The sequence below is a fragment of the Bufo gargarizans genome, chromosome 8 (assembly GCF_014858855.1).
Source record: "Bufo gargarizans isolate SCDJY-AF-19 chromosome 8, ASM1485885v1, whole genome shotgun sequence".
Classification (NCBI taxonomy): domain Eukaryota; kingdom Metazoa; phylum Chordata; class Amphibia; order Anura; family Bufonidae; genus Bufo; species Bufo gargarizans.
In genome coordinates this window covers 176,198,537-176,342,715 of record NC_058087.1, presented here as the reverse complement: position 1 = coordinate 176,342,715, position 144,179 = coordinate 176,198,537, and the positions used below count along the sequence as shown (strand labels likewise).

The 144,179-nt window shown below is 44.2% G+C and overlaps 1 protein-coding gene across 1 annotated transcript; it reads left to right on the top strand.

Annotated features, from left to right (window-relative positions):
- Window positions 1–53,140: 53,140 nt before the first annotated feature.
- Window positions 53,141–113,470, top strand: NTN3 (netrin 3). The gene is made up of 7 exons (XM_044303714.1): window positions 53,141–53,649; window positions 68,602–69,572; window positions 88,168–88,356; window positions 96,503–96,652; window positions 98,547–98,600; window positions 106,663–106,737; window positions 110,505–113,470. The coding sequence occupies exons 2-7, from the start codon at window positions 68,624–68,626 to the stop codon at window positions 110,831–110,833; spliced, it is 1,746 nt and encodes a 581-aa protein (XP_044159649.1). The 5' UTR covers window positions 53,141–53,649; window positions 68,602–68,623; the 3' UTR covers window positions 110,834–113,470.
- Window positions 113,471–144,179: the final 30,709 nt, after the last annotated feature.

Below are 144,179 nucleotides of genomic sequence, written 5' to 3'. Positions count from 1 at the left end.
GTCTGTGAGTCCACCAATGCCCACTTAGAGAGAAAGCCTGTGAGTCTTCCTTCCTCGTCCACTCAGAGAAGGAATGTGAGTCTTCATTTCCAACAGACTCAGAGAAAAAGCCTGTGAGTCCTCCTTCTCCGCCCACTTAGAGGGAAAGCATGCGAGTCCTTCTTCTCTGCCCACTTAGAGCTAAAGACTATGTCCTCCTTCTCCGCCCACTTAGAGGGAAAATCTGTGAGTCCTCTTTCTCGCCCACTTAAAGAGAAAGCCTGTGATTCTTCCTTCCTCGCCCACTCAGAGAAAGCTAGTGAGCATTCATTTCCCGCCCACTCAGTGAGAAAGCCTCTGAGTCCTGCTTCCCTATTCAGCCAATAATATAGGAAGTCTGTGAGCCTTCCCTGCCCACACACAGAAAACCTGTGTGTCCTGTCTCCTATGTCCACTGATAGAGAAAAGCTGTAAGTCCTCTTTCTCAACAAAAAAATATACTAACCAAGTTTACATGGGTAAATAGGGCATGTTTTTTCAAGGTGTGGATTAACATGGGTGTTATTTGACACCAATGGTTTAATCAAATATTGAGTGTTGATGCATTTTTTACATTAGTTTTCCTCTCATTTTTTTTAAATATAAAATGCAGCCAAAAATGATGCAAAGGCCTCATGCGAACAGATGTAATTGAATGAGCTCTTAAGGTGAAGGAAATAATCACAAAGCCAGCAATAATACATAAACTCCCTTCAGGACACAGCCAGTTTTCACCTTCAGTTCACAGCCTAATTTAGAAAATCTGAAATGTTTCACTTTATGTGGTAATAACTGTAAAATGCTATTACTTTTCAAAGTAATTCTGAGCTTTTCATGACATATACTTCGTGGTAGTGGTAAATTTGGGTCAATACGTTTTATCTTTATTGATTAAAAAAATCCAAAATTTAAACATTTTAAGAGAGATCATGACGCCTCACAAAATTGTTAATTCACCATTTATGATGGTAAATGTCATTTTATTTTTGGCGACGTTAGAAAGCTTATCATCATTTTGAAGCAATTTTTAAAATTTTCCAAAACAACGTTTTTGAAGGACCAATTCAGTTCTGAAATGACTTTGAAGGACTTACATTATAGAAACCACCCACAAACTACACTTAAGAAACTACACCTCTCAAATTATTCAGAAGTGATGTAGAAGCTATTTTTAACCTTTTAACTGTTTCACAGGAATGAAAGTAAATGAGATGAAATTTAAAAATATTATCTTTTTGCAGATTTTCTATTTTAATAAATTTTTCCTGTAACACAGCAAGGGTTAACAGCAAAACAAACCTCAATATTTATTACCCAGAAAGTTACAAAAAACACCCCAAATTTTGTCAGAAACTTCTGTATGGTCACAAAGCAGGACTCAGAAGGGAAGGAGCGCTAAATGGTTTTTGGAGGGCAGAATTTGCTTGAATAGTAACCCCTACAGGGGAAACTCTATAAAAAAATAAAAAAAAATTACACCCTCAACTACACCCCTCAAGGAATTTACGTAGGTATAGTGATTGGCTTGACCCCACAGGTGTTTAACAACAATATGTTATACCCAGCTTGTGCCAGTGTAAAAAGTTACTTGTTTTAGAAACACCCCACATGTGGCCCCATTCTTTTGCCTGAACATATGAGATGGCTCAGGAGTAAAAGAGCATCATGCGCTTTTTGAGGCCTATTGTGCTTTACAACACTTGTACTGACAACTGTAAAGGCTCTGAGGTTAAATAATAAATGGAACTACAGAGAAGTGAGCCCATTTAGGAAACTCTGCATCTCGAGGAATTAAAGGGTGGAGTGAGTATTTTAATGCACAATGGACCATGCAAAATGAAAATGGAAATTTTTTCACACATATTTTCTGATTTCACTGCCCAATATGCTGTGCCCAGCTATTGCCATCTGAGACTCATACCACACTTCTTGAATTGATAGGCAGATTCTACTGGGTACGGAAATGCCATAAATGTGGATATTAACTGATATGGGAACATGGCAGGGTCCAGAAGGGATGGAGTGCCATTTGGCTTTTGGAGCACAAAATTTGCTGAAATGGTTTTCAGGTGCCACATCACATTTGCAGAGACCTTGATGTCGACTGACGAGCAAAAAGGTAACAATGTTTTGAACTTTTGACTTTTAGGCTCCACATCTCACCATCCACTATAGCTTAAAATGTGCAACTACCATCATTTTATAGATGGGGTGCACAACCAATGAGGCCAGGTGAGGCGATTGCCTCAGGCGGCAAGACCTAGAGACAATTGGGGGCAGTGGCAGAGCTGTGGGAATATCTCTATATATTCAACTGCATCACAGTATGCCTTAAACAGTAGGGCTGGAGGGGTTGGGTGCCATTTAAATTTTTGCCTCAGGCAGCAGAAAGGCTAAGTGCACCCTTGTTTATAGACTATCATGTTGGCTATCTAATACATAAATTGGATTTGCAACTATTTAGCATATGATTAGTTATGCAGATTCTTGTTATGTAACTGCATTGTTACTGTTTTGCTCCTAAAATTCTAAATGTTAATTTTTATTATTTTGTTAGTATTTTGTAAATCCACCTTTGGCTTTCAACACATCCTGAGTCCTTCTGGGCATGCTGTTGATCAGATTCAAGCATGTCTCGACCGAAATCTGTTCCCAGGTCTCTTCTACACATTACCAATATTGGTGCATACTGGTCAACTCACTTGGGTACGAATACAACGTTTTCTTCAACTCCAAGTGTTCGATTGGGTTGAGGTCTGGGAACTGTGGGGGCCAATCCAGCACCTTTACTTCATTGTCATTGAACCATTTCTTTGCTGATCGTGACTTATGCTTCGGGTCGTTGTCCTGCTGGAACACTATATCGTCCTTTTCATACCTATAGTACTCAAGTGTAAGAAGTAACTCGTCTTGTAGGATACTCACATATAGCTCAACATTGAGACCATATATACCAAAAACCCCAGCTGGGGCAAAAGGGAGATAAAGCGTAACTAATATTCAATAAAATACGTAAATTGCACCAGCTACCATTTTAAACATAATGCACATAGTCACTACAAGGGTCCCTGAATGGTGTTGTGCTAAATCCTGAGGCCCATCAATAAATACATATGAGATGTCATATGGGAATTGGAATGTTCTTACTAATTCTGTAGTACTTCAGATGGAACCAATCAGGCAACCGATCATTCTTGAGCTGTCTTGTACATATTCAGACGGCTTTTGAGTTCTCATATATAGAATTATCAGCAGGAACGGCTGTCCCTAGAAGTCCCTGGGTGAGGAAAGGGGACTAGGGAAGCCCTACCTATGTATACAGAGCAACTGGCCTCAAAAGGGGCGACCCCGTCCGGATACCTGACCCTCGCCCGGGCGGAATCCCTAATAAAGCCCTATGAGATAGTTCCCGACATGTCATGTTTCATTTGATAATTCATCAGGGAAAATATTCCAAAAGGATTTTTAAGCTAAAATACGTTCTACAAAGAATAAAATAAAATAAAAAAGAGTGAACAAATCAAGGTCCAAGAAAATATAAGCACATTACAGCGGGGCCTACCTTACGGTCAGTGGACCACAGGAAAAAGGAAGGGGATAGAAGTTTCCCTTGTTAAGAGTGCGCCCATCAATGGAACTGGGCTACCACCAAATTGAAAAGGCTCCCGCAGTGGGTATGGGATGCCTCTCGTTTGTGCGCCTAAAACCCAGCCTCTGGTGCTGTAATTTGAAGGCCGCGCCGTGCGTGCCTGAACCCGAAGTCCGCCCACCCCGGTCACATGATCCAGGACACGTGACCAATAGGCTGCAGAGCACAGGAAGTGATGCCAGGCAGGTGAAATGCAGGGCAGCGTCCGATGGAGCACAGAGCCAGATCACGTGGGGCAGAACTCGTACAGTGGGGAACGACGAGCACAGTGCCTCACAAAGAGGACGCTTCGATATAACAGGGAGCGCCCTAGTTGCAGCGAATGGGCAGCAATACAGCCTGCCCCTTGGAGCCAATTCCCAAGGATATAAAGGTCTATGAACATATGACCTGTTGGGAAATCAATTCCCATATGACATCTCGGCACGCCACTGACAGGTTGTAATTTGTAGTATACAAGAACACAGGGGCGGACTGATAACTCATGGGGCCCCCGGGCAATAGGAGATTATAGGGCTCCTGTGTCCCCACCCACCCTCAAGCCACACCCACACATAGCCCCACACACATATAGCGCCGGCTCCAGGCTCATGTGGGCCCATAGGCGATAAAGTCTCAGTGGGCCCCCCTATACAGTGATAACTATCTGAGTACAGATAATATAGTAGATATCCCCTGCAGTCCTATGTAACAACACAGATAACACATTGATGGCTATCTGAGTACAGAAAATGTAGTAGTGTTACCTGCAGTCCTATGTAAAAACACAGATAACACTAGTTCTGATAATGTGGTAGTGTTACCTGCAGTCCTATGTAAAACCACAGATAACACTAGTTCTGATAATGTGGTAGTGTTACCTGCAGTCCTATGTAAAACCACAGATAAGACTAGTGTAGATCATGTGGTAATGTTACCTACGTCCTTAGTGTGCCTCTCCCACAGACTCCATGCTGGTGGCGCTGCCTCCTCTTCCACCTTCTTCTTCTTGCCCCGCACAGAACGTCGTGATGCAGCTGCGTCAAGACATAGGAACACTGTCGGCATGGTGATGGTGATGATATTTTCTCCGTCCAAATACCGTAAAAGTGACTGAACTGAAGACATCCTGATGCATCCATAATGGATTTCTTTCCATTCAGAATGCATTGGGACAAAACTGCCCCTAGGACGGAACTCAATATAGGAAAACTTTAACGCTAGTGTGAAAGTACCCTTAATTCACCATGATCGAATGATGTCCCGCACCCTACAGCACCGTGCACACTGACTGCCTGGAGTTTGGGCACAAGAAGGTTGCGGGGTGTTTGGAGCTGCAGATCCTTCACAGGGGAAGGAGTGCAATCCTTTTTGGGAGTGGGAAGAGAAAGTCATCCTCTACTTTGGCATCCGGTGAAGGCGGGTACGTTTGTGGCCTTGGTTTTCTGTGGTGACACTAGACGGTAGGTTCTAAGTTGTTGACAGTAAACTCTAAAATCCATAGGAAAGATGGGGGGGGGGGTGGAGTGACCAGGTCCAGCTGAGGAAAGCCTCGTGCACATGCAGCGTTTCTCTTGCACATGCTGCTGGAGGGGGAATTAGCACGGGATACTAGAAGTACCCTTAACCCCTTCACTGCTGGGCTTGCACGGTGGCTCAAACCTTGAAGCAAACCAACATCTGTATGGACTTTGCATGTTTTCCTCACATTCATGTGGCTTTCCTCCAGGATCTGAGGTTACATATGCTAAGAAACTGATTGAGGGACAAGGTATGTGTGGCCAGGAGGCAGTGACTTCTCTGTACAGTGCTGTGGACTATGTGGGTGGCACGGTGCAGTGTGTGATGTATGTAGTGCAGTGTGTAGATCATACACTGCACTACATACATTACACACATCGATACATTGCTGCACTTTCCCCTTGTGGTGCAGGTCACACTGGATGTCCGGGCTCCCCTGCAGTGGTCCAGCACTCCATTCTCCATGCCATGTTTGCTGGCTGCTCTCCTCATACATCGGGGAGCCGGCCCCTCCCCCTTTCAGCTCCTGCCGGCTTCCCCTGCTGCAGAGCGCTGTATCTTCTGGCGCCCGCCCAAACTAACCAATAGCAAAGCTCCTTACTGTATAGAGCTTGGCTATTGGTTAGTTCAGGCACAGGCAGCATTGCTGCGCTGCTTGTGCCGTTCCCTGTGCTGCAGCGGAAAAGCGGGCTGCGGTGGTGAGAGGGCCTGCGCAGAGGTCCTGAGGGACCTGAGCGGAGGAATAAAGGAAGCTGCGCGGCCGCGCAGCTTACAGGGAACACTGCTTACGGGGCACCCTAGTGGCCGCGGGCCCTCTGTCCATGCCTAAGTGCCCCAATGGTCAGTCCGCCCCTGCAAGAAAAAGATTGCTCCATCACCAGGAACAGTAACAATGCAGTTACATAAGAAGAATCTGTATAACCAATCATATCTAAATAGCTGCAAGTCCAATTTATGTGTGAGATAGCCAAGATGATTGTCTATACAATAATGGTAGTCTCACGTTTGAAGCTGTAGTGGATGGTGCAATATGGAGCCTGAAAGTCAAAAGTTCAAAACATTGTTACCCATTTGCTCGTCGGTGTACCTGTACAGTGGAAACCTCAGTGGCCCGATTTTGGAACTACTCTGCTCAAATTAGTGGTGCTCAGCGTCTGCCATCTGAGTCTCACACCACACCCATTAAATTGCTGGGCAAGTTCTACTGGGTACAGAAATGCCACAAATGCGGACTGTTTTTGGGTACGCTGCAGGGTTCAGAAGAAAAAGACCACCATTTGGCTTTTACAACACAGATTTTTATGGATTGGTTTATGGGTGCCATGCTGCTTTCGAACAGCCTCTGGGGTACCAGTACAGCCATTTTGTGAAAACCATAATTTTTTTTAGTTTTCTTTTTGTGGGATAAGCTGCCATTATCATTGGTATTATTTTGAGGTACAAACAACTTTTTTATTTTGCCTTTTGTAAATCAGGACAGAGAAAAGGTAACAATTATGGCATTGCTTTTTGGGTTTTGTTACTGCAGCGTACATGTGCAGGAAAAATGACATGTTATCTTTATTCTGCTGCTCAGTAACGATTACAACGATACCAATTTTATCCCTGTATACTTCATCTCCTAGCAACCATGCATGAAAATCGCACCGCATCAGCACTTGCTTGCGGATGCTATGCGATTTTCACGCAGTCCCATTAATTTCTATGGGGCCTGCGTTGCGTGAAAAACGCAGAATATAGAACCTGCTGCGATTTTCACGCAGCCCACAAGTGATGCGTGAAAAACAACGCTCATGTACACAGCCCCATTAAAATGAATGGGTCAGGATTCATTGCGGGTGCAATGCGTTCACATCACGCATTGCACCCACACGGAAAACTCGCCCGTGTGAAAGGGGCCTTAGGGTTTAATGATGTTTGAGTGTTTGGTGCAACTACTATGATGTTGTAATCCGGCCACTTGTAAAGGTCTGGCATGTGGCATCAAGAAAATTGAATAATTCGGTGCAAAGGGTTGATTAGAGCTCATCTTCTCACTCCTTATCTGGAACCCAACCCTGTATGCTCTCTGATTGATGGGGGGATTAATTAGGCTGACTTTACATCTGCATCAGAGCCTCTGTCAGGAAACTAAAATGCTGCATCCACTATTTTCATTGTTTTGCTGATATCATGAAGCCAAGAAACGGAAATAAAAATATGAGTGTGAACCCAGCCTTACCCCTGGGGTCATGTACAGTTACACAGAGACAGAAGGGTCTCTACATCTCCTCCTGTCCCTGCAGCCTGTCAGCAACCTCTTACACACGCACACACGGGTCCCCCTCTCCTTTTCCATGCTGGCCCAGGAGCTGCTTCAACCTGGAATATGTCAGATTGTATAGAATGTAGAGATATGCTTTGCTACAAAGGTTCAAAACAAGACCTGGCTAATATCTCTAGCAGCTATACAAACCGAGATATAGACGTACGTTTCAAGAAGGTATCTCAAAATCTTCTTGGCTACTGCAAATTACTACCACTTTTAAATGCCGGTAAAAATTAAATACCACCGGCCGCAGTTTTTAAAGAGGTTTTCCGGATTATCAGGATAGGTAATCCAACTCCAGGGACCTCCGCTGATCAGCTGTATAAAGAAGTTGTGGTGTTCGGTGAGCACTTAGGACTCTTCTGAGGCCATGGTCTATAGGCACAACTTAAAACCATTCAAGTGAAAGGGCGGCTCAGCTGCGATACCAAGCACAGTCGCTCGAATGGATGTAGCGGTGGTTGGTAAGCTGCGAGGAGGGCGTGGTGCCGGCCAGCATTAAAGCAATTTTTGGATAATCTCTCATTGTGAGCCTACATTTTTATGTTAATTTATGTTTACAAAATGATTTTGTCAATTCATCTATCAATCCTCTACTTCTTACTTATATAGCGCTGACATATTCCGCTTATTTGGTAGCTCAATCTGCTCCATACATGGCAGGTGCTGGCTGTGTAATACAGTTGACACCTGCCAGCAATGACCAGGATCAGGAAAAAACTTTGATCCTAGTCATTTAACCACTCAAATGCTGCAGTCAAGAGTGACTGTGGCCCCTGAGAGGTTAGAGGGAGGGGGCTCCTTCTGTCCTCCAATCATACGCTATGAAGCAAAATTGCTGTGTAATTATCAGTTGCTATGGCAGCCTGGGGCCTTGTGAAGGCTCCCAGGCCTGCTAAAGCAAACTGCCTGTTAAGCCTATCTTCAGAAACAGCTTAATAGGCGGTGAGGGAAATTCTCATAGACTACAAAGGTATACTATTGCAGTATCTGGTATAACTGATTATTTGCAGGTTCAAGTCTATAGGGGGACTCAAACTTATAGTAAAAACAAAAATGTTTCTAAAAAAAAAAAAAAAAAAAATTCAAATCTCTTTCCTTTTCCAATGCTGCATATAAAATAAATAATAACAAATACACATAATTGGTATCGCTGAGTCTGAAAATGTCCAGACTATTAAATCATAAAAGTATTTAGCCCATATGGTAAACACTATAATGGAAAATAAAAATGACCGAATTATCATTTTTCGGTCACCTTGCTCCACCATAAAACATACTGAATAGAGTGATCAACAAGTAGTATGATACCAAAATGGTACTAATACAAACTCCAGCTCACCCCACAAAAAACAAGCCCTTGCATATGTCACAACCAGACAGCTGAGAAGCTCTGACAGAGGCCTTTCAGAACCTCCCCCTTGAGTTCTGTGTTGTGGTATTCAGCTCCTCCTCTCATTAGCGTCTCTCAGCTGTTATGTGTTGGACTAATTGTTTCCCTTTAAATTCTTCCCCAGAATGCTTTTCTGGGCGGCTTATATTTCTTCCTGGAGTATGTGTGCATGCCCATCTGGTTCTCCTCTCCTCCACAAAGTTAAGTGTTACACTGTTATCTGTTATTTTCTGTTTGCTGGATCCCAGGTGACCCTGACTCCCTCCGTGTCTGGTGTAGGGAGCCGGTGGTCGTGTCCCCTCACTATTGTAGGGTGCTCAGGGCTTTATAGTCAAGGTTCGTGGATATGCATACCTCCACCATTCGGATCTATGCATAGGCTGAGCAGCCAGGGAAAGTGCCAGGTCTTCTACAGGGGTCTCCCTTTCGTTCCTTAGCTTTTGGATCCAGCGAGACATTTATGCATGTTGTTTTGCCTTGTTACCTGTACACATTCCGTGACATTATAAGCCGCCAAAACCGTCTTAAGCATGGATCCGGTTTCACTTTTGGCTGAACGCTTCCAGGGTCTTTCATTGGAGGTAGCTGACCTCCGTAAGACTTTTTCTCAGCTTCAAGTGACCGGTTCAGCTTGCGTTCATGGAGCTTGTTCTGAGCCTAAGATCTCGCTCCCGGATACGTTCTCCGGGGGTAGTGAGAATTTTGTGCGTTTTAGAGAGGCTTGCAAACTCCATTTTCGCCTTCTTCCCCATTCTTCTGGTGATGAGGAACGGAGGGTGGGGATCATTATATCGCTGCTCAGGGGTAACGCTCAGTCCTGGGCCTTTTCGCTGCCGGAGGGGGCACGGCCCCGCCGTTCAGTGGATGAATTCTTTTTAGCCCTGGGTCAGATATATGATGATCCGGATCGTATTGCTCTGGCGGAGTCTAGACTACGTCTCCTATGCCAGGGTAAACAATCCGCAGAAATATACTGCTCAGAATTTCGGAGTTGGGCAGCTGATACTGGTTGGAAAGATGCTGCACTCCGAAGTCAATTTTGCCATGGTCTTTCAGAGGGATTGAAAGATGCATTTGCCTTTCATGAAAGGCCTATTTCTTTGGACTCTGCTATGTCTCAGGCCGTTCGTATTGACAGGCGTCTTAGAGAGAGAGGAGAGATCTCTCCTTCCTGTCATACTCGGTCCCAGGACTGTGCAGCGGTCCCATTCTCTGCGCAGGGGTCTCAGTCGCTGTCAGCCCCTTCTGAGCAGGAGCCCATGCAGCTGGGGTTGATTGCTTCTGACAATAGAAGATTCAGCCCGCATGGGGGGGTTTGTTTTTGTTGTGGAGGTATTAATCATTTGGCAAATATTTGTCCCTCTAGGAGATTCAGGCAGTTCTCTGGGTATAATAAAGAAACAAAGAGGAAAAAATCTTTGAAAAATGTTCCGTCTGTTACTATTGGCAGGATTGAGGCGGAGATTGAAGATTTTCCGTTTGCTTGTAGTTCCCGTTTTGTCCTGCCGGCTAGGGTGGCGCTAGAGAGCAAGAACATTTTTTGTGAGATTTTTGTGGATAGTGGAGCAGCGGTCAATCTCATTGATAATCACTTTGCGATAACTCATGGTTTCCAGGTGTGCGCTTTGAGAAAGGATATTCCTGTATTTGCTATCGATTCCGCTCCACTTTCTCAGAAATCATTAACCCCTTAAGGACACAGCCTTTTTACACCTTAGGACCAGGCCATTTTTTGCAAATCTGACCAGTGTCACTTTAAGTGCTGATAATTTTAAAACGCTTTGACTTATCCAGGCCGTTCTGAGATTGTTTTTTCGTCACATATTGTACTTCATGACACTGGTGAAATTAAGTCAAAAAAATATTTTTTTTTGCACCAAAAAATACCTAATTTAACAAATTTTTGGAAAAATTAGCAAATTTCAAAGTTTCAGTTTCTCTACTTCTGTAATACATAGTAATACCCCCAAAAATTGTGATGACTTTACATTCCCCATATGTCTACTTTATGTTTGAATTGTTTTGGGAATGATATTTTATTTTTTGGGGATGTTATAAGTAGGGATGAGCGAACTCGAACTGTATAGTTCGGGTTCGTACCGAATTTTGGGGTGTCCGTGACACGGACCCGAACCCGGACATTTTCGTAAAAGTCCGGGTTCGGGTTCGGTGTTCGTCGCTTTCTTCGCGCTTTTGTGACGCTTTCTTGGCGCTTTTTGAAAGGCTGCAAAGCAGCCAATCAACAAGCGTCATACTACTTGCCCCAAGAGGCCGTCACAGCCATGCCTACTATTGGCATGGCTGTGATTGGCCAGAGCACCATGTGACCCAGCCTCTATTTAAGCTGGAGTCACATAGCGCCGCCCGTCACTCTGCTCTGATTAGCGTAGGGAGAGGTTGCGGATGCGACAGTAGGGCGAGATTAGGCAGATTAACTCCTCCAAAGGACTTCACTTGATTAATCGATCGATCTGCAGCTGTGCATCATTGAGCTGCTGATACTCAAATGCTCACTCACTGTTTTTAGGCTGCCCAGACCGTTTGTCAGTCACTTTTTTATGGTGTGATCGGCGGCCATTTTGTGTCTTGTGCGGTGCTGCGACCAAGTGCATCCAAGCTGCGACCAAGTGCATTTAACCCTCAATGGTGTGGTTGTTTTTTGGCTGAAGCCTACATCAGGGTGAAGCTGTCACACCAAGTGCATTTAACCAGCAATAGTCTGTTCATTTTTTGGCCATATACTAAATCAGGGGCAAGCTGCGCCTGTCACCAAGTGCATTTAACCCTCAATGGTGTGGTTGTTTTTTGGCTAAAGCCTACATCAGGGTGAAGCTGTCACACCAAGTGCATTTAACCAGCAATAGTCTGTTCATTTTTTGGCCATATCCCAGTCTAATTCTGTCACTAAATCCATACCGGTCACCCAGCGCCTAAATACTAGGCCTCAAATTTATATCCCGCTAAATCTGTCCCTAGTGCTGTAGCTGGGCGAGTTATTTAGTGTCCGTTCAAGCACATTTCTTGTTCTGGGTTGAAATACAATTCCCAATTTAGCAATTTCATAATTTAGTGGTTTCTGCTATATCAGAGCTATTTGAAATCTATCCCTAAAAGGGTATATAATATTCAAGGTGCACATTGGGTCATTCAGAATAACTTCACACACACCCGCTACTGTGTATTTCCAAGTCTAATTCTGTCACTAAACCCATACCTGTCACCCAGCGCCTAAATACTAGGCCTCAAATTTATATCCCGCTAAATCTGTCCCTAGTGCTGTAGCTGGGCGAGTTATTTAGTGTCCGTTCAAGCACATTTCTTGTTCTGGGTTGAAATACAATTCCCAATTTAGCAATTTCATAATTTAGTGGTTTCTGCTATATCAGAGCTATTTGAAATCTATCCCTAAAAGGGTATATAATATTCAAGGTGCACATTGGGTCATTCAGAATAACTTCACACACACCCGCTACTGTGTATTTCCAAGTCTAATTCTGTCACTAAACCCATACCTGTCACCCAGCGCCTAAATACTAGGCCTCAAATTTATATCCCGCTAAATCTGTCCCTAGTGCTGTAGCTGGGCGAGTTATTTAGTGTCCGTTCAAGCACATTTCTTGTTCTGGGTTGAAATACAATTCCCAATTTAGCAATTTCATAATTTAGTGGTTTCTGCTATATCAGAGCTATTTGAAATCTATCCCTAAAAGGGTATATAATATTCAAGGTGCACATTGGGTCATTCAGAATAACTTCACACACACCCGCTACTGTGTATTTCCAAGTCTAATTCTGTCACTAAACCCATACCTGTCACCCAGCGCCTAAATACTAGGCCTCAAATTTATATCCCGCTAAATCTGTCCTTAGTGCTGTAGCTGGGCGAGTTATTTAGTGTCCGTTCAAGCACATTTCTTGTTCTGGGTTGAAATACAATTCCCAATTTAGCAATTTCATAATTTAGTGGTTTCTGCTATATCAGAGCTATTTGAAATCTATCCCTAAAAGGGTATATAATATTCAAGGTGCACATTGGGTCATTCAGAATAACTTCACACACACCCGCTACTGTGTATTTCCAAGTCTAATTCTGTCACTAAACCCATACCTGTCACCCAGCGCCTAAATACTAGGCCTCAAATTTATATCCCGCTAAATCTGTCCTTAGTGCTGTAGCTGGGCGAGTTATTTAGTGTCCGTTCAAGCACATTTCTTGTTCTGGGTTGAAATACAATTCCCAATTTAGCAATTTCATAATTTAGTGGTTTCTGCTATATCAGAGCTATTTGAAATCTATCCCTAAAAGGGTATATAATATTCAAGGTGCACATTGGGTCATTCAGAATAACTTCACACACACCCGCTACTGTGTATTTCCAAGTCTAATTCTGGCACTAAACCCATACCTGTCACCCAGCGCCTAAATACTAGGCCTCAAATTTATATCCCGCTAAATCTGTCCTTAGTGCTGTAGCTGGGCGAGTTATTTAGTGTCCGTTCAAGCACATTTCTTGTTCTGGGTTGAAATACAATTCCCAATTTAGCAATTTCATAATTTAGTGGTTTCTGCTATATCAGAGCTATTTGAAATCTATCCCTAAAAGGGTATATAATATTCAAGGTGCACATTGGGTCATTCAGAATAACTTCACACACACCCGCTACTGTGTATTTCCAAGTCTAATTCTGTCACTAAACCCATACCTGTCACCCAGCGCCTAAATACTAGGCCTCAAATTTATATCCCGCTAAATCTGTCCTTAGTGCTGTAGCTGGGCGAGTTATTTAGTGTCCGTTCAAGCACATTTCTTGTTCTGGGTTGAAATACAATTCCCAATTTAGCAATTTCATAATTTAGTGGTTTCTGCTATATCAGAGCTATTTGAAATCTATCCCTAAAAGGGTATATAATATTCAAGGTGCACATTGGGTCATTCAGAATAACTTCACACACACCCGCTACTGTGTATTTCCAAGTCTAATTCTGGCACTAAACCCATACCTGTCACCCAGCGCCTAAATACTAGGCCTCAAATTTATATCCCGCTAAATCTGTCCCTAGTGCTGTAGCTGGGCGAGTTATTTAGTGTCCGTTCAAGCACATTTCTTGTTCTGGGTTGAAATACAATTCCCAATTTAGCAATTTCATAATTTAGTGGTTTCTGCTATATCAGAGCTATTTGAAATCTATCCCTAAAAGGGTATATAATATTCAAGGTGCACATTGGGTCATTCAGAATAACTTCACACACACCCGCTACTGTGTATTTCCAAGTCTAATTCTGTCACTAAACCCATACCTGTCACCCAGCGCCTAAATACTAGGCCTCAAATTTATATCCCGCTAAATCTGTCCTTAGTGCTGTAGCTGGGCGAGTTATTTAGTGTCCGTTCAAGCACATTTCTTGTTCTGGGTTGAAATACAATTCCCAATTTAGCAATTTCATAATTTAGTGGTTTCTGCTATATCAGAGCTATTTGAAATCTATCCCTAAAAGGGTATATAATATTCAAGGTGCACATTGGGTCATTCAGAATAACTTCACACACACCCGCTACTGTGTATTTCCAAGTCTAATTCTGGCACTAAATCCATACCTGTCACCCAGCGCCTAAATACTAGGCCTCAAATTTATATCCCGCTAAATCTGTCCCTAGTGCTGTAGCTGGGCGAGTTATTTAGTGTCCGTTCAAGCACATTTCTTGTTCTGGGTTGAAATACAATTCCCAATTTAGCAATTTCATAATTTAGTGGTTTCTGCTATATCAGAGCTATTTGAAATCTATCCCTAAAAGGGTATATAATATTCAAGGTGCACATTGGGTCATTCAGAATAACTTCACACACACCCGCTACTGTGTATTTCCAAGTCTAATTCTGGCACTAAACCCATACCTGTCACCCAGCGCCTAAATACTAGGCCTCAAATTTATATCCCGCTAAATCTGTCCCTAGTGCTGTAGCTGGGCGAGTTATTTAGTGTCCGTTCAAGCACATTTCTTGTTCTGGGTTGAAATACAATTCCCAATTTAGCAATTTCATAATTTAGTGGTTTCTGCTATATCAGAGCTATTTGAAATCTATCCCTAAAAGGGTATATAATATTCAAGGTGCACATTGGGTCATTCAGAATAACTTCACACACACCCGCTACTGTGTATTTCCAAGTCTAATTCTGTCACTAAACCCATACCTGTCACCCAGCGCCTAAATACTAGGCCTCAAATTTATATCCCGCTAAATCTGTCCTAGTGCTGTAGCTGGGCGAGTTATTTAGTGTCCGTTCAAGCACATTTCTTGTTCTGGGTTGAAATACAATTCCCAATTTAGCAATTTCATAATTTAGTGGTTTCTGCTATATCAGAGCTATTTGAAATCTATCCCTAAAAGGGTATATAATATTCAAGGTGCACATTGGGTCATTCAGAATAACTTCACACACACCCGCTACTGTGTATTTCCAAGTCTAATTCTGTCACTAAACCCATACCTGTCACCCAGCGCCTAAATACTAGGCCTCAAATTTATATCCCGCTAAATCTGTCCTAGTGCTGTAGCTGGGCGAGTTATTTAGTGTCCGTTCAAGCACATTTCTTGTTCTGGGTTGAAATACAATTCCCAATTTAGCAATTTCATAATTTAGTGGTTTCTGCTATATCAGAGCTATTTGAAATCTATCCCTAAAAGGGTATATAATATTCAAGGTGCACATTGGGTCATTCAGAATAACTTCACACACACCCGCTACTGTGTATTTCCAAGTCTAATTCTGTCACTAAACCCATACCTGTCACGCAGCGCCTAAATACTAGGCCTCAAATTTATATCCAGCTAAATCTGTCCTTAGTGCTGTAGCTGGGCGAGTTATTTAGTGTCCGTTCAAGCACATTTCTTGTTCTGGGTTGAAATACAATTCCCAATTTAGCAATTTCATAATTTAGTGGTTTCTGCTATATCAGAGCTATTTGAAATCTATCCCTAAAAGGGTATATAATATTCAAGGTGCACATTGGGTCATTCAGAATAACTTCACACACACACGCTTCTGTGCATTTCCAAGTCTAATTCTGTCACTAAATCCATACCGGTCACCCAGCGCCTAAATACTAGGCCTCAAATTTATATCCCGCTGAATTTGAATACAATACATTGGGCCAAATAATATATTTGTTGTTGTGGTGAACCATAACAATGAGAAAAACATCTAGTAAGGGACGCGGACGTGGACATGGTCGTGGTGGTGTTAGTGGACCCTCTGGTGCTGGGAGAGGACGTGGCCGTTCTGCCACATCCACACGTCCTAGTGTACCAACTACCTCAGGTCCCAGTAGCCGCCAGAATTTACAGCGATATATGGTGGGGCCCAATGCCGTTCTAAGGATGGTAAGGCCTGAGCAGGTACAGGCATTAGTCAATTGGGTGGCCGACAGTGGATCCAGCACGTTCACATTATCTCCCACCCAGTCTTCTGCAGAAAGCGCACAGATGGCGCCTGAAAACCAACCCCATCAGTCTGTCACATCACCCCCATGCATACCAGGGAAACTGTCTCAGCCTCAAGTTATGCAGCAGTCTCTTATGCTGTTTGAAGACTCCGCTGGCAGGGTTTCCCAAGGGCATCCACCTAGCCCTTCCCCAGCGGTGAAAGACATAGAATGCACTGACGCACAACCACTTATGTTTCCTGATGATGAGGACATGGGAATACCACCTCAGCATGTCTCTGATGATGACGAAACACAGGTGCCAACTGCTGCGTCTTTCTGCAGTGTGCAGACTGAACAGGAGGTCAGGGATCAAGACTGGGTGGAAGACGATGCAGGGGACGATGAGGTCCTAGACCCCACATGGAATGAAGGTCGTGCCACTGACTTTCACAGTTCGGAGGAAGAGGCAGTGGTGAGACCGAGCCAACAGCGTAGCAAAAGAGGGAGCAGTGGGCAAAAGCAGAACACCCGCCGCCAAGAGACTCCGCCTGCTACTGACCGCCGCCATCTGGGACCGAGCACCCCAAAGGCAGCTTCAAGGAGTTCCCTGGCATGGCACTTCTTCAAACAATGTGCTGACGACAAGACCCGAGTGGTTTGCACGCTGTGCCATCAGAGCCTGAAGCGAGGCATTAACGTTCTGAACCTGAGCACAACCTGCATGACCAGGCACCTGCATGCAAAGCATGAACTGCAGTGGAGTAAACACCTTAAAACCAAGGAAGTCACTCAGGCTCCCCCTGCTACCTCTTCTGCTGCTGCCGCCTCGGCCTATTCTGCTGCTGCCGCCTCGGCCTCTTCCTCCGCCTCTGGAGGAACGTTGGCACCTGCCGCCCAGCAAACAGGGGATGTACCACCAACACCACCACCACCACCTCCGTCACCAAGCGTCTCAACCATGTCACACGCCAGCGTTCAGCTCTCCATCTCACAAACATTTGATAGAAAGCGTAAATTCCCACCTAGCCACCCTCGATCCCTGGCCCTGAATGCCAGCATTTCTAAACTACTGGCCTATGAAATGCTGTCATTTAGGCTGGTGGACACAGACAGCTTCAAACAGCTCATGTCGCTTGCTGTCCCACAGTATGTTGTTCCCAGCCGGCCACTACTTCTCCAAGAGAGCCGTGCCTTCCCTGCACAACCAAGTATCCGATAAAATCAAGTGTGCACTGCGCAACGCCATCTGTGGCAAGGTCCACCTAACCACAGATACGTGGACCAGTAAGCACGGCCAGGGACGCTATATCTCCCTAACTGCACACTGGGTAAATGTAGTGGCAGCTGGGCCCCAGGCGGAGAGCTGTTTGGCGCACGTCCTTCCGCCGCCAAGGATCGCAGGGCAACATTCTTTGCCTCCTGTTGCCACCTCCTCCTTCTCGGCTTCCTCCTCCTCTTCTTCCACCTGCTCATCCAGTCAGCCACACACCTTCACCACCAACTTCAGCACAGCCCGGGGTAAACGTCAGCAGGCCATTCTGAAACTCATATGTTTGGGGGACAGGCCCCACACCGCACAGGAGTTGTGGCGGGGTATTGAACAACAGACCGACGAGTGGTTGCTGCCGGTGAGCCTCAAGCCCGGCCTGGTGGTGTGTGATAATGGGCGAAATCTCGTTGCAGCTCTGGGACTAGCCAATTTGACGCACATCCCTTGCTTGGCGCATGTGCTGAATTTGGTGGTGCAGAAGTTCATTCACAACTACCCCGACATGTCAGAGCTGCTGCATAAAGTGCGGGCCGTCTGTTCGCGCTTCCGGCGTTCACATCCTGCTGCTGCTCGCCTGTCTGCGCTACAGCGTAACTTCGGCCTTCCCGCTCACCGCCTCATATGCGACGTGCCCACCAGGTGGAACTCCACCTTGCACATGCTGGACAGACTGTGCGAGCAGCAGCAGGCCATAGTGGAGTTTCAGCTGCAGCACGCACGGGTCAGTCGCACTACAGAACAGCACCACTTCACCACCAATGACTGGGCCTCCATGCGAGACCTGTGTGCCCTGTTGCGCTGTTTCGAGTACTCCACCAACATGGCCAGTGGCGATGACACCGTTATCAGCGTTACAATACCACTTCTATGTCTCCTTGAGAAAACACTTAGGGCGATGATGGAAGAGGAGGTGGCCCAGGAGGAGGAGGAGGAGGAGGAGGAAGAGGGGTCATTTTTAGCACTTTCAGGCCAGTCTCTTCGAAGTGACTCAGAGGGAGGTTTTTGGCAACAGCAGAGGCCAGGTACAAATGTGGCCAGCCAGGGCCCACTACTGGAGGACGAGGAGGACGAGGATGAGGAGGAGGTGGAGGAGGATGAGGATGAAGCATGGTCACAGCGGGGTGGCACCCAACGCAGCTCGGGTCCATCACTGGTGCGTGGCTGGGGGGAAAGGCAGGACGATGACGATACGCCTCCCACAGAGGACAGCTTGTCCTTACCCCTGGGCAGCCTGGCACACATGAGCGACTACATGCTGCAGTGCCTGCGCAACGACAGCAGAGTTGCCCACATTTTAACCTGTGCGGACTACTGGGTTGCCACCCTGCTGGATCCACGCTACAAAGACAATGTGCCCACCTTACTTCCTGCACTGGAGCGTGATAGGAAGATGCGCGAGTACAAGCGCACGTTGGTAGACGCGCTACTGAGAGCATTCCCAAATGTCACAGGGGAACAAGTGGAAGCCCAAGGCCAAGGCAGAGGAGGAGCAAGAGGTCGCCAAGGCAGCTGTGTCACGGCCAGCTCCTCTGAGGGCAGGGTTAGCATGGCAGAGATGTGGAAAACTTTTGTCAACACGCCACAGCTAACTGCACCACCACCTGATACGCAACGTGTTAGCAGGAGGCAACATTTCACTAACATGGTGGAACAGTACGTGTGCACACCCCTCCACGTACTGACTGATGGTTCGGCCCCATTCAACTTCTGGGTCTCTAAATTGTCCACGTGGCCAGAGCTAGCCTTTTATGCCTTGGAGGTGCTGGCCTGCCCGGCAGCCAGCGTTTTGTCTGAACGTGTATTCAGCACGGCAGGGGGCGTCATTACAGACAAACGCAGCCGCCTGTCTACAGCCAATGTGGACAAGCTGACGTTCATAAAAATGAACCAGGCATGGATCCCACAGGACCTGTCCGTCCCTTGTCCAGATTAGACATTAACTACCTCCCCATAACCATATATTATTGGACTCCAGGGCACTTCCTCATTCAATCCTATTTTTATTTTCATTTTACCATTATATTGCGAGGCTACCCAAAGTTGAATGAACCTCTCCTCTGCCTGTGTGCTAGGCCTAAATATATGCCAATGGACTGTTGCAGTGGTGGCTGACATGAAGCCTGATTCTCTGCTATGACATGCAGACTAATTCTCTGCTGACATGAAGCCAGATTGTCTGTTACGGGACCTCTCTCCTCTGCCTGGGTGCTGGGCCTAAATTTATGACAATGGACTGTTGCAGTGGTGGCTGACGTGAAGCCTCATTCTCTGCTATGACATGCAGACTGATTCTCTGCTGACATGAAGCCAGATTGTCTGTTACGGGACCTCTCTGCTCTGCCTGTGTGCTAGGCCTAAATATATGCCAATGGACTGTTGCAGTGGTGGGTGACGTGAAGCCTCATTCTCTGCTATGACATGCAGACTGATTCTCTGCTGACATGAAGCCAGATTGTCTGTTACGGGACCTCTCTCCTCTGCCTGTGTGCTAGGCCTAAATATATGCCAATGGACTGTTGCAGTGGTGGGTGACGTGAAGCCTCATTCTCTGCTATGACATGCAGACTGATTCTCTGCTGTCATGAAGCCAGATTGTCTGTTACGGGACCTCTCTGCTCTGCCTGTGTGCTAGGCCTAAATATATGCCAATGGACTGTTGCAGTGGTGGCTGACGTGAAGCCTGATTCTCTGCTATGACATGCAGACTGATTCTCTGCTGACATGAAGCCAGATTGTCTGTTACGGGACCTCTCTCCTCTGCCTGGGTGCTGGGCCTAAATATATGACAATGGACTGTTGCAGTGGTGGCTGACGTGAAGCCTCATTCTCTGCTATGACATGCAGACTGATTCTCTGCTGACATGAAGCCAGATTGTCTGTTACGGGACCTCTCTGCTCTGCCTGTGTGCTAGGCCTAAATATATGCCAATGGACTGTTGCAGTGGTGGCTGACGTGAAGCCTCATTCTCTGCTATGACATGCAGACTGATTCTCTGCTGACATGAAGCCAGATTGTCTGTTACGGGACCTCTCTGCTCTGCCTGTGTGCTAGGCCTAAATATATGCCAATGGACTGTTGCAGTGGTGGGTGACGTGAAGCCTCATTCTCTGCTATGACATGCAGACTGATTCTCTGCTGACATGAAGCCAGATTCTCTGTTACGGGACCTCTCTCCTCTGCCTGGGTGCTGGGCCTAAATTTATGACAATGGACTGTTGCAGTGGTGGCTGACGTGAAGCCTCATTCTCTGCTATGACATGCAGACTGATTCTCTGCTGACATGAAGCCAGATTCTCTGTTACGGGACCTCTCTCCTCTGCCTGGGTGCTGGGCCTAAATATATGACAATGGACTGTTGCAGTGGTGGCTGACGTGAAGCCTCATTCTCTGCTATGACATGCAGACTGATTCTCTGCTGACATGAAGCCAGATTGTCTGTTACGGGACCTCTCTGCCTCTGCCTGTGTGCTAGGCCTAAATATATGCCAATGGACTGTTGCAGTGGTGGGTGACGTGAAGCCTGATTCTCTGCTATGACATGCAGACTGATTCTCTGCTGACATGAAGCCAGATTGTCTGTTACGGGACCTCTCTCCTCTGCCTGGGTGCTGGGCCTAAATTTATGACAATGGACTGTTGCAGTGGTGGCTGACGTGAAGCCTCATTCTCTGCTATGACATGCAGACTGATTCTCTGCTGACATGAAGCCAGATTGTCTGTTACGGGACCTCTCTCCTCTGCCTGGGTGCTGGGCCTAAATTTATGACAATGGACTGTTGCAGTGGTGGCTGACGTGAAGCCTGATTCTCTGCTATGACATGCAGACTGATTCTCTGCTGACATGAAGCCAGATTGTCTGTTACGGGACCTCTCTCCTCTGCCTGGGTTCTGGGCCTAAATTTATGACAATGGACTGTTGCAGTGGTGGGTGACGTGAAGCCTGATTCTCTGCTATGATATGAAGACTGATTCTCTGCTGACATGAAGCCAGATTCTCTGTTACGGGACCTCTCTCCTCTGCCTGGGTGCTGGGCCTAAATTTATGACAATGGACTGTTGCAGTGGTGGCTGACGTGAAGCCTGATTCTCTGCTATGACATGCAGACTGATTCTCTGCTGACATGAAGCCAGATTCTCTGTTACGGGACCTCTCTCCTCTGCCTGTGTGTGTGCTGGGCCTAAATATATGCCAATGGACTGTTGCAGTGGTGGCTGACGTGAAGCCTCATTCTCTGCTATGACATGCAGACTGATTCTCTGCTGACATGAAGCCAGATTCTCTGTTACGGGACCTCTCTCCTCTGCCTGTGTGTGTGCTGGGCCTAAATATATGCCAATGGACTGTTGCAGTGGTGGCTGACGTGAAGCCTCATTCTCTGCTATGACATGCAGACTAATTCTCTGCTGACATGAAGACAGATTCTCTGTTACGGGACCTCCCTCCTCTGCCTGGGTGCTGGGCCTAAATATATGCCAATGGACTGTTGCAGTGGTGGCTGACGTGAAGCCTCATTCTCTGCTATGACATGCAGACTGATTCTCTGCTGACATGAAGCCAGATTCTCTGTTACGGGACCTCTCTCCTCTGCCTGTGTGTGCTGGGCCTAAATATATGCCAATGGACTGTTGCAGTGGTGGCTGACGTGAAGCCTCATTCTCTGCTATGACATGCAGACTAATTCTCTGCTGACATGAAGCCAGATTCTCTGTTACGGGACCTCTCTCCTCTGCCTGTGTGTGTGCTGGGCCTAAATATATGCCAATGGACTGTTGCAGTGGTGGCTGACGTGAAGCCTCATTCTCTGCTATGACATGCAGACTAATTCTCTGCTGACATGAAGACAGATTCTCTGTTACGGGACCTCCCTCCTCTGCCTGGGTGCTGGGCCTAAATATATGCCAATGGACTGTTGCAGTGGTGGCTGACGTGAAGCCTCATTCTCTGCTATGACATGCAGACTGATTCTCTGCTGACATGAAGCCAGATTCTCTGTTACGGGACCTCTCTCCTCTGCCTGTGTGTGTGCTGGGCCTAAATATATGCCAATGGACTGTTGCAGTGGTGGCTGACGTGAAGCCTCATTCTCTGCTATGACATGCAGACTAATTCTCTGCTGACATGAAGCCAGATTCTCTGTTACGGGACCTCTCTCCTCTGCCTGTGTGTGTGCTGGGCCTAAATATATGCCAATGGACTGTTGCAGTGGTGGCTGACGTGAAGCCTCATTCTCTGCTATGACATGCAGACTAATTCTCTGCTGACATGAAGACAGATTCTCTGTTACGGGACCTCCCTCCTCTGCCTGGGTGCTGGGCCTAAATATATGCCAATGGACTGTTGCAGTGGTGGCTGACGTGAAGCCTCATTCTCTGCTATGACATGCAGACTGATTCTCTGCTGACATGAAGCCAGATTGTCTGTTACGGGACCTCTCTCCTCTGCCTGGGTGCTGGGTAGTGTTGAGCGCGAATATTCGAAAAGCAAATTTTTTTCGCGAATATCGCAACTTCGCGATTTCGCGAATATTTCGAATATAGTGCTATATATTCGTAAAAACGAATATTCGTTTTTTGTTTTTTCCCCCCCCCCCCCACAAAATTACAGTACACATATAATTGATTGTTTCCCAAAGGTCCAACAGCTCAGATCTTACTCACATTGCCTAGAAAGTGATTGAGGCGCGAATCTTCGTAAGGCGATTTTATTAGCGCACATGCGAATATCGGCACGTCCCAGAACAGAGGCAAAGGGCTTTGCATTCATACATTAGTGAATTGAGTTGCGAATCTTCGTAAGGCGATTTTATTAGCGCACATGCGAATATCTACACTTGTCCCAGAACAGAGGCAAAGGGCTTTGCATTCATACATTAGTGATTGAATTGAGCTGCGAATCTTCGTAAGGCGATTTTATTAACGCAAATGCAAATATCTACACTTGTCCCCAGAACAGAGAGGCAAAGGCCTGTGCATTCATATAGTATAGCACCATATTCGCGAATACGTAGAACTTCGTAAAATTCGATTAACGAAAATTCGTATTTTTTATTTTACTTTCCACCTTACAGATTACATTGATCTGTACTCTGTCAACTACTGTCATCACCCCCCACTGTATCTCGATTGATTCCCAAAAGTCTCACATTCCCTAGAAAGTGATTGAGGTGCGAATCTTCGTAAGGCGATTTTATTAGCGCACATGCGAATATCTACACTTGTCCCAGAACAGAGGCAAAGGGCATTGCATTCATACATTAGTGATTGAATTGAGTTGCGAATCTTCGTAAGGCGATTTCATTAGCGCACATGTGAATTTTGCATAGCATATGTATTATGCGATGCGAAAATTCGAATTATCGCATATGCGAAATAATAACGAATTTGAATAATCGCGAATATTTTACGAATATTCTTTCGAATATTCACAAAATTTCGCGAATTCGAATATGGGACATGCCGCTCAACACTAGTGCTGGGCCTAAATTTATGACAATGGACTGTTGCAGTGGTGGGTGACGTGAAGCCTGATTCTCTGCTATGACATGCAGACTGATTCTCTGCTGACATGAAGCCAGATTGTCTGTTACGGGACCTCTCTCCTCTGCCTGGGTGCTGGGCCTAAATATATGCCAATGGACTGTTGCAGTGGTGGCTGACGTGAAGCCTCATTCTCTGCTATGACATGCAGACTAATTCTCTGCTGACATGAAGACAGATTCTCTGTTACGGGACCTCTCTCCTCTGCCTGGGTGCCGGGGCCTAAATATCTGAGAATGGACTGTTCCAGTGGTGGGTGACGGGAAGCCAGATTCTCTGCTATGGAACCTCTCTCCAATTGATTTTGGTTAATTTTTATTTATTTAATTTTTATTTTAATTCATTTCCCTATCCACATTTGTTTGCAGGGGATTTACCTACATGTTGCTGCCTTTTGCAGCCCTCTAGCTCTTTCCTGGGCTGTTTTACAGCCTTTTTAGTGCCGAAAAGTTCGGGTCCCCATTGACTTCAATGGGGTTCGGGTTCGGGACGAAGTTCGGATCGGGTTCGGATCCCGAACCCGAACATTTCCGGGATGTTCGGCCGAACTTCTCGAACCCGAACATCCAGGTGTTCGCTCAACTCTAGTTATAAGGCTTAGAAGTTTAGAAGCAAATCTTGAAATTTTTCAGCAATTTACAAAAACGACATTTTTAGGGACCAGTTCAGGTCTGAAGTCACTTTGCGAGGCTTACATAATAGAAACCACCCAAAAATGACCCCATCTAAGAAACTACACCCCTCAAGGTATTCAAAACTGATTTTACATACGTCGTTAACCCTTTAGGTGTTGCACAAGAGTTATTGGCAAATGGGGATGAAATTTGAGAATTTCTTTTTTTTTGTCTAATTTTCCATTTTAACCCATTTTTTCCACTAACAAATCAAGGGTTAACAGCCAAACAAGACTGTATCTTTATTGCCCTGACTCTGCCGTTTATAGAAACACCCAATATGTGGCCGTAAACTACTGTACGGCCACACAGCGGGGCGTAGAGGGAAAGGTGCGCCATTTGGTTTTTGGAGGGCTGATTTTTATGGACTGGTTTATTTACACCATGTCCCATTTGAAGACCCCTGATGCACCCCTAGAGTAGAAACTCCCTAAAAGTGACCCCATCTAAGAAACTACACCCCTCAAGGTATTCAAAACTGATTTTACATTCGTCGTTAACCCTTTAGGTGTTGCGCAAGAGTTATTGGCAAATGGGGATGAAATTTGCAAATTTCATTTTTTTGTCTAATTTTCCATTTTAACCCATTTTTTCCACTAACAAATCAAGGGTTAACAGCCAAACAAGACTGTATCTTTATTGCCCTGACTCTGCCGTTTACAGAAACACCCAATATGTGGCCGTAAACTACTGTACGGCCACACAGCGGGGCGTAGAGGGAAAGGTGCGCCGTTTGGTTTTTGGCGGGCTGATTTTTATGGACTGGTTTATTTACACCATGTCCCATTTGAAGACCCCTGATGCACCCCTAGAGTAGAAACTCCCTAAAAGTGACCCCATCTAAGAAACTACACCCCTCAAGGTATTCAAAACTGATTTTACATACGTCGTTAACCCTTTAGGTGTTGCGCAAGAGTTATTGGCAAATGGGGATGAAATTAGCAAATTTCATTTTTTTGTCTAATTTTCCATTTTAACCCATTTTTTCCACTAACAAATCAAGGGTTAACAGCCAAACAAGACTGTATCTTTATTGCCCTGACTCTGCCGTTTACAGAAACACCCAATATGTGGCCGTAAACTACTGTACGGCCACACAGCGGGGCGTAGAGGGAAAGGTGCGCCGTTTGGTTTTTGGAGGGCTGATTTTTATGGACTGGTTTATTTACACCATGTCCCATTTGAAGCCCCCTGATGCACCCCTAGAGTAGAAACTCCCTAAAAGTGACCCCATTTTGGAAACTACGGGATAAGGTGGCATTTTTTTGGGGACTATTTTTAGGGTAAATATGATTTTTGGTTGCTCTATATTACATTTTTGTGACGCAAGGTTACCAAAAATTGAAATTCTGAAATTTCATCTCCATTTGCCATTAACTGTTGAGGAACACCTAAAGGGTTAATGAAGTTTGTATAATCAGTTTTGAATACCTTGAGGGGTGTAGTTTCTTAGATGGGGTCAGTTTTGGGGAGTTTTTACTCTAGGGTACATCAGGGGGGCTTCAAAAGGGACATGGTGTCAATAAAAAAGGCCATCAAAATCGGCCTTCCAGAAACCATGTCGGTCCTTTCCTTTTGCGGCCTCCCTTTTACTGATACAGCAGTTTACGACCACAAATGTGGTGTTTCTGTGAACTGCAGTATCAGGGTAATAAATATTAAGTTTTGTTTGGTTGTTAACCCTTGTTTTATTACCGGAAAAAACTGATTGAAATGGAAAAGTGCCAAAAATAGCGGTTTTGGCACTGTTTTTTTTTTTTTTTTTTACTGTGTTAATCTGGGGGGTTAGGTAATGGGATATTTTTATAGAGGAGATTTTTACGGACGCGGCAATACCTAATAAGTCTACTTTTTTTTTACAATTATTTAGGTTTTTGACTATATTATCTTTTTTGATACAAATCTTTTTTTGGGTATCTCTAAAGTCTAAGGGTCATTTTTTTTTTTTTTTTTATCCAATTATCTCATGTGGGGACTCATTTTTTGCGGGATGAGCGGACGGTTTTATTGGCACTATTTTGGGGGCTATATGACTTTTTTATCGCTTGCTATTAAACTTTTTGTTATGTAAGGTGACAAAAAAATTATTTTTTTGCACCTATTTTTTTTTTTTTTTGACCGTGTTAATCTGGGGGGTTGGGTCATGGGGTATTTTTATAGAGGAGATTCTTACGGACGCGGCAATACCTGATAAGTCAACTTTTTTTACAATTATTTTGGTTTTAGACTATATTATCTTTTTTGATTCAAATTTTTTTGGGGGTATCTCTAAAGTCTAAGGGTCATTTTTGTAAAAAAAAAAATTATCCAATTATCTCATGTGGGGGCTCATTTTTTGTGGGATGAGTGGACGGCTTTATTGGCACTTTTTGGGGGGCTATATGACTTTTTGATCGCTTGCTATTAAACTTTTTATTATGTAAGGTGACAAAAAAAAACTTTTTTTGCACCTTTTTTTTTTTTTTTTCCTTGACCGTGTTAATCTGGGGGGTTAGGTCATGGGGTAGTTTTATAGAGGAGATTATTACCAACGCGGCTATACCTAATATGTCTACTTTTAATAAATTATTTTAGTTTTTTTTGGGTGTCTCAAGTCTGAGAACCAGTTTTTTTTATCCGATGTCAGTGCTAAATTGGGATATAAATTTAGTACTCCATGGAAGTGTGATACTCCCTGAAGCAACCGTCAATGCAGAGGCCCGGATGATCGGGGCAAGTGTCGCACTGAGTAGTTGTGTCCTTCCGTATCCCCCTCCTGCGACACACTCTGCACTTTTTTTGGGTTCGTCCCTTCTTTCCAGTATGGGGGACCACACCTGGAAAGTGTTGGCCAGGGACGATCCGGGCACCTACAGTTCCCGAGGTACTCCGGCCTGCTCTTTCCCGGTCCGAAAAGATCAGGGCCTTGAGGACTGCCTCATAGAACTGGAGGAATGTCCCTGTGCTGCCAGCGCTTCGGGATAGTACAAAAGAGTTGTACATGGCAACCTGCACCAAGTAGACCGCAACTTTTTGTACCATGCCCGGGTTTTGCGCATGGCGTTATATGGCTTGAGGACTTGATCAGAGAGATCAACTCCTCCCATATACCGATTGTAAGCGACGATACAATCGGGCTTGAGGACCGTTGCCGCGGTACCTCGCACAGGGACAGGGGTGATGCCGTTACCATGAATTGTGGACAGCATAAGGACATCCCTCTTGTCCTTATACCTGACCAGCAACAGGTTTCCAGTGGTAAGGGCACGGGTCTCACCCCTGGGGATAGGTACCTGGAGGGGGTGGGCAGGGAGGCCGCGTTGATTTTTCCGCACGGTCCCACAAGCGGACGTGGATCTGGCGGCAAGGGACTGGAACAAGGGGATACTGGTATAAAAGTTATCCACGTAAAGGTGGTAACCCTTATCCAGCAGTGGGTACATAAGGTCCCACACAAGTTTCCCGGTAACACCCAGAGTGGGGGGACATTCTGGGGGTTGAATCCGGGAATCTCGCCCCTCGTACACACGAAATTTGTAAGTGTACCCTGAGGTACTCTCACAAATTTTGTATAGCTTCACGCCATACCTCGCCCGCTTGGAGGGCACATACTGGCGGAAAATGAGTCTCCCCTTGAACGCAATGAGAGACTCATCAACCGCGACCTCTCTTCCAGGTACATAGGCCTCCATGAATTTGGCCCCAAAGTGATCGATGACCGGCCGTATCTTGTACAGACGGTCATGGGCAGGATCACCTCGGGGGGGACATGCTGCATTATCGGAATAATGCAGACATTTCCTGATGGCCTCAAACCGGGAGCGTGTCATGGCTGTACTGTAAAGTGGGGCCTGGTATAGGACGTCCCCACTCCAGTACAGCCTGACACTGGGTTTTTTGACCAGGCCCATATGCAGCACGAGGCCCCAAAATGTCCTCATTTCGGCTGCACTGACCGGCGTCCAGCCACCGGGCCTGGCCAAAAAGGAGCCCGGGTGTTGAGCGACGAACTGTTGGGCGTACAGATTCGTCTGCTCCACCATCAGATTTACCAGTGGGTCACTGAAAAAATGACAAAAAAAGTCATATTCAGTGTAGCCCACTGTGGAAATCTGGATTCCTGATTGGCCTACAAAATCAGGAATCACAGGCTCGTATCGCTCTGGGCTACACCAGACAAGTTCACCGGCAGGGGGCTCCGGTGGATTTAACTGGTGGGCCGGGAAACCAGTACGAGCCCCAGAGCTGCTCGTACTAGTGTGGGCCACAGGGTCCCTAACATGGCGGTCCCCTTGCTCCGCCTGGCGGCGTCTCCGCCGCCTTGGGGGCTCATCATCATCGCTAGATGATGAGGAGGATGCGGATGACAACAGGAATGTGGGGTCATCCTCATCCTCACTGGGACTCTCGGAGTCAGAGGCAATCTGGGCGTATGCCTCCTCGGCCGAGAACGTCCGGCGGGCCATAGGGGAGTGTGTGTCTGCGTGTATATGTGCGTGTGTGTAACTCTTTATTTTGTGTGCGTGTGTGTGGGGGCACGGGTGTTCACGAACTCACCCTAAAACTAACAGAAAAAAAATAAAATAAACTAACTAAAAAAAAGGGCAAAAAATGTGGGGAAAAAAATTCAAAACCGCTGATCAACCGTCCGAAGTTGATCAGCGGTGGGGTGTGCGATGCGCTAACAGTGGCCGGACACTAAGTGCCGGCCACAGTCAGCGTACACGAAAAAAAAAAAAAAATGCACCCCAAAAAAGGTGGGGGGGGGGCAGGGGGGGGGGGCAAGTGGCAGCACCCCTGGGGGGTCTAGGGTCACACAGCTGTGCTGTGGACCCCAGACACCCTAACTTAGGGTGATGCAATCAAAGTTCAAAAACTAACTTTCCCTTTTTTTTCCCTGCCTAAACCAAACTTTCCCTAGCTGTCCCTATGTACCTGATGGGGTCCTGGGGGGCACAGATCGGGTCCTGGGGGGCACAGATCGGGTCCTGGGGGGCACAGATCGGGGTGCAGGCAGCGGTGGCAGACACGTGCAGGCAGCTCCTCTCTCCTCCGGCTCCGGAACACAAAAGGAGGAGGAGAGGAGCGCCTGCCTCTTTTGAATCTGCCGCCGGACCGCCCACAGACCAATCAGAAAGCGATCCTGAGTGGTGATGTCACCATCACCACTCAGGATCGCTGGATGGTGATTGGTGGGGTGAAATCACACCACCATCACCATCCTGTTCCGGGTTATCGGGACTTCAAAGACCCGAATAACCCGGAAACGCAGAAAACCGCAGGTCTGAATTGACCTGCGGTTTTCTGCGATCGCATACATGGGGGGGTCACCGGACCCCCCGGCGCATTTGCTCCAAGTGCCTGCTCAATGATTTGAGCAGGCACGGGGTTCCGATCACCGCCCGCCGTGCGGCGGTGATCGAAAATGCACAGGGCGTACATGTACGCCCTGTGTCCTTAAGTACCAGGGCACAAGGGCGTACCTGTACGCCCTATGTCCTTAAGAGGTTAAAGGGCATAGTTCACAATATCCGTTTAATTGTGAGTGATGCTCATGTTGAGGATGTGTCATGTTTCGTCCTTAGCGGTTTGCCCACCCCGCTGGTGTTGGGGCTGCCCTGGCTCACTAAGCATAACCCCACCATTGATTGGCAAGCGAAGCAAATAAATGGTTGGAGTGACTTTTGCAGAGAGAATTGCCTCATGACATCTGTTTCTGAGGTTGCTACTAAGACTATACCATCTTTTCTCTCTGAATTTTCGGATGTCTTCTCTGAGAGTGGAGTTCAGGATTTGCCCCCGCACAGGGAGTACGATTGCCCTATTAATCTCATCCCAGACGCCAAGCTGCCTAAATCTCGTTTATACAATCTTTCCCAACCTGAGAGGATCGCTATGCGTGCTTATATCTCTGAGAGTCTGAGAAAGGGACACATACGACCCTCGAAGTCACCTGTTGCCGCTGGTTTTTTCTTTGTTAAGAAAAAAGATGGTTCTTTAAGACCTTGTCTGGATTTCAGGGAGCTGAACAATATCACAATTCGTGACCCTTATCCGCTTCCTCTGATCCCGGACCTATTTAACCAGGTTGTTGGGGCTAAAGTCTTTTCCAAATTAGATTTAAGAGGGGCATACAACCTGGTCAGGGTCAGAGAAGGGGACGAATGGAAGACGGCCTTCAATACCCCTGAGGGCCATTTTGAAAACTTGGTTATGCCTTTTGGTTTGATGAATGCCCCAGCCGTTTTCCAGCATTTCGTGAACAGCATTTTTTATCATTTGATGGGAAAATTTGTATTGGTGTATTTGGATGACATTTTGATTTTTTCTCCCGATTTCAAAACTCATAAGGAACATTTACGTCAGGTCTTGCTCATCCTGCGGGAGAATAAATTATATGCGAAACTGGAAAAATGTGTGTTTGCGGTTCCAGAAATTCAATTTCTGGGGTTTCTTCTCTCCGCTTCTGGTTTTCGCATGGACCCCGAGAAGGTCCGCGCTGTGCTTGAGTGGGAGCTTCCTGAGAATCAAAAGGCGCTGATGCGTTTTTTGGGCTTTGCCAATTATTACAGGAAGTTCATCTTGAATTATTCTTCTATTGTTAAACCACTCACTGATATGACCAGAAAGGGGGTAGATTTTTCTTCTTGGTCAGTAGAGGCGCGTAAGGCTTTTTCTGATATCAAGGAGAGTTTTGCTTCCGCTCCCATCTTGGTGCAACCTGATGTTTCGTTACCCTTCATAGTTGAGGTTGATGCTTCTGAGGTGGGTGTGGGGGCGGTCTTGTCTCAGGGTTCCTCTCCTGCCAATTGGCGACCGTGTGCCTTTTTCTCAAGAAAACTCTCCTCCGCAGAGAGAAATTACGATGTGGGAGATAGGGAATTGTTGGCCATCAAGTTGGCTTTTGAGGAATGGCGCCATTGGCTAGAGGGAGCCAGACACCCTATTACCGTATTTACTGACCATAAAAATCTGGCCTACTTGGAGTCAGCCAAGCGTCTGAACCCGAGACAGGCCAGATGGTCGTTGTTCTTTTCTAGGTTTAATTTTGTTGTCACGTTCCGCCCTGGAGTTAAGAATGTGAAGGCAGATGCCCTGTCACGTTGTTTTCCGGGAGGCGGGAATTTTGAAGACCCGGGTCCCATTTTGGCTGAAGGTGTGGTGGTCTCTGCTCTTTTTCCTGAATTGGAGGCAGAGGTGCAGGCAGCCCAGTCAGAGGCTCCTGATCTTTGTCCTCCTGGGAGGTTGTTTGTGCCTCTCGCTTTAAGACACAAGATTTTTAAAGAACACCACGATACGGTCCTTGCTGGGCACCCGGGGGTAAGAGCCACACTGGATCTCATCGCTCGGAGATTCTGGTGGCCTGCGCTTCGTAAGTCGGTTGAGGGTTTTGTGGCAGCCTGCGAGACTTGCGCTCGTGCCAAAGTCCCTCATTCACGGCCATCAGGTCCTCTCCTTCCCTTACCCATTCCTTCCCGTCCTTGGACACATCTGTCCATGGACTTTATCACGGACCTGCCTCGTTCCTCGGGGAAGACTGTGATTCTGGTGGTGGTGGACCGTTTTAGCAAAATGGTGCATTTCATCCCTTTTCCTGGTTTGCCCAATGCTAAGACGCTGGCGCAGGCATTTGTTGATCACATTGTCAAACTGCACGGTATTCCTTCAGACATAGTCTCTGATAGGGGCACGCAGTTTGTTTCCAGATTCTGGAAGGCTTTCTGTTCTCGCTTGGGGGTTCGGTTGTCATTCTCTTCTGCTTTCCACCCGCAGTCGAATGGCCAGACGGAGCGCGTCAATCAGAATCTGGAGACATATCTGCGCTGTTTTGTGGCGGAGAATCAAGAGGATTGGTGTTCTTTTTTGTCCCTTGCTGAGTTTGCTTTAAATAACCGTCGTCAGGAGTCCTCTGATAAGTCACCATTTTTTGGTGCATATGGGTTTCATCCACAGTTTGGGACTTTCTCGGGAGAGGGGTCTTCTGGTTTACCTGATGAGGACAGATTCTCCTCGTCTTTGTCATCTATTTGGCAAAAGATTCAAGATAATCTAAAGAGCATGAGTGAGAGATATAAGCGTGTGGCTGATAAGAGACGTGTGCTTGGTCCGGACCTGAATGTTGGTGATCTGGTGTGGTTGTCTACCAAGAATATCAAATTGAAGGTTCCCTCCTGGAAGTTGGGTCCTAGGTTTATTGGGCCTTACAAAATCCTGTCTGTCATCAATCCTGTTGCATACCGTCTTGATCTTCCTCAGACTTGGAAGATCCATAATGTTTTTCATAAGTCCTTATTGAAACCTTATGTTCAACCCATTGTACCCTCGCCTTTGCCTCCTCCTCCGATTATGGTTGATGGGAATCTTGAATTTCAGGTCTCTAGGATTGTGGATTCTCGTCTTGTCCGCGGTTCTCTTCAGTACCTTGTTCACTGGGAGGGGTATGGTCCTGAGGAGAGGATGTGGGTCTCAGTGACGGACATTAAAGCCTCTCGTCTCATCAAGGCTTTCCATAGGTCCCATCCTGAGAAGGTGGGTTCTGAGTGTCCGGAGTCCACTCGTAGAGGGAGGGGTACTGTCACAACCAGACAGCTGAGAAGCTCTGACAGAGGCCTTTCAGAACCTCCTCCTTGAGTTCTGTGTTGTGGTATTCAGCTCCTCCTCTCATTAGCGTCTCTCAGCTGTTATGTGTTGGACTAATTGTTTCCCTTTAAATTCTTCCCCAGAATGCTTTTCTGGGCGGCTTATATTTCTTCCTGGAGTATGTGTGCTTGCCCATCTGGTTCTCCTCTCCTCCACAAAGTTAAGTGTTACACTGTTATCTGTTATTTTCTGTTTGCTGGATCCCAGGTGACCCTGACTCCCTCCGTGTCTGGTGTAGGGAGCCGGTGGTCGTGTCCCCTCACTATTGTAGGGTGCTCAGGGCTTTATAGTCAAGGTTCGTGGATATGCATACCTCCACCATTCGGATCTATGCATAGGCTGAGCAGCCAGGGAAAGTGCCAGGTCTTCTACAGGGGTCTCCCTTTCGTTCCTTAGCTTTTGGATCCAGCGAGACATTTATGCATGTTGTTTTGCCTTGTTACCTGTACACATTCCGTGACAGCATAGCTCTGTAGACAAAAATTTCTGGGTGTCAGCATACTGTTTGAATGCCGTTTTTAGCACATAGGGAATGCCGCAAAAACAACACCAAAAGATCTGTGAAGGAATTGCGTTTAGTTTTTTTAGTTTTATCACACAAATAATTTTTTCTTTAAGTTTCAATAAAAGCTATTGTAAATTAAATTGTGCCATTTATCATTTCGACTTTTCCCCACAAAAAATAAACAGGACCTCATAAGACTATGTGGACAGATATGTTAAAAAGATATTGCTCTTTGAAAGAAGAAAGGAAAAAAATTTGAATAAAAAAAAAAGAAAGAAAGTTGTCTTGTGTCCATAAGGGGCTAAAATCCTTTCCACAAGGTAATAAGATCTGATCATCTTTAGTTTTATTGTGTGCATTATTAGATGGACCCATACGTTATCTATCAAGCATTCTTTTAGCGTTTTCATCATCATGTAATCAAGCCCACGACCAGCAGATGGCGACCTAAACCGTCATTTGTGATTTCACATTACCCAACTTCCAGACTAGGTACAGCCACTGGCAAATGACTTCTGGACTGCATTCCCACAAATGAACCTAACGCATTTTACACATTTTTTGTCACAGAAAATAACAACAATTGGACATGGACTAATACTACTTTGTAATATAGACAATAATATTCATTAGCAGACAGACCTGTTTGATATCCTTGTGCAGATTGTAGTCAATGAGAGATGGCAGCTCCCCATACACATAAGATCTTCATTTTTAGCAGGTTCAGCCAACAATAGTTTAATTTGTATTAACCCTAAGTTCATATACAAAAGATGCCTGTGTTGTGATCTGGAAATGACCATCTAATTTGTTCTGCAAGAAGTGACCCAATAACCAGGATCACATTTCTAACAAAGAATTTAATTTCCGCACTCGGATACATACTGACCTGTATTCAACGGCCGCACTGTGATATCACCCTGGTGCAAGCATGAAAAGAGCTAAATAACATATGACTGCACTGTATAAAACTGGATAGATAGATAGATAGATATGAGATAGATAGATGAATAGATAGATAGGAGATAGATAGATAGATAGATAGAGAGATAGATAGATAGATATGAGATAGAGAGATAGATATGAGATAGAGAGATAGATATGAGATAGATAGATAGATAGATATGAGATAGAGAGATAGATATGAGATAGATAGATAGATAGATAGATATGAGATAGATAGATAGATAGAGATAGATAGATAGATAATAGATAGATAGATAGATAGATAGATAGATATGAGATAGAAGATAGATAGATAGATAAATATTAGATAGATAGGATATATAGATAATCAGTTATATTTTCCTTAGTTATTTCTATGCCATTTATACTCATTTATATCAGCTCTAGTAAATCCACCAAAAATAAAAATAAATTAAAATGCACAGTGAATATAAGTTGCTTTGTTTACAAGACTTCACTCCAGACTACCAGCACCGAGGAGGTAGGTGCACATTCTCCACAGATCTATGACGCATGGTTCTGGAGCACCAGTGTGACCAGCACCACTTTCTAATGACACCTGTCCCCCAGTAATGGACACCTGAACTAGTGACTGGTAACTTGCCCATCAATGAACTCATGACAACGGAATGAAAAGAGAGGAATGAAATAGGTTTCTACATTTTTTCACATTAGCCACACGTAGCAAAAAAAAAAAATATATAACTGCAGGATCCCGACCCCTTCAGGCAGTCTCTCCGGTAGGGAAAGGGTGCACAAATACATTCCACTGCCACTGCTGCCCTGCCAGACAAAGTTGCCCCCTCACTGTAACCAGAGCCGGCCCTCAGTATGTGGAAGGCACAGGGAGACCAGGCAGAGTTCTCTCTTGGTTTCCTGGCACTCCCTAGTCTGATCTGGGCCGAGACCCATTTAAAACAACACGCCTTATGTGTGTGTGAGAGCGTGTGTCTATAGGAAGGTCTGTGGGGGAAAGAGGAAAGAGAGAGAGAGAGAGAGAGAAAGAAAGGGAGGGAGAGCCATAGAGATGGAAAAGAAATGGAGGGACCCAAGCGAAGAGGCAGAGCGATGGGAAGAGACGACAGAAGTCACGGCCCGGAGGATGATGTACATCGCTGCACATCAAGAGGGAACATGAAGCCAAAACCTCTACTGTGCAAGCGAAAAGGAGCACTTGCTGCATTCAGGGGGGGGGGGGGTAATCTGAGGGTGTCCGATGTACAATTTGTAAAAGGGCCCCCAATTATCACGCACTATTTATAACAGCAGGCTCCTGATTTGGGGCATGCAATCTTTGGGGCCTCCTCATGCTCCCGGGCCGGGTACAACTGCAACCTTTGCAAAAGCGCCCCGTACACTTACCTGTCTGCAATACTTAGAGAGGCTATAGGAGGATACCATATATGTTAGATTTGAATCAGATAGATATTACAATTTTGCCTCCAACCTGATGACATCTGAAAAATACCCCCCCCCCCCCCAAAAAAAAAACTCTCCTTCCCCATAATAGAGGATCACACTCACAGTTTGTTACATTACAGGATTAGCACTGACTGTTAACCCCCTTAAAGGGGTTGGCTCATCTCATTCACTAGGTCGGATATGCCGTCAATGTCATATAAGTGCTGGTCCCACTTCTGGGGCCTGCTCCTTTCTCCAAAACGGAGCCTAAGTAGCTACCCTCTCTTTACCGCTTTGGGACTCCAGAAAACAGATGAGCGCGCTTGCTTGGGATTCTCAAAACTCCCATATCAATGAATGGAGAGCATGCAGTGCATGCGCTGTGTGCTCTTCTTCACTTTAGGGGCCGTTCTAGAGGTAGGTGCGGGGGTCTGCACCTGACATTGATGGCATATTCTATAGATATGCCAACAATATATAACATGAGCCAACCCCTTTAAGGACAGAGCCCACTTTAGTCTTAAGGACTTGAGGATTTTTTTGTTCTGGCCTCCTGCTCCTGTTTCTTTTAAGGGAACGTAGCTATGTAACACCTTGCTATTTGTGAATTTTTAGGTACCATTTTGGGGGACATATGTTTTTTATTAGAATGGCAGAACATATTGAAAAAGCATATTTTTTATTTGTATTTAACCCCTTTACCTTAGTTTCTGCAATAACCCTATTGTATTGTATAAGTATGGCTTGTGCGGTTTAGTAACCTAATAAATATTTTAATATTGAATTACAAAAATATTTATAGTATTTTTATGCTATTTTTATTTCTCTCTCTCTCTCATAGTAATGCACGGACATCCATTAGGGAACACCTAAGAGCTCTGGCCAAGGTCAATTATCGGGAATGAATGCTCCTACAAATGCTCGCTCCCAATAACCGGCCTGTGTAAAGGTGACTCCACATGTGGCGTGAAATTCCACCAGAAAATCCACAACACCAGGACTTCCCCACGTTATTCTATGGGGCAGAAAATTGTCTATCCCTGCACTGTGTTCCGCATGGGGATGTCCTGCCGACATTCTGCAAAGTGAATAGGGGATGAATGGTCGTAACAGCGATTGTTTGACGCCCTGTCACTTTGCATCAGGAAAGACACTTTAAACCAGCGCTGATCGACTTGTATATCACAGATCAGCACTTGTCATTAGCCCGGGTGGAGTAAGAAGACCCTGAGGAAGTTTGATTGGATCTCAAGACATTCAGCTATGTGTAAACACATGAAACATTTTACCATACTACAGAAATTTGGCTCAGTGACCTTTCTTTCTTTTTGCGCTGTCCAAATGCAATATTTTTTTAATTAGAAAAAAAAAGGGAAGAAATACAAATAAATAAGACAAGAGGAATGTGAACTGTTCTTGATAAAAACCTACATCTGCAGATCAGAAAGTCCAAACATATCAGACTGGATCATATGAGGCGACTGCAATTAGGGCACGGCCGAGCTCAGAGCATAGAACATATAGCGGAAACTTTCTGTGGTCACAAATACCAATTGATGAAATCCACGCCTTCATATTTACCCGTTTTCAGTGGATTTTGGTAAACCTCGGTGTGCTTTTCCCCAGAGCAATTTATTTCTTATTGGCTTCAATATAGATAAAACAGAAAGAAAACACCAGAAAATATCAAGCTCTTTCTCTTTATGTTGGGTTTACATCGCCCTATTGTTGGGCAGATTATCGAGGACGAGCGTTCCTACGAGTGAAACGCTCATTCATCGGGTGAAACAGTCGTTCGTTCAGGCAAGTAAATTATTGTTTCTGGGCAGCATTGATGCATTTTTGTTTAAAATGGTGATGATAAAGTTGAATAGAGGTATTTGGGGTCATCGGACATCAACGCCAGTTCTGAATGAAGGATGTCAATGGCAGAGATGATCATTTTCAGTATCCAGGATGGAGTCTGTGTCTTAGGTTTGAGTACTGGGCTGGGCAAAGCCTAGGGTTGTGTCAGGGGATACCGAGGTGCTCCTTGCTTCTTTTTTTTTTATATCTTCTACTAAAGGCAACAGGGGCGAAAATCACAAAAATTCAATATCTAAAGACTGCTATTTTTAAAGAAAAAACAAAAACATGACTGCAAATAATAATTGACAAAAATGTGTTACCATCTAAAGTTTTTTTTTTGACAGCTGGTCATCTTGTGCCGATCATCTGGAGATATCTTGAATCAGGAGCTGAGGAGAAGAAGGACACATCGCTATGTCTAGGCAAGGAGAACTTTAGATGATGACACCTTTTGCCAATCGTTAGGCTGATTTTACAAGTCATGCTTCTGCCTCTACAATATTATGGAAGAAATATTTTTTTTTTTTACATTTGTGTCTTTAAAAAAGCAACATGATTTAGATGTTGAGGTTTTGAAGTTCTTGCCTCACCGGGATCTCAAGCCAAGGGAAGGAAGGACACACCTGTAGTGAACACAGCTCAATTTTGGAGCCAGGAAGATGGTTTTGGCGTCATTCAGAGATCCAATTTTTTTTTAACGTTGTATTTATCAGAGGTCAGGAACTACTACACCCATTAAAAAGAAAGCTTAATGTTCAATTAATAATTTTGATTTTCTTGTGCCAAGATTCTCATACCTTTACAATCTTTTCATATATATTCTAAAAACAAAGCTGCCGCCATTTTGCTTGATTACAGGTTGACTTTGCTAATTGAGGGGAGTTGTACAAACAGAAAATGTCAGTCGAAATGAATGTCCTTGTTGATAAGGCTCATTACCATTAAATAAACCATAGGCACAGTGGCAACATGACCAAAATCAAAGCAATCTATAGCTAATGGGGCAAGATGGCTGCCCTCTGGCTCTTTATTGTGGGTGTGAATAGTGTTCAACTCAATCCATCTGGCTGTTTGTTTCTTACGCAAATGTTTTCCCAGCAAAATGTGGAGTAAAAATGACTATGTATTGTAAAATGAAATAAATTAAAAGCTCTCTCAATTTATTAGTAGAAGGACTGGATTGATGTATAGGCACAGTAGGCCCATGCCTATAGGCAGCCCTGGGAAAGCGCACTGGCAGGAGGGAAAATATGCACATGTATTCAGTAAAGTGTGTGTATTTATATGTATGTTGTGTGTATTTCTATATTGATTAGGCACTCAGTGCTGTGGGAATGAAAGGAGGACACCAAACAAAGGCTGCAGAGAGTGCTAGATATTGTGAGAAGTGTATTGTGGAAATTTGCTTTATTTTATAATAATAATATATAATATATCAGACTGGGCTGATGGTTCACCTTCCAACAAGACAATGATCCAAAGCACTCAGCAAAGACAACATAGGAGAGGCTTAGAGACAACTCTGTGAATGTCCTCGAGTGGCCCAGCCAACGCCCAGAACCCAATAGATCATCTCTGGGGAGACCTGAATATGGCTGTTCACCAACAGCCCCCATCCAACCTGACAGAGATTGAGAGGATCAGAGGAAAAGAATGGCAGGAAACCCCAAATCCAGGTGTGCAAACCTTGTGGCCTCATCCCCAAGAAGACTGGAGGCTGTAATCACTGCCAAAGGGGCTTCAACTAAGTCCTGAGTAAAGGGGCTGAATACTTATGTCAATGCAAAATTTTAGTTTTTTCTTTAAAAAAATTAGCAAACATTTAGAACATTCTGTTCTCACTTTCACATTATGGGATACTGATTGCAGAATGAAAGGGAAAAACATGTTTTTTTTTATTTTAGTACAAGGCTGCAACATAAAATGCAAAAAAAATAAAAATGAAAGTCTGAATGCACTGTATAAGGCCCTTTTTACGTAGCTGTAATAAGGCCGCATTTTAGGGTCTGTGTTTTGGCTGTGATACTCAGACCAACACCCACCCAAACACACACACAAACAGCAGGCCAAGTTGGTTTAGCATATATTACACAAGTTTCAAGTGGGTTTTAAATAGGTCAGGTCGATGGGTGATGTATCGTCGCTCATTTAAAGACCCTTCACACTGGCTGATGCTTACTGAATAGGGGATGAATGACTGCTACAACCATAGCATCATTGCCAACTATCTGAAATGTTCATTCACTTTATCTAAGGCCTCATGCACACGACCGTTGTTTCATTCCGTGTCCGTTGCTCCGTTTTTCGTGATTTTCTGCGGACCCATTGACTTTCAATAGGTCCGTTGAAAACTCGGCTAATGCACCGTTTGTCATCCGCGTCCGTGATCCGTGGTTCCAGTCCGTCAAAAAAATATAACCTGTCCTATTTTTTTCACGGAAAACGGTTTGCGGACCCATTCAAGTCAATGGGACCATGAAAAAACGCGGAGGCACACAAGATTGTCATCCGCGCGTCTGTTTTTTTCCTATCATTTGCATGGCAAACTTGACTTAGACTTTTTTTTTACTTTCCTTCATGTCTGGTGATCCTCCCAAAATAAAGGAAGACACACGGAAACAAAAAAACCGGAAACGGATCACGGAACCCCATTTTGCGGAACGGAACACAACAACGGTCGTGTGCATGAGGCCTAAGACTCATGCCAAAAATGGGTGAGGTTTACATTACACGGGTGTTACTAGCAGGGTTTGGGGCGTTCCTCGGGTCGAGGCTTATATGCCCTGAATTTACCAACTGAAATGTTTGTAAGTATGCGATCGTTCATCTCCCATACTCTTTACATTATGTCGGCAGCACATCCACAGTTTACATGGGGAGATGTGCTGCTGACCAGCGATCACTGAGAACTGAGTGTTTGCTCATTTGTCCGCCGATCGCTGCCCTGCTAATTGGGGGCAATAATCGGGAATGAGTGTTCAAATGAGCGCTTATTGTGCTGTGTAAAAGAGCCCTAGGGGTGACCACAGATGTGCTGACAATCCATCTAATCTCACTACTCAATCGTAAAGAAAGTCATCATAATATAACAATTCAGGGGCCTCTTTAATTCTAACTCTGTGTTGTATCGTTACTCAGTTATTCCTCCTGGATATGTCCGAATACACTGACAACTGGCTATTACCATTCCCTTTGTCAATGGGGCGCAGCTCTACACTCGTCTATCTCATATCTACCTATGGTACTATGAGAAATGATCCAAAAGTAAAATCTAAGAATTTTCCTTCATTTCCACATCATAGCTTAACGTTCTCTGAATTATAGTTCAGCGGGGGATTCTCATTTTGCATGCTGCTAACATTCTCCACAATTCAATCACGATTCCTCACATATTGGCCTTTTTTTGTGACCAGGCGCATTCCGGGAGGACTGTCAGTCAACGACAAAGGAAAGAGAGGAGATACACAATGTCCGAGGGAAATTGGCCCTTTCACACCAATCCCTCCTACTCCTTTTCACACACCCTGGGAAGAGCAGTTGAAAGCCTGATAAGCTGATTACATCAGATCCCCCTTTATCATCTGAATTGAAGTGGCCTCTTCACAGGTGATAAGAGCCCTGACAAAAGGCACAAAGTCAACACTTGCCTGTTTATCCGCAGCGCTCCTGTAACGCCTTCATCCTATCTGATCCCTGCTCTTCTTTTTATGTCCGTGTGATTGAAAGGAAGGAACATCAACAGGAATTCAACTGGACGAAAGTTGTAATTGTAAAATGATGATGTGTTATTAGTGTGCAGCCTGCAGGACGACAGACCCGTACACATTAGGCTACCGTCACATCCGTTGCAATGCGATCCAGCCCTCAGTTCCGGCTAAAAATGCTGGGAATCGGCCGGACACGAACCGTAGCCTGCAACGGTTTCTGTCCAGCCAATTCTCAGCATTTTTACCGGATCTTTTCAAGACCCCATTATAGTTAATGTGGCGGCTGCATCTGGCAGTGCCAGATCTGGAGAATTCCAGCAGGCTGTTCTGGCAGGGCACATATCTGCCACTGATCTGAAACTAGCCTTAGATGGGTCAAGCTAGCCAATTTCAAAGGGACTGGCCAACTGTAGAATGAGTATGGAGATCTCACAACCTTTTCGAACAGCTGACTGCAGATGTCGAGGGAAAGAAGGATCAGGCGATTGGATTTCAACATGCCTAATTATTTTGTAATCGGAGGCGATTTGGGTGTCTGGCACTGACATATTCCCCTCTTCCTATTCATAAAATACGCATGCATAGCATGGTATGGCAGGGATAGTTATCGGCTGTATGATCAGCCTTAGCCAAATAATCAACTCATAACCCAGCATAAAGTAGTGCAAAGGAGTATGTTTTGTTTTTTTTATGTACAAGTCATTTATTGTTTTTGGGGGGTCAAATGGGTGCAGTTTCTACCTCATACAGCTCATTCATGTTCTCTATTAATTAGCCTGAACAGAGAGCATTTACTGAAAGCATTTCTTTGTTTCTCTCTAACTGGAGGACCCAGCACTGACAGTCTATTGATTTCACTTCGCACCATGTAATGCTTCCTTTCACCTGTGGTGGCACTGCAGGGAGACTGAACACTTCTAGCAAGGTCCTCCTGCTGATCACAGCTGATTTCTGGAGGTCTCAGCAACTGGACATTATAAATTACCATGATACAGTCAGTTCATGTCAGGGGAGCCACGGTCGGCCAGGGACAACCCTACTCTTAGGACTACTTCCTTAGAAAAATGGATTGTCCAAAGTGGACACCTCCTTTAATAAAGTTTTAGGGCTTTACCTATGTATGCAGAAGACACGTTGTACACCATATTAATCAGCCATTCTGCAATATAAGTGAGCATCTGATGGGCTGATACAGATGCAGCCATTTTCTCAGTTAGCCATATCTTAAATTGCACAATTATCGTATCTATTTTTCCGATGAAAGCCGCCTCATCTGCACCTCATCCTTACTGTACAGCCACCCACTTGTTTATGGAATCTCTCCAACCATGCCTGGAATTCTTCTGCAGGTTTCATCATTCCCAGAAAGTCTGCTAGTTCAAGAACGCTTATGTTATGCACATCCTGGAGTCAAAATTCAGAGACATGGTTTATTGAGTCACCAAACCAAGCGGGGAAATACAGTGAAAGGTAATGGAATGCAATGAAAAATGAAGCCGATAATAGTGGAGCGAGTCAGATCCTTCTTCTGTGCTTGCTGGAGCCATCCAGGAACCATTCAAAAATGAGCCAGTCATCTACAACATGGATCAAAGATCACCAGATCCTCGTACAATCCACCAGGGTGTTTACAGAGTAAACCTTTCATGGACTTAAATGTCAAAGTTGGATGAACCATAGGTTTGACCCTAAGTATATGCTGAGTAAATCCAGCAATACCATCTCCTTGTGGTGCATGCCACCATTTGGTGGGGTATACTGTATACATGTGTTGTGCTCTCATCTGGTCTGCATCTACCAAATGGAGACCCACCAAGTGAAGGCAACAGGTGCATTTTATTAGTAGTAGTGGAGCTACCAGAGAGCAATGTCACATCTATCAAAAAAGAAAGCTGATGCTTTTTACCATCCAACTACTTCCCATAAAAAATCTTATTTACCTTGGTCTGGGAGGGGGAAACATATTGGATACCCAGGTATTAATTATGCTATGCTTTTAACCTGTTTTTGTTTGTGTCTTTAAATATTTATTGTGAAAAATTGTCTTGATTATTGGTACCATCTTAGAGTGTATAATGGACTATTAGACCACAGGTTTTGCTCCATCACGCAGATGTTGTTTTAAATGCATGCCATTTGTTACTCCTCGCAGTTTCTGAGTAGTCTAAGGCACTCTTTTTTGTCTTGAAAAGGGTAAGTGCTCTTGTTCACATTACACTTTATACATGAGACTATTATGTAATAGCCGCACAAAAATACTCTAAAGCCGGCAAGAAACATTCAATAGCGGACAGCTGAATGATTGTTTGTCCGACAGCACTCTTTCCCAACTTCCCCATACACGTTTGGTTTGGACAAATATGTATGTGTATTCAATGGGGAGAGAGGCGAAAGCTGCCACAAGACATTTGTGGTCAGATGAAGGACAGAGATAGAGCTAAGAGATGCTCTTGCTGGAGACAAAGCCAGCAAAATTCTCGCCTGTTAGCTAGGAAGTGGAGGTTTGTTGCAATAGACAAAAAGGTGCACCACCTCAGAACATAGAGAAGGCTAAGGCTACTTTCACACTAGCGTTCGGGGCTCCGCTTGTGAGTTACGTTTAAAGGCTCTCACAAGCGGCCCCGAACGCATCCGTCCAGCCCTAATGCATTCTGAGTGGATGCGGATCCGCTCAGAATGCATCAGTCTGGCAGCGTTTAGCCTCTGCTCCGCCTGGCCGTGCGGAGGCAAATAGATCCGTCCAGACTTACAATGTTAGTCAATGGGGACGGATCCGTTTGAATTTGACACAATATGGCTCAATTTTCAAACGGATCCGTCCCCCATTGACTTTCAATGTAAAGTCTGGACGGATCCGTCTGAAGCTACTTTCACACTTAGAATTTTTTCTACAATATAATGCAGACGGATCCGTTCTGAACGGATCCTATCGTCTGCATTATATGAGTGGATCCGTCTGGGCAGACCCCATACGGATCCGCTCTGAACGCAATTGGGAAAGTAGCCTAAAGAAGCAGCTGAGCACCCTAATGGAGAGAGAGGCTGGAGAATACATGTAGTCATATAACACCTAGCCCCTGAACCCTAAAGCATCTAGAGACCTATGGGGAAGCCAGGTCTGTAATATAGAGAAAAGCCAGCCTGCTGCTATATGCAGTGATTGTGAATGTCACGATGCCAGATACCATGACCTTTAAGAGACGGCACAGAGAGTGCACAGTAAGTGGCAAGGAGTGAGGTATCACAACCGGGTAGCACCTGTTCATATGGTTCAGAGGTGTGCCTTAAGGAAAAAGTGCTGTGGTCTGTAATGCAGCAACAACCATCTTCATTGCTGCCAAGCCAAACCATATAAACTATTAGGGCTGTTTCACACGAGCGGATGCCGTGCGTGACATCCGCTGCGTGAATGACAGCCAAGACCCGATGCAGACTGCAGAGGCACGGAGCAGTAACATGACTGATAATGCTCTTTGCCTCTCTGTGATCTCTTTACTATGAAATCACAATGACAACTTTATCTCACTGTGATTTCGTAGTAAAGAGATCACAGAGAGGCACGGAGCATTATCAGTCATGTTACTGCTCCGTGCCTCTGCAGTCCGCATCGGGTCTTGGCTGTCATTCACGGAGCGGATGTCACACACGGCATCCGCTCGTGTGAAACAGTCCTTACAATTTTTAGGTCAGGATATATATCTGTATAGTGGAGGTCTGCATTTTTCCCTGACTTGATAAATGAGATATTTCTGGCCGCTCATTGTATATGGATTTATATACCACGATAGGTAGTGTAGTAGCAATCAGGAGAAGCTGAAATGGGAACTCTTACACCAGGGGCCCTACAGCAGTTGCCTGCTCTGCCTCTATAATAGGAATAGCATTGCTAACACTAATCACTGTAAATTTTTCCTTTCAAGAGGTGGAGAAGGTTTAGCTGGGGAATCTTTGGGCAATGGAACTCCATCAACCATAGGGTTGTTGAAAGATTGGGGAGTTCAATAGTCATATTTTTTTACTCTTTGATGTCATGGGAAAGATGTCCTCACTGAAAAACATCCCGTCCACCGGGCTTATGAACACTTTATACTGACTGGTGCCAACTTTAGTGACACAGACAGTTTCTCCACTGAGGTAGGACTGGATATGAATACATATATTGTACTCATGCTGTATACATACAGCGTGACAATAATACAGGTACAGCCTGAAGAAGACTTAACCGTTGTCTGGTTTGCTCCATACAAGACTGGAATGTGGGTGTGACATTTGCGAGATGCTGCTTTGCCTACGTTCCTCCAGAGCTGTCAGCAGTCATCGCTCCTTGCGCTTACACAGCATTCACACCAGGATCAGTTTGCTGGAAAATAAGAGGAAGACTTCTAAATTTAGACACCTCTGACTCACTTTCGACCACACAAACTGATTTTTTGCACTAAATCTTGCGACAAGTAATGTGTCAACATCACACCTGTTCAAGGAATGACAGTCGGGGCTGACGCGGCGATGCCTCCCAGCAAGCAAGGAGTTAACACAATGAAACAAGTCAAAAACTGCAATACTTGAATGGTAATACAGAGGATTTTTCCGGCTGGTGCAGCTGCTAATTGGGAGCGGGCGTCTGTAGAGTTAAGTAAGCGAATGTTTACTCTCAACACAGAAAGAAGAGGCTAGATCCCAGAATCCTCGGGGGATTTTGTATCATGTCTGCCTTCAGATCAGTACAGGTGGCCAGCCCTGCCGCTGAGAGATGTGTACCACCCTTTCACTAATGAGCCGCCCAGGACTTTGGCAGTACGCTGGCTGTGCAGCCCAGAGAACGCGAGGTACACACAATAATTTATTGCCGCACATGGAGCAGATGCAAATACAAAGGAGTCACTGATGGGCCCCAATATGAACGCAAAAGTCCTAACAACCCGATGCCCTCCTTCTATTGTTTCCAGAGGCTTGACGAGATTATATCGATAAAAGCTGCACATGGAGATTACTGCAAATAACCAATATATCTTCTAGTAAGAATAAAGGGGGGTCTACACGTTAATTGCATTAATATTTCATGAGTAGCAAACTCATAATTCTCTGCTATTGTTTAGAGGATATCTTGGGGGATCACTGTGGCCAGCGAGGGCATACCGATTATGCGGCTGCTAAGAGACACTTGGAGAGCGGGTGCCTAACCCTGGTCAGTCCCATCCCTTTGCTACTTTGCAGGGCTTCTCTCTTCCAAAGATATGAATTGTTAGTCAAAATTGGGGTGAAAAACTGGTCCATGGATCATAGAAAGAGCATTTAGGGGTGAGCAAACGCCAGGCCCTACTGTCCATGGTGGGAAAACATGGTACCGTAACGGGGGTCCATATTGATCTTTGCTATGGTGCCACTGTGGTTTATCATGTCAAGAGTACCTGTCACCTCTCCCGACATGTCTGTCCCCATGTAATAACAATTCTAGAGCATCTATTCTTTTGACTGTATGTGGTGCCATTCCTCTATTATTCCTTTTAGTTGTTTATGAATGAATTGCTAGCGGTCTAAAATAAAGGTCCATCTGGGTGTCAGGGTCCTATTACACGTATAGATGATCAGGCAAATTATCAGGAACGAAGCAGACGCCCCCAATATCTTTTAGATCATCAGCAGAGATGAGAGCTGCAATCACCTCTGCTGTCTGGGGACATGTTATTGAGATGCTTGTCCCCACAGAAAATCATTAGGGGTTATTTACTATCAGATATATGCCAGTTTTCTGGCATATATCTGTCGCAGATTGTGGCGCAAAGGCTATTTGCATCGCAATCTGTGACTTTTCCCCACTCAAGCCAGGTCTAAAAAAAAAAGCGGGAGTGGAGTGGGCAGTGGATGCACCAAAGTTATGTAGAGGCTGGCACCACTGCCGGATCCACCGCCAGCGCAAGGGTCTAAAACGCCAGTCTTAACAAATGACCCCAAATTATTTTTTCGTGCCAGCAGAACGACACGATAACCCAATGAATGAGCGTTTGCTAGTTCACTGGTTGATTGCAGACACCTTTCACATAGACCGATTATAGCACTCTGTAGTGCTTCCGTAGGGTTCCTTGCTTCCGTTCCGCATCTCCGGACCCACTGAAGTGAATGGGTCCGCATCCGTGATGCGAAATGCCCACGGAACGGCACCCGTGTATTGCGGATCCACAAATGCGGTCCGCAATACGGCAACGGGGCGCACACGCCCGTGTGAAAGAGGCCTTATAAGAAGATGCTCCAGAATTGTCATTACATGGCGATTGCAAGCAGTTACTAAAACAGACATGTCAGGGGAGGTGACAGCTCCTCCTTAAATACACTGCAAGAGCATTTTTGCTTTTCTTAGGTGTAAAAAAAAAAAAAGAAAACAACAAGAATTTCAAGTATTTTTCTACAAGTGTTGGTGGAGATTTTTTTATTTTGTAACATTTAAAAAAGAGTCTTATAGAAAAACAGTCTGGTTGACAGTCTGTCATTGGGTTAAAGCAGAAGGCTGTCCCTAACACTTAGGCTACTTTCACAACTCCGCCAGACAAGCGGAGAATCGGACGGACACAAACTGCAGCATGCAGCGGTTTGTGTCCGCCCGATTCTTCGTTTGTCTGCCGGAATGCATGCAGATCTTAGCCGGACTTCATTATACTTATTGGGGCAGGCGGGAATTTGATAACCAATATTCTAGCATAAAAAGTCTAAACTGTTAGCACACGCCACATTTGCGGAAATTTACAGCTCCTTGCAATTTTATGCTTCTCTCACAACTCTTCAATAATAATGAAAAAATTGGCAAGTCAGATTTACCATGACTTACACCAGAAATTGGTGTAAATTATGGCATAAAACGTCACAGAATTGCTTTTCTGGTGCACAGACAGCCAAAAGATGCGTCAAAGATATCGTAATAAATTTGGCGCATTTTATTGTTTAAAAAGTCACTGAGTTTTCAGAAAACGTTTGATATATTATAGAGACATACTAAAAGCTTTGATTGGTAGAGGTCTGAGTGCCTAGACCTGCACCAATTGGAAGGAGGAGAGAGAGAGTCACTCACATATTGCGGTCTCTCTGCTCGCTGCAGGAGACAGACTCATGAGAAGGCAACAGGGCCCGTCTTTATCATGTCCTCTGCAGCGAGATGAGAGAGCGTGATGTGCGAGCGGCTCTCTCTCCTTGTTCTAGGGATCAGATGGGGTCTCAGCACTCAGACCCTCACTGATCAAAACTTTTGGTATGTTTCTGTGACATATGAAAAGTTTTCTGGGAGCTCAGAAACGCCAGTCTAAGTAAATTTCCTCGATCGGGAAGTCAATCGGGAAGTTTCTGTCTCTCTGGAGAACCTGGCATGTCCATGCATTACGCAGACAAACCACTGATTTCAATGAGAACTATGTAATGCTTTATGTAATGTAATGCTTCATTTCTCCTGTGGTGGCGCTGCAGGGAAACTGAACTCCTGCTAACCGGTTTCTGACACCAATCACAGCTGATCACTGGGGATCCCAGCATTTTTGGCATATCTATTAGAAGGTCTTTGGTGGTTCCTTTAATTTGCTAAATTAAAAATTAGACAATGTTCACATCCTCAGAGCTCATTACCAGGTGTCTGAAAATACTGGTAACCAGACATCAGCCACACACCTTGAGGAATACGTGCCTTACTAACCCCTCTTTTAAAAGGCAATAATCTCTTTGGTTCTCACCTGCAAATACCTAACTAATTTAACCTGTCAGCCTTTACATCCACTAATTCCTTGTATAATATGGAAATCCTCCTCCAATAGAGCAATAGAATAAGCGACTCTCCATTAACACCTCTTACAAAGGACTCCACATTACAGTATTCATGACCCTGGCAGGAGGCGGCCGCGGACACAATAAGTTTCACCTCAATGAAGGATGGACTTCATTTGCTGGGGAAACCAGCCCACCATTTGTGTAAAAGAAGTGTGTATTGGGAAATGGGGGGGGGGATATCTCAGAGACACATTTTAGGTACAATAGACCCTGTGGCTATTATGTATTAGAACGGTGGTCTGCTTATGCAGGAGGGTCATTTGTCAGATGTATTTAGCAAGACTGATGGAATAAAACGGGACAGACAATAGTGTATATTGTGTTAGGCTTCTGTCTGTGTTGAATGGATCCATACTATGGCAACTATCGCAATCTATGGACCCATACCGTACAGTTATATGGCCCAGATTTTTTTTAAGTAGTACTGAGGAAAAACAAAAATTTTACAAGCCACGTAGAACTGTTTAATCACGTCCACCAGTGCCTGCTGCAGAAGGTGGTGACAGTTAACGGGAGCCAGAAGGAAATCTAGGGGGCGCTGTCAACACTGTAAGGCCTCGTTCACACTTCAGTGTTTGGTCAGTGATTTCCATCAGTGATTTGTGAGCCAAAACCAGAAGTGGAGCCTCCACAGACATGAGGTAGAAGGGAAAGATCTGCTCCTGTTCTGTGTTTAGAGTTGCACCTGGTTTTGGCTCACAAATCACTGATGGAAATCACTGACTAAACACTGAAGTGTGAACGAGGCCTAAAGGCCCCTTTACACAGGCTCATCCATCGGACAGGGCAATTATCTGGAAGGAGTGTTCCTGATAATTGCACCGATCACTGGCCAGTGTAAAGAGGCCTTAATTATCGCTGGACAAGATCTTCCATGTAATGAATGGTGTCTAGAGATGGGATCTTACCATCACGCAATATCTATAGAGATCTATCTATCCTCGTGTCTAGCAATCTAATCTATCTATCTCACATCTATCTATTTCTCATCTATCTATCTCAAATCTATCTATCTCATATCTATCTATCTATCTATCTATCTCATATCTATCTAATATATATCTATATCATATTTATCTATCTATCCTCGTGTCTACCTATCTAAACTCAAATCTATCTATTATCCATCAATTTTTATCTCATCTCATTTATGTCTAACAGCTATCTATCTATCTGGGGAACTTATCATAAGAGGTAACGATTGAAGTCAGATTTTGCTTCAGTCAGCTTTTTCAAAAAGTCAGAGTGTTATATCTGGAGTGAAACTCATTAACATAGCTAACCACACACACTTTCACCAAAAATCTAAAAAGTCGATTTTTTTTTTTTGTGCAAATAAGCCCAAAAAGTTACAAAATCCCTCTAAGTCCCCAAGAAGTTGTTTAATACACTGATACCCACTGTGAACCTACTTATTTTGACATGTTTTTTTCCAGTCACCCATGATATGTTTTCAGTAGGCTTCCCGCTTGCCTGAGAATTATAGGGCATAGGAGTTGTAGTCTTTGCAATATCTGGGGCGTCGCAGGTTGGAGACCACCGTTACAGGGTCTGGAGCAGATGTCGCTGCTTTTTTCCACTCTGCGGTGTATGAGATAGGCTGTATAGGTAGGAGGAGGGTGCGGCCCTGATATACTTTCCACGGTGTTCTTTCTTACAATTGCTTTTGCAGAAAAGGCCATTATTAGGTGGTCAATATCTGAAAGCACTTAAACACCTCTGAGTATTTGTGGCTTTGCAAAATAAATTGACAGCAGGGGGTTAATTTGCAGTCGGGAAAAAGCATTTGGTCTTGGATATAGATTTATATAGCACTTTACTGCTCTTCATTAGGAAATATATTTTTGCTGCAGGATCAATAATGGATTTTATTCACAGATGTCTATTTAAAGTGAGATAGCGGCCATAAAATGGTCACACCTAGCGAGTGTCTTCTTCTGCTGAGCTGTGCCCATACAGAGCGAAGGTGAAGGTAGCGCTTGAACGTCATTGGGATCAGCAACGGCCGCTGAGTTTTGTATAAGAGACAGCCCCTCAGGATAGGACATCAAAATCTGATTGGTGGGGGGTCCATCACCCAGTACTGCCAACACCCAGCTGTTTAAAGAGGTAGCAACACTCTGGTGAGCGCTGCGGCCTCCTCACAGCATATCAAGCACAGCACTATAGATTGTATAGTGGCTGTGCTTGGTATTGCAGTTCAGGCCAATTCACTTGAATGGGACCGAGCTGTGCTGAGGTCATGTGACAGATAACTCACTGGCCTATTATAAGCGCTGATTGGTGGGGAATCGGGAAGGAGGGAGAGGGAGGTCTTTCCACGAGGTCGGGTTCCTCAGTCACATGGTCTACGCGCACCTCATTCCCATTCAAGTGAATAGGGCTGAGCTGCAATACCAAGCACGGCCACCATACAATGTACGGCGCTGTGTTTGGTAAACTGTAAGGAGGCCGCAGCACCCACTGGAGCACCGCGGCCTCTTCATACAGCGGATCGGCAGTGGTGCCGGGAGTTGGACCCCCACAGATCAGATACTGGTGACCTACAACCACTATAACGTTCAGATAATTTGTATGGCCATCCATTTATATTATTGTTCACATGGGGCAAAGTTCTGTTGCCAAAAGCCGACATCAAAGAGCCATTCAGCCAATCAGTGGGCCCTTCCAAAAAAATTTAAAAAAAATTATTGTGGCGGGCGTTGGACAGACCTGTAAAGGGAAGATTACTTTCCTGCTTCTCGCCGCTGGCTCTCTGCTCCTTCTCCTGCAGGCCTGCGATGCTCCGCGGGGCCCCCCACTCCATCTCCTCCAGGTCTGTGATGCCCCGCTCCTTTTCCTCCAGGCCGCTGGGCTCACTCAATATAAATGTGGTTTGACATCGCTGCAGCCAATCACTGGCCATGGAGGAGACCGTATCCTCTTACGAAACCGGATATTTGCCCATCGAGGGTTTCCCAGCGGAGCATCACAGGCATGTAGGAGAGAGAAGGAGCAGAGAGCCAGCGTTGGGAAGCAGGTAGGTACTCTTTCCTTTCCAAGTCTGGTAAAGTAAAAGGAAGGGAGTGAACCCATTCTTACACAACCCCTTTAAAGTCATTTTCCAAACCCAGATAAAATAGGTCATTAATATCAGATCGCTGGGGGTCCGACACCCACCTGCAGTCACAGTGCAGTGAATTTTTGCCCTGTGTGAAGGAAAGCCCAAATACATCTCTGCTTATAATTTTTACCATACACAGTGGAAACATTTCAAGCAGTCATCTTTAGCGTATTGCCAAGCAGTATCCTCATCTAATTGAGGACTAGTACAATGTGACAACAAATACCAGAGGAAAAATTAACAGACCACAGGAAAGAAAACCAAAAAAATATATATAAATCATCTCAATCCAGCAGCAGAAAGAAATACAATGGAAAATTTGGAAATTCTGTCCCTGCATATAATGACTTCATTCTTGTGTTGTGTCCTCATCCCTTTACTCTCCCCATCAGTAGTGTCTGAGACACACACGCACACACTTTACTTGCTGGGACCCCCCTCCTTTCACACCGGAGAGCCTCAGAAGGAGTAATACTTAGAAGTGGGAGGGGGAGGAATTGCCAGAGCAAAGTGTATTGCCTTGAAGTGGTAGAGAAGAGGAAGCACACTGCACCAGTATGTAGCACATCTCAGTCTGCTCTGTACAGCACAGCATCCAGCCGGATCCTCTCACACCTCCCAAACTTCACCATTATTCCTCATTTTACTCTCTATTCCTTTCTTTCTTCTTCTTTTTTTTTTCTTTTATGCCTTTTCCCCTTTTCCTTTTTTTTTTTTTTTAAATCTTTTCTTCTTGTCTGGAGGCAACAACCTTACTGGGAGAATTTCAATCAGTGAAATCCTACAAGGACCCTGCGTTTCTTTTGTGACATTTGCTGGAAAATGCTGTTGGATGTGGTCGGTACCATTACGTGCGGATACTAACTCCATATCGGAACAGAAGATTTGATATCGAGAATATTCCCGCAGTCTTCAAATTGTAAGTTGCTGACTAAATGCTCTGCATGTCTTATAGACCGGAGAGAATGTAAGGTCTGGTAAATGATCATTCACATTACATTTATAAGTAGATAGGTTTTTTGGGGGGGTTTGTTGCTTTTTGTTAGTTTTTTTTTCTATATTAGCACCCAAGAGAATACGCGCCTTTCTTCACTACACTGGCAGAATTCTTATCATTCTTCCTCTTACCTTTCTTATTCTAGTGCTGCTGGACTTTTTCTCATTATTTATTTTAAATCACTTGGAATTGTATATAATATTTTTTGTTGGGCTGCGAGCCAAGATCTTCCATGTAATGAATGGTGTCTAGAGATGGGATCTTAGCGTCACGCAATATCTACCGGGGGAGACCAAATAGGAGACCTAAAATATAAGAAAACTGATGTTCTTTATCTATCTATCTATCTATCTATCTATATCTATCTATCTATATATATCTATATCTATCTCATATCTATCTATCTATATATCTATCTATCATCTATGTATCTATATATCTATCATCTATCTATGTATCTATCAAATTTATATCTAACATCTATTTAATTCATGTTTTTTCTGATATCTATCTAATTATCTGTTTTGCTGATATCTATCTCTATCTATAGTATCTATCGATTGATTTATCTTTCTCTATACATTTCTATCTACAATTGTGTTTCGTTGGCATCTAGTTTTAGTATATTAGGAACATTATATTAGCACTTGGCATTATTTCTATTCATTACTACGCCAAAATGACTGCTGCTACTTCTGTACAGCGATTTATCCTCCTGTTGAATGGTCAATTTTCAAAAAACAATATTTTATAACTTATCTATAAATGTGCAGATAGCAATCAAAAGAGGTAATGGGCCCAACATGCAAAGCTGGGGGGAGGGGGGTGTAGTTTGTAGAAGACTGGAGAATAATTCTATAGACAAGAGAGATATTTCATCATGTTTAACTGTGCACAGAAAGATCAATCAACAGATAGATATTGTACAAATCCTCTTGTACAAATCCATGTACCAAGAGAAAACCTTATAAAGGAAAAAATTCCAATTCACCGCATATCAATAATAATACAATCTACCGAGTATCACGTCTTGATGAGATGAAAATGCTGCCTCTGCCAGTCACCCGGCTTGTTATGTTTGTACGCTCCTTGTCATTTTCCATTTACACCGCAGCAGCTGAGCAGCTACTGTGCCTACTCAAGCACCTGTCCGTCCCCAGCATATTGGTGCACGCTAGCGGTATTTTGCAGGCCGTGCCTATATGTGCCATGCGTTTTGCATCGGACTTGCGCTGCCATTTTTACTACTCTCTACGCAAGGATCATCGTATTGCAATCTCATATTTTATTTAGTGTTTTTGTCATGCTACTCCTCATTGGCCATTTTCAACCAAACTATATATATATATATATATAGGGCTTTACCTCTGACTCCTTGTATCCCTGTAAACTGGTTAGACTCTGGTTATACACTGGCAGGTGTGACGGAAACCATTAGGGCAGACTTACTTGTATACCTTAGATCCATCCATTGTGCCTATGTGACAAACTTGAAGGAAATTATTAAGGGTTTTTAATGAAATTGCTCCACAATTTACAATTCATTCCCTTATGTGAACCAGCAGTCCACAGTGCAGATCTGTTTGGCGCTGAATTGTAATACACTGCTATTGGCCCATTTTATACCCTGGTGTGTGTCTTGGAGATTTTCATTCGTGGATTCTGCTTTGAGCCCTATGGCTGTGTTCACATTTCCGTTTGGAGACCCGGCTGTCGGCCAGACAAAAAAAAAAAAAGTTGCATGCAGCGGTTTTTGTCCAGCCGAAACCCTGCATTTATGTCGGAAATCGACCTCATTGCAGTCCATGAGGATCCGGCGGTGAAGTAGAGAATCCGGTAGGGCTGCTCTGTGCCAGAACAGTCTGCCGGATCTCCTAAGGGAGATGTGAACGAAGCCTTACCCAGCGGGCAAGTGTAGGCATTTTCAGAACTATCTGTTCTGCCTACTAACCCCCTACTAACCCAAAACAGGGCTGCAAATATATCCCGGCTATTCAGCAGGTACGTGAACTGATTGCAATGCAGCTTACGTCTTCACGGGTCCATGTAATACGCTCAACGAATCCTATGTGAACACGTCTCAAGTGTTCTGCAGGCTGCTTTCTCAGCTGACGTGAGGCAGCACTGGAGAGCAAGCAATGACACTTAAGATCCATACCCAGCATCTGCAGCGAGCGGATAAATGTCAGGTTACACACCTGATATGTAATGTATGAAACTGAACTGTGATTGGATGCAACTTCTGCACAACCACAGATCAATATTCCAGGCAATGCTCAGGAGTTGTAGTATCAGCTGTACAGACAAAGACTTTCCTCTCAGCTACACACAGGAATGAGATTCTGAAGACAGAAGGTGTAGGGCTAAGGAAACTGAGGTGTCCACTAGGGGGAGCTGTTCCATAGCTGCAGCTTCTCTTCCGATTTTTGGAGCGTGGTACTATGTGCTTTCCAGGGGGATAGGTCAGGTAGATCACTTTTTGTGTTTTAAGAATGAGATATTATTTTTTTTGTTCTCTTCTTAATCTCGTTACGTTTCGGAAAGGAGTCATCAGAGTAAAGTGTTCTACTTCAAAGGCCCTTTGGGGTCAGGACCACAGGCACACATTATTACTAGAGCCAGACACTTGCAGTAATTTACGGTGCAGAAGATACATTTCAGTATAAACCCAATTAATAACGACGGATAAACTCACACGATTGACATTTATAGCCATTTGATAGGGAAACTGTTTGCATGCACAAGTATAAAGTACAAAACTCGGGACAGGCAGGCCAACTAAGGATTTGATGGGGAGCAGACGTCTTGTAATTTAAATTTATGTCCTCTCTTAAGAAATTTCTTATAAAGAGATTGCTTCGCTTCAATTAGGAGACTCAGTTATTGGCATTCAGTCCAGTCTTGTCCAAGCATTTACTGCCACCGATAAACCGGAATGACTGAATGCCCAACTCTCAAACTTTATAGCATTGGTTGAATGCCAGAAGAATAAAGTGGCAAGTTGGCAAAAAATGGCAGCCCATATTTTATTTCAGGATAATGGGAAGGGAACCTTACACGTGTGTGCTGTGCCTCATATAGCCAGAATTACTGGCCATGAAGATCAATGATTTCAAGTCATGAAGTGCAATCCATCAGCAGTTTTGTACCTATGACACGGGCTGACCTGTTACATGTGCACTTGGCAGCTGAAGGCATCTGTGTTGGTCCCATGTTCATATGTGCCCGCATTGCTGAGAAAAATGATGTTTTAATATATGCAAATGAGCCTCTAAGAGCAACGGGTCTGCTTTCTCTTCTACTGCAGCACTTTGATTGACAGGACCAGGTGTGATGACGTTTACACCGCCTGGCCCTGTCAAAGTGCAGAAGGCGCGGCAGTTGCAGAGAGAGCAGAGCCTCTAGGTGTAATGGCAACGCCCCCGTTGCTCCTAGAGGCTCATTTGCATATATTAAAACATAATTTTTCTCAGCAATGCGGGCACATATGTACATGGGACCAACACAGATGTCTTCAGCTGCCAAGCGCACATGGAAAAGGTCAGTCAGTTTATTTAAAGGGGTGCCCTTCTTTATTATTTATTGGGAAGCTTATGCAAAGTGCTGGAGGGCTTGGTGTAAAATTTTATTTGTTTATTTGATCCACTACATTTCCAACCCCTTGCTGATTTGGCTACTGGGTTGTCTGAGATTAGGAAGGAAAAGAAAATATATGAAATCTGTTTTCCAATAAAAATAGCACCACCCTTATCCTTGGGATGTGTCTGGTACTGCAGCTCTTCCATTAGCTTGAATAAGATTGAGCTGCAATACCAGACAAAGCCCATAGACAAGGGTGCAGCTGCTTCTGGAAAATGCAGATTCTCTTTCATAGTATTATACAAATATTTTAAGCTAAAATACCTTCTATAGGTATATAAGTAATAGTACATTTACACTGAGAAAGCTCCAAGCGTATATACTTGAAATCTATCTATAGGCCCCCATTCCTTTGACCAGTGTCCTTTTGGCCTCCACTGGTATAGTTTACAATACTACACAGAGGCATGTCACAAAAAAAAAAGTATTATACATTTTTTTATATGGGGGACATATACCACTGGAAGCCTATAGAGCTATACAAATACAGTCTGGTTAAATGCTGAAAATACGGAAAGCCTGTTATAGTCAATAAGGACCTACTGACTCTAATAAGGTCCTCCAGGCTTTCGTCAAGGAGCCTGGCATTTAACCGGACAAAATGGCGCAGATGTGAACGCGACCTTACTCTGAATATTTACACCTCCGGCTGTCCTTTGCCATTTTGGATGAAGGGCTCATTCGATGCTAGAGGCAGATGAAACATGCCGATGAAGACCTACACCATTTGGCCCAGGTCATACTCCAGCTTTGGGTCATAGATTGGTGACCCACTGTTAAAGTTTAAAAGAAAGGTTCATAGCGGCCTACCTGAAGTTCCTGAAATGCCATGATTGGGCTCGTTTGATGCAGATGTTTGAGGAGGGAAACCTGGACCTCATCTCATTAAGCAGCACGTGTACCGGTGGGGTCAGGATCACGACATTCTGCCCTGCGAGAAAAAAAAAATAACTATTGATCTCTCCGAAAAAAGTATATTACTTTCAACACTGACGGTCATACGAAATACACCAAAATAGTGGATGCAAGAACAACTGTGTGAGGCAGGAGGAGTTAATAAAGCAAAGCACAATTAAACATTTTTTAAAGGCATTTTCCCACAATGAACATTTATGGCGTATAAGTGGTCGTCCCAACACTTGGACCCCAATAAGCCTGTGAAGGGACCTGCACTTCCAGCCTTTAGGCACATGGTGCAATTAACTGCCCTTTAACCATAGAGGCACATAGATCTGAAGGGGGGCTGTATACACAAAACTGTAGGACAACTTTAATTCAGAATATTTGCATATTTGCTTCATTTTCAATTTTAGATGCATTGGAGAAATATAAAAGGGGTATTCCTGTTGGGTGGAATGGAATCCCCCCCATTCTGGCCTAAATTCTTCAAGTAGAAATACCCCTTTAAAGGTTGCAAACATGCACCAAGATTTTAATTTGTTTTCCACTTTATCCGGCTTCGTAGAGATTGGGATCTCAGTGGTTGCAGCAAAACTTCAGAAGCCGGAGAACCACTGACGTACTATACTACATGATTCTCATATAATGGCAAGTGCCCTAAATTACCTATTACCATGCTTTATAGAGCAACACATTCATGTACGTGCTATAAATCAAGCTTGGATTTGCTAAAATTTGCACACCCCAGGTCCAGGTTTAGTGTCTATACTTTGCAAATCAATTCCTCTATTACTTTTATTATGTGCATTCAAAAATTATTATTTAGTCTATATCTTGACGTAGGCTACGGGTTCATGGCAAATTTTTCTTTACATTTGAATTGCACATGACTATTATGTAACTTGCAAAATTTGCTGTCAAGTTCAGGCTCCAGTGCAGTCTATAGAGAGCGTCACTGTGCGACTTTGGTAACATGAACACAGTTGTTATTTTATATGATCCTTTGAGATAATGTCATAGTCAGAAGAAGTGCTGTATACATATTGTCTACTAAGAAGAAGTATGCCGGATCGGCCATTCATTATACAACATCTATTAATCCTTAAACATTGTTGTGATCCCCGTGGATATGCAGCACAAATATGGATATACAAATATCTACATAAAAAGTTCTTATATTAAATTGCTAATCCAAAATAATCCTGAGTTACCTCCTGTATTATACTCCAGAGCTGCAGTCACTGTGTACATACATTACTTATCCTGTACTGATCCTGAGTTACATCCTGTATTATATACTCCAGAGCTGCACTCACTATTCTGCTGGTGCAGTCACTGTGTACATACATTACATTACTTATCCTGAGTTACATCCAGTATTATACTCCAGAGCTGCACTCACTATTCTTCTGGCGCAGTCGCTGTGTATATACACTATATTACTTATCCTGAGTTACATCCTGTATTATACTTCAGAGCTGCACTCACTATTCTGCTGGTGCAATCACTGTGTATATACACTATATTACTTATCCTGAGTTACATCCTGTATTATACTTCAGAGCTGCACTCACTATTCTGCTGGTGCAATCACTGTGTACACACATTACATTACTTATCCTGAGTTACATCCTGTATTATACTCCAGAGCTGCACTCACTATTCTGCTGGTGCAGTCACTGTGTATATACATTACATTACTTATCTTGTTCTGATTCTGATTTACAAACTGTATTATACTCCAGAGCTGCACTCACAATTCCCCAAGCTTTAGATAGGAAATGTCACAGGATTCCCTGGTGGCTCGTTGGGTCTTCACATATCTTGCTCTGGTAATTCCCCCTTTACATAGTGTGGAGTCATCTTTTTAGGTAGGTTATACAGGTACAACTGCAGACTGGTATTCTAATAGTGACCATACCCTTTTGAAGCATGTATTTATATACAGGTCCTTCTCAAAAAATTAGCATATTGTGATAAAGTTCATTATTTTCTGTAATGTACTGATAAACATTAGACTTTCATATATTTTAGATTCATTACACACCAACTGAAGTAGTTCAAGCCTTTTATTGTTTTAATATTGATGATTTTGGCATACAGCTCATGAAAACCCAAATTTCCTATCTCAAAAAATTAGCATATTTCCTCCGACCAATAAAAGAAAAGTGTTTTTAATACAAAAAAAGTCAACCTTCAAATAATTATGTTCAGTTATGCACTCAATACTTGGTCGGGAATCCTTTTGCAGAAATGACTGCTTCAATGTGGCGTGGCATGGAGGCAATCAGCCTGTGGCACTGCTGAGGTGTTATGGAGGCCCAGGATGCTTCGATAGCGGCCTTAAAGGGTTTCTACCACTTAGGTGTCACATATTTGGCTGTCAGACACTAGCGATCCGCTAGTGTCTGCTCTGGCCAACCATCCTAATATAATTGCTTTTGGGGCGGTGGTTTGGCTAAAAAAACAACTTTTATTAATATGCTAATGAGCCTCTAGGTGCTATCGGGGCGTCATTAGCACCTAGAGGCTCCGTCTACCTTCAGAAACTGCCGCCGCCGAGCGCGTCCCTCCAGCCCGCCCATCTCCTCCTGAATGCGATCCTCGTATGTATTCTGCGCATGCGCAGTGAATGTCTGACCGCTTCCTTGCTCAGACATCTCCACTGCGCCTGCGCGATGACGCCATAGTGCTCCGAGGAACAGGCGCAGTGGAGATGTCTGAGCAGGGAAGCTGTCAGACATTTACTGCGCATGCGCAGAATACATACGAGGATCGCATTCAGGAGGAGATGGGCGGGCTGGAGGGACGCGCTGGGGGCGGCAGTTTCTAAAGGTAGACGGAGCCTCTAGGTGCTAATGACGCCCCCATAGCACCTAGAGGCTCATTAGCATATTAATAAAAGTAGTTTTTTTAGCCAAACCACCGCCCCAAAAGCAATTATATTAGGATGGTTGGCCAGAGCAGACACTAGCGGATCGCTAGTGTCTGACAGCCAAATATGTGACGCCTAAGTGGTAGAAACCCTTTAAGCTCATCCAGAGTGTTGGGTCTTGCGTCTCTTAACTTTCTCTTCCCAATATCCCACAGATTCTCTATGGGGTTCAGGTCAGGAGAGTTGGCAGGCCAATTGAGCCCAGTAATACCATGGTCAGTAAACCATTTACCAGTGGTTTTGGCACTGTGAGCAGGTGCCAGGTCGTGCTGAAAAATGAAATCTTCATCTCCATAAAGCTTTTTAGCAGATGGAAGCATGAAGTGCTCCAAAATCTCCTGATAGCTAGCTGCATTGACCCTGCCCTTGATAAAACATAGTGGACCAACACCAGCAGCTGACATGGCACCCCAGACCATCACTGACTGTGGGTACTTGACACTGGACTTCAGGCATTTTGGCATTTCCCTCTCCCCAGTCTTCCTCCAGACTCTGGCACCTTGATTTCCGAATGACATGCAACAGTCCAGTGCTGCTTCTCTGTAGCCCAGGTCAGGCGCTTCTGCCGCTGTTTTCTGGTTCAAAAGTGGCTTGACCTGGGGAATGCGGCACCTGTAGCCCATTTCCTGCACACGCCTGTACACGGTGGCTCTGGATGTTTCTACTCCAGACTCAGTCCACTGCTTCCGCAGGTCCCCCAAGGTCTGGAATCGGTCCTTCTCCACAATCTTCCTCAGGGTCCGGTCACCTCTTCTCGTTGTGCAGCGTTTTCTGCCACACTTTTTCCTTCCCACAGACTTCCCACTGAGGTGCGTTGATACAGCACTCTGGGAACAGCCTATTCGTTCAGAAATTTCTTTCTGTGTCTTACCCTCTTGCTTGAGGGTGTCAATGATGGCCTTCTGGACAGCAGTCAGGTCGGCAGTCTTACCCATGATTGCGGTTTTGAGTAATGAACCAGGCTGAGAGTTTTTAAAAGCCTCAGGAATCTTTTGCAGGTGTTTAGAGTTAATTAGTTGATTCAGATGATTAGGTTAATAGCTCGTTTAGAGAACCTTTTCATTATATGCTAATTTTTTGAGATAGGAATTTTGGGTTTTCATGAGCTGTATGCCAAAATCATCAATATTAAAACAATAAAAGGCTTGAACTACTTTAGTTGGTGTGTAATGAATCTAAAATATATGAAAGTCTAATGTTTATCAGTACATTACAGAAAATAATGAACTTTATCACAATATGCTAATTTTTTGAGAAGGACCTGTATGTCATGGTTACTGCATGTTACAGCATAGAACCAGTCTAGCAGCTGCCCACACAGAGCCACTGTCCCCACCTGCACTGGAGGACAAGCCATATGTCAGCTTCATTTCTGGCATTGCAGAAATCAGCCGATACAGCAGAGCCACAAACGAGACGGAGACTTTATTCTGCAGTCTTTCTATCAAACACAGCAAAAAGGGTTTTAGTGCTTTACTGCAGCAATGAAACTTAAGTTTACTGTGTCTGTACATTCACTTCCATTTTTATGTGGTGGTCTGCATTAAAACAAATTTAGGGGCACGGGCAAGACAGCTGTTTTGTGACAAAGCAACCTACATGAATACATCGGACTAGATTAGAGGGGAAGTTCTTATTTTTAATCCACACTGAATGGGTAGTAAAAATCTAGAAATGTCTGCTGGCAAATTTGGGTATATTACATTGTATTATCAGTGTCTTCACATAGAAATGTAGGAGCATCTACTGCGTTGTTTTAGGGAGTTATCTAGATAGATATAGATAGATATTTGATAGAAAAGATAGGTAAAGATAGATACATAAATAGACAGATAAAGATATGAGATAAAGAGACTGCAACTGATCAATAGACAGATATGAGATAAACATATAGATACGAGATAGATATAGATAGAAAAATAAGAGATAGATATGAGATAGATAATTTGCGTCTTATTAATAGATATGAGATAATTACATCGATAGATAATGAGATAATGAGTGATTGTAGCTAGAATATAGATAAATATGAGATCGATAGATATAGAGCAGGAGGAGCTGAGCAGACTGATATAGTTTTGTGGGGAAAGAAATAGTAAAACTTGTAATTTATTAATTCAAATTCTTGCTCATTCTGGACTTAGGAGTCCAGTGGGCGGTCCTATCAGTGATTGACAGTCTTCACTACATGAGTGTACACATATAGTTGTCAATCACCGATAGGACCGTCCAGTGGACTCCTAAGCCCAGAATGAGCAGGAATGTAAATTAAAGAAATACAACTTACACTGAATCTTTCCCCATAAAACTATATATCAGTCCGCTCAGCTCCTCCTGCTCTATACCATGATGCTAGCAGACCAGCGGACGTGTAATGCGACAACTTCCCTTTAAATATACTGCAATTTTTTTTTTAAATAGAACTCCAAAAAAAGGTTGCGGCGGGCAACAAAAGTCACTTGTGTAAACTAGCCAACCCAGCCAAAAGGTGGCAACACACAATAGTATGTCATAACTATCACCTACCTAGAGTAATCATCAAGAAAAACATATAGTATTTCTTTAGTTTTTTTGGTATTTTAATGTCTCTTACACCTACAGCCATGAATCTATATAATAATGGGTATGGGGCTGTGTACACCATCATCAGGTAATGAAACACTGGCTTGTATGGCAGTTAAATGCCGTGATGTGGGTGGCTTTACCTACTGCTAACTATACCGCCACTCCGACACTAGCACTTGCAGAGTACGACTCACGTCTCCCTCCCCCCTTTCTTTTCCAATCCCTGGGTCTTTTGAGAATTCCCCTTCTTAACTGTCTGTGCTTCAAAAAAACAAAACAAAAAAAAAAACATCACTTCAAACTAAGCCCTCATCTCCTGCCCCTCCTTCTAATTACAGATGCAGAAGGCACATAATTCCCAATTGTACCCCTATAAACACAAGACGGAAGGGCCTGTGTGAGCTCCCGTGGAAGACTGATCCTTGTATTTCAAACCACAAAGAGGAGGAGGGAGCAAGAGGCAGAGAGAGAAATATATATACTGGTCAGGACAATGGATCTCTGTAGAAGAGTTAGGATTCTGGAGATGCTAGGAGAGCAGGCAAGCTGGTCTTTTGACCTTAGTGGCCTGCAGCAGGTGCACAAGTATTTGTCCCTTTATATTAGTAATATGCCGTCATTCCCTCCGCATGTCCCGTACCTGAATTGATGGGGCCTCCTTATATGCTCTCTCATTCAGAGAGCATCTCTAATGCCCTGACAAGAGCCGACATAGAGAAATGAAGATCAGCTTTGGTAGATGAGACCCGTGACGTCGTCAATGTCACCATAAGGCCCGCTCTGCCTCATTCACATGCAAATTTTACAAGTGGTTGGGGACCAAGCAATTAAATCCATTATAGCAGGCTTATCACCTGCACACGGGGAGGCCTTAAAGAGGTTGTCTCCTTTAGAAAATTCCTTTTTTATCATTAGAAGCATACCCAAAGATATGCTGTTTCACATGGTGTCCTGCTGCAGGAATCCCCAGCGATCAGCTGTTGGAGGATCTGACAGCAAGTGCTCAATTTCCCTGCAGCATCACCACAGGACAAATTGGGTATTACACGATGTCTACCGAAACCACTTGGACATTGTAGATATTTATGCTATGCCGTAAATGTCTGGGACTTTATAGAACAGGAGAATGAAGGTTCCCTGTCCCCCATTCTTCAATCCAAGATGATAGACCGTGAACAAATATAGGAACGTTTACAAGTTAAGGCATGACAGCACGGTCAGCTATTAGAGACTGCTATGAGTGAAAACGTAGGCAGACCTGTGTCAGGCTGGAAGTGTATGCAGCACCACCACAGGACAAATTAGGTACTACATGATGTCCACTAAAATCACTTGGACATTGTAGATATTTATGCTATGCCGTAAATATCTGGGACTTTATGGAACAGGAGAATGAAGGTTTCCTGTCCCCCCCATTCTACAGGTCAAGATAGTCTATAGCGGCCAAATATTGTAACTTTTGCAAATTACGGCATGACAGCACGGTTGGCTACTAGAAATGTAGGCAGACCTCTGTTAGGCTGGAAGTGTATGGTTTTGCGGGAAGAGGCTTCTGTGGGTTTGGTTCATACTGAAAAGCAGCTATATTGAGTTTAGGAAAATAAGACAGGTTCGGCGCTGCTCCAGCAGTTTCTGCAAATGCTCAACACTTACAATATGTACTCCATCATATTTCAACCTTTCCAGATAATTTGATATTACCAATAACAGAATTTAACCAGAAGTTATATTTGGGATAACCCAAGTCAGATATAACAGGCTAGGTGCACCAAACACTTGTTGTATTGCCCACTCCTTTTATATGGATGGCCTATCCTCAGCGTAGGCAATCAACATCATGATCTGCGGCGGTTCGACACTCTGCACCCCCCCACCGATCCGCTCTCAGGGAGTAGCTCTGGAGATTGTGTCATGGATGGAGCTGGTTACTGCAGCGCCTGCTCCCACTCAAGAATAAGGAGTATATAGATGATGATTAGACAGTGCTATTAACCACTGAGCCACTGTTATATGAACCCTTTACTACTCAATATGCAGTAAGGTGCCCCAACTAAATCCTACATTGCTAAATACTGGTCAGTACAGGGACATAACCCGACAAGGCTGGACCCTACAGCGTACATGTATGCATCCATTCATGAGTTCTCAGGCCACCTGCACTGTGGCTCCCCCTACTCTTTGCATCAAACAATACAGGGCACAAGTGGCTCTAGTAGGATCAGGGATTTCACACCATTAGGCCTCACTGCACATGACCATGGTTTCGGCCTGCATCCGATCCTGCATTTTTTGAGGATTGGATGCGGACCCATTCATTTCAATGCAAAAATAATTAGAACATGTCCTTTTCTTGTCAGTTTTGCGGACACAAATAGGCAGTTCTTCCAGAGGGCAAGATGTTCCGTTCTGCAAAATGTGGAACACACACGGCTGGTATCCAGGTTTTGCGGAGCGCAAAAACATCTACAGCTGTGTGCATGAGGCCTTACTAGACTTTGGTACTAGGGTAAAAGCCCTGCTCAGTAAACCATTCTACGTGTGGGTTTCTAAAAAAGAAGCAAAAAACAGGCTACAGACCCCACATGCATACTGTAAGGCTCCATTCACACGTCCGCAATGTGTTTTGCGGATACACGGAGGCACGGATCCGCAAAACACGGAATGCGTCAATGTGCGTTCCGCATTTTGCGGACCGCACATTGCCGGCACTAATAGAATATGCCTGTTCTTGTCCGCAATTGCGGACAAGAATAGGACATGTTCTATTTTTTTGCGGAAACGAAAGCACGGATGCGGAAGTGCGGATCCGCAAATGTGGATGCGGACAGCACATTCCGGCCCCATTGAAAATGAATGGGTCTGCACCCGTTCCGCAAAATTGCGGAACGGATGCGGATCCATTTTGCGGACGTGTGAATGGACCCTAAAGGACACTGTGACCAAGTAAAATTATGATCCCCCCCTCCCCGGCCCGGCCACTGCAATGTCTGCACTACGGCCACTATTGAGGGGCTGCTATTAGTTTGTGCATTTTAATTCCATTAAGCGAATATATTTTCCTTACAGCGATTTTCCGCACAGCGCACAAGAGCTTACAATCCTTTTTTTTTTTTTTCATTCTTAGTAAGAAATGGAAATAAAGTGTCGTTCGAGGTCACAAATGGATTGACGCATGGAGTAATGCTAGAGCCTCCAATGTGTCTTTGGTTTCCAGCCAGCGCTTTTAACCACTGCGCCAGCTTTTTCTCCCATTGTAAATGATACCTGTTTATATGAAGCCCTTACAGTTCTGGTGTGTATCTGTCTGTGTGGGGCTGTTAGGAGTGGATCTGGGCTCTTTCAGGAGCCATGTGATGAATAGATCTGGGGTGTATCTGTCTTTGAGGGGCTGCTTCCAGCACTGCTGGGGTGTATCAGTCTGTGACTAGGAGTTTTGGCACAATGATCACATCATATTCGGTATATATAACTGTTTAGTTTTTGTACTGGAAGTATTTTTTTAATCTCAGCTGGGCAACCTTTCAACTATGTGCTCTTAAAAGAAAGAGGGAGAGGGACGTCTGGCACGTTTAACCCTTTCTCTGCAAGGGATAAGTCTCCTTACACGAATAACCCTGACCGTGCAAAAGCGGCGTGCGGCACAGAAGTGCGCCTCAGGCTTGAATCTACGAGTCTAAGAGGCGATAGACATTAGATATGTGTTGGTGGACCTTCAATGTTTGCGGGATCTGCTGACAAGCTATGCTATGGCCACCTTAAAGGTGCTGCATGGAAAACAGCACCACTCCTAGGCTGTGCTTGGTATTGCAGCTTTCATTTGAAGTGGGGCTGAGTTGCAATACCACATATTGGCAACAGCGATGGTGTTTCAGTGGGGACCAGACATTTTTTCTATTTTCATTTAACCCTTTTCTATAGATAGGGCAGTTCATTTACAGGCAGCAAGTAGGCTCAGAGGATGACGATGAGATGGGTGAAAAAACCTTCAAAACCTATACAATGATCTAATGCTTTAAGGAGCCCATACATATTAGGCAAATGTCGGCTGAAACAGACATTTCGGGGGGATTGGCTGATCATATAGTGTATATGAAGGTATCAGAAAGGGCTCTTTGGACTTCAACATGCTCGATCCAGTGTTGGTGGGGATCTGAGTCTGAGAACGAGGAGAGAGACATGTACACACAGCGCGGTCTCTCTCCATGCTGCAGGAGACAGACTCATTGCCTTTCTATTGGGCCTGTCTCCTGCAGAGAGGAAAGAGCGCTATGTGAGCTGGCGTAGACTTCCGTTTTCCAGGGCAGGGCAGAGATGCGCCTGATTTGTTAAGAGGCTTCTGCCTCTTAATTAATAAGCAGCCTCTCATGCCAGTGCAGGGAGACCAAGACGGGCAGATGGATGCATCAGTCTTTATATATCAACCCCCCACCCCCAATTTGCAGAATAATTTAGACTTTTCACTTTTTTGAAGTTGGTGGGATTGAATATAATTCACGGCAGAAACTGGTGTATAGTATGGTTCTAATCTATGTCAGGGTCTTAGCTTACACTAAGATTGGAATATGTAACGCCTCTATGTGTTGTATGTGCTTGTATTACAATATTTGTGATAGATTAAGATTAAGCAAGTGCTAATGGATTTATACAAAGTGCGTGCTCGTTTGTTTGCTGATTGGATGCTGTATGACCGATCCGATCGTTCATATGGCAATTTGGGCAATTATCTGTCAGTGTTATTGTCCTTAAATAAGTGTCCTACAATCGAGACATCATTCTTTGCTAGCATTACAGACATTATCAAATGTACTAACACATCTTTTCTTTTCTGGTTTCAGGCTTGTGTTACTTCTTCTGAAGATGCTTCATCAGTTATTCATTTTCTCATTCTTTCCTGCACTGCTTCATTCGGTATCGCCACCGTTTTCTGGCCAACCACAGCACCCAATCCCAGACCCTTGCTATGATGAGCATAGCCTTCCCCGTCGATGTGTGCCTGAGTTTGTTAACGCGGCTTTTGGAAAAGAAGTCCAAGCCTCCAGCACTTGTGGACGTCCAGCTACCCGCACATGCGATGCTTCTGATCCAAAGAAGGCTCACCCACCCTCTTATCTAACTGACCTCAACTCAGCTGGGAACATGACTTGCTGGAGATCTGAAAGTTTCCCACGTCATTCCCCACAAAATGTCAGTCTAACCCTATCACTGGGAAAGAAGTTTGAGGTGACCTATGTCAGTCTACAGTTCTGTTCTCCTCGGCCTGAGTCTGTGGCTATTTTCAAGTCTATGGATTATGGCAAGACTTGGGTTCCCTACCAATATTATTCTTCCCAGTGCCGGAGGTTGTATGGGAAACCTAGCCGTGCTAGCGTCACCAAGCAAAACGAGCAAGAAGCTTTGTGTACTGATGGACACACAGATCTTTACCCACTGACAGGAGGCCTTATAGCCTTTAGCACATTAGATGGAAGACCTTCAGCTCAAGACTTTGACAATAGTCCTGTTCTCCAGGACTGGGTGACTGCTACTGATATCCGTGTGGTCTTCAGCCGTCCTCACCTCCAAGGGAACAGGGATTCTGAGGTATCAGATGACGGGCCAGGTTTCGTCTACTCAGTTGGAGAGTTTCAAGTGGGTGGCAGGTGCAAGTGCAATGGACATGCCTCTCGTTGCGGCAAAGACAAAGAAGGACGGTTAGTTTGTGACTGCAAGCACAATACAGAGGGACCAGAATGTGATCGATGCAAGGCCTTTCATTATGACCGACCATGGCAGAGGGCCAATGCCCGGGAGGCCAATGAGTGCATGGGTAAGTGTGTGATGAAAATGCAAATTTATATTTTCAAACCCTTTTGTCTTTTACTTTGTTCACCAAAAAACCGTCTTGAATATTTGAGTTACGAAGATCAAAAACAGTTAAAAGGTCAACATTTCAGAAGACAAGAAAGATAAATATTGCCGTCAGGGCTATAATTGATTTATGAGCCATAGTTTACAATAAGTCTAATTACAGATATTTAGATTACGATTAGTCCACACTATGGTCATCCAAAAGCCAAGTTCTGGTTTCTGAAAAAGCTATTTCATTTTTAAACAGAGGTTTGATTTATAAACCAAAGTCATCTGTCACGAATCCCCATCCCTTCCCGTTTTCTTGAGCGGTTGCCCCATAAGGCACTTTTACGCGGGCTGAGAAAACAAGCAATGATTGGGAAAGAAAGTTTGCGATCACTGGCCATTTGTTAGCTGCATAGCAGAAATGATTGTGGTGTTTGGGGATGAACAATCGTCACTACAGTCAGTCACCTCCATACAGTTGTCTTGTTTGTCAGTAGCACATTTATGTTTACACAGGAGGTTTTCCTGCAGACGAACTTGGATTTTATGTGCTGCATATAAGATCGCATCACCCTTCTGCTCGTTGGTCAGGTGTTCGGACGCACCTTTACACGGGGCAATTTGTACCAATGCTGATCCTTAAATAGGTTGCTTCCTATTGATGCCATATCGCGAGGATGGGTGCGGGTCTCAGAGGTGGGACCCACAACTATCTCTAAAACGGGCTCCTGAAAGGGTAGGAGAGCGCACTGCGCATGTGCTTTCCATTAATTTCTATAGAAGTTCAGAAAAAAGTGCGAGCGAGCGAGTTCGGCTATTTTCCCAGCACAATCGCGGCCACCGCTCCTTTCACTTCTATGTGACCGCTGGAAATAGCCGACCTAGCTCTCGACTATTTTCAGAACTCCCATAGAAATGAATGGAGGGCGGCTGTACATGCAAAGCTGCTCTCCCGCTCACTTCAGGGGTGGGACCTGCACCTATTTGACATTGGTGGCCTAGTCTATCAAGATGTCACCAATGTCTCAGATGAGGCAACCCCTTCAATCAGTGTTCCTCAACCAGTGGCCCTAAAGGCACATATGGCTCCTGTGCCTCCCCAGCTGCTCTGCACTATAGAAGTACTAGGGAAGTCCTGGCATTACCGAAAATTGGTACCAAGGTCAAAGCCAAATAACTGGGGAAATTATTGAGTTATTTTATACTTTTCTGGGCAAATTAGCTGTTTGAATGGACGGCAATAAGCTGGTTAACATGGCATAAAGGGTTTGTCTGTGATAAGACAACCCCTATAACAGCAGAGTTATCATTTGGCATATGCATTTGTTATACTTTTCACTTTTTATAATGCAGGTAATATGTGAAGGCTAAAAAAATTACGAACTTATAGACACAACACTATATTAGAGCATATATGCATTGAGGATGCTGTCGGTGCAATCAATGCCCACCCAAGGATGGTAAAAATTAGCAGTCAGCTAGACAGGAATCTGGGTCCAAAAGAAAAGTGGCATCCATCGGGCACAACCCTTTCCTGAATAAAACAACTCCGGCATGGCATGTTCGGTTTTTAGGTTTTCCTGAAGGAAGGTGATTTTGTACACAAAGAAGGGGTCTAGCACCCCAAAATGTGCAGTCTTGATCAGACACTCCTTTAATATCGTACAAGCGTTCTTTATCCAGACAAGCGAATTCTTTCTTTTGGACGTGGATTCCAGATCAGTTGTCTGATACATTTAATAAGTGGCTCAATTCTATCTGTCATATGTGAAAGCAGCGTGTGAACTAGGAAAGGTTGAGGACCTCTTTTTGACAGCAAATCTCACGTCTCTTCTCTGTGCTTCTCAGTCTGTTCCTCTTTGCCGTCTCTTCCCTATGATCTGAGCTCTTTTCCATTTCATTCATCCAGCAAGTGTCCCTTCACAAAAGCCTTTGTCCTCTTTCTATACATGTCACGCAGTCTGCGTCTTTTCTCCCCACCTTACCAGCAGCATGTTTCATCCCCAACCCTTCCCTACGTCCATCTGAATTCCTTCCCGTCTCCCTTCTACTTCTGCGTCCATTCATCATTCTTTTGTAGAAATCATTTTTTGTATTCTCTGCCACCCTTTGCTTCCCCTTTAAATTAAATATGTTTTTCCTGGAATCTTGCCTCGCTGCTCCATCCATATCTAGCAGAAGTTTCCAAGGCTTCCTTTTTTTACTGCTAAAAACGCCATAAAGTGCTTGATTTTTTTTCATACTGAATGTATTTTTATTAATGGTGCTTTTAGGGACGTTTAGTACCGACGTTTCGTTTAGTACTGAAAGTGCAAAAAATTAGCAAAAATAAATAAATGAAAAAGTGCTGAAAAGATACCTTTATCATCTCCCTTGCACCAGAAAACTGGCTTTAGAAAGATGCAACCCGTGTCTGTTTGTGACTTAAATGCGACTTTTTGTAGAGAATAAAAAAAGTCGGATATGCCTCTTTTTGCGCCACCTTCGGCACTTTTCCAAAAGGAGGGGGGGTGACCATGAGCCATGATAAATTTATCTTTATTTACACCAGTTTTCTGGTGCAAATTAAGCCAGAAATCTATAGTAGCTCCGAGCTGCCGTAGATTTCTCTTTAGGCGCACGGACTGCCGGAGGATGCTCCTAGTTTATAGCAAGGTGTGTGCCTCGCCATAAATGTGGTGCATCCTCAAGCGGCACAGGGGATATCCAGACCAGCGCTTTCTCCCCCTATGTGTGAATCCCCCCTTAGGCTACTTGCACAGGGGTGCATGTTTACAAACAGAAAATTCAGAACAAATTTCTGTGCGTTTCCCCAACAAAATTTGCATGTGTTACTTGCGGTTTTTGTAGCGCATTTGATGCAGTTCTCACCCTCTGCATTGCAAAAGGTGAAATCCACAACAAAGAATTCAAAATCTGCATGTCAGGTCAATTTCTGCACGGAAAGAAAAAGCAAAGCGTATGTGAGATTTGTCAAGTCTCATTCACTTTGCTTGCACTGTTTTTTATTACGCTTTGTGCTTTCCGCACAAAAATCCGCACGCAATCCACATTCCACCATCTAGTCTTCTCTCTTTCATTGGCAACCCCCGCCCCTGACTTTTTAGCAATGACACCTCATCCGCTTTTCTGAACAGATGCTCTAATTAGCACCAATTAAAGGAATCCTCTCTAGTCTTAGCGGGAGGTCCTCTTGCAAGAAGTCTCTCCCCATGTCTCAGCCGAAAAGGAACCATCTGTGTGGGCGGCAGCATCAACCAGTGGCCAGGGCGGGGGAGAAACGCAGCGGTGGTACCGTGCCAACATCAGGGAACTCTACACCTGAGAAACTTAAGGTTGTGAGTCATATACACAGATCGTGCCTCTGAGTTCATAGCGCAGATGGGTTTTCAGAACAGCACGCTGACATTGTGCTCAGCAGCGAGGAGTATAAAGTTAATTGGTTTATTATCTGTTAATTAGAGAAATTCCAAAACTCTTGCCGCTGGCAACCCCTAAAAATGCGAGGAATCTTAATGAAGCGGTAATTGTTGCCAATATTGATAGCAAGCGCGCATATGCCGGGGAAAGCAGCAGTGTTTTACATCATGGAGCTGGGATGATGGCCTTTACAATTATCTCTGTCCTGATGGAATATGTGTTTTTTACTTGGACTGTATGACTAGATAAAGTCTAACTCTTGGGAGGGGGGCGCCGCTGTTCTCCAGAATCGGTAATCCAATATTAGAAAGTTGACCATCAAACCACATGCTTGCAAAAGATCTTTTAGGGGACACTGGTTATATGTTTTTGACTGACCGCTACCTCTCTCAATTGTACCATACACATGCTTGGCAGAGCGTGCATTGATTTCTGAATGGGCAAAGGGGAGAAGGCTGCTGTCCAAGACCAGAGGCCTATCTCCCTGAAAACAAAAGGATCCAGTATGCTGAGGGTCAACAACCCAATATCTTCCACAGGCGGAGAGTCGGGAAGCCGCATATTCATCAGATGTCTGCACGCTCCCGCTGAAAGCGTAGTGTTCTGCAAAACTCGGCTTTAAAGGGGTTATCCCATGACTAATGTAAAAAATAGGACATGACAGTCTCTTTCTAACAAAGCTAGAACCAGCCCTGTACCTCACATGGGTCCAGAGATCTCCCCATTGATTGTTCTGCTAGATTTATATCAAGCCGGCAGCTCAAGGGGGAGTGTCCATTCTCTGCCTATCACAGATAAGGGGGTGTGTCCATGCTGTCCTATCACAGCTCAGGAGGCAGGTGAAGGATAAAACTGAGCATGTGCGGCCATCGCAGTGAGCAGGACAAAGAAATGAGAAAAACAAACAGCAGGTGGCGCTATACAGATAAATTGTATTGAATAACTCAGTGGCTATGCTAAAATTTTAATTACATGCATTTACAAAAATACTTAGATCCAGGTGCTGGTTTAAAAAAATGCAGATTACTTTTCGTGAGACAATCACTTTAAAATGGACATACACATAACAAAGCTACTGGTTGGACACCTGTTTGACAGACAGCTCTCACTCAACCTCCCTATTAATATGCATGCTTGGCTTGGCCACTCATCTTCTGGTGGAGAAAAAGGATCAGGCATTTTAAAATCCATCAAGGCTGATCCTCATTTTTACTGAGGGTAGGTGTCAGGGGAAAAGGGGATCAGCCATGTTGATATAAATGGGGCTAAGCAACAATACCAGATCATGGACAAGAGTGGAGCTGTTTCTGGAAAACAAAACCAGATACTTTTTTCTATCACTACCTGCTGTTTGCACTTTTTTTTAATTTCTCTGTCCTGCTCACTGAGGTGGACGCACATGCTCAGTTCCATCCTTCAGCAGCCTCTAGCTCCAGCTGTCCCTCTAAGACATGAAAGGGATAATTAAATATCAGAATAACCCCGCAAGTAATGGGTGAGGGTCTTTTAGGCTATGTCCGGAACATGGCCGCCATCTTGAAAACTGTACTGAGAATTTGCAATATCTCTTCTGGTTCAAAAGTTATCAACACAGAAAGTTGCAACAACAACCGGGAACGTTCCCTGTGATGCACAGCTATTTCACGTGTTTAATGTGTTGTCCCTGGTGATGAACACAGAAATTTGATGTTTTGAACTTTCTGTGTTAAGTTTTGAACCACAAGAGATATTGCGAATCTCATTGCGGCAATCAATTTCTGAGAAAATGCTAGTCTTTTTTGATATGCTACATGATCCACTTCCTATTGAAAAAATGTGCCCTGGATTTAATATGGCGGCCTTCAAGATGGCGGCCATGTTAGGGACATAGCCTAAAAGGTAGGTCCCCTCACCCATTACTTGCTGGGGTATTCAGATATTTCCTTTTCGTTTCAGAAATAAAAGGGTGTCCTGTGACTTTTGAATCACCCTGTATAATATAGAATGAATTTCTGAGAAGTGATTAGTACATATAAAAAAAAATCTCAGGCATCTGCATTATGTGGACTTTACTAGAGAGCATTCATGGAGACGTTCTGCAGATATTAGGGGAAAGCTTGGTTACATGAAAGGAAAGCACCAACCAAGGTCCAATATCAAGGTCAGACAAAGGGCCACAGCTCCGGATTAATGTCTGCCATTACAACGTCCTTGGACAGTCTCTTAAAAGCAATGGACAACCCCAACAAGGTTAGGAAAACATCACCAATGAGGTTACTGATAATTGCTTTAATTACCCCAGCCCCACTACCACCCTCTGAACAAGACTCCAGCTGTCCCGCAGAAAAACATGGTGTGTGTTCTTCGGGCTAGCATGGATTAACTAGCTATAAAAGCTTGGGTGACCAGTGCCTTGGCAGCTGCTGAGGAACTACTACCTCCAGCAGGGCTCGAGTAGTGCATGTCGCGTACATCTGATTTATATATTTTTGTAATAATAAAATATGTTTAGAATATCTGGAGGGAATTTACGTTAATTTAAGTAGCAAACCACAAAACACCTATTTTATTACATCTCAGAGGCCTGTAGCGCTCCAGGAAAAAAATATATAAATATTGCCGTGTTATACAAGTCGCCTGGAGCACCCACCCCCTCCAGTGCTGTATATACTACATAATGAGATTAAGGACATATCGTGACTTAACCCCATCCAGCATTTAAGGGGTTGTCAGAGTAAAACAAAAAAAATAATGGTAAAATGCGTGGCAAAATATTAAATTAATAATAATAAAAATAAAAAAAACTTACACTCGCTGCTCAGAACCTCATTCTTTCCAGCGCTGCTGATTAGATCCTCCCCTGGAGTGATGACTGCTGCAGCCAATCTCTGGCCTCAGCGGTCTAGTGGTGTACCCTGCTGAGGCTGCCGTTGATTGGCTGCAGCGGGGCCGTGCTGTATATGGGATGTTACGGCTGCAGAAGGAGAGAAAATCGGAGCAGTAGTATAACTTCTTTTTTTTGTTATTTTAATACCTTCTCTCACTTTTTACTATTATTTTTTTAAAACTTGGACCGTCCCAGTTGTAGGGAGGCTTTCCTTCACTGGCGTAAAGATTCAGATTGTCGAAACACTCTGGTTAGGGCAGAATCAATGGCATACCTACCATAGAGGCAAACAACGAGGTTCTTAAGAGAGGGGTCCAAGTCTGGTTGGTCCTATATTTTTGGGGCTATTGAATGGTGAGAAATTTTGCAGAACCATGTAGAATGGGCATAGGACCCAAAAGTGAAGCAAACACTGAGCACTTCTGTCTTGGGCAACACAACGGGAGGCCCAGGTTGGTCTTTGATATGAGGGCCACTTGCTATTATTGGAGATCCCGTCCCCTAACACCGAGCTCATATGGTCTTCAAGCTCCCACCCAGTAACCCAGTGCCATAAGACTACAGAGCCACCATTATCCAAGGTGAAGGATGTTTTCCTCGCCATGTACATTTTTTACCTCGTATCCCATTGTCCTTAGAAGCCGAGATATGATTTTATGGATTGCTCTCGGGCACCTCTAAGCACCACGCAGTCATTTGTCATTTCTAATGTTTCTGCTGGGTTTTGATGAAGATAAAATACGAGCCATTTTGGGTCCCTTCTAGAAATTCCTAACACTGTGTGTGATTTATACTCTCCTATAGGAAAATGGGGACTTCTCTGTGAATATGTTAAATGCTTGTCATACGGCCATTAATCCTGCTGGGTTATTACAGTCGGTGCCATTAGCTATAGAGCGAAATCAAAGCACTCAGCTCGGTAACATCAATTATGATTTTGAACCCATTCCTGGTACAAGATATACGGCATCCGACAGAAACAAATACCTCTGCATGAAACTGAAAGCATACTGAGTCTATGGGTGGCGGTTTATAACGCCGCCCTATCTTTGTGTGCATGAGGCTTTATTGCGCAGGTCTTTTCTGCTATAATGAGTACCAAAAGAAACGACACCTACATTAATAACAGGTGACGTATAAAAGGCTATAAAAATAAATTGTGGGGCTGTAGTGGAAAACCAATAACTTGTAAAACCGCAGGAAAAACCTGCTCTGTGCACGTCAAATGCTTATTTACAATGGAAGTTTACCAGAGAGAATAATTTCAACGACCGTGTAAACCGCGAGCAGTGCTGTAGCGTTAGGGCTCATTCAGACAAGCGATCGTCACGTCCGGGTGCTGCCCAATGGGCCAATTCACATAGACGATTCTCTGTACAGACTAGAAAAAATCACAGCATGCACCATTTAGTTACGATATTAGCCTATTCAAGTGAATAGGTGCAAGCGGACGGCACACAGGCTCCATACGTGTGGTCCGGTTTTAAAAAAATCATTAGATTTTTGTGGCTGGTACATGGACGTGTGAGAGCTTGTCTTCATATGATGCGAATGGGTATGTTAACACTGAATCAAAAGAAAAACGCACGCAGTTTCCAACGTGGTCTTTTGCGTCTGTTCATCCTATGTGTCACTTATTAAACACACTCATAGGCCCTGATTACAATGGAGTGTTATTTTGGCCTCACTTCAGCTGTCTCCAGCAAGGTCTTAAGTTTTTTTAAAGGGCATCTGTCAGCAGTTTTGTACCTATGACACTGGCTGACCTGTTACATGTGCGCTTGGCAGCTGACGGCATCTGTGTTGGTCCCATGTTCATATGAGCCCGCATTTCTGAGAAAAATTAGGTTTTAATATATGCAAATGAGCCTCTAGGAGCAACGGGGGCGTTGCCGTTACACCTAGAGACTCTGCTCTCTCTGAAACTGTTGCACCCTCTGCTCTTTGACAGGACCAGGCAGTGAAAACGTGATCACAACAGCCTGGTCCTGTCAATCAAACTGCAGTTGCAGAGAGAGCAGAGCCTCTAGGTGTAATGGTAACGCCCCTGTTGCTCCTAGAGGCTCATTTGCATATATAAAAATATTTTCTCAGCAATGTGGGCACATATGTACATGGGACCAACACAGATGTCTTCAGCTGCCAAGCGCACATGTAACAGGTCAGCCAGTGTCATAGGTACAAAACTACTGACAGATGCCCTTGCACTGTACCGACAGTACAGTAGACTATGCTATTCTATGAATAGACGTCTATTAAAAAAACATATATCGTGAGTTATACGTTTTTTAACATGGGCACCTATGAAGGATGACACTCAGTGGTATCCATTTTACAGATGTGCCAGGAGGGTTCCTGACATGCATGATAAATGGACACATAAGACGAAGAACTACCAGTGGTGGTCCGGCAGCGGCGTCTGTTTAGTGAATTAGGCCTCTTTCTCCAGAGTTTAGGCCTCAAGAGTGTCTGAGCGCCAACCAATCAGAGCTCAGCTTTCATTGCCTAATTCTGGGAAAAATGTAAGCTATTCTATGATTGGTTGCCCAGGTCTTGTTTTCCTGCTAGACACTCAATAAATGAGGCCATTAGACTTGTGGTTATGCCATCTTGCAGAGCGAGGCCTGCAATTTATTGTACCGTTTATGTTCATCCCTCTCTATCCATTGCTGGAAAGATGTTCTTAATCACTGTCCGCCACGTCTTATATCAAAGAACATGAAAGGCCCTGTCGGTAAGAGCCTGCGCATCCCCTTCATTCTCCCTTTTCGGTTTGCTCTTGGACATGTCCCTGATAATACCGCACCTATACTATACAGGATCCTATCTACCGGCTAGTTATTATTTTTATATGTATTTCTGAAGCATGCATCATACATGTGGCACAGTGTGGGAGTCCCTTTAATGCCAGCTGCAGACACTCCATGGGGTACGGATAGCCTCCCCTACAAGCAATGCCTCCGTAATACAGCATCCGATGGAGAAAGTCACAACTACTTTTATACAATAGACGGTTATAGGTGCACAGTTCAGAGGTTGAATGGGGATGTTATATGGCTGTGTGCATGAGCCCTTAAGGAAATGTGATAATAGTCAAGCCCGTTCAGACAATTTCCCATGTTGTTCAATGCATGAATACCGTCGTAATTATAACTCATGGGAAAACAGTCTGTAAAATATATGCATTTATGCTTTATTGTAGTAAAATATTAATATACATTATATAGCATTGTTCATTTGATCAATGGGTGATCAATATGCCTATACCTGACTAAGGGTGCCAACAAATGGAAGAACAAAGTTAGCCAAACTTGCTGTTTTCAGCAGGAACTGACCATCTTATGTGCAGGGTGGTGTGCCGACTTTCCTCCAACAGCAGATGTTGGGGACAGAGGGATCGGCATGTTAGAGTTTAACATGCTCGATCTTTTCTTCTAACAGGAGTACTTGGCAGCGGCTTATTCTTCTATCTCCCTTGAAAACACATGCATGCTTGGCCGAGCTGAGTGTATGGTCTGGAAACATAGCCGTCGTCCAAGTGAGCATTGTGGTGAAAGCTACTGAACATGAATGGGAAGCTTGAAGGGGTCGTCCATCCTCAGTCCCAGGAGTGTGCCGTACCTGCTGCTTCATTCTGGCACCCTGCCTCCGTTCCGAAATCTTCTGGTCCTCAACCTGTAAACTTCTGGCCTCAGGGGTGGTCATGTACAGCTTGCGGACACGTCACTGTTGGGTCATGTACAGCTTACAGACATATCACTGCTGAGGCCAGTCACTGGCTGCATCGGCGCACCTGATCTCGTTGAAAATGTACAGGACGGGGATCAGAAGATCGCAGAACTGAACCAGGGTGCTGGAACAGAGAGTCAGTATAATTCTTTTCACTACGAACAAAACTACATCCACACATAGAATATTTTCCACTGAGAATCCGCAGCGAAATCTGCATGCATGTAAAATGTCTACAAACAGCCCCTCCATTGATTTCAATGGCAAATTTTACATTGTTTTACTAAGCTGCTTTTAAAGCAGGCTTTAAAGGGGTTCTCTCACTTCAGCAAGTGGCATTTATCATGTAGAGAAAGTTAGTACAAGCCACTTACTAATGTATTGTGATTGTCCATATTGCCTCTTTTGGTGACTAGACTCATTTTTCCATCACATTATACACTGCTCGTTTCCAGGGGTTATGACCAACCTGCAATCCAGCAGCGGTGGTCATGCTTGCACACTATAGAAAAAAGTACTGGTCTCTCTGGTGGGCAGGACCATAGAAACACATATAGGCCAGAGCTTTTTCCTACAGTGTGCAAGAATGGCTACCAATAAAAAATGAGTCTAGCCAGTGAAGGAAGCAATATGGACAATCACAATACATTAGTAAGTGCCTTGTATTAACATTCTCTACATAATAAATGCCATTTGCTGAAGTGAGGCAACCCCTTTAAGGCCTCTTTCAGACGGGCGTTGCGGGAAAATGTGCGGGTGCGTTGCGGGAACATGCGCGATTTTTCCACGCAAGTGCAAAACATTGTAATGCGTTTTGAACTCGCGTGAGAAAAATCGCGCGTGTTTGGTACCCAAACCCGAACTTCTTCACCGGAGTTTCTACCTTGGGATCGGTGTTCTGTAGATTGTATTATTTTCCCTTATAACATGGTTATAAGGGAAAATAATAGCATTCTGAATACAGAATGCATAGTAAAATAGCGCTGGAGGGGTAAATTTTTTTAAAAAATAATTTAACTCACCTTAGTCCAGTTGATCGCGCAGCCCGGCTTCTCGTCTGTCTCCTTTGCTGAACAGGACCTGTGGTGAGCATTCATTGCAGGAACAGGACCTGTGGTGAGCATTCATTGCAGGAACAGGACCTGTGGTGACGTCACTCCGGTCATCACATGATTCATCACCATGGTAAAAGATCATGTGATGGATCAGGTGATGACCGGAGTGACTTCACCACAGGTCCTGTTCAGCAAAGGAGACAGGCAAGAAACCGGGCTGCGCGATCAACTGAACTAAGGTGAGTTAAATTATTTTTTATTTTTTTTAACCCCTCCAGCGCTATTTTACTATGCATTCTGTATTCAGAATGCTATTATTTTCCCTTATAACTATGTTATAAGGGAAAATAATAATGATCGGGTCTCCATCCCGATCGTCTCCTAACAACCGTGCGTGAAAATCGCACCGCATCCGCACTTGCTTGCGGATGCTTGCGATTTTCACGCAACCCCATTCATTTCTATGGGGCCTGCGTTACGTGAAAAACGCACAAAGAGGAGCATGCTGCGATTTTCACGCAACGCACAAGTGATGCGTGAAAATCAACTCTCATGTGAACAGCCCCATAGAAATTAATGGATCGGGATTCAGTGCGGGTGCAATGCGTTCAACTCACGCATCGCATCCGCGCAGAATACTCGCCCGTGTGAAAGGGGCCTAAGAGACACGTCACTTCTGGTTATGCATGCTGGGAGGAATATATGCCAAATTATCCCATGGGGAAATATAGAGCAAAAAAATGCACTTAAAAAAAAGGCACGAAAAAAAATGAAACACAAGTAAAAATAAAAATAAAAATGCAAACACTGATTTCTCCTGAATCACGCATTGTAATTTCCAGCCTCAACAATACGCCATAAGGCCTCGTGCATATGCATGCTGTGGTTTGCTCTCCAGTATGAGAACGGAACGGAATGCATTTTGGAGCACTCCGTTCTGTCCCCATTAACAATGAATGGGAACAAAACGGAGGCGTTTTTTCCGGTATTGAGACCCTATGACGGATCTCAATACCGGAAAACATTAACGCTAGTGTGAAAGTAGCCTTACTCTCATCTAGAAGCAATGCCACACTTTTATTCTCCATGCCTCTGAGAGAAGGTACAGAAAGGCCCTATAGACGCCTAACCGTCCATGGTTATATGATAAGCCAACATCATAACTGTCTGGAAGTGATGCACGGGTGAGGCAATGATGAAGACCACCCAGCGTCCATCCTGTGAAGTAATACTAATAATGTCACTTTACGTGCTGCATGTAGACTTTGTTGCTGCAGTCGCATGCAGCTCTGGACCTCGTGACTGGACAGAATGCCCTCTCCTTAATAAATCGCTCCCCTCTCAGGATGCTGTATTATTTCTCTGACATGTTAATGAATTTCACAGCATGTCTGGAAAAACTCGCACCTTAGCTGAAGGTTTTCAGGAAGGGGGGGGGGGAGAGAGAGGGAAAGGGTGGGGGGCCTAGCAGGCTGAAGAAAATCTTGTTTTCATTATACCCTGCCCTAAAAAAAAAGTTGGAGAGGTGGAGATGGTCTGCAGAAGTTTGGGCGGAGGGAGGTGCAGGCCCTCGCTGTTGGTTTTTATAAAGCACATGTGGCCTATGAAGCTATCAGGCCCCCAACAGCTGTAAAATGGTCTGAAATTAGAAATGAGTTTCACAGGGCATGATAGATATCCCAGCCCCGCACACAATCTGCACAAGCCTATTATACTACGCTACTCAGACCTAATCGCAAATAGTCCTCAAAGGCCAGCAATCAAATCGCCTTTTTTTTCCCCTCGTCTTCCTATGTGCCCCCCTCTTATTAATTCTGCCGTGTCCTTAATTTCTAACATGGTGACCTCGGCACACCTGGCTCTGTGGGGTAGTGAGAACACCCGGCATCTGGAGTACAGATTGTTCCTGAAACCTGCAGCGCACTACACACACAAACACCCATTTACACCAAAGCCACAGACGCAGACAGATGTTATAGGACCCAATGAAACAGAATCAATAGCAAGGAACTTGCATTACACACTATATCCGCTTTCTCCAACCCGTGGCTCTCCAGCCGTAGCAGAACTACAACTCCCGTCAGGCTAGGAGTTGTAGTTTTGAAAGACCGCAGCTATATTTCATCTGACTTCCTTGCAGTCTCTGCTTATTCTGTGTCTGGACAGAGCTTGCTTTGGTGATTTACATTCGGGAAGGACGTATAGTCTTCACACCATGTATAGTAATCTGAATAACGTGCGCATTTCCTGAATGACTGGTGGAGAGTCTCCCCTATGATGAGATAGTCATGAGTGGGTCTGCTTAAAGGGGTTCTGCAGTTTTATTAAACTGATGATTAATCCTCTGGATAGATCATCAGCATCTGATCGGCAGGGGTCCGACACCCGGGACCCTTGCCGATCAGCTGTTTGAGAAGGCAGCAGCGCTGGCAGTAGTGCCGCGGCCTTTTTGCTGTTTACCGCAAGCCCAGTGACATCACGACTAGAATCAATGGCCTGGGCTGGGCTAATCTCTGGTTATTTGAATGGAGCTTAGCCCCGCCCAGGCCATTGATACTAGTCGTGGCGTCACTGGGCTTGCGGTAAACAGCGAGAAGGCCGCGGCACTACTGCCAGTGCCGCTGCCTGCTCAAACAGCTGATCGGCGGGGGTCCCGGGTGTCGTACCCCCGCCAATCAGATGCTGATGATCTATCCATAAGATAAATAATCAGTTTAAAAAAACTGCCGAACTCCTTTAATAATTATAGGTTATAGATTATGGTCAGGAGGGCGACTTTGCCATGAACAAGGGGTAAAGAGATAGATAAAATGTACAGGAAGGCCATAATCAGGATATAGGTGGCCATTAGTGTTGAGCGAAGCGAGCTTCGAAGCTTTATCCAAAGTCGCTTCATTCAAAACTTCAGAACACTACTGTATACGTAGATCCGTTTCCATACAGTATTAGAATGTATGGGCTCTGATGAGCCGAAGTTAGTTATTTACAAAGTTACGCATGACTTTGTTGAATAACTTCGGTAATTGATTTTTAAAGTGGAAAACCACTTTAAAACCTTAAAACGAACTCGGCTTCGGTACCGAGGTACTAGTTGGAAACGGTTTCAAATTTTAAAGTGGTTTTCCACTTTAAAAAACAACTTACAAAGTTATTCAACAAAGTCACGCGTGACTTCATGAATAACTTACTTTGGCATATCAGAGCCAATACATTCTAATACTGTACGGAGACGAATCTCCATACTGTATTATTCAGAAATCTTGAACGAGGCGACTTCAGATGAAGCATCCCAAGCTCCAGGGGCATAGCTAAAAGCTCAAGGGCCCTGGTGCAAGAGTTCAGCTTGGGCCCCCGTCCCTCAGTGCTTGTTGGCAAGGGGCAGGGGAGCACATAGCCTTCCTGCTGCTAGAGGCAAACATTGAAAGGGCTCCCCCTCATGCCAAATTCGTAACCTAACCCCTTCTCTCCAACCAGAGGTGTTAATTGACCAGTATGCACTTTCTATAATGCCAGTGTCTTATGTGGCACAAGGGTCTTTGGACCCCTCAGGCTCTTGGGCCCGGTAGCGACTGCTTCCTCTGCACCCCCTATAGCCCCCCCCCCCCTGCCAAGCTCGCTTCGCTCAACACTAGTGGCCATATACCAGCTACTGGCCATCATTCACACGTCAGTGTTCAGTCAGTGATTTCGAGCCTAAACCAGGTGCGACTCTAAACACAGAACAGGTGCAGATCTTTCCCTTATACCTTATGTCTGTGGAGGCTCCAATCCTGGTTTTGGCTCACAATCACTGATGGAAATCACTGACCGAACACTGACATGTGAATGAGGCATAATTACAATTCTTATACACGCTCGGCTGTCGGAAGCCTCTGGTGGGAGCGCTTTGTTAACAGGGGAGAGTTGGAACACCCGAAGACAAACTAGATAGCTGGCCAGGGTTCGGATGACAGTCATTTAATCTATCTGGTCACCTTAGGCCTAGTTCACACTTCAGTGATTTCCATTAGTGAATGTGAACTAAAATCAGGTTTGGGTCAAAAACATAGAATAGGAGGAAATCTTTCCATTATACACTATCTCTGAGTAGACCTCACTACTGGTTTTGGCTCACGATCACTGTGGGAAATCACTGACCAAACACTGATGTGTAAACTAGGCCTTACAGCTGCCTATGGTACGCCTGACACCAGTAGTTATAAGTTAGGAGCCTCAAATGAGGTCCTTTATAAATGTATAACTCTCAAAGAGGCAAATCCAAGTTTTGATAGAAGAACCCCTGATAATACATTGACCACAGGGTGCAATGCTGCTGTGATCCTCAGTGATCGGCAGGAGGATCCGGCATTGAGTGTTCAGTTCCCCTGCAGTGCCAGCCACTGGGGAAATGAAGCATTGCATCGTGCCCACTAAATCAAAAGGATCTGGATGTATCTGGAGGACACGCTGGGTCCTCCAGAAAGAGAGAGGCACTCTTGGCAGCTGCTCCACATTCTGGCTAAATGATAGACTTCCTTCTATTACTGATGCCCTAACGCAGGATTTGATGAATGGGTTTCCTTACCAAATGGCTCAAAGACTATCAAGACTGGAGAAACTGAAGCATAAAGTATATTAGAAGCGCCTTTACTTTTTGATTGTACAGTGATGATGGGTCGCCAGTATAAATATGGAAGATATCTAGCGGGGGAAATTATCCTAAAATTTCATTAATATAGGGGAAGAAAAATGTACAAAGGTACGGTGCACAACAGTGCTGGGATTTTCTCACTATGGTTACAGATGAGGTAAAATAACCTGTAAGGAGACGATTGATCGGGAAGATGGGAAATCAATTAAAAACAATGTTATTAAAAAGAAGTTACATAATTTATTAGTTGAAATAGAAAATATTTGCTGTTACACTGATTGTAACACTCTACATTATCATCCTATCTAGTAAAATCAAATTAGTACAATTTGGTGACATTTTATTCAGAACTTTTTTTTTTTTTTTTAAATAACAAAATAACAACAGTGACACCTGCTGGTTATACCCTGCCAGAGGAAGAAAGAATAGTGAGAGAGAGAGAGAGATAGATACATATGAGTTAGTTAGATAGATAGATAGATAGATAGATAGATAGATAGATAGATAGATAATAGATAGCTATGAGATAGATAGGAGATAGATAGATAGATATGAGATAGATAGATAGATAGATAGATAGATAGATAGATAGATAGATAGATAGATAGGAGATAGATAGATAGGAGATAGATAGATAGATAGATATGAGATAGATAGATAGATAGCTATGAGATAGATAGATAGATAGATAGATAGATAGATAGATAGGAGATGGACAGATAGATAGATAGATAGTTAAATAGGAGATGGATAGATAGGGGTCACCCCCATCCCCTCATAGACTAAGTTCTTTTGGGCACAGCCCCCCTTGTTTTAATTGTTCACTTTGTTGATATGTTTTGTATGATTTTCTTTGGCTTTATATAAATAAACAATGTTATTATTATAATTATGAGATAAATTGATGGATTATTAAATAGACTGAAACTGAGACTGACAAATAATAATTAGGTAGACAAACAGATAAATATGAATATAAATGTGATAGGTAGCTAGATATTAAAGATAGATAGAAATAGATAGATTTTAGACAGATAGATACGCGATAGATTGATATTGGATGATGGCTAGATAGTTTTTACATAGACAGACAGACAGATAGACAGTTTTATAACGCTCACAAGGCACATTTTCACCCAATGAATTTATTTGGAGGAAGATTTATCTCCTAGATTTACCATTGTAAACGAGCAGTAAAATTCCAGAGGTAAACTTCACTTGAAATAATATTTTGCAATATGATTCAGTCCATAAATTTGCAGAAACAGATCATCCCCGCCGGGAGGTGACTACTGAGGGACATGTATATTCCATATTTAGACACCTGAGACAGAGATGCAGCTTGTTAAAATCCATCAGCATATAGACAGATAAACGGGCCACTCTGTGTATAGGAATTACACCGCTCACAGCCACACACGCAGAAAGACATTTAAACAGACAAGTGCACACAAACACAGGTGCACTGTGCCAAACGCACGCACACGGGCACACACCCAGCGACAGACGTTCCCATACAGACACTGGGAGCTCTGACAGCTGTTTGTGTGAGAGGAGGCCATGGTGCATGCCCGCTGCGTACACAAATACACGGCTATCACCCATTTTTCAGTAGACCCTTTGCAGCTAGGAAGAATTAAGAGACACTGTTATGGTAGGAAAGGGGTTAACATAGTGCTGGAAAAACTCTCAGGAGACAGGCCATTGCTGGTTTGTCTAATCTTAGAACTGCATCCTCACCGGTACTCAGAAAACCACCATGGCTACTAGATTTGGCCCCCTAAGGCCACGTGCACACATCGCGGAATGCCTGTAGGATTCCCATGCGGAAAAAAGCAGCGTATTACAGTACCATGAAAGTGTATGAGATTACACAAATGTCATGTACACTTTGCAGATTTTTTCTGTGCGGAAATGAACGTGCATTGCGGATTTCCAAATCCACACCTTGTCAATTCTATTTGCGGTTTTAGTTGCAGATTTCACCCTTTTCAATGGAAGGGCGAGAGATCTGCAGCAAAACCGGATCTAATTCGCACCGAAATCTGCAATTAGAGATTGCGAATTTTGGTGCGGATATGCTGCAGAAACGCACATAAATTCATGTGGGTCTTATGTGCGTTCACCCGCACTCGTGTACAGGAGGCCTAAGGAGCCATTCCACCCCGAGTCTGAGTCTACCTATATATAGATGAAGATATTTGTGTGTTGGTTCGATCAGTGCTACAGACTTTGAATTGAGTAGCAGGGCACATGCTCGACTACTTCTCCATTCATACTTCTTCTTGCTGTGGTGGTCATACGGCGGCGGAGGGGGGGGTTGGTAGATAAGAGACCAGGATCCCCTCTTCTAGCGAATGTGGAGGGGGTTCTCAGTCGGACTTCCATTAGGCCCCATGCACTCAACTGTATTTTTGGTCTGCATTTTTTGCAGACTGGATGTGGACCCATTAATCTACTGTACTGGAATATCCCTTTAAGAATAGATAAAGAATGGTTTATTGGGTAAGGTAATGGCATGACGGTTTATTCTAGGTATATAGTCACTAACTAGGAATAGTCACATATGTCTAATGGTCAGACATTGTGCAAGGATAACCTTCCTTTTAACAATACACTTAGGTTTGCTGCAGTACCAAACACCTCCACAAGGACATGGACAGCGCTGTTTGGTGGCCCCTTCATTCAGCTAATCAGTTGGAGTTCCTGATTATTGGAACCCCCTTCCTTATAATAAGGAAATTATCAATGTTATGTCCCCTAATATCATCTCTGTCCCTATATCTTAATATTGAAAATAAAATCTGTATCTATCGCTTTTATCTCTAAATAACCATTATCTTTTTTTTTTCCCGTATGTCTCTAGCTTGCTCCTGTAATCTGCATGCCCGGCGTTGTCGTTTCAACATGGAACTATACAAGTTGTCAGGAAGGAAGAGCGGTGGAGTGTGCTTGAACTGCAGGCACAACACAGCAGGCAGGCACTGCCACTACTGTAAAGAAGGCTTCTACCGGGACGTCAGCCGCCCCATATCGGACCGTAGAGCTTGTAAAGGTAAGGAACGGGTCTGAATGACTACAGACTCTTCTACTGGATATTTCTATGGATCTCCAACGAACCTGGAGATGGCTGGGTGGGGGGGGGCTCTTCTTCATCTGTTCACGTAACATCTGGACAATATGAGGTGACAGGGAATATTTCCGTCAGACCACAGCCCTGCCCTCATGACTAATGACCTACAAGACTCTATGGATTGTCCCAGTGTCAGACTGGGGTACCTAGGGACCACTAGTAAAGTTTATTTTGGGGGGCCCACCGTACGGATACATTCAAATATAATAAATAATCTAACAAGATTTTTATATGAACATAAACTGGATGAGGTGCTGTACTTTGAATATATGTATGTAGTGTACTAAATCTAATGTGTTATGTGCCACTTGTGCAGGGGGTGGGAGACTAGGGGCCCACCTTGCTCAGGGGCCCACCGGGCGATTCCCCTGTACCCCTGTGGGCCAGTCCGAGCCTGGATTGTCCCTCCTTGAAGGTACTGGTTCAGCTTTGGAGATCCAGCTGGTAGGGAATCTTACATGAAATGCTCCCTGGGAAAAGGAATGTAACTTAGCTCTCCCCCAAAAAGAAGAAAACGGACCCTCTAGCGCCATCTATAGGTAGCGACCCTGTCAATGGCAGAGAAATATCAGCCGAACCAGAGACACCAATTGTCCTTCATCAGGACATAGGCCCATTCTGTGTCAATTCCTATACCTTAAATCAGCAAACTCCGGCTGTTCTGAAACTAGAATCCTCCTTTCAATTCTAAGGAAGTTACAAGAACAGCTGAGTAAGTGTGCATGCTGGAGTTGTAGTTTCACAGCTGCTAGAGTGAACCCTGGCCTAAAGGTAGTATAAACAGTGAAAAAAAAAATTCCCAAGAGGTTGTCCAGCTTTTATTAAGTGATAGCTTATCCTCAGAATAGGCCATCTCTAGCACATATGCGGGGCCTCGACAACCCACACACCCCTGCGCAGCAGTTTGGGTGCAGCTCTGGCACCAGAAGTCAGCGCTGGAATTATACAGCACCGTCATCTCAGTAAAGGGCTTTCCGAGACTTTTATACTGATGACTATCCTTATATTGCTGACCTATAAAAGTCTAGGAAAAGCCCCCACTGAAGTCAATGGAAGCAGCATTGCAGTAACCACCTCTGTCCACCACAGTGTGTGTAGTTCCAGCGTCGGACCTGCACCCAAACAGCTGATCGACAGGGGTGCAGTGTGTTGGACTCCCCACCATTCCTGAAGATAGGATATGACTTAAAAGATAGAGAACCTCTTTAAGGCAACATGCACATGACCGTATGTGTTTTGCGGTCCACAAATTGCGCATCCGCAAAAAATGTGTTTTGCGGATCCCTTGTAACAATGCCTAAAACGGACAAGAATAGGACATGTTCTATTTTTTGGGCGGGGCTACGGAACGGATAAACGGATGCGGATAGCACATGGCAGTGCTGTCCCGCATTTTTTGCGGACCCATTGAAATGAATGGGTCCGCATCCTATCCGCAAAAAAAACTGAATGGACGCGGAAACAAAATACGTTTGTGTGCATGAGGCCTAAAACTGTAGACAAGACTCTCTAAAAATTCCCGCAGGATCTGCATTCGCACCAGGTGAGGTGCCAAAGACAAGTGCACTCTGTGCAGTTAACAAATAAGGGGTAATTATTTTGTGATCGTTGATCCCTATGCTCGGAGCAGCTGCAGAAGCTTAGCTCTGGGTGCCAGCATATTGGTGCCAGCATATTGCATGTGCCTCGTACACACTGTCCTGATTGGCACCTGTGCACCGATCGAGCCTTATCTAATAATGCACATATGGAATATTATCCACTTCTGTATTTCATTGCCGAAATGTCTTGGTCCCTCAATCACATTTGCCTGCACACCTCCATTCTCTGTATCCCTGATCTTTGCATTCCTCTTCTTGTTTCCTAACACGTTCCTTTTTCCACAGTTAAATTGAAAAAAAAAAAAAAAAAACCTGGAAAGAATTTCCCTCTCGGTTTTTTTCTGTCCCATAACAAGGTGGCAATTAGTTTCTCCTAATGAGCCCTAACGTGCCCCCTCCCCCCTCTCCTCCTTTTCTTTTGCCAGTTTGCTATTGGCTAAATGACTCTACCAGCTGTGAGTTTCCCCATTTGGGTTAAATTCCTCCCATTTTTCACACGGAAAATACAGCTCCGTCTTTTTAAACAGCTGCAGCTGAGGTAGCCGCAGTGAGGGGGTTTACAGACAGCTGTTTAAAGGGGGCTCCTCCTTCATGATACATTTCTAGTCAACGATCTCTGCAGCAAATTCATTTTTGGCGACATTTTTCATCCCTTGTGTGCCAGAAAAGTGGTGCCAAAAAGTCGCTAAATGTGGCGCATGCTGCTAAAAATATTGAGACTATTTTGGACGGTTTTACTCACCGCACGATAAATGCCATTTGCTAAAATGACACAACCCCTTTAAGACCGGAATGTAAAACGCTGGTCTTCATAAATGTCCCCCTTTGTCTCCATACATAAAGAACCAACCATTTTGTTAAAATTCTGTGTAATTCTAATTAGTAGAAAAGACCCCATACGTGGAGTGTAATCTATTGACGAGGTTATTATATAGAGCAAGGCCTAGCAATATACAACAAAGGGGCTGTTTGGGAACAGAAAGAAACATGTGAGGATTTTATCAGGCCCTGCGTTCCAATTTTGGTTTAAAAAGTCTTAAAATAGAAGTTTTTGGGGCTTATTTGCACAAAACTACAAAATTTTATCTGAATTGTTAATTGTTTTATTTTTGCTACCATTCAGTTTTAGAAGGTGGCCAGGATTATCCTGTTGAGATGATTAATCCAGATTTATCAACTGAGACTTTTTAAAAAGTTGCAAAAATTGTCGCAATCTTCCTCAGGTAAAGGGGTGGCGTAGAAACGTTAGACTTACAGATACAAAAAATGTATCAAGCATCATGCCACATTTAATAAATCTTTAAAACTTTAACATTTGCTCTAAAGAGGTTGTCCGGGATTTTTCTATTGATGGCCAATCCTCAGTATAGGTCATCAATATCAGATTGGTGGGGGTCCGACACCCGGCACCCCCGCCAATCAGCTGTTTGAGGAGTCAGCGCATGCAGTGTGCACGTGCCGTCTCCCTTCTATGGCACTGCGGGCGCCATATCCTCCAAAAGGTGATCGGCGGGGTTACCGGACCCCTGACGATCTGATATTGGTGACCTATCGTTTTTCTTTTTGAAACAGCACCACCCCGACCATGGACTGTGTTTAGTACTGCAATATTACCTTAACCTGCAGTAACCAGAGATAACCCATAGGCAAGAGCGGTGCTGTTGAAGCTATAAAAGAATGGTTCCAGTTGCTTGGCTAATTTAGGCTACATGCACACGACCCTGTAAGTTTTGTGGTCCTGCAAAACACGGATCCGCAAAATGCCGTTTTCTCACTCCCTTCATTAGAACTGGCTGTTCCTGTCCGCAAAATGTTCAAGAATAAGACATGTTCTATATTTTGCAGACAGTGCACTGATGCCAACCCATAGAAATGAATGGGCTTGTGTGTGATCCGCAAAAAAATACAGATCGGACTTGGACCTAAAATATGGTTAAGGGCATGTAGTCTAATAAAGGGGGATCCTGGTCTGGGGACGTCTTCTTTATGTCGTCCGAAAGATATAATCGTCAAGATACTTTCCTTTTAGTTTTTTCCCCCCATTTCCACTTACGCACTTGCAAGCCTTCAGCTGTACGGTGACTCTCAGGTGGACAGGACATTGGACAGGGACACACAGCACACAGCTTTGTATGTGTTTCCATTCCCACTAGGCCCCATGCAGCGGGCGGCAGATAATCCAAAGTTGGAAATGTTCCTTCTGCTGAAGATCAAAGATCCGATGCACGTGAATGGAAATATCTGGAGGCTTTAGTGTCTGTGTCTTGTGTTTGCATTCTTATGGAATAAATAATGTTAGTGTCCTGCTGCTGCTGCTAGTAAAATATGACGTCGTTTAAAGGTGTTTTCCAGGATTTCCATACTGATGACCAATCCTAAAGCCTCATTCACACGTCAGTGTTTTGGTCAGTGATTTTGAGCCAAAACCAGGATTGGAGCCTCCACAGACATAAGGCATATTTGCTTGAATGTGGCTGGATCTCCGCTGGTCCCCATGATAGTAAAACAGGGTTTTCCAGGATTTTAATATTGATGGCCTTTCCTCAGGATAGGTCATCAATATACGATCGGAGGGGGGCTGGTTGAAAAGAAAGCCATGCTCCGTGCACGCGCAGCTTTCTCCTCATTGGTTTACCTGCTCGCCGTTGACATTGCGGCAGTGAGCGGGTGTAATTACAAGAAACCGTCCCATTCACTTTTATATAACGGCTCCTTCCTATTCAAATGTAACGGAACGAGCCATCCCATAGAAGTGTATGGGACGGATTGTAATTACACCTGCTCACCGCTGCGATATTGACAGCGAGCAGGTAAACAATGAAGGGAAGGTAGCGCTCGCACGAAGCGCGGCCTTCTGTTCAACCAGCCCCCCCGCCGATCAGTTATCAATATTAAAATCCCGGAAAACCCCTTTAATGGGGCCGGAAGGAGTCTTACAAACTTCCTGCAATGCCTGTCGGAGCAGCCTGCTGGATGTATAATGCTAGTGTGAAACCTGAAAATCGGAATTGTTAATAGCTGCATGGTATTGCGGATGCAGCACGGCCATTATGAATGCAGAGCCAACCAAACAGTGCCATCCTCATTAATTTAAAGGGAATCTGTTCATCGCAATTTTGGGCTATTTTCTACAGTAATATATGGTTAGTACTGCAGATAATGAAACCAGATCACTATTTTTTAATTTCCTACTGTCCCCCGCTGCCAGCCGTCGGAGCTATGTTAAAATGCATTGTCAGGACTGCTCTGCACGGGCACAGGAGTCCTCTCCATTATGTTAAAACAGCACAGCAGTCCGGACTGTGCATTTCAGTGCAGCTTTGCGTGCTAATAGCAGGGGAACCAAGGGCAGTAGGAAAATAAAAAATAGCGATGTGGACTCTTTATCTGCAGTACTCCTCATGTATTACTGTAGATAATAGTCAAAATCGGGGTGACAGATTCTCTTTGTAAGGAACCAGCTGTGGCATGTATGGCCGAGCGGTACCCGACTGCAGCGGTGTCGTGACGCAACCGCACCATGTGGCTAAACCCTCAAAATGGGTCATCAATATCAGATGGGTGCCGGGTGGTCTATTAAAAATAACTATCCTACGGTACTGTATGCAACATGAGATCACAGCAAGCAAACATTGATCTGTGTGTCAGCGGTTGCCTGCAAGATGGCCATAGACCGGAGAGCATAATTTGTTAGCCCCAATTCCCCCAATGTGGCGCTCCAAAGTGTCTCGTAGTCGACTGCGAGTTGTGATGAAATAGTGACTTGCACACAACCTCTCTGCTCACAAACTGGTGAAAAGATTCCATCACGGTGGTGGTTCGTCTAACTTTTCCCTCTTAGGGAGGCTTTAGAGGGAACGTGTCAGGACCCCCTCTGAGGACAGCACAGTGACTGACACGCTGACAACAGCAGTCTGTCATTTGTAAAGTTAAAGTGAAGTAGTTTTTGAGTACTTACATGTTAAACGGTGCATGGGGAGAAACCTGTCCATCAGCAGCTGAAGGGCGGAAGGAGCCCAGCATATCATGCATATAACCAGACTCATTGCTGGTTGTGCAGGATTACAAAAACATGGCTGCTTTCTTCCAAAAAATGCACCATACTTGTCTTCAGGTTGTATGCTGTATTGCAGCTTAACCCCATTGACTCCAATGGAGCTGAGCTGCAAGATCAGACACAACCCATGGACAGGTGTGGGGCTGTTTTTGGAAGAAAGGAGTCGTGTTTTTCTAATCCTGGACAACCCCTTTAACAGTATGAGAGAGGGCGATATAAGGAGCCCTATCCTAAGAAAATAGTTAGACCCCATGCACCTCATTGAATCAGCCTCCAAAGACATCTGAAATGAACCACTGCTTAAAGGGGTTGTCTCGTCCCTTACAATATGAAGGTGCTTGCTCCCGGTAAACAGCTGATAATTCCAGGGGATCGATGAACATCTAGGTTCCCTGCAGGAAAGATATAGTATTACATGGCGGCCATTCAGATGAATGGCTGTCCAGGTAATACAAGGATGGCTGAAGTCCAGGTAATACAAGGATGGCTGAAGTCCAACAGAAAGGCCGCTATTGTAGAACAGCTCTTCATCTGCCTCACAGAGGGGGGTCCCAAACAGGGGAACTCCTACGACATACATGTGCCCTAATAGAGCATATACAGGGGAAGTCTTCACGAGACAACCCCGAGTATCTGATGGGTGGAAGTCTGACACCCGGGACCCCGCTGATAAGCTCACCAGGCACAGTGTCGTACATTGTATAGTGGCGATCTTTGTTATCACACCTCAGCCCCATTCACTTCTATGGGCTGAGCTGAGCTGATCCTAGGCTATGAGACTGATTAACGTCATGTTACACGGCCTAGCCAAAGTTGTGAGAAGGCCGCGGCACTACCACCTTCCCAAATGGCTGGTCGGTGGAGGTCCGGTGTGTCAGACTCCCGTTGATCACACTCCGGAGGATAGGTCATCAGTTAAAAAAAATCTCGGAAGACCCCTTTAAAATTTTGTACAATAAAACTGAAGCTCCAACTGCAAAGTGTTAGAGGTTAAATCTCACAGACAGAAAGAACAATGTTATTGTCCAATTACAGGAGGCTCAGCTATAATAACTGAGAGGACGTCCACCAGAGCAAAAACCGACAACCGCAGCTCTATTAACTAATTACTAAATTATAGCTTTGCAGTCCAGGATCTGTCTGGTTTCTCTTACGTCTTACCTTCTCCTTGTGGGATAACTCCGTATAATGGTGTCAATCCCACGAGTCCCTTCATTATATGGTCTTCCCTCTCACATACATGAGATATTAATGATCTAGAAGGGTTAAATTGCTGCATACTGTTTAGACAGTTTAGTACTTGGTCCCCATTGCCCACAGTATTAATATTCCCCCTCCCCGAGTAGTTTAATGCCTAGTTGTCTAAGTTGCCTTGTGACTATTCCAACCATGGTTTATAGAGGTCTTGTAGTGGTTTTAGCTCTTTATTTAAGGATTTATTCAACGGAAATACTCGTGGTTATGATTAAGGGAACACACACAATTTTTTTGCGTTTCGACACCGTACAAAATAGCAGCTCCCAGTAAAGCATGTTAAGGCATCGTCAATGATCCATTTATATGGACGTGCTCTGAATGGGAAAGAGGAGAAGGGCATTGCCAGAAATCTCATATCTCCCAGAGGACAAAAGGATTGGGCATGCTGAAATTCAATATGCTCAACCCTTCTCTCCCCTAACATCTGCCATTGGGAGAGAGTTAGAAAGTCCTCATACACATTAGATGGTCGGCCGCTCCCGCAGAGATTGGTGCGGCCAACATCTATCTAATTCAACATCCATCTTTCAAATCTGCGGTGGTGGTACCCAGATAGGGCCGTGTTCTGCATCCATGTCAAATCCACATTTTTGGCGGATTGCTCACGGAGCCATTCATTTCTATTGGTGAAGGGGGAAAAATGGACGGCAGGAACAGTCATTTCTAGTGATGGGAGTGAGAAAAATCTAGATTGCACATGGAAGATGTTCCTTTATTGCCGATCAGTGGTTTTTGGACAGCAATACGGACAAGATCGTGTGCAGGAGGCCTTAATGAGAACACAGGTCGTTTGCCCGCCACTTTCTCCATTCAATGTGCAAACTAAAACAGAGCATTGCATGTTACTACAGAATGGTTCAAGAAGGGGCCCATGTGCTTTTCATGCCCCTGGCTGCTTTCTGGAATTGCACCACATGCACTTACTGATGGTGGAAAGTCAACTTTTTGAAAACCAAAATAATATAGAAATTATATATGCTCCATACATACTCTGAAAAATTACATTGTACCGAGTATCTAGGCGGCATTACTACTCTATTTACAGAGGCGACTTTAAAAATGAGCTTGTGAAAAAAATAAAAATAAAAGACTGGTGGCAAAAATACTTTTGTATTACGAGTAGCCATAAGTCTTGTTGTTTCTTCTCTTCCAGCTTGTGACTGCCATCCGGTGGGGGCAGCAGGTAAGACCTGCAACCAGACCACAGGGCAATGCCCTTGTAAAGATGGTGTGACCGGTCTGACATGTAACCGATGTGCCAAGGGATATCAACAAAGCCGCTCCCCAATCGCTCCATGCATCAGTAAGTAACCTGGTGGAACCATTGATACATCAACATATCTCACTGATTTCCTATCTGCTGAATATAAACGTGACTCTACCTTAAAGGGATTCTCCGGGAATTAAAAAAATTAAAAAATACTTAAATATTATTGTTTGATAGATATATTCCCAAATACCTTTCATTAGTTATAATGGATAGTTTTGTCTCGGGAGCAATCATTAGGAGAAATAAAATGGCCGCCGTCCTATCAGTACACACAAAACCTGTCCTAATCACACAGCAGGACAAGTTACTTCACAAGCACTGAGCTAAAGAGCTGCCTCATCCTCCTCTCCTACTTGTCAGGGATTATGATCCTGAATACAGCTGATAAGATCTTCAGCTGAATCCCTGTAGTAATGGAGTCCATGGAGAGACATGAAGTACAGAGGGGAGGGTGTGGATAATAAGCAGCAGCTATTATATGCAGTCTCCATTACCACAGCCCACAGTCTGTCCTGTCCGTCCTCTCTGTACTTCATGTCTCCTCAGGAGCTCCATTCCTACAGAGATTCCGCTGAAGATCTTATCATCTGTATTCAGGATCATAACCCCTGACAGGTAGAGCAGAGTGGATGATGAGGCCGCTCTTCAGGACAAGTTACTTCACATCACTGAGCTACTCTGTGATTAGGACAGGTTTAGTGTGTACTAAAAGGATGGCGGCCATTTTGTTTCCCCTCATGATTGCTCCCTAGACAACATGAGCCTATTATAAATAATGAAAGGTATTTGGGAATATATTTATTATAAAGTAATATTTAAGTATTTTCATTCCCGGAGAACCCCTTTAACTCCATTTTGAATTCAGCATCCACAGTTACAAAAAAAAACAAAAAAACTTGCCTTTGGCAGATGTAAATGTATTAGATGGTGTGTAGCAAGGCATTTTTGAGGTTCTTCCCCATTTAATTCCATGTAGTTAGTTAGCGGTACCTGGTACCAGGCTAACTGTACATGCGTACTGCACACTGAAGAACTTTAGGAGGGGACAGGAGGCTAGAAACCATCTAGATATGTAACAAAGAGCTTCGGTCCATTGAGGACATCATAAGAATAAGATGTGTCTTGCTGCCACCGCGACTCTTTGTATCATATGGGAGTTGGCCGGCAGCCATGTTGGGAACTGGTCGAAGGGGAGCTCGCTCATCTGTTCACATCTTTGATGACTACTTATTTTACTCTGTATGTTATCTTGTATATATATATATTTTATCATTCTTGTCACCTAAGTCATGTTAACTCTATTTTTTCCCAAATCTCAGTATACAGATGAAGTGCAGCCAGAAATGTTGTAACCTGCACATTTTGGTCTTTTACCTTTCCCATGACAGTTTCAGTAAATATATCTTTTCTATATACTTATTGAGCGGGCTCATCCTGGGGTCATATAAAAGCTATGCTGCATGACCCGAGTCAATCAGATGTCTACCCCTTCTCTGAAACAGAGCGAAAAGCTGCAGCTTCATCCCCCTCTTCCCTGTCTTCTAGCTACAGTTTTACGCTAGATGGACTTGTTGGAGACTGAGGAGGTTTCTTAACATTCATGGAGAGCACACAGTTAATAATTTTCTATAAAATGCAATATTACCTTTTATACTTTTTTTTATTTTTTGCTATGATCAGGACTATTTCCCCCAAAGGTAAAGAAAGCATTTAGATTTTTTTTAAAGATGAACTTTCAGATTATGAATTTACATTTTTCCTGTATTAGGGTGTTCCTCATACCTTTCCAGTTCTGATGTTCCCTGACCATACAGACCTTTTTTTCCCTCGTAGTATTTGCCTTCCATGACTCACAGCTAATACTCTATGAACACATTGCATAAATAAATGCCATTTTTTTAATCTTTTTTTTCCCCCCATCCGCCAGAAATCCCAGCAGTGGTCCCTACTCCAGCCCTCACCAGCACAGAGGAGCCAGCTGGTAAGTCTTAACAATCTGCAGGACAAAGAAGGTGGGGCGGTATTCTAGATAGCTAACCCCAAAGTAAATGAAATTAACACCGCTGCCAGTTCATCTTGTCGGGAGGAAGATGGTGGATGCCAGGCGTTTAGAGCGTGCATCAAAACACTGGGAATTTTTCCCTATTTTCCGAGACAAGCTGTTCAGAGACAAGTTTTCCAGGCTCACCGCCAGAGAATATGCCAGGCCGCGGGGGGTGGGAGCATGCAAAGCAATGGGTTAACTGGTTCTGGCCCCTCTCCCAAATTTAATAAAAACTAGAAAATGAAGAAGGAAAGGACACTTGGTTCAAGGGGAGGAGGGGGGTTGACTACATGTCAGAAGAAGGAAAACAATAGTCATCGTACAGGGATTTTGCAGAAGTTTTGCATTATTCTTTGTATCAGTCAAGTGAGGACAGTTATGACAGTTGAGTCGAGTGATGTATGCACGAGTCTGCTAACGTGCAGAAGACGGAGAAAGTTCAGGGGCAGCAGAAAGGGATCATTGGAGGAAAAAAGTAATCGAGGACAAGGGCAGGGGAGGGAGAATAGAAACATGGACTGAAACACAATGGGCTAAATTTACAATACTGGAAGATTAAGGCTAGGTCTACACGACGACATTTGGGCACAACAGATAGGGCACAACTACACTGCAACATTTGTAGCGCAACATTTTGTTGCACCAATGTCGCGCTACAATTTTTATAATGGCAGTCTATGGTGTCGCACTGCAACATGCAACATGCTGCGACTGCGACGCAACAGTCGCAGAAAAATCTATCTCGAATGGATTTTCTGCGACTGTTGCGTCGCAGTCGCAACATGTTGCATGTTGCAGTGCGACACCATAGACTGCCATTATAAAAATTGTCGCACGACATTAGTGCAACAAAATGTTGCGCGACAAATGTCGTCGTGTAGACCTAGCCTAAGGCTACTTTCACACTTGCGGCAGAGTGATCCGGCAGGCAGTTCCGTCGCCGGAACTGCCTTCCGGATCCGGCAAAACCTATGCCAACTGATGACATTTGTAAGACTGATCAGGATCCTGATCAGTCTTAAAAATGCCTGATCAGTCAGAAAAATGCATTGACATGCCAGATCCGTCCTTCCGGCAAAACGGATCCGGCATTTATTTTTTTCACCTATGGAAAAAAATGCTGGATCCGGCATTCAGGAAAGTCTTCAGTTTTTTGGGCCGGAGATAAAACCGTAGCATGCTGCCTGATCAGTCAAAAATACTGAACTGAAGACATCCTGAACGGAATACATTCAGAATGCATGGGGATATAACTGATCAGTTATTTTCCGGCATTGAGCCCTTTTGACGGAACTCAGTGCCAGAAAAGAAAAATGCTAGTGTGAAAGTACCCTAAAAGGACTGAAAAAGTGAAATGTAAATTGATTGTGTGTAGTCAAAGCAGTATCTGCTTTTTTCTTCCCAGAAACAACACCACCCTTATGTTTTGGTTGTAACTGGTATTGCAGCTCAGCTCCATTCAGGGGTTGTCCAGGTTCAGAGCCGAACACGGACATATCCCCTTCTTCACCCCTCAGCCCCTCTGAGATGAGCATAGGAGGATTTCATGCTCCGATGATCTCCCTCGTCTCAGGCAGGGAAGAGCTTTTTCATTATATCCGGTGATGTATCAGGTCTCTGCTAGGCGGAGGCTTCCGCATAGCATTGTTCCCAGTGACTTCACCAGCAATAATGGGCGGGGTAGGATAGCGCTAAAGCCCACCCATTAGTGCCAGTGATGTCACCGGGAACACCGATTGGTGGAAGCCTCCGCCTAGCATTGTAGGTTTGTGAACAAAAAAGCCTGAAAATGCTCCAATGCTCACCTCAGAGGGGCTGCCTGGGTAAAGAACAGGTTATATCTGGGTTCAGAGAAACAAATATCTTTGCAAACATCAAAAGACAGAGGGACCAGGGATAAGGCCGGATTTAGACAGTCTTTTCTATTCGTGTGCTATTCGAACTGCACCTGCATAGCGCAAGGACCCAATAAATTAAATGGTGCAATTCACACTTCAGTTTTGCGGCACGCACCGATAGTCCATGACGAGTGGCCTGCAGCATGCACCGTACGGCCGTCCAGTCCATGCACTGCAGACAGAAATCATAACCGTTTTATGAAAAAGTAAACTGCATATTTCGGGAAAAGTGCATTTTTTATTGTAATGTAGTATCCTATTAGAGTTTATTTGATAATATTAATGATTAGATGGGTCCATCATAACGAGGGCTGCTAATAGGACGGGGTCTGTCTTTGTGAGTCAGGCCATTAGAGGCCTCAGGATAGTTCAACATCTGATCGGTGGGTCAGACTCCCAGCACCCCCACCGATCAAGCACAGCACCGTTTGTTGAATAGTGGCTGAGCTTGGTATTGCAGTCCAGACTTATTCACTTGAATAGGACTGAGCCGCGCCTAGGTCATGTGGCCAATGAGCATGACATCATTGGCCTTGGAAGAGGCTGCAGCACCCCCCAGTCTCTACACACATCTGATCAGCTGGGGTGCTGGAAGTCAGACTCCCAACAATCAGATATCAATATTATACCCCCAGAAAACCCCTTTAACTTACCGGACAAAGATGACTATATAGTTAAAAATTGCACTGATTGGTGCAATTAGAAAACCCTGGATAATAGCAGTGTCCACCATTCTTACCCATTTTTCACCCAACTGTAGCACTGATCCTTACACCCGTAGACTTGACCCTAAATGTACGACCACACAGTGCGGTCATGTCGCGGTTGCATTAAGGACTTGCTGTGGTCACCTACCATGCGGCTGTCTGAGCCAGGCTATAACTAAACTAATTAGGACTGCACTGTTTTGTCGGTCTGCATTGTTAATGGCTGCATGGTATTGCAGGTGCAGTGCGTCCATTAACAATGCAGACTGAGTAAACAGTGAGGTGCTAATTGGCTTGTACGGCTGCGTGGTACCCAACCACACTGAAAGATTGTGCCATAAACGTGGCCATACATATTAGGTGGAAGTCAGCTGTATACCTGCAACTGTGCATATATTAAATCGAATGCATAATATACTAATTAAAAAATGACATAATTTAGGAATTTGTTGTGCGGAGAAATAAATGCAGGTATACTATACAGTGAAATGTGCAGCCAGTGCAGAGTCAGATATATGCTTGGCACTGAAGGGTTAAGAGAAACCCTTGAGGGTCTGTGGAGGGGTCGTAGCCCACGTGTGGTTGGATGCTGGAGTACCGAGTGCCCATTGCTCTCTCATGGTCGGTCTGAGGATCAGGGAGGGGAAGTGGAGGCTGGTCAGAAATCTTACACAGAACATTCTTGTGGTCAGGCTATGTTAACCCCACCACTACCAGACCTGCAGCCAATGATGCGGATATATAGGGTCTTCTCCTACAAAATGTATACTCAGCTATACACAAACACCCAGCTGTCAGAAATCCTCATGGAACCACTTTGTGAAAGCATAGACCCCCATTCTGAAAAGCACATAGGCAACAAGACCCCCATGACAGATAACACCAGTAGGGGAACTCATAAACCCACTGTGCCCTTTATACAGATCTTCTCCCAAAATACCCTCTCACCTCTATTCAATGAATGAGGGATAATTTGGATTTTTATATATTTTTCTCTCCTAGTTTCTCATTGTTAGAGAATTATATTTTTCCCGAAAAAAGGGCTTTAAAGGTTCAAACTGTACAAAATATTATGCCAAATGCAAAAGCCGAGGGGAACATGAGCCGCTAAAGCGGCACATTGCTTTGCTTCTGCGGGGGACTCCTCAGTTGGACCTTCACCAATTGAACACTGATGGTATATCCTAGTGACCCCCACTAATGTGTAAAAGGGGCTGAATGGGCTGACCATGCACCTTCTGAAAAAGCCTAAGAGGTGCCATGAGGAGATGTAGTGGCATATAGCTTTCTTTCTGCCACTTATATGTCATTCTGTAGGGGGCTCATCAGCTGGACAATCACTAATCGGACATTGAAGGCATATCCTAGGGACCCCCATTAATCTGTAAAAGGGGTTGAATGGGCTGACCATGCACCTTCCGAAAAAGTATAAGAGGTGCCAGGAGGAGATGTAGTGGCATATAGCTTTCTTTCTGCCACTTATATGTCATTCTGTAGGGGGCTCATCAGCTGGACCCTCACCGATCGAATATTGAAGGCATATCCTAGTGACCTCCACTAATCTCTAAAAAGGGTCGAAAGGGCCGGCCATGCACTCTCAGAAAAAGCAGCGGGAAGCCATGAGGCACAAGGTTTTACTTCTGCTGCTTCTTTCTGTGGGGAACTTTCTGTCGGACCCTCGCTGTTTGGACATTGAGCATATCCTAGTGACATGCCATCCGTGTCTTTAGTGAGAAGCAACAATCTACAGATCCAATCCAGCTGACACAGCATATAAGGCAGAAAGGTGAAGTGAGACAGCAGCCATGGATCGTGCCTCCATCTACCTCAGAAAGGGGTCTGGTCCCCCCCTCCTTCGTCCTGCAGTCAGGGTGGAGGCCTGTTCGGCTCTGTTTGCATTGACATTTTTTGAGACGTTCTCCCCTCATTTTCTGAAACTAAATCTCCCAGCGGAAATAATGATACTGTTAACCCCTTGGACAACGGAGAGAACTGAAGCCAGTACTGGCTATACACAACCTACAAATCTTGGCACGGGAACCATAAAACACTTAGAGGAGGTCTAAGTAACCTGCACTTCTACACTGTCCTGGCTCACCGTGTGCGGATACTGACTGAAGGAGACTTTACAAGAAATACCAAAACGTTTTTTCTTCTTAAGTTGAATGATCAGAAAAAGGCCGACAGATTTAGCAATTTTTGACAAACTACAATGACTGATCCAATACTGATTGATCCATCACACAAAACACTGCATTTTTGTGTCATTTTTTTTTTTAGGCGAAAAAAAAAAAACTGGTCGTCCAGATGTTACATAATGGTCAATAGGAAATTACGAAACACCCTGAAAACACTGGGTTTAAGGCATTTTTTTTGATCTGCTGGCTCTTTTTTCAAGCATGCAAGTGGCGATTTTGCCGGCGCTTTCCCATAGACATTTCTACATGGAAAAAAAAATAAATAAAAAAAAAAGAAATGCTATGCTAGCAGCGGCAGCTATGTGACTAAAAATCACAGTAATTTGCTAGTTTTTGCAGTTATACACCTGTTTCACCTCCAAATAATACACAGCTATTGCATGTGAAAACTGCACCAAATTACAGTAAATCTACAGTTTTTGACCATATCCCAGGCAAATATGGGTGGACTGAGTGTCCATAGACCCTACAGTAAAATTTCCCTGTGGGCCAATGCCCAGGTTGCCGCCCGAGCCCTCCTCACTGCCACCATATTGACCTGATGAAGCTAGTTAACACTGGGAGCATCAGGTACCTTGCTGGCAGCCAAAGTGCCCTCCTGAATTCAACTGTATCACCTTGTTCAGTATTGTGATAGGGTGGCAATTTATACTGCACTGTGGTATTTGGTTCTGCTAGGCGGTATTTTGTGCTGCACTATGGTATTGCTGGCCACGCCTACTTGTGTTGACCCTGCCCACTTGTGTTGGCCCCACCTACTTCTGTTGCCCCGCCTTCTGTCAATTTGGACCCGCCAACAACTTGGGGACACTTTTAGGCACAAACAACCCATATAGATAACACGCCACCACCATTACCTTGCATTTATTACACGACAACCAGTCCATGTGCTGAATAATAAAATATTAATTTATTTATTAATTTTCCTATATGGCATCATATTAAATGTGATTTATTATAATGATGCCGCTCAACCTGTTCAAGTCTATTGTCCTTCAAAAATCCATTCCCGTTATGCTCAGCGTGCGTAGTCGTAAATACCTGTTACACAACAAAAAAGGTTCATTCCTGTTCGCAGTGTATAAAAAAAAAATGGCTATATCTAGAGCAGGCTTACCGGCGGTAGACTGGTACAATGCTGCTGAAAATAAGTGGCTGAATTATAAAGTCTATCGGGACAGTTTATTTTTGGTTGCAAAGTCGGATTACGAGTTGGGAAGGAGGCTACGTATATCACGAGCTTGTAGTTTATAAGCTGATTTCCTCTTTATCTGAATGAAGTCTATAATGCTAGGATCTAGGGGCCTGTCCTGCATGTGTCCAGAACTGAATCCAGCCTACTGGACCCCCAGAGGTCTGACAACTCCTGGATTCACAGAAAGGTCTTTACAGTATACATTGCAGAAAATCTGATATGTATATACAGTACATGTGTATATCCTAATTTTTTCAGTAACATAGTGAAGTTTAGCTTTGTTCTGCAGTTTATAACCTTGCTACTAACCAAAAGCACCCAGCGTACCCCAAAATAGTGTCCTTATGGCATACGCTGGGTTGGTATGCGTTGGCATACCCATTTTTGTACTGCACAGTGTGCTGCCCTTTTCCATACAGAGGAACAGGGTAAATGGGAGCCAATCATCATGGTACGCCTATACATTGCCATAAACCAGAGGCTTCAGATGGAGGTATACAATTTGACGGACACAAAATGTGAACAGACCTTCACCTCGTAATGCACTGGGGTCTCCCAGACGAGACGCTCCTCTTCCTCCAGGCACTATAGACTGCAGCAGGTTAATGTCTAGACTGTGTTGGTGCCAGCATAGTCTAGGGAGGCGATTTTCAACGGCGGTTTTCAACCTGTGGCGGTCCGGCTGTTTCAAAAAGACCGCTTCAAGCATATTCTGCCGTCGGTTAGGGCATGCTGGGAGTTGTAGTTTTGCAACAGGTGGAGGACCATAGATTGGGAGAAGACTGGTCTGAAGGGTCGCTTGATGATTGTCATGTATATGGCTGTAAAGTTCAGCTATGCTACATCTGCAACCTGCATATTCAAATTGGGGAAATGTTAGTAATACCAAATCAGCAGTTGCGATGGAGACATTATAAAGAATAATTAAATCATTCTTAGGCCTCATCCACACGAGCGTTGTTTTAGTCCGCATCCGAGCCGCAGTTTTTGCGGCTTGGATGCGGACCCATTCACTTCAATGGGGCCGCATCCGTTGCTCCGTTCCGTGGTCTGCAAAAAAATTATAACCTGTCCTATTCTTGTCCGTTTTGCAGACAAAAATAGGCAGTTATATAAATGGCTGTCCGTGCCGTTCCGCAGATTGCGGAACACACACTGACGCCACCCGTGTTTTGCGGATCTGCGAGTTGCAGACAGCAAAACACACAAAAGGTCGTGTGCACGAGGCTATACTTTACACTGAACATTTCCACAAAGCATAGATTTTTTTCCTATTTATTTCACAGTCATTCTTTATAAATCTCCCTCAATGAATTTTATGATTAGTCTTTATAATCGGCATTATACCAGGTGATCCAGTCGTAGCTCTTTACACGGAAAGCTGGGCCCTAGAGCTGTACCTGCCGGTGCTCAGCACTAGCCTGGCATGTGATAGGATTTCTAATGTCACCCTGGCACAGAGCCCTGGCACACTTTGTACCGTCCACCCTACAACAGATGGCCTTTTCACCCTGACTTAGACCCAAAGCTCTTAATAGGGTTGGAGGGGCTTCCGTTGCCCTCATTTTGTTCAACCACAGTGCAATGTATTAAAAAGTGGATGTAATAAACAAGCAATAGTACAAATCGCCATACCTGTACAGACGTCAGGCAGACGAATACAAGGAGCAGTCCCTTCCTCTTGGTGGACACAATCACTCTCTTGATTGGGTTTGGTGCTGCGCAGGAACAGACCACCACCCGTACTCCATCTGCTGAGGATGGCTAACCCTCCCGATACACTGACAGATGTTCCTAAGGGCTCTTTCAGATGACCGCATGTGTTTTGTACGGTACGGATACGAATGAAATGAACGGGTCCACACCCGGTCTGCAATATTGCGGGCACATAAATATGGTCGTGTGAATGAGCCCTAATATGCGGAATTTGGAAATAGTTCCTCCACATGTATTATAGAACTTGTTTCTAATGTAATAAAACTACTCTTCCTTATTTTGTAGATTGCGAGCAGTACTGCAAACCTCCTAAGGGAAATTATAAAATCAACCTGAAGAAATACTGCAAGAAAGATTATGGTGAGAAACCTCGTATGTCTATACATGTGCTGTGCAGGGCTCTACTATATGGAGTGATATGATGTCAGATAAATCGGGGTGACAATGAGAGAAAAGGACAGGGGCGAAAATTGTCTTGTTGCTACTTGTAGTTCTTGAGTTCACTTTGACTTCATAAGCCGCTGCATGAAATCCGTCATCCTTCTATGCACAGTCTAAGGCCTCGTTCACACTTCTCCACGGACGGCGAACTTACCCTTTGATGCACCATTGGTTTTCCAGTCGCCGTGGGTCAGTAGAAAAATCACGGAAACATGAACCACTTCGGTCTGTGATGTGGACCAAACACACCCACTGAAGTCTATAGGTCCGGTAAATCCGTGTTCGGTCAGCGGTTTTTCATGGACTATTGGTAGAAGATGCTCTAGGCAGGTCTGTGGAGTAAAAAAATAAAAAAACTGTATACTGCATGGTATACTTTTTTTTTTTTACTCAATGCCTCTGTATAGAATAGCATTGTACTGACACATACAGGCTTAATGGAGGGCACTTTTTTGGTCCGCATTAGGTAAATGAGAGCCAAAAGACGCATCTGACATATACATTGGGAGCGTTCCTGCTGAATATGCCAAATATGAAAATGCGTACGAAGCACGCATGCACCCGTGTACGGCCAATTAGGTGGCTGATCGGTCTTCTGTAAATAAAGCTAAATTATTGCATGATGGCATGATATGTGGCTTGCATCTGCTTGCTGTCTGTGAATGGTAGCATTTATTGTTTACCTGGTTACCAGGATTTTAATATTGAAGACCTATCCTCAGGACAGGACATTAATATCAGATTGGCCGGAGTCCATCACCCTCCATTCCCACCGATCATCTGTTACCCTGCTTTCACACCTGAGCGTTTCTCAAACGCGCGTTTTACGCGCGTTTTTGTCGCGCGTTTTTTGTAATAGTAAACGCGCGTTTGACGCGCGTTTGTGTGATTGACTGCAGTGTCCTATGGCCACAAACGCGCGTCAAAACGCCCCAAAGAAGCTCAAGTACTTGATTATGCGTTGGGCGTTTTACAGCGCGATCGTACGCGCTGTAAAACGCCCAGGTGAGAACCATTCCCATAGGGAAGCATTGGTTTTCATGTGTTGAGCGTTTTACAGCGCGTTTGAACGCGCTGTAAAACGCTCAGGTGTGAACTTAGGGTTAGGGTGCCTTCACACGCTGCTGATTTTGTTGCAGAATTTTCCACAACTGAAAATCAATTACATTTACCTGAATGAGGCTTGCAGAAATCCATGTGCTTGCCGCCCCATTCAAATCAAAGGAACTGATTTTCAGTCACAGAAAATTCAGTAACAAAATCCACAGCGTGTGAAGGCACCCATAGGCCTCATGCACACGACCGTTACGTTTTTTGCGGTCCACAAATTGCGGATCTGCAAAACACGGAAGCCGCCTGTGTGCCTTCGCAATTTGCGGAACGGAACAGGCGGCCCATTGTATAAATGCCTATTCTTGTCCGCAAAACGGACAAGAATAGGACATGTTATATTTTTTGCAGGGCCACGGAACGGAGCAACGGATGCGGACAGCACACGGAGTGCTGTCTGCATCTTTTGCGGCCCCATTGAAGTGAATGGGTCCGAACCCGAGCGGCAAAAACTGCGGCTCGGATGAGGAACAGGACAACAGTCGTGTGCATGAGGCCTTACCATGTAGCTCCGGTGCTGGAATTACACAGCTGCATCCATTGTGTAGTTGACAGCGCTGGTAAGTGCAGCGCTGCTCCCTTTCCAATAGAGGAACAATAAATAAATAAATGAATAAAAAAATATGAAAATAAAGACAAATGACACGCCAGAGCAGATTACCCAAAACCAGACATGTAAGATGCCATTTATTAAACAGAAATATGCCTAAATTTCTGGCGCAGATTGCAGCGCAAAGGTCCTTTGCGCCACAATCTGTGATTTCTCCCTGCTCAAGCCAGGTCTAAAAAAGTTGGCGTGGCGTGGACGGACCGGTAGGCCCGTCTCATTCATCATTTTCTACTCCTGGTTTAGGCGTAAAAAATTGTTTAAATGTAAGACCGCAAGGAAGCTGTCTTACATTTAGAAGCAGCAGTGGATCCGCCGAAGTTATGTAGAGGCCGCTAAATCTTTATAACTCCAGCGGATTCTCCGGCACAAATAGGGGTTATTAAGACTGGCGTCTACAACGCCATTTTAATAAATGTGCCCCATAGTGTCTGTGCTCTATTACATAGCATGGGAGCATATCAGCCTATGGCAACCCATCTAGGAGCAGGGCTCTCTGCAGCAGGCACTGGCAGTGATGTGTTGTTAGGCCATGTTCACATCTCTGGTGAAGGGTTCCTGCTGGAGTTCACCGTATCTGGCATTGCCGGATTCTACAGATCACCAAATGATCCCTATTGCCTATAATGGGATCCAGCAGTGATCCGACCGCTTTCCGCCACAAACTCCGGGTTTTGGCTAGACAAAAAACATTGCACGCAACGTTTTTTTGGTCCGGCCAACAGCCGGCATTTTACGCCGGATCAGACATCCAAATTCTTTTGCCGCAGAAGCGACCGCTGCCTTACTTCAGTTGTTTTTGCTGTTTTTTACTGAATGCTGTGGAGCACTGACCCTATAATATAGAATGGGCCAGAGCTTTGGATGAGTTCAGTATATCATAGGTTAGAATGGGTATAAGGCAACTACTAATCAAAGGTCACAATGCAAGTACCAGGGTACAGGGGTCATGCTATAAACTAGTTTCCAACAGTAAAAAGTGAGCATATTAGATCTCGGGTCATATAAAGTTCAGAAACCGACAAGAAAGTGAGAAAGGATGTGAACCCAGGAACATGTATATCTACAATATTCTTCTATAACTCAACATATACCCCATGATTTATGGTGTTTGTGTGGGGGTCTTCCCATCACTGGCCTTTAGGATAGCCAGAGCATTGATATTCCAGGACTTGTTCAGCCACATAAGAGTTAAGAGAGGCGCAGAAGAGGGGAGATGCCACCGGGTTATAAAAGGACTGTATCCTCATTAGGGCGAGAGAAGAGAATACTCTCTTGGCCTTTTAATTCATAGGACGGTCTGCTTCCACCTCTCTCTATTTCACATACTCCCTCTCCCTAGTTCTTTTCATTCTAATCCCTTTCTCTGTCTGCCAGAAATGTTAAAAAGGATATCGTCCCCCCCCCCCTTTAAAAAAAAAATCCATGGGAGGGAACCGTATGCTAATGAGATGCTAATAATCACCTGGCGGTGCAACCATTGGACGTAGACTGATGGCCCCTAATCAGTGTGACACGGTGACCATTCATCCTGATCGCGGAGGGGAAGCAACACATTGATGTATGGCAGGGACTCTTGGCGTGCGGAGAATAGAGAAGGCGTTATGGGTCTGTGAGACGTGAAAGTCTGAACCAGGCCTCCCCAAGCTGTCCCTGTCAAGAAGACAAAGACCCCCCACTGATAAATAGAGCTTTTTTGGAAATGGGGGGGTAGCAGGCTCATACCATAACCCTTAGTGCTTGGTACCTCATTTAGCCCGAACAAGAGATGTTATGTGCCTGGATGATAAATCAAGGTTATTATTATACATGTGAATCAAGCCCCTGCCCCGGTACACCGTTATCTCAGTGATATATCGGTGAAGGGTTCATTTTCTTTAATGAAACTGAAAAATCTGGTTCAGTTTGGTTTTTGTGAATCTGCTACCCCATGCTATATGTAAGACTTTCATCTTTTCTTCACTTACAGTGGTGCAGGTGAACGTTTTGGAAATGGAGATGGTCGGATCCTGGGCAAAGTTTACGGTCAACGTCCTTTCAGTCTACAAATGCCGAGATGACCGGGTGAAACGTGGTGATAACGTCCTGTGGATACACATAAAAGATCTGTCCTGCAAATGTCCAAAGATCTTGCTGAGCCGACGATACTTAGTGATGGGAAGCAGCGAGGGTCAAGGAGATAGGCCAGGACTTACAGCCGACAAAAACAGCATGGTCATCCTATGGAGGGACGCCTGGACCAGACGCCTGAGGAAGCTACAGCGCAAGGAAAAAAAAGGAAAATGTGTGAAACCGTGAGGGTTGTCATGGATAGGGAACTTTAATTCTGTATATACACAACCTTCAATGCTTGGAACTACGCACATGTTGGCATCAGCGGAGACTGAGAGTCTAGGTGAGAGCAAGGATGCTAAGGGTGCAGCTTAGACAAGATCCACACGTGCAGAAGGATGCTTCTTTTCAATGGCCTAGCAGTGTCTCACCCGTTGAGAGGGTTACAACTATCCATCAATGTTCACAACGCAAGAGACTATGACACCCATGACCTGCGAGCCAACTGACCCCTAAGCATGTTAGGCACTGATCTTGGTCTTGAACCTCCATTAACGGGGACTAATGCATCTTATAGTCAATGTGCAAAAAGTCAAGAAGGACCAGGATTGTTCTCAAATTGTGACCTGGTGTCACTAACTTACGAGGCCTTGACTCTATGCTACAAGGTTATCGAAACCATTGGCTATCTTGAACGCTTACGCCAGATGGTTTAAATTTTATATTTTTCGAAACAACATGGCCGGGCTGGGGCATGTGCTACACGTTCTCAAAGACCAACTCACTGTCCAGTTACCATGATGGATCTACAATGGGAAACATGTCTAAGTTCTAAGTATATTTGTATGACTATCATCTTTGCCCTAATACAATTATATTTAGGAGGTCACAAAAAATTCTGAAAGGTTTCAAAAAGGATTTCAAGACCACCCGATGCAGCACAAAATGCCACAAACTTAATTCTTGACGTTAGTCAACAAGGATAACGAGAACCTCCTCCCCTTCCATCAAGGCCGCTGCCAATTTACACCGGGCAAAACAAAAAATAAAAAATAACCTGCTTGCCCCAAAAATGTAGCACCTTCAATCTGATCTGAATGCTTGCAGACTGTTATAGGGAACTGTATGGATTGTATCTAGGGATGAAGACCTGCAGGGCTATGTACAGTAACCCAGCCTCTGCCAAACAGCACGACATGGCATATGCTGCCTCTTAACGGGACAGGAAAAATAAAAACAAGTGACTTGAGGACTATATTATGGGTGTGTAAAAAAGTGTTGTGATATGCAAAATAGTGTAACATACAAGCCGGTATATTATCTTATATTATAATGCATTAGACAGGACCTTCTCGCTGTCGCTCAGGCCTAGCAGTGAAGGGGGTTGTGTAATACGACGCGTTTTCTGTAGTAATATATGTGTAATTTAAGTCTTCGGTACGTTCATGTACTGTTTATGTAGTGTGTATCATATGTATAGAACATTGGGTCCACACAGCCGATTTCTTCGTGTCATTTGCTTCACAGAGTTTCCACATCGACTGACCTGCTAAGAAAAAAAATCTGAAAGGCTTTTATGGAAACCCGTAAACAGGAAAAATGTGCCGCATCCAGTGAGCAATTAGATTAAAATGGAAGTAAACAGACAATTTGCTACTGCCGGATAGGAGGCATATTTCCCAGTGCCACCAAAATGGCTTTGTAAATAACAGATTTGAGAAAAATTCCTTTTTCTTTTTTGCAGGGTCTTTTTGTGAACTTTACAGACTGATGTCTGGTAAATGCATGCAGCAAATTGTTTTTTTTATGCCATTTTTGCAGCTAAAATCAGGTGTGGATCCTAAAGGAAGAGAAAGTATTAAAGGGGTATTCCTATCTGAACCATTTATGGCATATCCACAGGACGTGCCATAAATATCTGATAGGAGTTGGCGTAGAATTCAGGTGTAATGTGAGGCGGTTTTGTGGCACACGGGTTCCACCGGCAGCCTCCTCTTCCTCCGTTTTCCAAAAGTAGCGAGTGTGTAGGAAAAGGGACAAATCACAAATTTTACTGTAAAATGGGACCTGCCCGGAAATTTTGCCAGTATTCTATGCTAGAAAACTGCCGTAGAACCTTTATAAAAATTGCATGATGAAACCTATGTCTTCCCAGAATTAGCAGGGTTCCCCTCCTGAGACAACGCTCCTACTGAGTAAGGCCTCATGCACACGACAGTTTTTTTGCGTCCGCAAATTGTGTGTCCGCCCAAAAAAACGGATGCGGCATCCGTTTTTTTGGGAGGGTCAGTTTTTTTCCACAGATCCCTTGTAATAAATGCCTATCCTTGTCCACAAATGTTAAAAAAGTAGAACATATTTGGCACAACTTGCTGGATACCCTAGACAACTTTCCTTATACATCTATATGTTTTGTGCCAAAAATAATTGCACAACTTTGGTGCGTTTTACGCCTTATCAAGTCCGTTTTTGCAGCATTTTAAAACGACACTTTGCAGCTTAGGCGTAAAAAGGGTATAAAATGCATAAGAAACCGGAGACACATCACCACACGCCCTATGTTTTCTTACGAAACTCTGGCACGTTTTGCTAAGTAACTTTCTTCCAATGTGTTCTCTTTCTTGGGTTATAATAACATTATGGGTAAGGAGGCGCCGGGGGGGGGAGTCGGAATAGCTTAGATTTGCACCTGCTGAAATGTTTTCATTTTGCTTTAGACAAAACAGAAAGGTGGTAAAGGGGCCACGGCGCTGGTTATATTAAAGGGCATCTGTCAGCAGATTTGTACCTATGAAACTGGCTGACCTGGTCCATGTCCGCTTGGCAGCTGAAGGCATCTGTGTTGGTCCCATGTCTATATATGCAAATGAGCTTCTAGGAGCAACGGGGGCGTTGTCGTTATACCTAAAGGCTCTGCTCTCTCTGCAACTGCCGCGCCCTCTACAGTTTGATTGACAGGACCAGGTGTGATGGTGTTTCCACTGTCTGGTCCTATTAATCAAAGTGGAGAGGGCGCAGCAGTTGCAAAGAGAGCAGAGTCTCTAGATGTAACGGCAACACCCATGTTGCTCCTAGAGGCTCATTTGCATATAATAAAACATCATTTTTCTCAGCAATGCGGGCACATATAGACATGGGACCAACACAGATGCCTTCAGCTGCCAAGCGCACATGCATTAGGTCAGCCATTATCATAGGTACAAAACTGCTCTTTAAATTTCCAACAGTAGGTACCGAGAAATATACGATCCTGCCCACGAGCCACACTACACACATCTGCTGTGGTGACATAGCAGCGGCCCCGGCTGTGTATGAATGTAGTTACTGTCCACCCTCCTGTGCAGTGCCTTGTGAATCCTGATGCCCACCCAATCCTTTTCCCCTTTCCATCCTTCCCAGAATATTTTATTTGATGCCTCAATTCCAAACTCCGATCAATGAAGCAATTACTGGATCTTCTTACACCACATCCTAAATGCCTTTTCTTTGTGGCGAAGGAGCAGGCTCCTGCCTTGTAAACACCTTTCCGACATGGAAACACATTCAATAAAATAAAAAAATAAAAAAAAGATTTACCTGACTTTTTGGGATGTTTTTTTTTTTCTTTATTTCCTACATATCGAGTGTCAAGTAAATTTGTGCCTGGAAAGAATGCTTTTATGTTATCCTGGATTTTTGCAATGTGCTCTTTGGGCGTCGGAAATCATTCTGGAAATGATTTTGAAAAACATAATTTTGATGTAATTGGCTCACAGATGTTAGCGTGATGTGTCAGCATATCTGATATATTTGGACGTGCCGAAGTGCGGCAGAGGGGTTACGAGGGTGAAGGTAAAGCAGAAAGCAATGTAAGAGAAAGAAGAAAAGAGAAGGAGAAGTAAAGAGTTAGGGCTCATGCACACGGACATTGCTCGGCCGTTCCGTGCACTGGAGATCACAATTTGCGGTCCACAATGCACGGGCAACATCGGCATGTGCATGAGCCCTTAAAGGGATCATGTGAGATTACGAAAAAGCGCCACTGTTGTTTATAGGCTGTGCATGGTATTGCAGTAGTCACTGCAGAATAAGCTTGTTTTCTAAAAAAAATAACACCTTTCGGCCTCTTTCACAGAAGCCTATTTGCAATCCGTGTATTTGTGTACCAGAATCCGCTGCTAATGTTAATGAATAGAGCTATTCACAAGGGCGTATAGTTTCCGTCAGTCTTTGAAATTTGCTGCCTGTTTTAGTTTTGTGCGTATTTGCTTCCAAATACACCTATTCTAGTCTATGGGAATGCATAAAAATGTAGGAAGGAATATGCACTTAAATCTGGATGAATTACTGAAGCAATACTGATGACAATGCAGATGGTATAGCCTCCATAGCTGGAATACGGACAGATTTCGATACGCTCGTGTTAAAGCGGTCTCTCTCTAATCTCACATGACCTCTTTAATTAATAATCATTGCTACATGTGAGAAATCCAATTTGCTTGTAAAGGTGTCCTTAGACATTAGATTTATTCACAAGACCATGTCCATTTTACGGTCTGCAGACCATGAAGCCGCAAAATATGGATGCAGTCTGTGTGCCGTCCGCATCTTTTTTTGTGGACCCATTGACTTCAATGGGTCCGTGGTCTGCATTTTGCAGACATAGTCTATCTTTTTGCAAAACGGACAAAAGGATGCAGAAAGCACAAGGATGGTTTGAGTTTCTTTGCACATCAGTTTGTCCATTCTGCAAATAGATAGAACATGCCCTACACCGGGATTCAAAATGCAGACCACGGACCCACTGAAGTCAACGAGTCCGCAAAAATGCGGATGCAACACGGACAGAACCTGTCTTTTACGGATCCACAAGTTGCATACAGCAAAATACACAATGCAAAATTGATTCAATAAGGTGGGTCCAAGCATCTATCTAATGTGATTGTGGGGGGGTCACTCAACTACGACTAATGGCAGACACTGGGGGGGGGGTGTTGGGGGAATCAGGCATGTTGATTATCAACATGACCCAGTCTTCGTTCCCACAGGAAATAAGCCAGTAGCAGTGGAATCTGGAAGCGGTTCTCCCATTTCCACAATGAAAAAACAAGCTGAGGCAAGCGTGCATGTGTATGGGGGGGGGTTTGGAGAAATAGCCATTGGTTGAAGGTTCTCAGTCTCAGATATTGATCCTGACTCCCCCATTCACACGTATGCTCGGTTCTGCTGAGCATGGATGTATTTTTTAATCAGGAGAGGAGAATGATTAACTGCGAGACATCTCTCCTGGGGAAACAAAGGATTGGGCGTATTGAAATTCGACATGCCTGATCTGTCTTTCCAAGACCAAATTCTGTGAAGGGAAAACTGTTATACTACAATACACAAAACAATTGCCAATCCTTCCAAAATCAACCAGATTGGCCAACTTTGCTCTTATGTATGTAGGCACCATTGGAGTCATGTGTCCCAAGAATACTATGGTGAGTGCTATGATCCGCCAAAATAACAGAATGTAGGTTTAATTACCTGTCACAGGTAATCCCCTGATGGGATGTCACTAGGAATTCCCACCAAAGAAGCTAGATGTATTGTGGTGGAGATCTGGCTCGCACCTGCTCTATTCGTCTACTCTTAGGCTTATTGCACACGAACGTGTGAGCTCCGTGGCCGTATTGCAGACCGCATTTGCGGATCCGCAATACATGGGCACAGTTCCGCGTGCATTCTGCATCATGGATGTGGACCCTTTCACTTCAATGGGTCCGCAAATCCAGAGATGCGGAATGGTGCGGTGCACTACGGAGTGCTTTCGTGGGGTTTCGTCCAGTACTTCCGTTCCGCAAAAAGATAGAACATGTCCTATCTTTTTGCGGAACGGCGGGATTGCGGACCCATTAAAGTGAATGGGTCCGCGATCCACTGCGGCTGCCCCAAGGTGGGTGTTTGTGCATTGCGGAACGCAATTTGCGGGCTGCAGCACGGCCACGGGGCACACACCTTCGTGTGCAAGAGGCCTTAGCAGGACACAATATTGCTGCTAGATTGAAATTAGGCTGTGTTCAAATGTTGTGGCCATGGTGCTGTTTTTGCAGCAGTTTTACAGTTTTCATGCAATTTCAGAAAACTGCCACAAAAACTGCATCCTGCTAAGTGTAGACGCAGCCTAACGTTACAATTCCCAATACCGGAAATAACGAAGACCTGATACCAGGAGCAAGACAAGCTGTCATGGGGGTTTCATAACGTGCCCCCTCCAATCCCTACCCAAAAACGTTCTGCAGTTGGATTGACAATTATGTATTTAAGTACCTGCACTGCCCGCGCACCAATCCCTAAGCCTATCCCGTCCCAATCAGAGGTGGATGCACAGAAGTGAAAGAATGGAGAATTTGGCAAAAACCTGTTGCCCCGAGCGCAACACATCTCTTCTAAAAGAGAAGGCATCTTTAAAAAAATGACCTATTGTTTAAATCACGTTTTTATGTTAAACTAATTTGTAAATGGAGTCTGTCACCTCCATATGGCCATATACAGTGCTTACATGGCTCTGTAGCACACCTATACAGGATTGTAACGGTACCTTTGTTCTTTTCTTTAGACTTGCACCAGCAGGAAAAAGGAAGTTTAATTCATATGCAAATGAGCACTCGCAAGCGCCTAGGGGCGGCGTTCAGTGTGTAAGTGTCCAGGCTGCTCTGCCTTCTTTTCACTTTACTCCTCCCCAGTCTCTGCCTTTGCCCGCCCTCCAAGTCTCTTGTCTCATCGAAAGGTCCAGACTTGGAGGGCGGGCAAAGGAAGAGGCTGGGGAGGAGTAAAGTGAAAAGAAGGCAGAGTAGCCTGGGCACTTACACACTGAACGCCGCCCCTGGGCACTTACCAGTGCTCATTTGCATATGAATTAAACTTCGTTTTTCCTGCTGGTGCAAGTCTAAAGAAAAGAAGAAAGCTACTGTTACAATCCTGTATAGGTGTGCTACAGAGCCATGTAAGCACTGTATATGGCCATATGGAGGTGACAGACTCCATTTACAAATTAGTTTAACATAAAAACGTGATTTAAACAATAGGTCATTTTTTTTAAGATGCCTTCTCTTTTAGAAGAGATGTGTTGCGCTCGGGGCAACAGGTTTTTGCCAAATTCTCCATTCTTTCACTTCTGTGCATCCACCTCTGATTGGGACGGGATAGGCTTAGGGATTGGTGCGCGGGCAGTGCAGGTACTTAAATACATAATTGTCAATCCAACTGCAGAACGTTTTTGGGTAGGGATTGGAGGGGGCACGTTATGAAACCCCCATGACAGCTTGTCTTGCTCCTGGTATCAGGTCTTCGTTATTTCCGGTATTGGGAATTGTAACGTTAGGCTGCGTCTACACTTAGCAGGATGCAGTTTTTGTGGCAGTTTTCTGAAATTGCATGAAAACTGTAAAACTGCTGCAAAAACAGCACCATGGCCACAACATTTGAACACAGCCTAATTTCAATCTAGCAGCAATATTGTGTCCTGCTAAGGCCTCTTGCACACGAAGGTTAAATAATTTTTAGTGACAACATCTATATTTAAACAAAAAACATAAAACCATGCAGTTTCCGCACTGGCCACTAAGCCTAATAAATATTTCTGCAGTTATCTACTTATCATCACAGGCAGGAATACAATGACTGATATCACCTTGTTGTATAGATAATATAGGACTCATCATTCATAATAGGTGATTGTCAAGGATTATCTACTCCCTCCTGACCTCTGCACAGGTCACAGAGCATGGCTACAAAACTTTTTCATAGAAGTAGGGTTGTCTCTATACCAAAATTTTGATTAGATTGCGATACCATAAAAAAGTATTGTGATACTCGATACCACGCAAAAAAAAAAAAAAAAAAACACCAAAAAAGCAGCGTGCATTCCACATTTTATGGAACATCCGGCCCCTAATAGAACAGTCCTATTCTATTTTTTGGGGGGAACAAGGTGACTATAAAATGGCAAATTGCGTGTTTATTTATTTTTTTCCTTCCTTTAAATCAGTCCTATGACTGAGCATCAGCATGTCCTGTGTACAATTACATATAAAACCAAGGACAACGTGGACATTAAAAATACGACACTTATTTTAAAAGATGCATTCCTACAGTATAACCCACCAGGAAATAATGCGGCCCATCTATCAGAGGGTCCTTTCTAGAACATTAAGCACAATTTCTTAATGCAAAAAATTATTATTTCTGCTCACAAAATACCGCCTACACTAGATTCAGCGACACAGACAGACATTTACATCTACTGTATGTGGCATCATTAATAATGATCGTAAAAAGATAAATGTCCACCAAGAAACTGCATTCCCAGCCAGTGTATTATTCCAGCTAGATGACTATTCACATGACAGATGTTCGCCGGCTTCATTTCATTGGTGCGGAAAGACTTTTTTCACTGTTAAGACGCGGAGAGGAGACGAATGGCGGTAGAAATGTGCATGACAGACAAACACCTGGAAGAATACGAGTAGATTGAGACGCTGAAGGGGAGTGAGGACAGATTCGCAGGGGATGAGACGATAATTCATCGCGTTATCATCAGCTGCACACCTGGGTGTTGTAGAAGTTAATGGATGCGCTGGGGGAAAAGGCAATATAATCTAAAGCAATAGAAAAGCCTGGTCACATCGATGTGCTCCACAGGATGGCTTCAAATATATTCTGTCTGTAGGGTACAGTAAAGCACACATCTGCTGTAAAATAAAGCAGCCTGTTAGCTTGCAGTACTGTAGACTTGAGGCCCCATGTACACAACCTTGTTTCTAGTCTGTATCCAATCTGCAATTTTTTGCGGATTGGAGGCAGACCCATTCATTTCAATGGGCCTGCAAAAGATGCAGTGTGCCGTATGCATTCGTACGTCCGTTCAGGAGCCTCGCTAAAAAATTTAATATGTCCTATTCTTGTCAAAACAAAAAAAAAAATAGGCATTTCTCACATAGAAGGTTAAAATGCGGGAATGCACACGACCAGTATCTGAGATTTGAGGACTGCAAAAAGGATGTGGTTGTGACATGCAACCAAAGCTAAATCTGCAGGAGTTCTCCCAGTGCTCTGGTTTTATCCCACCTGTTAAAAACATTCTGGAAAGTTAAAGGGGTCCTACCATGTCAGTCATTCAAGGCTGAAGTAGGAGTACCCATCATATGTGGTAGACAAAAGTGGCCTGGGTTACACAAACTGCTATGCCACTCTATTTCCCTTGCTAACAGTATAGCATATCCCGCTTGGCAGTTTCTGCGGCTGTGGATGCAGCATGTGATAAAAGGCTGAGATGGGGGAATGCCCCTTTAATTGGCCTTCTATCAAATGGGCCAGTGGATGGCAACTGGCAGCAGCATACGGCCCTCAGATGCTCACCCCCATGGATCCCGTCTCCCACTGCTCCACACATGCATTGCTTAAAGGGGTTGTCCCACTAACAATTTTCTTTTATGCACATGACAAGGGAATAGTGAGAAGTCGCTGAAGGTCTCACCACTTGGACCCACAGCTGATCATAAGAATGGAGGTCCCAGACTGCCCAGTGGAGCAGTGGTGCACATGTGTGACCACCTACTTGGCATTTTCCTAGAAGTGAATGGATTGGCGGTCACACATGTGCATCACTACTCCATTCTCATGGGATCTCCTTCAGACACTTATAAGGGATAAATAATGTTAGTGGGGAAACCCCCTTTAATCTCACACCAAGAATGGGAGTCCCAAGTCCGCTGCAAACGAAGACATAGTGATATAGTAGGAGTAATTAAACCTGGATTGCAATATTTGGTATAAAAGCTAGATGGCTACAGAGGGGACGTCATGTATCTAGACAAAGGAATTCCTCTGCTTTGGTTTTACCGCACTATAGTATCTTTATTGCGTCCAGACGGTATGATGTTGTGAAGACCTATAGATCTGAGTGGCAGAATCTATTGGCTCATTTGTATTTTTAGGTTGTAAGGGGAACACCCACTTTTTTGCTTAATAAAATGAGTCTTCTGCCATTTGGGGTCAGAAGAGGAAGACTCAAATACCACCACGAGTCATGTCTTCTCATTCTTTTGCCCCTAGACTAAATTTTAAGGTTTGGAGCACTGCAGACAACATGGTTAGATCCCTTGTTTAGGGATCATACAAAAATTCTACCATGACAATAGGAAAGTAATGTGTGGTCTTCAGATTTAAGGACCGCCCCTGAGGAACCAGTACTGTGTGGTAGAATGACCACCACTGAAACAGATCTGAGCATCTACAGTATGTCTAAGATATTAGATGTGAATCAAGTGCGGCAGGCACTGGTGTGCCAGAAATGAGTACAGGGCTGTGGAATATGCTGGCACAACCAGTGAGGTTATGTAATAAGAAGGTCTCTGTCCACATCTTGAGAACACGTTTGGTGTGTGTACCAGAGAAGTTCCTGGTGCATACGCCAGACGTAGACATAGGACTACACTGACACAACTGAGGCTGGCAGAGTGTCCTTTTGGCCACCGTTTGGGTAGTATGCGCTGGTAAATCTTTTTAGGTAAGCCCATACTGTGCTTTCCAGTGGGCCACCGTATTGTGCTCAATGGTTGTCATGTGTCACTATATAGTTATACAAAGACATACGTTGGAGGAATACTTTGAAGGACACTCCCAGTGTATACCTCTGACATATATCCCAAAAGAGAATACTTTGAAGGATACGCCCGGTGTATACCTCTGACATATATCCCCAAAAATATGTGAATAGCGGCTAAAAATGTTTTATTTTTTTATTGGACCTGTATTTTGAAAGTGCAAACACAAAATGAACTTAGTGTGAATATCTGAGGTTTTACACATGTGTTCCTGATGTCCCTCCCAGCATGTACCAAGGTGCACACCCAAATTCCGTTCTCAGGAAACACCCCCACAAAAGTGAAGTGCTACTGGATGTGTAGACCAGGAGAAAAAAAAAAAACTGAGATGCTTACAGCCAAAAATGAAAGGCTTCACATAACTGTACGTTGTCGCTGTAATCAGTATCTCCACTTTAGCAGCTTCGTTTTTTTAAGACTCCTTTCACCATTTCCTTTGCATTTAAAGTGAAAGTAATGCTAAAAGAAATTACAGTACAACTGCATCTTAGGCTACTTTCACACTAGCACTAGAGGAATCCGGCAGGCAGTTCCGTTGCCGGAACTGCCTGCCGGATTTGAAAATCCATGTGCAAACGGATACCATTTGTTTCCAGATCCGTTTGACAAATGCATTGAAATACAGGATCCGTCTCTCCAGTGTCATCCGGAAAAACGGATCTGGTATTTATTTATTTTTCACATTTTTAAGGGCCTGCGCATACCGGAAAACCGGATCCGTTATTTCAGAACACTTGGTACCGGATCCGGCATTAATACATTTCAATAGAAAATAATGCCAAATCCGGCATTCCGGCAAGTGTTCTGGAATTTTGGCCGGAAAAAATACCGTAAGAGGGACTGAACTGAAGACATCCTGATGCATACAGAACGGAATGCTTTCCATTCAGAATGCATTAGGACAAAAGTGAAGCATTTTTTTCCGGTATTAAGCCCCCAGGATGGAACTCAATACCCGAAAACTTTAACGCTGGTGTGAAAATACCCTTATACAGCTGTAGATGTATATTAGATGTAGTGCAGCCAGAAATGTGCAGGATCTCCGCTGCTTTGTCTAAATGCACAATTTCTCTCTTCACCATTGCTGAGTGGGATCTTCCTGTTGTGATGCTTGTGTGTTTTGAGCGTAGGGGTGGGATGTGCACTTAAAGTGACCCAGGATACATAAAAGTGGCCCCAAGTCGTAGGAGAGTCCAAATTGGCAGAAGGAGGGACAACACAAGTAAGCAGGGACAACAAAAATAGCCAGCAATACTGTAGTGCAGCACAAAATACCGCCCCTGCAGAACCAAATACCACAGTGCAGCACAAAATACCGCCTGTGCAGAACCAAATAAAACAGTGCAGCACAAAATACCACCACCCTCACTGCAGTTTTTAAGTGTATCACTGTCCTGAGGACGGTGGTGCAGTTGAATTCAGGAGGTCACTTGTGGCCACTGGCCGGGTGCATAAGAATTGGTATTGCAACCCAGGCCATTAATTTCATTGGGAGTGAGTGCTTAGGACATAACATTGCTGGCCTAGGAAGAGGTCGCAGCACTTACCACAAGCATGCAATTGATTCCTTTGGTGCCATCTTACATCAGATGCTTCATACAGAGATACCACTGTAATACGGCACTATTAAGAGCACCATATGGCGGCTCATGTTCTTCTTGCATACATTTCTATGGTCAAGAACCAAAAGAATGTCCTAATAGCTGTAAGCTGCACAGGCATGCTGGGAGTTGGAGGTTTGCAACAGCTGGAGGGCCGCAGGTTGGGCATCCCTGTTCTAGAGCGAATACTCTTGCGATATATAATTCTTTAGTGCTTTTCAAGTAACAGATTTATATTGAACATCTGCTACAAAAAAAACAACCTGGTTAGCAAGTAAACTGTATCGCCTTACGTCCATTCGCTCCTTTTCCAGGACATAGTTGATCCTTTGTGTAAAGCTAATTAGGTATTTGTACCTCGGTTAGAGCCGGCAGCATGTCAACACCTCCCTTACCAGTCCGGGCTAATATGCAGAAAAGTATACATATGAGCGCACAGGTCCATAGTACAATGTGCACAAACACATAAAGCTGCACAAATAAAGATGCACTTGGGTCAGAAACCTGCGTCAGATTAGCGGCACAGCATGCACCACTGGTATGTCCTATTTACAATTTCCCCGTTTAGGCTATAGTAAACTAAAAAGTTCATAGAGTTCCCCATCTGCCTAAAAAAAAACACATCAGTCCAGACAGCAAACACGCAGTAAAAAAAAAAGCGAGCAAAGCCTTTGGCGTGTGCTGGGTTAATGTACGCTCGCTCTTTTTCCTGTGTTGGCTAGCATGGTGGGGGACAGGTGCACAGGGGCGGTCTGTTTTCCTGCCTTTCATTCCAAAAGGAAGAATTGAGCCTTGTGGCTGAGGCAAGATTCCTCCCGTTCTTCTCATCGCTGCCAGTAACCCAACGCCAGTTAAAAGAGCCGCCCTCTCCCCCCCTTAACCCACCTCAGGCTGCCTGGACTCACACCTGCACTTCTGACAGCTCCCTGGAAACAGGAGACCCGCACTTCATTTTATATTTCAATTAGACCAAGCGGTGATTAACAGGGAACATTCTTCCCACTCCAAAATGTCTACTGCACAGATCAGGGACGCTCATATCCCCAACCAGCGGACTACTGCAAACCATCAAGGACACATACCTCACCCGCTGACACAACCTGCACTCACCTACCTAATGCACACATCCAGAGTGTATACTGTATATGGTCTTAGGCGCCATTATATTCTCCATATCTCCTGGTAAATAGACAAACGTCAGGACTAGGCTTGCCACTATAAAAAATAAAATAAAAAAAAAGGAGGTAAAAACAAGGCTGTATAGAGCAAGTTATTGGACACCAACAGGTTGCTCATATTTAGTTTTGATTATTGTAAAAAATTAAAATCAGACATCATATAGGACATGACAACCTCTTTCTCACAAAGCTAGAACCAGCCCTGTACCTCACATGGATCCAGAGATCTCCCCATTCATTGCTCTGCAAGATTTATATCAAGCTGACAGCTCAAGGGGAGTGTCTATTCTGCTGCACCTCAGGGGGCGTGTCCATGCTCTGTCCTATCACAGCTCAGGAGGCAGCTGAAGGATGGAACTGAGCATGTGCGTCCACCTCAGCAAGGTGATCAGTGAAGTTTTTTTTTTAAAACAGCATTTTATTGAATAAATAAGTGGCTATATTAATTGCGCAATTACAAAAGTATTCAGATCCATGTGGTTTGAAAACTACAGAATATATTTTTTCGTAGGACAACCTCTTTAAGAAAAAATGATACTGGTATTTAATTTTTTTTTTTAAATGCAGAGGCCTCATGATGTTACTGAACGAGCTCTTATGGAGAGGAAAAAAATAAAATAAACAGGAGAAATACATACGCTACACCTATTTCCCCATGCTGCCCCTAAGCCTTGCAGGCCTATGCAGGAGCCCAGCTTGCCCTAGTTTGTCATGCTGGTTTGTTTAATTATAGTGAATGGGTCCATCAGGTGGCTTTAGTTTCCATTATTTGGAAGAAACACCACTTCTATTATTTTCGTTGTTTAGCTCCTATAATGGAGCAGGAAAATAGAACTGGTGATATGAACCCAGACTTACTTCTCCCCTGTGGTCATGCACAATTATACAGGAAAAGCATGATCTAAACCTCTCCTCTTTTCCCAGCAGCCTGTCAACACGCCTACCGCCCCCCCCCCCCCCCCCCCCTCAGATTGGCTGAGGGGGTCTGCTTCAACCTGGAATATCTTAGCCATATCATGTTTTAAAGCTAAGCATCTAAAATTTTAAACTATACCAGGATCACAGTGCCTTCGGAGAACCTTTAGAAACCAGGTCGGGAGTGAGATCTGCAGGTTTTATAGGTTATATCTCAGGCTGTATATCATCATAATCTGGGTCTTGTTTTACAGCTTAGATTCTTATTTTTCTTGCCTCATTACCGTAGCTGCTACACAGCCTGAGATATAGCTGATAGCAGCAAGGAGGTATTCTATACCTCCTTAGGCTACTTTCACACTAGCAGCAGAGTTTCAGCAAGCCGTTCCATCGCCGGCAATCTGCATGCAAACGGACAGCATTTGTAGACGGATCTGGATGCGGATCCGTCTCACAAATGCATTGCAAGAACGGATCCGTCTCTCCATTTGTCATACGGACAAACAGATCAGTTTCTATTTTTTTTCGTATTTTTAAAGGTCTGCGCAGACCGGAATTCCGGATCCGGCATTGCAGTATTTTTAATGCACTAATACATTTCAATGTAAACTAATTCCGGCAACTGATCTTGAATTTTGGACGAAGATAATACCGCAGCATGCTGCGGTATTTCCTCTGTCCAAAACGCTGTTCAGTGACTGAACTGAAGACATCCTGAACAAATTTCTCTACATTCAGAATACATGGGGATAAAACTGATCGGTTATTTTCCGGTACTGAGCCCCTATGATGAAACTTTGTGCCGGAAAAGAAAAACGCTAGTGTGAAAGTACGCTTAATACCCAGACCTATCCTCCTCCTAATACACAGACATCAGGACAGGGACCTCTCCTCCTCCTAATACACAGACATCAGGACAGGGACCTCTCCTCCTCCTAATACACAGACATCAGGACAGGGACCTCTCCTCCTCCTAATACACAGACATCAGGACACGGACCTCTCCTCCTCCTAATACACAGACATCAGGACACGGACCTCTCCTCCTCCTAATACACAGACATCAGGACACGGACCTCTCCTCCTCCTAATACACAGACATCAGGACACGGACCTCTCCTCCTCCTAATACACAGACATCAGGACACGGACCTCTCCTCCTCCTAATACACAGACATCAGGACACGGACCTCTCCTCCTCCTAATACACAGACATCAGGACAGGGACCTCTCCTCCTCCTAATACACAGACATCAGGACAGGGACCTCTCCTCCTCCTAATACACAGACATCAGGACACGGACCGGTCCTCCTCCTAATACACAGACATCAGGACACGGACCTCTCCTCCTCCTAATACACAGACATCAGGACGCGGACCTCTCCTCCTCCTAATACACAGACATCAGGACACGGACCTCTCCTCCTCCTAATACACAGACATCAGGACACGGACCTCTCCTCCTCCTAATACACAGACATCAGGACACGGACCTCTCCTCCTCCTAATACACAGACATCAGGCCAATAGTATTGGTCAGCTGCCGTGCCTCGGTTGAGTTGCTGTTACATGTCTTGTTTTTATTGCCTGGCCTTGTATCCATCCCCCTGTGCAACAATTTTGGAAGAAGATCTGATATTTTATTGTAAATTAGCAAGAATGTGCAAATAAAATGCAGAGGAAGGAAAGAGTGAAAAGTTCAGAATTTGGCTGTGTGCGTTAAAGTAAGAAAAACACACAGACGTGTGGCTAAAAGATCCTTACGAAACGGACTGAGACGGGAAACAAAAATACAAGATGACAGAGAGCCGGGAACAGCATTGATCAGCACATTAGGTTTTGCTGAGTAGCACTAGCCATACTGTTCAGTAACACAGGAATGAACCCATCATCTCATATGTGTGTTCATCCAGAGTGGATGGGTCATTTTATATGCAGCAAAACATATCCTAGCAATCTGCTGTGAAGTAGACCTATTACGAAAGGACATGATGTGCACATTAGATGAATGTCAGCTGAACCCAAAAATTTCTGTAGGACTGGCCGACTATTTAATGGTAAAGGGGTTGTGTCATCTGGCACTTTGATGGCATATCGCTAGGATATGCCATCAAAGTGAAATAGGTATGGGTTGCACCTATCTCCAGAATGGGTTCCTGGAAATAGTTCCAAAAATAGCCAAATATGTGAACTCTTCTATTTTCGGAAGTCCCATAGAAATGAATGGCAAGAGCGACCACCACTCTATTCACTTCTATGGGACTGCTGGAGATAGCCGAGCCAGAGTGGATGCTCTCCGCTCCATTCAAAGGGTCTCATTCTGGAGATAGGTGCAGGTCCCAGAGGTGGGACCTGCACCTAGCTAACATTGGTGGCATGTCCTAGGAATAGGCCACTAATATCTCAGATGAGACAAACCCTTTAATGGAGGTGTTCCGACTCTTTCCTGACAGATGTCAGAGGGAAGAAGGATTGAACATGTTGAATTACAACATGCCTGACCCTTTGCTCTCAAGGGAGATCATGGATGGCGGCAGCTTTTTCCACTTTCCCGATTGAGGACACACGCTTGCTCCACCAGGCAGATCACACACGTATATGGGGAGAGGAATAGAAGAAAGAGCTGTCGGCCAAATAAGCTACCCCAGGATGAGAGGACTCTTTATTTAGCAGGCTTTTTAGCACACAAATTGATAAGGTGGTCATAGACATTAAACCACTGTTGGCTGAAGTGGTTGACTTTGCAGACAAGCGTAAGGGGGACTCCTGACTCTCACCAGATGGCAGGTGTTGGCTTTCAACATGCCCAATCCTTTCATGCTCAAGGGAGGTAAGCTACTCATGCACACTCGGCACGAGATGTAATACCTCTGGATCAGCGGTAGGAAGGGTATGTTCACACGGGGTATTTTTGTTGAGGATTTCGGTGTGTTTTCTGCACTGAAATCAGGATTAAAACTTCCACATACGGATTTGAAATCTACATCATGTAAAAAAAAAAAAAAATTAGATGTTTTTTCTAGCCGCAATCTTCAGGCAGGAAACCACGGCCAGGGGCCACACGTGGATTATCCCCATTGAGTCTGGCCAAATTCAAGTGCGTATATGTACAAATGCAAATCCTCAGCACAAACCTGGGGGTCAGCAGTGTGAACCTACCCCAAAGAAACATTGTTTGCCGACAGATTCTCAGTGCCTGGATTTTACAGAGTTCGCTCCTGTCCGACATCCCTTATCAATTCCCTATCCTATACCTAATAACGTTCTCCTAGAAAGCATCCCACGTGCTTTAAAAAGAATGATATTCCCCTAGCACAGACCATTCCTGATACCATCAGTCTGAGCTATCCCATTTCTTGCAGGGTTTCCTTATCACTATGTGCTCCTTCTGGTAGATGGAGTACGTAGCCTTATAAAAGAAGAGTATGGATGGCGGTAAAAATCATCTAGACACTTGTAAGTGGAAAGAGAGACGGAAAGGGGAAAGTGTTGAGACAAGCCGAGGGTGCAAGGGTGAGAAAGTGGCAGATAAAAGGACGACACAAGACGCGGCATTTATATGTAGAAACAGAGGAGCATAGCCGTCGGGGAAATATTTATTTTAACAGAGACTCATTAATTTAGCTCATCAAAACATTGCTCAACAGAACGGGCATCACCGCCAGGACAGCGTGACCCGAGTCTTTGCTGCCAGGTTGCATGTTAGGACCCAGACAGCAATTATATATATATATATATATATTTTTTAACATGTTATGTGAATTATTAGGATAGGATTTTAAGGTTTTACTCAGGACATATCTTCGTCATGATCTTCGTATCCAGTAGATGACGGAACAGTTGCAGACATTATGAGCTTACGACAGTCATTCGATGAGTATTGCGCTGAGGAATGCCCTTGCCAGACGTGGTACGGGAAAGTTTTGGTGCTGTTTGAAATGTCTGTATAATATTTACAGAAGCGAGAGATGAATGAACTGACTCTGGGGACTGAAAGGCTGGAAGGAGCTAGAAGAGGAGCAGCGTCCAAAACGTCCAGGGAGACTGGAATCCAGAGCTAGTAGGGCTCATGCAAAGCTGCGCTGCAGGACATGTCAAGTCTTCAGGTCCTTATTACTGAGCTGTTGGCGTTCCCGGTGCCACCAGATGGTGCCTCCATGAGGCGCTGTATTCACTTGTACAGGTTACCTGTGTAATGTGGCATCTGACGGGAAAAGCCACTATTTATTTGCTCAAGGATTATATATGAAGCCCTGAGAAAAGTCCTAAGCAGTCTGTGTGCCCCCATATAAAATCAGACATGCAGAGGTGCAGCGTGGGCCCACAGCAGATTATAGATGCCATATTACAGAACCATACAACAGCGATCCGTAACAGGGTCATGTGCATGAGGATATAATTACTTAAACTGTGCTTCAAATTTTAAGACTAGAAGGTAAAGTTGACTCTCGCCAACTCTCCAGGAACGTCCAGGAGGCTCCCAGCAAAAAGGGAGACCTCCTGGACGAGTTGGCAAATTTCCTGGGACAAGCATGGAGGGCTGTTTTCTCCCAGAAAGCAGCCCTCCATGTATAGTAACTGTATGCGGCATACAACTACACAGCCTCGTCCACTGTGTAGTGCAGGGGTAGGCAACCTCCGGCACTCTAGCTGTTGTGAAACTGCAACTCCCAGCATGCATATTTACTCTGCTCTCCTCCGAACTCCAATATAATATAGTGGATGGAGCTGCTCCCATGGTGGTAAATGGCAACCAGTTCTGTCCACTGCACAAAGGATGGAGCTGTGCAGTTCAGTTGCTGTCTGCCAAACCTACAGTAGAACAGTTGATCGTGGGGGTGCCAGGTGTCGAACCCTGCTGATCAGATACTCATGGACTATTCTGAGGATAGGCAATTCATATAAAAATACCAGAAAACCCCTTTAAAGTCTATAGTAAAATATTAAAATATCTATACACAAAAAGAAGATATATCATAATGGTACTTTTTGAAGTCAGTTTTGCTAAGACTATGAGTAAGGCCTCTTTCACACTACCGTTTTTTTTTTCCGTTTTGCGGTCCGTTTTTTGCGTTCCGTATACGGAACCATTCATTTCAATGGTTCCGCAAAAAAACGGAATGTGTTCCGTATGCATTCCGTTTCCGTATTTCCGTTTTTCCGTTCCGTTGAAAAGATAGAACATGTCCTATATTTGGCCGCAAATCACGGTCCGTGGCTCCATTCAAGTCAATGAGTCCGCAAAAAAAACGGAACACATACGGAAATGCATCCGTATGTCTTCCGTATCCGTTCCGTTTTTTGCGGAACCATCTATTGAAAATGTTATGCCCAGCCCAATTTTTTCTATGTAATTACTGTATACTATATATGCCATACGGAAAAATGGAACGGAACAACGGAACGGAAACGGAACCACAACGGAAGCAAAAAACGGAACAACGGATCCGTGAAAAACGGAACGCAAAACACTGAATTCAACATACTGTAGTGTGAAAGAGGCCTTAACGAATGATATTTGTTAAATTTGGCGCATCTTTAAACCTTACACTTGTCTAAAAATGCTACTGCTAGCCCCTTTAAGGTGAATGGAATGGATTTTCAGTCACAGAATTTTCTGCCACAAAATCTGCTGCGAGTGAAGGCGCCCTAAAAATAAAAAAATGTCAGGAAAAAAAAAAATGCACCCTTAAAAGGCTACAAAATGTAAAAAAAAACACAAAACCCTAATATAAAAAAAAAGCCTTTAAAATAAGCACTTTGAGTCCCCGTGAGAAAAGTGCAATACCCCAGACCCATAAGAGATACCAGAGTGCTAGGTGCGTAGATATTGGAAAATATAAGGAATAAACATCCTCCTTCAACCTCAAGAATGTACCTCTATTACCTGCCTAGAATTGGGATGCGTTTTCCTATGAATGGTTGCCGCAGAGGGAGGAGGAAGAGCAAGGTTTTTTTTATTTTTTCATTTCGCTTGTCATGGGTTGGTGCCTGTCAGCTATTTTCAGGTCACTCAGGCTAATGAAAATCTTGTGCCCCCTTACCTTAACTCAGCAGGTACTACCAGTTCAGTGCTCTGTATTGCTTTACTATCTGAACGATGCAAAGTGAGGTCATTTGCCAACTTATTAACGTGTTTTATCATCTGATAAAAATAAGGGTATATTGATAGCCAGTGTAATGGTGCAGCAGGTACCCACACAACTACTGCACTGCAAAAACCACAGGGCCAATATGTGGGGCAAATTTTAATGATGGCACTTAATTAATGACAACGGGGAAACAATTGCAGCCTAAATGCTATGAAACCATCACTATTGGGGCTGCAGGTGGAAAACAGTTTTGTAAAAAAATAAGTTTGTTAAATAATCTCTTTAAGGCCTCATGCGCAAGGGCAGAGGTACTATAGAGCCATAGCCCCGATGCGTGCATCCATATGGTGCTCCATACGGCACTGCATTACAAAATAATTTCTTCTAGGAAAGAATACAGCGCCCGACAGTATGCCCTGCTTTTTTTCTAGCAGATTCATACAAGTGAATTTTGATGTGTTCAAAGGTTCTGTACGACCCCAAAGAAGTCCATGTGTGCCATGTCACAGCTCTGTACATCTCAGAGCTGCAATGCACTTGAGGCCCATCTTGGTACATACACCGATCAGCCCCATAGAATTAAAACTAGCGGACTAATATTGTGTAAGTTGTGCTCTTGCCACCGATTTCTGATCCGTCGAGGCATGGGAATTACAGGACCTTTGAATGTGCCCTATGATTTCTGGCAGCGAAGGTAGGACCTTCATGGATTGGACACACATAAATGAGCCTTGCGTGCCTATGACTGTCATTGATGTCCTCCCTTGGACCACTTTTTATAGGTACTAATCAATGCATACCCTGAACACCCCACAAGACCGTGTTGCAGATGCTATGACCCAGTTGGCTATCCATCCCATATGGTCCCTGTCTAAGCTGTGCAGATCAATAGGATAAGGCCAAGAGGCCCAGCCAGGCAGCTGCCGCCTGCATGCCAGACCCACCGATTTCCTGTGCAGCCATTGGCCAAAGTGGGTGGACGTGTCCACAAGTACCGCTGCTGGACCTTTTGGCCTTACGGCCCTGCTGCCCATTTTTCCTGCTTACCTTATAAATGAATCCTTATAAAAAGAAGCCATTGATTAAGGACCCTTTACGCTGCTCAACTAAGCAGGCAATTGTCGGGAAGGGAGTGTTTCTTCCCAACAATGACCTGCTCGTCGGTGGAGGAGACTACTGCATTTACATGCAGTGATCTCCTCCACTGTATAGGGAGGAGTTATCTCTAATGCCATCGCTCATCCCCATACAGAATCATTGTTTGCCGGCAGCAGAGGCTGTTTAGATAGCATGATCTGCTGCCAGCAAACAATGATTTAAGGCCCCTTTACACTGCCCGAACATCGGGCAGATCATCTCAAACAGGGTTCGTAGGAACGCTCATTAGCGATGATCTGCCAGTGTATAGGTGACTGCCCGATGAATGAGCGAAATGCTGGATCTTTGATTTGCAGTAACCCAAATCGTTTGCCGGCAGCAGATCATGCTATCTAACCATACAATGATTCTGTATGGGGACGACAAATGGCATTAGCAAATTGCTTCTCCCAATACTGTGTAGGAGTTTGCGGTCTCCTCCACTGACGAGCAGGCGATTGCCGGGAAGGAACCGTCCCTTTCCAACAATCGTCTGCTCAGTTGAGCAGTGTAAAGGCAACTTTAGGTGATCGCATGAAAGAACCAATTACCCGATAAACGAGCGTTTTGCTAGTTCGGCAGGTAATTAGCGACACCTTTACACCCGCAGAATATCGATCCTAAAAATGCTCGTTAGCGAGGATCTGCCCGATATTCGGGTAGTGTAAAGGGGCCTTAAAATCACACACAAACCGTTCCGACTTCAGTGTAACACCCCAATATTTGGATCCATTAAGGGAAGGAGTTTACCAGACAGCCTAGCCAATTGCTGTATTGTCTACATCTTCATTAGAGATGAATGACTGCGACTGCAATATCCGGTGTCCTAAAATCCATCAATAATCTTCAGCTGGAACTTGGATGGGTCCATAAATGAAAACTACCGGGGATCTGACTTCATACAATTCTGATAAAATGACTTATATGGTGATTAAAATATCCTGCATTCTGCCAGCTATACTCCGTGTACACACATTACACCTCTGACTGCAGCCATAAGAAATCAGGATAATGGAACAGGAGAGAGGAGACCGGTAATACAGAGGGAGCACACATCTGACTGCCGAGAGGAAGTGAGCGCCTGTGTAATAAATACACACACATACCTGCGGAGAGACACCTGCAGACACATATACGCCACATGTCTGTCAATACCAGGTAATATCAAGGAAATCCCTCCTGTCTCTCTCCGCCGGGTGCTGATATTCATGAGAAAGTTCCCTAGATGTCTGTCTGTCTCCCGATCCTTCCTTGCCACTCTGTCCCCATCCTCTGCCACCCACTTAGAGCACCTGTGGAAGGAACGTCCAAATATTAGAGCCTGGGTGTATGAATACTTGAAGTTTGGGGATCTGGCTTCAATTAAGCCTTTGCTAACCAACGAAAACTATTTAAGGTCACCAAGCAAAGGGGTTGTCTAATTCCCTTTAAATTAATGGGGTACCCTGTTCCAGACCCATACCCATAAGCCAGAAAAGAGAGTGGCTACAGAGAGCACCTCTTCCTCTGGAGGACTTGTCCATACATTAGACAAACACCACAAAGAGCATCTCTCCCGTTGGAGGACTTGTCCACACAGTAGACAGACAGCTTAAACAGTAAATGTATAATGCCCGAATCCTCCTGTGGGGGCACCGCAGGCAAATACACTCAGACAAAAAACAAAATGTACCCAGATAGAAATGTCAAATGTTGCAAAACACAGCATGCAGTTATGTTAGAAACTGGGTCTTGCTAAAAGGGGGTGTAAAAATGCTCCCCCCACTGCCCTATAAAAAGGCTCTCAGAGGCTACTTTTGAATCAAGTACCTCATAGACTGCTTGATATGCCTGTAAAAGAAATTTTGGCAAGTTGACAGAGGTGTATCACTGGACTGAGAGAAGTAAGATTCAACGAATTGCCCACTATCTAGGCCCTTCTAACCTAGCTGTAAGCAAGTGTTGGGAGCAGGGATTATGCGAGGGCATGCACACAAGGAGAAAAGGTTCCAGACCACCCAGACAGACCACTAGTAAAGAGGATCTTTTGATCCACCAACAAGCACAAGCAGCTCCCGCAGTTTTGTTGTCCACCATCCAGGTGGCACCTTCATTACGCATCCCTTTCTTCCTGGACCATTTCCCAGTACTTAGCAGAAGGAAATTTGGTGTCATGACGCCCATTACACGTCCAGCCATTGCCAGCCAGCCACCATCAGCTTCATTTAGAGTGGTGTCGTGAAACAAGAAACCTGGATTGCTACAGACTGGAATTTTATCGTCTTTAGTGACAAATCCAGATTCTGCTTGGGATTCCAAGCTCAAGTATGCACTTCAATCCTGCCTTTACAGTGGAGTGAAAAACTGCCCTAACTGCTGGTGTGACGATCTCGGGGCCATCGCATACGACAGTAGGTGACCCCTGGTAGTGATACGAAGAAGGAAACTAACAGCTCAGCAATATGTGCAGGACATAAAAAAAAATTCATAAAGATAATGCTCACCCACACACACACACACACACAAAGGCTTTCCCAGGAATGTCTCCTCCAGATTACATTTCCTTGGCTGTACGATCACCAGATTTATCGCCAATCAAGCATTTATGGGACCAGTTGGGATCTCAGTTTTAGCAACCTAGAAGTGTGCAGGATCTACAGTTCCAGCTCCAACATCTGTGGGCAAATTTTTCGCAGGATACCACAGTGAACCTGTATGCCTTCATGTCCAATCGTATCCTATCTTGTATCCAGGCTAGAGGCGGCACAACAGGATCCAAGAGCCTCCTTTAAATTATACAGTTTACCCCAATAAACTTATCCTTTCACTCTAATATTGTAATCACTTACCGTATTTTTCACCCTATAAGACGCGAGGAGGAAAATAAGAAAAATATATTTTTCATCAGACTCCAGTGATCACCATGCTGTGACGACCAGGAAGTGGTGAGTACTGCCAGGACAAGAAGCACTGAATTCACAGCTATCCCGCCCTACTGTACTAATGAGTGCTTTCTTAATGGAAGTGCTCATTAGTATTCACCCTATAAGACGCACTGACATTTACCCCCCATTTTTTGGGCGAAAAACTGTGTCTTATATGGCGAAAAATACGGTACATATATCAGCATTACATTCACACATAGAACATTGCATTCAATTCCAAAAACTCCTTCTTGGTGCGTTATTTTGTCAATGAGTGTAGAATACATGCTAATGGTTCTACCACAGATTACAGGTGATTGTTTTGGTTCCAAGCAGTGCATGCAGATTACTGTCTGCAGATCCTTCGAACAAGAAAATATAGTTTAAAGCCGAGAAGAAAAGGAGGCATTACATGGCATGAAATGATCATACATTCAGGCAGAGGTAGTTTCCAGTAATGATTCAGCATATGGTCCAGGGGTAATGATTACTTCTCACTCCGGTGGCTGACCAAGCCCCACGAAATGCTGAATGTATAGTACAGACACGTATGTAACTTGCATACAGCTGCTTCGGACTCGTCAGCTCTCACTGATGGCGGTTCTATGAAGTACGGCCTAGGGAGCTCAGGATTCACAAATGCAGCAGGACAAACAGTCTGACTGACACACATGAAGTGATTTTTATGAGGCATAAATATTTGGGAGGACGCAGCGGGAAAACATAAGCACACAGCAGGGCACACAAAGCAGCACAAACATGCACACACGGAAGGACAAACACACACAGCAGGACACACACCTTTCACTCAGCAAGCTGTGATTAGCATGACAAAGTAGCCTTGGAGAGCAGCTCCGAGTGAGGACAGATTGGTCACACAGGATTAAGCCAAACGCTCATCTCTGTGTGCCCATGCCAGGGGAACCACTGGGCCATAAACCCTTTACCTTCTAGGGTACGTACAGGGCCAGAAACTCTTTATCTGCCAGGAAAAGCATATACATGTACTAACCCTTTATCTGCCAGGAAATACACATGTAAGAAACTATTTATACGGCACCAGTCTTGTGGAAAGGGTAACCATAATGTAATTTTAGTAATACCAAATTATATATATAGTGACACGGTGAGAGGTTTGGTCTGGGAAAACAGGTATTTTCCTCCCAGCATATGATGCTGAGCTGATTTACAGCCAGGTGAGGTCAAATACCGGACAGGATTTTAAATGCTTGTCCGGGTTTTGGCAGCACCTGGCTGTCCTTAAATAGGCAGCTGGGCTCAGAAGAGAGGTCTCTGTGTTGGGATCTGGGAGCCTTGTGTCTGGATGAAGGCTTATTACCTGTTTGGCGTAAAAACAGGTTAGTGCTGCTATCAGCAAGGACTCTTTGAGGCAGAATTGCCCCATGGTGTGAATTACCACCAACACCGCACTTGCCTAAAGTGTGAATAAAAACACTGAACTGTTTTATCCAAAGAACTTGTTGTTGCCTCTATACTGCGTCGGCTAATCCTGTTTACCAGTGTGAGTCCCCACAAAATAAATATATATATACATACACTCCTCAATATTGAAATTGCAACAATAAGCCGTAAGGTTATACATGGACACAGCAGGTGTCGCTAAGATCTGCAGAGGATCAAATTTTCAAGCACCTAGCTCCAGTCTGTGACAATTGAGAGTGGCATAAAAGCCAGATTGAAAGCAAAGTTTTTGTAGCCACATGAAACCTCAAAAATCGGATCAAGTAGTGCAGGATGATTGTGCGATGCCTCCTGTTCGTTGACAAGCCAGTTGTCTCCACTTGTTGTAAACTGAGAGGGACAAATCCTTGAACTGAGAGACCTTGTATCATCACTCCGGTAGATCGCTACGTGCCTAGGCCGAGATATCAGCACTGGTCAACGTTGCGTTTCTCAGTGGTTGGGAGAAAAATGATGAACTGGAATGACAGCAAGAGATGCACAGAGGAAAACCTCTGCACAGACGGGTCGTCTGATTAGAAAAATGGCGCGTTGTGCTCAATTCTGTACTGCAGTTGAAATTGGACGTCACATCCCAAGCCTTGGGCGGCAAACAGTGTTTACACAAACCATTAGAAGGCATCTGCACGACACTGGACTACGAGCCACACGTCCAGCTACAGGTGTGCCACTGACCTCAAATCACTACTCTCAAAGGCTACTATCATGGTACACAGTAAAACTTCAATGGAGGCTGGCATGGAGGTCTATCCTCTTCAGAGATGTCCCGCTTTTGTCTTGAATGCAATGATAGCTGGAGATTTGGTCAGAAGACCACGTGGACAACGCCATGAAAAGGCCTTCACAAGGGAACATCACACCGGTACCACTCCCGGGATCATAGTCTGGGGTGGCATATTGTACGATAGCCAGACTTCTCTAGTCCTCAATTCAGATACACTAACAGCTAAGTGCTACATTGATTTGGTTGTGGAACAAGTGGTTCAGCCATTTCTACAAAGTGTCCTAGGAGCTATTTTTAACAAGCTACCATGGTCTGCAGAGTCTACGGACTTGTTCAGTCTTGGATAACCCCTTTAATAACCTCAATGATAACATGCCAAGGCGTGCAAGGGTGCATATTTCTGTGTGTGGTGCTCATACTTGATACTGAATAAATTGAGATGTTTTGAATTATTTTTTCCATATTTTTTTTGCACCTCATTAACATGTCTATTAATCCAGTGATTTCCATAATTCCACGACTTTTCCTTCGTGGTGTTGCAATTTAAATGTTGAGGCGTGCATCTGCTGTATATATGTTTTTTCCAGAATGTTGCAAAATAGGGCTTTGTGACTTTTTGGGCAATTTTTTTAAATTCTACAGCACTCAGTCCAGTGATTGTGATTAGCCTGCTGAAATGATTTAAGCCGGATTTAGGGCTCATGCACACGAACGTATTTTATTTCCGTGTCCGTTCTGGTTTTTTATGCGGACCGTATGAGGAACCATTCCTTTCAATGGGTCCGCAAGAAAAACGCAAGTTACTCCGTGTGCATTCCGTTTCCGTATGTCCATTCTGCAAACAAATAGAACATGTCCTATTATTGTCTGCATTACGGAAATGGATAGGACTGTTTTATTAGGGGCCGGCTGTTCCTTTCCATAAAATCTGGAATGCACACGGACATCATCCGTATTTTTTTGGCGGATTGCAAAATACATACTGTTGTGTGCCTGAGCCCTTATCAACAGAGATTTTTTTTTAACGCTGTAAAAACTTTTTCAATCATATTCCAATAAAGGGGCGGCATTGAAAGTGGATTACCATCTCAAGACACCATGTTAGCCTTAAAGATGCTCCAAATTTATCAAAGATTGCATGGCATTTGATAAATTTGGCATAAATTACAGCAACGCACACTACTGCAAAACTGATTTTCGCTCATAAATCTCTCCCATAGAGTCCAACAAGTGATACAATTTGCCTTCTGTCTGCCTTGATTATTTTATGTCACATCAGAGCATTCACAATGTTGTATCACTAAGCAAATGGTCACCTGTATAACCTCCTGACCAGCAGAGGGAGTAATTCTATATACAGATGTCTTATCAGTTTCATATAACGCTCTTGGCAGGGTTTGAATGGTGTCATGAGCTGCCTGAAGAACATGGGAAACACTGGGACTCAAAAATTAGCTTTCGTTATTCCGGAGCCGGTGGAGTGCACATGGAAGATCAGCCTATCTTCAGGAAAAACTTAAAAGGGGTTTTGCACTTTGGAAAATTCCTACTTGTTGGAAAGAATCTCTACAATATTATGTAAGTGTCCTCCTTCTGGAAGCCCCAGCGATCAGCTGTCATCTGAGAGGAAGCCTCTTTGGTTTTCCTGCAGAGCCACCCCAGGAGAAATTAATTATTACACAGTGCAAATTAAAATCCGTGGATTACCTGAAAAATACAAGGCAGGACAGGTCCTCCACTCTGGCCAAGACATCCGGATCCTGAACAGATGACCCTGCTCTCAGAATTCACTAACAGGGTTATGAAAATGGGTTTTCTAAACTGTGAACCCCTTTAAAATATTACAGAGGCAACCCTTGGGTTTTCTGAACGATATATCCATGTCGAGATCCTGGCATTTACTAGAATACTGAACAAAAAGACCTATGATGTTTACCAAGGTTACCTTTATGTATGCCAACTATGCCAACAATGAACACTACCCCAATACTTCTGTCTACATGTCCATAAAAGGTGCATTTAAACTCTAAAACCCTAAAAAAGTCTAACAATGAAGGTGAATACTTGCTTGGTTACTAGGGGATATTGTACATTTGCCTGTTAGTCTGTAAGCTACCCCATCAGACACGTCTACCAGTCTACGCTAAAATATTAATCTAGGCTTGTATGAATGGTGAAAATGGCAGAAAGGTTAGGACCACCCTAGAGCGGTTATATTTTAATTTGGAGGTATCCAGAAGACCAGTGTTTCATTTTACTTATTTGATCGGACTGCAAGGCGATAAAAAGTGATACTGTCGAGCCCACAACCACCCCTTGTCCTTTGTGCCAGTCCTAACACAATGGCATCCCCTGTGAGATGAAGGGGTGCTGCCAAGCAGTATTACTCCCTATGCCACACACTGGGGGGATGGCACTGACCCCCCAACACCCTCTCATTCTATTCATTGCCTTATTACCATATCAATGCGATTGTCACCCAGCTCTATCACCAAATGTCAGCGGGAGATGAAAAGATACGAAGACGCGAGGGGGGCTCTGGGGATAGCGAGAGGGAAAAGTAACAAATGTGAAGAAGAGAAAAAAAAAAGCACAAAATAAGGAGAAAAAAAATGGGAACGGGAAAAAAATGTGGATTTAAAGACAAAGGGGTTTAGAAAAATACTTTTATGAGGGGTAAAAAAAAAGTGAGAATAGAAGTTTTCCTCTTCAAAGCGAATGGAGCGTGTAGATCCTGCAGAAGAGCTTGTGGTTTGTGAAATGTGTTTAAACGGGTTCTCTGGGAATTATTTAAAATGGCCACAAGCTACTTACCCTAGAATGTGAGCAGGACTGGTTGCCTCCACTTGCAGAGCTGCCTGGGGGGTGTGACGGGTCAGGCCTCACTACACATTACATTCTGGCTCTTGCATATACTAAACACTGGTGAGCGTTCCTGTCAGGCTGCTCATCCATGAGAGCTTATCATAGGCAGAATCGCAAAGCAGTGCAGTACCCCACCTAGAAGCTCTGCAAATGATGGAAACCAGTCCTGCTCACATTCTAGGACAAGTTGTTGGGGGCCATTTAAAAGGGGTACTCCGGTAGGTACAAGTTATCCCCTATTCATCAATTTTTACGCCTCTTTTAGGCGTAGAAAATGGTCTAAATGTAAGCCAGCTAGTAAGCTGGCTTACGTTCAGACCAGTGCTGGATATGCTGAAGTTATGTAGAGGCCAGCACCTCTTCATAACTTCGACAGATCCACCGCCACATATAGGGGTTTTTAAGACAGGCATCTAAAATGCCGGTCTTAATAAATGACCCCCTAGGTATTGTATATTCTTTACAAACTACAACCCCCAACATCACTATTTCTAGTTCTTGGTAAAAGCTGAAGAAGCTGGTGTGATTCAGTCTGCAGACTATAAATGCGTCACACCTGTGATACAATGCAGCGGGGAGCCGCTTGCCTCTTTGCTCTATAGCGTTCATCTATTTTTAATATAGACGATGGGGGTAACAATACAAACACTTCATTACCCAGGCCGGTCTGTAAGAAATTAGAGACCAGTGAGAAAATAAACAGCAGCGGTATGAATTATACCATTGTGTCACCTACATGGGCTCCCCGTGTTATTTCAGTTGTGGATCAGAACAGACTTATTGCCTGGACAAAAAGGAGCGTTAGCTTCACGTCGAGAAACGATCACTGCGCTCCTCTACCTAAATGCTGACAGCGTGTAGCTTATTTATACAGCCGCTGTGTTACATGTATTATATATGGGGACAATGTGAGGGAATTCATTCTGAAGGAAATTGCCATTCCCTGCCCCACAGAGCTTACACCTCAGTCTAAATAAACACGTGTGCCGAGACTTGGCAATAGAAAACGTATGGGAAAACTCTACTAGCCACATGTGAGAAAATCTCACACAAAAATAAAAGCACGGACGATAAGAGCTCCACCTGCGTTATAAGAGCTGGGGGTAGTGTTTCTAGCTAGACAACCAGATCCGCAGTGCCATCATAATGACATGTCCGCGGCCCCTACCCACTTAAAATGTGGCAAATTTATGACATAACTTGCATAAAACACATGGCGTACATGCATTTTACCACATATATTAAGCATCTCAGACTCTTTACATGACTCGTTCGACAATGGGACATCCCTTAGCGGAAAAGGGCATGTCCTACAGTAAAAGGGAGCATTAATGTGCTGTGCGCTACAAACTGTGCCAGAATTTCAGCACAAAATTCTGCCATAATGTAAACCAACTAATAGGTGGTATAAACTAAGGGGGTCATTTATTGAACAGAAATCCACCAATATTAGGCATATATCTGGCACAGATTGTCGCGCTAAGGTCCTTTGCCCACACACGCCAGGTCTAAAAAAATGGGCGGGGTGTGGGTATTTTCTACACCTGGTCTAAATGTAAGACAGCTTTTTTGCGGAAAGGAACAGCTGGCCCCTAATAGAACAGTACTATGCTTGTCTGTAATGCAGACAATAATAAGACATATTCAAATTTTTTGCGGAACCGAAATATGGACAAACGGAAACAGAATGCACACGGAGTAACTTCCGTTTTTTTTTTGCGTTTTTGCGGACCCTTTGAAATGAATGGTTCCGTATACGGTCTGCAAAAAAAAACAAAAAAAACGGAACGGACACGGAAAGAAAATACATTCATGTGCATGAGGCCTAATACAGATCTGACAAATCTCATGAACGCTTTGCTTTTTTTTCTGTGTAGAAATTGACCTGCTGTGCGGACTTAGAAATCTGCAGCATATCAATTGTTTGTGCAATTTTCTTTGTGCGGATTTACGCTTTACAATGCAAAGGGTGAGATCTGCAGCAAATCTGCAAAAAAATATTAAATAAACAGAATCGCAAGTTTTAGGTCCCTGCACCCTAAACAGTCTATTTGTGCGCCTTTCATAAATGCGGCACATTTTTGGACTCTCTTATGTAAAATAAAATTTGACCATATTAGTAAGTCTGTCCAGGTGTCTGTACCCAAAACCCATTTACGATGCCATCCATATGTGTGAGCAGATTTGTACCTGTGAAACTGACCTGTTGTATGTGTTGGTCATGTTCATATGTGCCGGCATTGCTGAGAAAAATGATGTTTTAATATAATGTAAATGAGCCTCTAGGAGCAACGGGGGCGTTACCATTACACCTAGAGGCTCTGCTCTCCCTGCAACTGCTGCACCCTCTGCACTTTGATTGACAGGATCAGGCATGATCACGTTTACACTACCTCGTCCTGTCAAAGTGCATAGCAGTTGCAGAGAGCAGAGCCTGTAGGTGTAACGGCAACGCCCCCGTTGCTCCTAGAGGCTCATTTGCATAAATAATAACATAATTCTTCTCAGCAATGCGGACACATATGAACATGGGACTAACACAGATGCCTTCAGCTGCCAAGGTCAGCCAGTGTCCTAGGCACAAAACGGTGAAGAAAGTAGAGGGCCACAGCAGCATATCCACAAAATCTTCTTTATTCAAACAATCACCTCACAACAGGGCATAAAAAAGCAGCAACGTTTCGGCTATGACTAGCCTTTATCAAGCATATTTTACAACTAAAATCACAGCATATAAATCCAATATACTGGACCCACCCACAATGCTAAACATCCAATAGACCGTGATGCCATAGGTCACACCTACCTAGCATAAGGTCACCATCACATTAAATCACATCAATCAGCTGGTACAAATGTATAACAATTGTAATCACAAGTTCACCTGTGTGGGGTTATGGCGTGTGAACATCCACGATGTTGTTGGCGTCTCACAAAGGAGAATGCGCATGTCCGTAGATGTCATCAAAAGGCGGCACATGTAAAGCATCACCGCAATTGTATATGACGTGTTTATCAGCACGACAGTCGGCGTCCCGATACAGAGAGAGCGCAGGTCCATGAGCGTCATCAAGGGGCGGCCGGTTTACGTCACGATGCCGCACCTCCTTGTGACGCACCAGGCTGACGTGTGATTGGGGAGGTAAAAGGGCTACCAATAGGAATTGTCCGCACCGCTAAGGTAAATAAACAGCGTGCAGGACGTTTGTTGGTAAAAGCCCTAACACATGATAGAGATCTACTGCGTAGCATAACACAATTAAAAAAAAAAGGATCAACATGCCAATGTGAAAACGCAATCCCCACACAGGTTTACATATAAAACAAAAAACAAAATACCAATGCTGAAATAAAAAGCAGATATAATTGACATGAGGCCTCATCAACACAGAGATCGTCATGTCAAATAACCTATCAATGGAAGCTGGTGACCAGATTGGTGTATATTAATAATTAAGGAGCAATTCATTGTGGTATATTCAAGACATTTACGAATATATATAAAAACAATACAATGTAACAGATGAGAGTCTAGCTGATTCCAGTCACATTGAATTCGAGATTCAGTCCAAAAGGTTGTAGAGACTTCAATGTGTAGATCCATTTGAGTTCCTTCTTTCTTAATATCGCATCTTTGTCACCCCCTCTCCGTAAGGGACCCACACTATCTATAACCCTAAAGCGAAGTTGGTTCACTGAGTGTCCTGCTTCGACAAAATGCTTCGCAACTGGTTTATCCATGTTCATTTTGCGTATGGTGCTTTTGTGCTTATTAATGCGTTCCCTGACTTCCATAGTGGTCTCACCCACATATGTGAGGCTACAGGGACACTGGATGACATATATCACATCCCGTGACCTGCAGGTGTAATAGCCATTGATTTTATATTTTTTACCGCTGTAAGGATGGAAGAAGTGATCACCTTTGAGAACATTGCCACAGTTACAACAAGATAAACATGGGTAAGTACCATTTTTACGTGGGGCAAGCAGTTTTTGTGTAGTCAATGACTGGCCGCCTATATCGGTTTTAACCAGTCTATCACGTAGGCTAGGGTTCCGCCTG

What these genes read in the sequence shown, in the direction of transcription:
- NTN3 (XM_044303714.1), top strand. Translation starts at nt 68,624, where the DNA reads ATGCTTCATCAGTTATTCATTTTCTCATTCTTTCCTGCACTGCTTCAT. An exon ending in CCCAATCGCTCCATGCATCA is followed by an intron (nt 96,653 to 98,546) that starts GTAAGTAACCTG and finishes CCCATCCGCCAG; the next exon opens with AAATCCCAGCAGTGGTCCCT. An exon ending in CAGCACAGAGGAGCCAGCTG is followed by an intron (nt 98,601 to 106,662) that starts GTAAGTCTTAAC and finishes CTTATTTTGTAG; the next exon opens with ATTGCGAGCAGTACTGCAAA.